The following is a 141,181-nucleotide window of genomic DNA, read 5'->3' on the forward strand; positions in this document are numbered from 1 at the left end:
AACCAAGGTTAAAACTCTATGTGAAACCAGATGGGTGGAACGTCACACGGCCATTACAGATCTAGCACACAGCCCAATGGTCTTACACGATTGTGCAGTGCCAAGTGGATTCTTGCTCTTCATGTGAATTTTCACTTTTCGGGATATCTAAAGACCCTCAGCCTGTTACTACAAGGACCAACACATGATATCACCACTGCCCATGGTAAAGTTACCATTGTTCTCTCATAATTAGAATGCATCCGGGAGTTGTGCAATAACGAGTTCAAAGTTGTATGGGATAAAGCAACTGAAATGTCTCATTTAGCTTGTACAGAACTCGGAGTTCCAAGAAAATGCGGAGTACAAACTCAAAGAAACAACGTACCAGGTGATACTCCATTTTAATACTGGAAAAGGACATTGGTTATCCCTTACATCGACCATCTTATCATAGAGTTCAAGAGCCGTTTTTCACATTCCAGTAAGATCGCATCACAAGCTCTTTGTATTCTGCCATCCAACTTACATCTCCTTCATGAAGACGAAAACAAAATACAGTACATTGAGTTTTTCCATGATTATCTACCCTCAAAGGGTTCATTCTTCAATGAGGTTCGTCTGTGGAAGAGGGAATGGATGGAGACAAGCAATCGCCCAGATACCATCGAAGATACCCTTGGAACGATGAATACCAGGTTTTATCGAAACATTTCTTGCTCCTCATACTACCAATATCAGCTGCAACTGTGAAAAGGGGACATTCATCTTTGAAAACCATCAAAACAAGAAAACGAGCAACGATTGGAAAGGACCGTCTCGATGCACTGGTGCTGCTTTATATCCATAAAGATATCAAGCTGAATTATGAATCCATCATAGACATGTATGGTAGAAGAAATGCGAGAAGGATGAAGCTGGTTAAACCTTTGGGTGATGGCGATACAGCTAGTAGTAAATAAGTATTGGGTTATGTGCAATAATCGCCCAAAATTTAGAAACTAGTTGTGCTGCCCTATGTAATCCAAAATTGATGGAACTTTCATAGGCAATTACAGTCATCAAATCAACATTTAGGTAGTGGATTGTTCTCGGATATACGTAACCCAATTTATTACATTTTATACATTTGATCTTCTAGAACCATAAATGCATTGTTAACACTGCTTTTAATTTATTGCTACCATATCAACTGGGTGTAATGACTAAATGTTGAGAAATACATTTATATGTAGAATTTAATATGTTTAGTGTACATGTACATACAATATTGTCTAATAATTGGTCTACTGTAATAATGTATAGTTATGCCTCAACCGAATTATATCAAATGGTTCTTTAATGGTTTATAATACAAAGAGTGGAGAGTCAAGTCAAAGAATTGTAATTGGCGTTTGCTTTACATTCATACAGTTTTCACAGATCTTTAGATCCAGTATCCGTTGTCTTTAATATTTTGAAAATCCATAAGAATCGGTAAGATTTTCAAACTCGGGCTATTTCTTATACTTTGTCAAATAATCAAGTATTTGAGTTGTGTTTGAAGATTTTGAAGAACGAAATTCGTGTTGTAGGTTGTATAAAATGTTATTGTTCTGCAAGTGTTTCATTATAGTGCTTGTTATGACATGTTCCATGAGTTTACATGTGATGCAGGTAAGTGATATGATACCTTGTTTGCTTTCTTTAATAGCCTGTATCCCGTATGTCCTAGAATGTCTGTATAATGGTGAAGATGTTGGGATGTGCGTGTCCTTGGTCCGTCGTGGTCGTAGTGGTTCCAAACGATCCTGTCTCCCTCTATCCACTGGTCAACAACTTAGTCTGTAAATTGCGTATAGTCAATGGGTATACACAATTACACATCCAATTGCATTATAAAAAATAAAAAAAATAGTACGGCTTTTTTCGTGTTGCGTAACTTCCGGTCTGGGAGCATGCAGTGAGGACCCCATTTGGTACAAAGTGGCGAAACATCGATTTTTTTCAGTTATTTCCAAAAAATATGATGAAGAATGTGAGTGATTTCAATGGTATATGTACATGTATTTTTACTTATTCACATTAGTGTTTTTTCAAAATATCAGTAATTTGTGTATAAATACCATAGCTGAAAATACAAATAACTCGGCCCGTATTTCCCGGAGTTTTCCCATTGAGCTCGAGCCCACGTGATTTCATTGAACGATGTTTTGTGACGAATATCCTAAATGTACATGTATGCACTTTTAAAATGATTAAAATTGCATAAAACATGAAATAAAATTATAATTGATAACTAGAATAGAATATTGAAGAGAGAGGCACATGTCGCCGTCAGGAGGTAGGTAGAATGGCCCTACTGGTGAATCTGTTCCGATATGATATGGTAGGGTAAAAGCCGGTAATTTCGGACAATTCTAAGACAATGCCAAATACCTTAGTGGCGTTCTAAACTCGAGTTCCAAAACAACAGTGAAACGAATGAAGCACCTGTAGAAAGGTTCACTGCTGACCATATACTCGGAGAAGAATCGAATGACAGGCAGTGAAACGGATAAACTAGCAAGAAAACTATATTGTGCGGTCGCTAATTCCGGACAGTCGACTGATAATTCCGGACTGCGAGTAAAGTCTATATTCGGGCAGTCCTGGCATGCTATACAGAAAGCAAAAAATCATGACTTTTATGTTAATTGTGTATTTAAAAGAATATACGTTGTATTACGGTTGACATATAATAACAGGTAAGTTCAAGTGCTGTCCTTGTTGGGTAACATGATCTATGGCACACCACATCGAAGATGATTATACTTAACACCTTCATGATGACAGTAGGTAAATTGTTTCTAAGAAGTGTATTAATGATCATTGCAGGAAAACGTGAACTCTAAGCAGTTTGGGGATAATTTAACACATTCTCATGAAAGGAACATAAACATATCATCTCGTATTCAAATATAGGCAAATATTCCAACCGGACACACACAAGTTCATAATTTAACTGCGCCATGGAGATAGGTAAACCACCTTTACAATTCGTTGACTAAGAAAAACGATATTGAAATTAACATAGATAATTAACATTTGATAAGCACATATGCACAAAAGTAAATAAAGCAAATTATATGATGAAAGCAAGCGGCGAACAATAGAATGCATGAATATATTTAGTTTTGAACCGTTATATATATCATTGGTCAGATCAAATATTGAGTATGCAGCAAGTACCAGGACGTTAGCAGAAATTGATATTACCAACATTATAGCATATAGAAGATCGTGTGGTGATATGACAAAAGTGTATAAAATAATTCCCGGAAAATATGACAAAGAAGCCACAGACTTATTTACAATTAAAAAAAAAAAGCATCAACCACACAATGCAAAAAATATATAAGGAGTTTGTGAGGCTAAATATAAGGAAATATTCATATTGTTTTAAAGAAAAAAATGTTCTATGAACTATAACATAACAATTATAATTATGTAAGTATCTTCATCGTACGAACTGACTGTCAGAATACATCTGTGTGTCTATGTAACGTAACATATCATTATTTTTTCTAATGTTTCTTTTCTTCGCGTTTTATTTCTTCAAGTTTTTTTTTCCTGCTGCCTCTTTTCTCTCATCATATATTCACTTGTCAGTAGTCTGTGTTTTGATCGAGTTACGTTCACGTTTGGTTGGATTTTCAAGTGTAAATATTTCGTTAAGGTTAAAATTCCAGAGTGATGTTGATTCTAGTAGTATAAGGGCAACGCCGTCATCATCTGATGTTGCAACAACATCGATTTGACCAGATGTTATCAAATCCAATAATTGTTGAGGGCCCTCGATCTCATTACGAAGAGTAGTGGTTGAGAACCCAACGAGAGGGAGAAATGACAATGAGAGCCCGATGACGTCGGTGGCAGGCGGAGTTCCAGTGGCGAAAGTTGTGGGCGGAGTTCCAGTGGCGAAAGTTACGGGCGGAGTTCCGGTGGCGAAGGTTGCAGTCAGACTTCCGGTGGTGAAAGTTGTGGGCGGAGTTCCGGCGGCGAAAATTGCAGGCAGACTGCCGATGGCGAAAGTTGCGGGCGAAGTTTCTGGTGGCAAAAGTTGCGGGTGGAGTTCCGGTGGCGAAAGTTGCGGGCGGAGTTCTGTTGGCAAAGGCAGGGGTGACTGGAGAAGTTGAAGTGGAAGATGATACGGGTCGATCCGTGACTGGAGACGTGATAGTTGAAGATGTTGCGGGTCGGTCAAATAATTGACTTGGTGCATACGCACTACAAGGTACTGCCTCTTTTTCGATGGGGAAAATACCACATCCTCTTAACCCACTTATGATGTTTGAAGGGGTAAGACCACCCTCCCATGCTTGACGGAAGAGCCTAGGGAAGGTCCATTTATTTACTATATTGCTTGGTGATGCTGACAAAATGTCCGAGCATACCCGATTGTAGGCTTTTTTAAAGGGGCATAAACACTGACCAGTCGAGGGGCTGTAAAACATGTGTCGTATGGGGTGGAAGAGCTAGAATGTGGATATGTTCTGACTCTGCAAGCTCCAACAACCCTAAGGTTTCGTGGGATCCATGTCCGTCGAGTATAAGGAGTTGCGGCCTTTCGGGTCCACAGTTCTTAAGAAAAACAAGTTCTTCTGTCATCCAAGCCTTCTCCATACTGAATTTGGAGGGGCATCGGCTGTGTTGTAGGCATACAGACTTTTTTGTTTTCCCCCTCACAATTGTCATCGGCGGCATGCTGTCGCCCTTGGGGCATTTACAGTTGCCATGCTAGTTATATTTGTTCTTTCGTTGCCAGTTCTTCCTACGACATTCTTGGAACCTTTCCCTGCATAACACGGGCAGGCGTGTGCATTAACTGGTTGCCTGTTTCATCTGCGTTCAATATACGTTCTGGAGATTTAGATTGGTTGCTATTTAAGAATATTCTAGGAAATACCTATCGACAACTGTACTGTTGAGCATTCTCGCGCGCACTGTTCCGAGTTGTTCACGCTTTCTTAGAGTTAGCTCTGGATGTCTCGACTTCAGACCATTCCACTAATGCTTAGTAGGTGCTCCATTTTTGAACACAGACGCGTTCATTTTACGGCACAATAGACCCGTTCTTGTTAACATCTGTTGTCTTGAAACCCCATATCCGCGTTCCGCATTCTTCGTGACATTCGCAACTATCTTTTCGACTTCTATGGGAAGGGCAGGCTTTCTCCCTATTTTAGCATCAATTGCCGTTTTGTTGGTAACCTTGTCGCTTAAGGTTGATTAAGCAATACCGTACTTTTCTTACAGGAAGCCCTGCCCTGAAAGCGTATGTACAGCTAAAGTCTCTTCTGTATGGCTCTATCGTTTTTACATGTCGTTTTCTTGGAGGGTTTGGGTGACATTCTGCAAATATATATACATGTATATATGTGTGTATGTGTTACGTGACACAGGTACCTATTGTTATAGTCATGATTCATTGAGAATTAAAAATTGAATTAACTCTACTGAGCATAAACATGGGCAAATTCAATAAATGCTGCGTCAATAAAATATTCTCTTTATACTCTTAAACTCTTTATTGTTTAAAAACGTACATAAACTAGAGTCCGTTCTTCTTTCATGAAACACTGTTTTTTTTAATAAAAGTTTAAATGCATTCATAACAAATCCTGCCCTGTAGGTAGGGCGTAAGCATTGTACCTGCTGCCCCCATTGCATGATCGTAAGAGGCGACTAAACTTGGGATCTTATCTTTTCTCTTCTTTATTACCAACTTTCTTCTTCCTAATGTCTCCCTTGACAATGCCTCACTTTTCGCCTTTAGTTGAGCGTTCGCCCCTGTGAGGAAGGCTTTGGGTTCTGTCCCCTGGCCGAGACATAACAGAGTCTTTAAAAATGGTAGTTGCTACTCCTGCTTAGCGCTCAGCAAATTTGGAGTGGAACGACTGGTTCGCCCGTTGTCAGTATAATGTGACCGGTAGGGGTGTCCTGCTGGGTGTCTTCGCCAGTATGCTTCAGTGAGGTAGCTCTATAAATCGGCAAAAGATCATGCCTATCACAAGGAGACTTAACACGATTCGAACATACCGCAGCCTTCCAAAACACACATACGCACTCACCACACGCATGCATGTCGCACGCACGGGAGGCCGTCCTTAAATGACCTTAGCTGTTAATAGGACGTTAAACAGAATAAGAGTTTTAATTTAAAGTCGAATATTTAAAACATGACGACATTAGCACTGTTGTGCTATTCGCGCAACATACCATGAATAGGATTTAACAAGGTATCATATTACCTTAGCTGTTAATAGGACGTTAAACAAAATAAACCAAACCAAACCACAGTTCATGTATAAATTTCAACACATTAATTTGAATGTAATTATATTGATCACTTACATCACGGGAAGTTAGGATGAAATAAATTATTTTAAATTGTTGAATAAATGGACTAGTATTCTCACAAGTGTGACTAAAGCACTAGGATGAATCTGATGCCTTCCTCGTTTCAAATGTGCGGTACACTCTGGTAGTCCCTGCAGGTAGGGCGTAAGAATTGTACCTGCTGCCCGGCCCATTGCATGATCGTAAGAGGCGATTAAATTTGGGATCTGATCTTTTCTCTTCTTTCTGAACACTTTTTAGGTCACCTGAGACGAAGTCTCAAGTGACCTATTCTAATCGCCTTTTTTTCGTCGTCCGTCCGTGGGTCGTGAATCCGTAAACAATTTACATTTTCGACTTCTTTTCCAAAACCGCTTAACCAAATTCAATGAAATTTGGGAGAAAGTTTCTATGGCTGAAGGTCAACCAAACTTGTGAATTATATGGTCCCCACCCTACAGGGGCATGAGAGGTGGGGCCAAAAAGTGTCAAATTGACTAAAACTTAAAGGGTCTTATGGTGCTTTACCAAAATTGTGAATTGCAAGACCCTGGGGTCTCACGTGTGCCCCTGGGGAGGGGGTAAACTTTACTATAGTTTATATAGGGAAATCACATTTTTGACAATAATTTGTTGGATTTGTATTGGAACTCATTCTAACCTGGTCAAAATTATCAGCATGGGATAACAGTTTGATGGAATGCACATGTTGGCCCTGACTGACCCCCAGGGGCTGATGGGCGGTGCTAAAAAGGGTCAAATTGACAGAAATTTCAAAAATCTTCTCTACTCTCATATTTAGTAGAATCATACACTCTCCATAGATGGAAGGGTCTTATGGTGCTTTACCAAAATTGTGAATTTCATGACCCTGGAGTCTCACGTTTGCCCCTGGGGAGGGGGTAAACTTTACTATAGTTTATATAGGGAAATCACATTTTTGACAATAATTTGTTGGATTTGTATTGGAACTCATTCTAACCTGGTCAACATTATCAGCATGGGATAACAGTTTGATGGAATGCACATGTTGGCACTGACTGACCCCCAGGGGCTGAGCGGCGGGGCTAAAAAGGGTCAAATTGACTTAAATTTCAAAAATCTTCTCAATACCTATATAAGATAGAATCAAATACTTTTCATAGATGGAAGGGTCTTATGGTGTTTTACTTAAATTGTGAATTTGATGACCCTGGGGTCTCACGTTCGCCCCATGGGAGAGGGTAAACTTTGCTATAGTTTATATAGGGAAATCACATTTTTGACAATGATTTGTTTGATTTCTATTGGAATTCATTCTAATTTTTCTTAAAACTATCAGCATGGGATGACAGCTTAATGATATGCACATGTTGGCCCTGACTGACCCCCAGGGACTGATGGGTGGAGCCAAAAAGGGTCAATTAGATTAAATGAAATATTTCAAATCTCAGGTGACCGTTAAGGCCCATGGGCCTCTTGTTTCTTCCTAATGTCTCCATTGACAATGCCTCACTTCTGGCCATAAGTTGAGCGTTCGCCCCTGTGAGGAAGGCTTTGGGTTCTGTCCCCTGGCCGAGACATACCACAGTCATTAAAAATGGTAGTTGCTACTCCTGCTTAGCGCTCAGCATTTTGGGAGTGAGAGGACTGCCTTCTTTGTTCCTGTGCCTGGTTATGTTCTTTTTCTGTTTTTCGGAGGATTCATTCTCGGCAGGTCATCATGTTTTGAGATGGTAACACGATTTACCTATTATCAATAAATGAAAGTTAACTTCACAGTTTGCTTTGTTTGCTAGTAGAGTAGTTATAATAGTATTTTTGTTTTGATTTGATATTGTTTTTTTTTACTTCTGTTATGATTAGTTTTTTTCAACTCACAAGAGTTTTAAAAATGATAGAAAATAAAAATGATATAAAAAGCCATGAATTTTTTACTTACTTGGTTGTGTTTTGTGGGTTTGTTCTTTTTGGCTTGTGGTTTGTTGGATCCTTTGGTCATTTCTTTTGAAGTTGATAAATTTCGTTCCCTGTTCACAAATAATTATGTAATTTGGTAACTAACTTTAACATTGTAGCAATATTGAAAAAAAAATCTTAAAATCTTACCTGTACAAAGAAAAAGATGTGTATATAATGTACTTATTTATAACAAGGAACTTGAATTTTAGCCACAAGAGCAGAACCAGTTTCGACATAATTACATCAAATTATGGTACTATTAGAACCATTATGTTTACCTGTCAAAACTCTTGACGGTCACAATTCTAGTATTTTTGATTTTGTTTACAGGCCAAATAATTGGCACGAATATATCTGCGCGCCCCTTTCGAATGAGTCCCTCTGTGACTAAGGTATGTCCATGTTCAAACTATCCACCACAGAGTGGGTGCAAATTTTGGTGAGGACTAAAAGTCCTGTCAATAGCTGCTCTGAGAATCTGAGCAAACCTGTAAATGAGACAAAATGAGGTACATATAGATACATTTTATTGTTAAAGGTTTAGATCACTTGACCATTTCGAGTGAGAAAGTGAGAACATGACTTTTTAATGGTCCTGTATCTTGTTGTAGCTTGCATTGTAACTTCCATGTTTAGTAATTTGGTTTGGTTTATTTTGTTAAACGTCCTATTAACAACTATGGTCATTTAAGGACGACCTCCCGTGCGTGCGACATGCATTCGTGTGGTGAGTGCGTATGTGTGTTTTGGGAGGCTGCAGTATGTTTGTGTGAAGTCTCCTTGTGGTAGGCCGTGACTTTTGCCGATTTATAGTGCTACCTCAATGAAGAATACTGCCGAAGACACCCAGCAGGACACCCCACCAGGTCACATTATACTGACAACGGGTGAACCAGTCGCTGAGCGCTAAGCAGCTACCATTTTAAAAGACTCTGGTATGTCTCGGCCAGGGGACAGGAAGAGTCATTTTTAATATTTCTATCTTAAAGGATTTTATTTTTTTTTTTGCTTTTTGCTTTTTGTAAAGTAAAGAATTTCGTTTTCAGGTTACCTGCCCTTTCCAATTATCAAATTTGGGTTGGCACAGCCCAAATTGACTGCCAAATCTCGCATTGTCTTCTTAAGTGGTCTAAAAAGTGCGACATCTAGAGGCTAGAGTAGGTGTGTGGTGTAGGGTGGCAAACCTATCAGCTCCGCTCTGTTTTCTCTGGCCATTTCTATGGTGTCCAGCGAAAGATGATTCGTGGTTGTCAAGGATCAGTAAGAGTGGCCTTTCCTTCGATGCTTCGATGTTGGAGAAAAATGCGCTCAAACCATTTGTTGAGTAATGCTGCATCCATGTAGCCGTTCGGAGAGTTTCCAAAAAGCCATTCCTCTGGTATGCCTAATGGAAACTGATTCAATTAAAATTTTTTATTTTAAATCATTATGAATTTTTAATCAAGACAGTAATTGAGTGAAATACTGTTCGATTATATATCTTAAAAAATCCATGCTTAGTTTTAGTTAAAATGGAACTTATTTTATTGTAAAATTGCCATTTTTTCATGTTTCTTACCATCTCTGTAGGTTCCACCAGGAAAGGACTTTTCAAAAATTACAAAAGAAGGCAACACCTTTCCAATTGCGCCTGTAATGTGGTTGGTAGTGGAAACCTGTCTTGTATAGGCCCCCTCCGTTGGTGACACGGACCTTGTCCTGGGCTACTACCCCTTTCCCGAAGCCAGATTTGTCCATGTTGTAAATGAGGTTGGGTTTATCCGCTAGTCCTGAATTAAATATATAAGTGAATTATATATTATGTTTTTTGTATAAGTAAATGACATGGCATTTATTATATACCTGTTCACAAAGCACAAGTGCAGATAAAGGCATAAACATTAAATATGTCACATATTGATTTTTATAGCCATCGTGCTTCGTCCGTCGTCGTCCGCCGTGCGCCGTCCGTAAACTTTTCACATTTCAATCATCTTCTCAAGTTCCACCAGTGGGATTAAGCTGAAACTTGCCAGAAATTATCCTGAGATGGTCCTGACCAAGTGTTGTTATTTTTCGGGTCGGTCCGAAATCCAAGATGGCCGCCATAGCCGCTATTTTGAAAACACATTTTAAACTTCTTCTCAAGTTCCACCAGTGCTATTGAGCTGAAACTTGCCTGAAATGATCCTGATATGATCCTGACCAAGTGATGATCCTGTTATGATCCCGACCAAGTGCTGCCTAATGTCTCCCTTGACAATGCCTCACTTTTGGTCTTCAGTTTAGCGTTCGCCCCTGTCAGGAAGGCTGTGGGTTCTGTCCCCTGGCCGAGACATACCAGAGTCTTTAAAAATGGTAGTTGCTGCTCCTGCTTAGCGCTCAGCATATTGGGAGTGGGACGACTGGTTCGCTCGTTGTCAGTATAATGTGACCGGGTGGGGTGTTCTGCTGGGTGTCTTCGGCAGTATGCTTCAGTGAGGTAGCACTATAAATCGGCAAAAGTTCCGGCCTATCACAAGGAGACTTAACACGAATACCGCAGCCTCCCAAAACACACATACGCACTCACCACACGCATGCATGTCGCACGCACGGGAGGCCGTCCTTAATAACCTTAGCTATCAATAGGACGTTAAACAAAATAAACCAAACCAAACCAAACTAATTCCTCTATGAACAACATAGATCTGCTGTTGCAATTAATATCTTTTTTTTCTCTTCTACTGGTTTGTTGTGTGATTTTAATACTATATAACTATTATATGATATCATTGAAAATATAATAATATAATAAATGTGTAACAAGAGAGGAAAATGAAACGACCAGACCGGGATTCAAACTTTTGACCTTCGAACTCCAGACGCAAGCTCTAACCAATTAAGCTACTTGGTCGCCGGTGATCGGATCGCCTTAAACCAGTTGCGCTGTACATGCTTACTAGTTAATGGCATTCTGTTTATTTAAATATCTGAAAATAGATCTTAGTCTGTAAGCTATGCGATAAAATGTCTGAATGGTCAAGACTAGATGACCCGGGAACAAATTACATGATCTGTGATTTAACCCTTTCTTATGTGGAGGGAGCATTAACAGACGGTTTAGAAGTTTAACACGAATACCCTCTCCCAAAGCACAAAGGGAAAATCTACGGCTACTTCATGATTTGATTCTCCTGATTAGCGTCACGTTTCGCTCCAGTGACAAACACACATCATCATACAATGTATCTGATTCCATCAAGTCGATTAAAAAGATCATTTTGATACGAGTTAAGATATTTATTTTTATCCTATTTTCCATTTCGCCCGATGACGGACGGTCAGCCGAAGCACGGAAGAGATCTAGTCGGAAAACAAATGAGGTATCGACTGAATAGAAAATATGCATTATGTTACCTCTCAACTAAATCAGTCTTTCTGTCATAGGTTGTAGCACCATTTGTTGTATCGACCAATGCTGAAAGTAGTTACCCACTCATCTCGAAAACTAGCGTCTGTAGTAACCCCCTAGTACACATGCGCCCCCTGTCGAAAAGTGTCGCGTCGACAACCATTTTATGCCCTACATGGACGGCAGTAGTGACAGAAACGATCAAATTCATTGCAGAAACGCTATCACGATAAAGATGTTGATCCTCATTCCTTAGACAAAAAGGAGTGTTAAGCATGGGTATGGCCTACCTCCTCTCGATGTGAGTTGTGTAAACTTTTCTGAAGCCAAGTGCAAATATGTCTTTTCCCTTTCATTAGTATCTGCAAAAATAACTAGATAAAGAGGTATTGAGTTTAAGCCTACCTGACCGAAGGGCAAGTGAGCTTGAACGTGACGCGGCATCCTTCCGGCCTCAACTTTAACAATTAAACAAAAGGGTAGTAATATTAGGCCTGTAGCATGCTAGAATGAAGGGCTACTAAGTTTGTTCAGATAACCGACCTTGACCTACATTCAAGTTTGCAGGTGTTAAAAGGCTAAAATCATTTAAACGAGTTCTCGATAACGAAGAGACATGATATTGGCATACATTCAAGGTTACAGAGGTAAATATGCATGCTGTAACTTTCTGCGGGGTCACTGCCTCCCAAAACACACATACGCACTAACCACAGTCATGCATGTCCCACGCACGAGAGGCTGTCCTTAAATATCAATTGATCAATTAAAACCAAACCTAATCTGGGGACCAATACATCTTGACGTTTAAATTAGTCAAGGCAGGACAAACGAAGACGCGGAATAGCGTGCTAAAAATTTCAGGTTTTGTTTTGTTTTTAGGGGTTTTAGGTCCTCGCAACCCCCGCCTTGGTCGGGGTGGTGTCTCCTTTGTCTTCTATTTGGGACATTGTAGAACCCTAGATTTATTTCCTCTCTTCCATCTACTTTGTTGACACTTATTATCTCTAATGCCGGCTTTAATGCAGTCTTTGGATGAATTTGAAATATTCTTAAATAGTCTCTGTATGAAAATATTAACTCTTTATGTCTTTTATAGTAATAGTAGGTGAAAAGCCCGTCCAATTGTCTATGACAATTTCTAGTTTAATTATATATTGACAAACATTTAGGAGTCGAGCTATGCTGTTCTACAACAGCTTTTGTTATCACTGTTATGTCTTTCAGTTATTCTGTATCACAAGAAGTATTGAGTAACCAATGCCACTTTTTGATTTTGAATTAATCGTGAATGTACCATAATATTAACAGGTTTTGTTTGTTTGATGTATAGTCTTTTCTCCGTTTTGCTCATAATTTTTACTCTCCGTTTTTTTATTTGTTGATGGGCCGTTAAAAACTCAACTAAAACCCAAAATGACCATAGCAGTTGTTTGAAAGGATTTAAAATTCTGCAAAATAACAAAATTTCAAATGTGGCTGCCTGCTGATCATTTTCTATTCTGATAAATTTCTAAAGTAAAGTGACCAGAGACCAAAAAGAACCTACCTGAGGAAGGGGAAAACCATCTAGGTAGTTATCAAAACTGCCATAACAAAGATTGTTGATAGGCGAACGGAGTGACAGCGGATTTGAAAACCCCACCTTTATAGGGAACAACCCACCAATTGAAAAAATTGATTTTTGAAACATCCCCCTGTGTATAGAAAGTTGAGGCCAAGGATAAAATGTCTGGCAGCCACTGATTGGGCAGTAGGTTATGAAGTAAGAAAATAGATATGTAGCCTGATTGGTAACTATCCATAAGAAATGTTGATATAAATTTCGTAAGTCCGATTGATTTTTTTTCCAAAAGTTCGGGTAATAATAATTAACAGGTAAACATTTCAGATTTTTGAGAATTTTTACTGCGAAATTCACCAATTTTCAAAATGGCTACCCTGGATATAATTTGAGCTGAAGGACCCAGTATTTTTTTTGATTATGTGTTATATGAGACCCTAAACTTTTGTTATAAGCCATAATTGTTATATTGAATTCAAGAATTTGAATGAAATACTCCAAAACGTTAACACTAACGTCTATGGAAAAATAATTGGTTGGTTGGTCCCTTATACAGTTGGTATTTTGTTGATGTAGCGTTTCTATGTTTCGGGTCGTCATATGTGTTATACGTCAAAAATATAAATATCTGTTGTGCGCCGTCTGTCAGTCACGCGTCGGTGCACACACACAGGAGAAACCTGTATCGGTTTGTTTAACGTTTTGAGTATACCATCCCACATATTGACGTAACAAGCTGTGATTTATCTGCGAGAAATTTATCATGCCAACAACATCCGTTTCAATAGTGATGCACACACTCTAAAGATACAGGTAAGAAAGCACATTTTGGATATCTTATATACAGGTATTGCTGATAAGAAGGCATGCCGTATATATTGGGCTAGATTACGACACATATATTTACAGTATGTATATAGATACATTGATATATACATACAATAAATCCTCTCTGTTGATATTATATTGGCAAACAAATATCATTATTCTTCTCTACGTTAAATAAGTATGGACCGTCTGTTTATACACAAGTGACGATATGGCCGGAGGGCATGTTTAAGAGACCGTATCTTGGCTGTATTGTGTATAAGGTAGCGTTATGCTACAGGCTATCTATTATGGGTTGTAAAGGGAAATATGTACGTTTGATAAAGTTCAACATACGTTTAGTTATTCCAAATTATACAGTAAAGAGATTAGCTCTTTACATATACAAATTGTAGCTGTATGCGTATCGCATAAAATTTAACGACGTTAAGAATAAATTTTGATTTTGTCTGGTGATCTCCTACATTTTTCTGATTTATCTCTTTGAACATTTTATATAGTATATCCATGATATAAAGTTGTGTTTCCATGAAATGATTTTTCATTCAGCTATTTTTGCGGAAGTTAATGCCCTCTGTTCATTTCAGTATTTGATATTTTGTCGTCCGGAGCTTTATTCAAAAGGAATTTCGATTAGACTACTTTTGAAGAAGTTATTGTCCTTTGTTTATATCTAATACTTAAAACAATAGATCTCCTACAGTTTTTCTGTCAATTTCTTGGAAAACTCGCTGTCACATATCAAGTTGTGATAAATTAGTTCGATTCTATGTATGACTGATTTTCCCCATACTGTCCAAAACATAAACATTGACTTTGCAGTTAATTGTGAAATTTATAACCTATAACAGCCAGCAAATCATATTTTCGTTGAAGATAGCAAGTATGGCATTCGACGTTTGTTTATTGTTTCGCCCCGCGGTACTCTTGTTTTGTTTTTTTGTTTGAATGATTTTGTATCTCTTTTTTTAAATTTTATAATTGATTGAATAATTACCATCCACCTTATGCACACGATGGAACAACTTAAAACTACTAAATTGGGCAGACGTAAACGGCTAAAAATTCTTCAAATCTAAAACGCTGTGCATGCATTTTTACCAAACACTAAAAGCGTACGGCACAAACATTACACTTGCTTGCACAAAAATACATTTTGTGTCGCCTGCGAAAAGCATAAAGGTATCAATATTTCGGGAGTCAATGGTGTCGTCGTCCGCTGAAAGGTTTCTGTGTGATAACCCAAGATCCCTTGGGCCGATTAATCTCGTACTTCATACAGATCTCTCTTATCACAAGTGCTTTCTAAGTCCAAAGGTCAAGGTTACTGTTACAAAAAATAGAGATTGTGTGTTCGTCAGATAACACAAATTCCGCTGGGCCGATTAAACTCGAACTTGTTTGCATGAAATTGTGAAAATCATACCTGGATATGATAGACCCAATCAATCACCAGGGGATAGGTCTAGCCATTGGAGGCCTTCGAAAAGCCTATGAAAAGAATATAAATTGATTGGTTTGATTTTGTTTAACATACTAAATCAAAGGAAATATCGCGAATGGTCTCCTTGCTACAGAGACAATCGAGAACGAGGTTGTTCTTGCCCGTCTTATGATGGGTCATACATATATAACTTATTGAGGCGTGAGGACCAGCCTCAGTGCATCGTGTGCAATGAACCATTTTCCTTTAAACACTTTTTATTGGATTCGTTTGATCTACAACTGGCAAGAGAGAGTTTTTACAACAGCATGGCAAGTCTTAAGTACTTTTCGAGTCTGTTAGTATTTACAAAATGTTGGACTCTCTAAAAGTTATTGGTCTGTTTCACAAGATTTGAGTAACAATAGCCACATTTTAGCCCGCCATCTGATGATGGTGCGCTATTCAAATCGCCTTGCGTCCGTAGTCCGTGGTCCATCCGTCCCTCCGTAAACAATTATTGTTATCGCTATTTCCCAGAAAGTACTGAATGCATCATTACAAAATTTTACATGTACATTCCTCTTGTTGTGAGAGTGATCGGAAAAAAACATGGCCGACAGGCGGCCATCTTGGATTTTGACATATGAAGTTTGTCGACACTCGATCTCGTCAAGTACTGAAGGTATCTTTCTCAAATTACCCTTGGTGCGTTGTTGTGCATATTGCATTTTGGGACCAGTCGGAAAACAACATGGCCGATAGGCAGCCATCTTGGATTTTGACAATTGTTATCGCTGTTTTTCAGAAAGTTTGGGACCAATCTGAAAACAACATGGGCGACAGACAGCCATTATCGCTAAATCTCAAATTTATATATAGGTTTCCCTTTTTTGAAAAATACTGGAGGGATGTTTCTCAATTTACACAGATTAGTTAAAGGAAGGGATAAATAGAGAAGATCAATCTGACCTGGAACCTATAAAGATCATTCAATGGTGGGCGCCAAGATCCCTCTCCTTAAATGACCTTAGCTGTTAAAAGGACGTTAAACAAAATAAACCAAACCAAACCAATCCCTCTAGGATCGCTTGTTTATTTTAAAGTTATGATTTTTTACATGGTTCGTTTTTTTTCACGTTTTTCGTCTCTTGCCCATTTTGCTTAATTCTTAATCAGTTTTTTTGCCTTAATGACCTTTATTGTGTTGATGGGCCGTTGAGCACTTTAACTAACTAGGTATAAAGTATAATGCGCCGATAGCATTAGTCAAACAGATAGTAATTTTTACGCCCTATGCACCTACCAGCAAGATATTGCGTGACCTTTGTACCCCTATTTAAGTAATTTATCCGCCTTTTATTGACGCTAATGAACTTTTCTGTCGTGAATATTATAATATAACTTTGATAAATAAAACACAAACCACTATCATAACGCACCTTGTGCTCCCTTGAACGAATAGATTGTAAGTTAACTCAATTTAGGTGACCTGGCGATATAGTTAAAACAGTCGTGGTATCGAAGTTTGATTCTCGTGGATAAGCATGAATTATGTACTTTAAGCTCGCCTAAGTAAAGCTGAGATAACCTGTATACGAATGTTTACACGAACGCCGATCTAAGTATGTGTTGCTTGTAAACATCAGTGATAAAATTGTCCATCTCACTGGTATATGTAATAACATAGGTATGATTTAAGTCCTGTTTGTTTATGTATGATAAGTAACGATTTCACTTCCTGGTTCGTTCGAGGTTGTCATCTCTAATTCCATACGGTCATATTTCTTATCATTTTGGATCAACGATCGACTTGGTTATATGACAGGTAATAATCCTTTTACTTTTGTTTGTCATTCCATATTTTGGTTTGGTTATATTTGTTTAACGTCCTATCAACAGCTAATGTCATTTAAGGACGGCCTCCCGTGCGTGCGATACTAGACCGTCAGATTTCAACTAAGTTCGACCAAACATATCACAGGTGTAGGGTGATGTTTTTATATGCATGAGATATCCCTATTTCAAATTATCAGTGAAAAATACTTTTTGGAAAACGAAGAATGCCGTCTTGGAAAAAATAAATCTTTAAATCTCTTTAAATCTTTCTTACCCTTTTTGGGCAGAAAACAAATAGCATTGCCACAACTTTACCTCCTCAGTATATGGTTCCGTATACGTTAAGGATTTTCTGATGTTAAAACACATAAAAAGGCAATTACAGCAATGTCTAAATTAACTCAAAATTTGGGCTGACGAAACTAAAGTTTTCTGAATCTAAAACGCGGTGTTTGCACTTGTGTCAGTGATGTAAAATACTCTTGATGGTACATCCATTCATTTAGTGTTTGATCATAATATCTTGTTGTGTACATACCTAAGCAGGTGTTGCATGCTTATTGTGAAAATACATGTATGCTTGCTAGTTAAATGGGCCAGCAAACAAAACGATACATATCTATACTTTGATTTTGACAATTAGTCTGGTATCGCTATTTCTTTAACAGGACCTGAATGATTCTTAAACTTCTCGAACTTCATATGAATGTTTTCCTTGATATCAAATAATTTAGTTAAGAATAGATCAGTCTTACCAATAAAGATTATTCGATGGTGGGCGATCTCTTGTTGGGAGAGGGACGACTGGTTCGCTCGTTGCCAGTAAAATGTGACCGGGTTGGGTGTCCTGCTGTGTATTCGGTAGTATGCTTCAGTAAGGTGCCATTATGAAGTCGGCATCAGTTCCGTGCTATCACAAAGGACAAATACGAACATACCACAGCCTCGCAAGACATGCTATGTTGTCGTTCTATAAACTGGCGTGACTTTATTCTAAAGCTATAATGACGTCATAAATGCATCTTGTTTTGCTGTTTTCTATAGTTGAGATATGTCGATGCGTTCACCGTCGTCATTATAGAAAGAACCATTTAATTGCCTCTCAACAGATTTCTTGAGTTCTGCAGTAGCTTTACTTTTTTATAAGCTCGCCAGCGACGGGTCGTATTATCATATACCCTACGCTGTCCATACGCCGTTTGGTTAACTTTTCCTTGTTGTCGCTCTCTAGCCTTTATTTATCAATGGATTTTGATGAAACTTGCTACAAATATTATATGGTTCAATAGCTCAAGCGAGTTCAGTGATTCGTGTTACCGATTTTCGCTTATTTCAGCCGAGTTATGTCCCTTTTATTGCCAAATGTGGGCATTGTGTACAAAATGCAGGAATTTTTCTATGTCTTAATCAATTCCTTTCAAAATTTGTTCACTACGACAAGAAGCAAGTATGTTCCACATATAATAGGGTTTTTTATACGCCCGTCAACTACACAACATTTTCCTGTGGTAGCTTTTCCATTGACCGGCGTATCAAGCTCCCGCTTGCGGAGCTCTTTTTCCGAAAATGTTATTACACAAAAGTTTGAACTATCCTTAAGCTAAAGGACTGCACTACAAGATATTAATAATCATAACCACATTTGATCGTGTTAGCTATATACGCTATTTACATATTTGACATATTTCATTCGTTTGATGATTCGTTTGATGCCCATTCAAGGTAAGTTTTTCTGGTCACCTGAGCGAAGACAGAAAATGTGTTGAGGTCAAGGTCTTGCTATGGGGGTCATTATTGTGTTATTTTTCGGGTCGGTCTGATGTCCAAGATGGCTACAATTGCCGACATCTTGAAAGATATTTAATTTCTCTTCCAGTTCCAATGATGGCTTTTGACCTGATAAAGCCAATGAGATTCTTGTTATACAACCTATTTTGTTACTCCTTTTGTGAATGAATATTACGCGTGAATTAAAATTTCGAGAATGATGAATTCGTTGTGTGAGCACCCTTTTCTGTTTCACCCGAACAACGTAAATTTTAATGCGTAGATTACATAATGTAAAATAAAACAATCAATATACAGCAACCAAAAGATTCTGTTGTTATTTTATATCTGATTGACTTCTAATAATGCATCACACTTATAATAGGTTATGTAAGGCGGTATGTATAATACACCCAAATACCATCCTAGCGACTAGTGACGTGGCCTAGTACACCCAACATATCTATGTTGTCACACTTGCACTGTTATAACTCCGCATACACTTCATGTACGTCACTATCAACCAAGTCACTCGTAGATCCGAATCTACAAAACAGCATCATTATTTACATCGAGTAAAGAATTTAAGTGATGTCGTCTATAACATTCATAGGTAGTTATATACACTAGATGTTTCACCTCCTGACTGAGAAGATTAAACGCTTTTTAGACTGATAGCGTTGTGAGATATGTGTCGAAATGGATCGGTCGCGATTGGTCATTCTTGTGCCAGTAAAAATAGTATTTTACATCCTCATTCTAATGTCGCCACGAAGATATGTCCAATTAAGTTTGGACAAGTTCCAGAAACCTGATCTGAAACAACAGGTTCATTTGGCCTGTACCTCTTTTTCGCCTCTTCAATTGCCATCATATTATTGATTGGCCGTAAACCAATACAAAACCATATTTGTCAAAAACGAAAAGTAATGTTTTCTTTACACATTGTGATTGTGTTTTCAATGGCTACACCAGTGGTGCAAATGTGCTTAAGGTTTGGTTTGTTTGGTTTGTTTTGTTTAACGTCCTATGCTGTGCTTAAGGACAATATAATATGAATCAGGCCATTATGCATTTATTTTGATTATAAACGGCTATTTTTAACGTAATGGTTAGGTTTCAACAAGATTTACTAAAGCAAACGCACTGCGCGCAAAGAACCAAGACAAACTATAGGATCGGGCAGCATCAGGCTTTTAAAATGTAAGTTATGGTTTGTTTTACAACAAGCAAATTTCAAGATAATAACCCCAGTTTAACAAAATATTGGCATTGACATTGATATTGACAAAAGCAGGAGACTATAGGGATCACAATGTCGGCGTCGTCCGCACAGGATATTACCGTGCGATAACTCAACCTTGTTTGGCTGATCAAACCCAAACTTTATACAGACATTCCTTACCTGAAGTGCAGGTATGGGATTGCTTTCAGACCTGAAGGTCGAAGGCCAAGCTCACTTTAACTAAAACAATTGTTTCTGTGCCATAACTCAATTTTCCTTCGGCTGATCAAGCTAAAACTTCATACATATCTTCCTTTCTATACCGGCTTGCTTTTTTGAATTGCATTTCAGGTCCGGAGGTTAACGGTCAAAGTCACTGTTACTATAAATAGAATGTGTTTCCGTGCGATAACTCAAGTTTATTGGGCTGATCAAGCTCAAACGCCGAACAGATCTTACCAATGGGACTTGCATAGGACTGCTTTTAGGGCCTGAAGGTCAAACGTGAAGGTCACTTACTATAAAAAGAAAATTAGTTTCCGTATCATAACTCGAAGTTTCCTTGGGTTGATCAAGCTTAACTTCAACTTCATACAGACCTTCATTCTAAAAATAATTGCATGGAATTGCCCAAAGGTCAAGATCACTGTTACCAAATAAAATAAGAAAAATAAGTTTCTCTGCCATAACTCAAATTCCCTTTGAAATGTCTTTTTTTAAATTATCTGGTACATAAAATAATGATTTGTGGTAACTGTTAGTTCTCAGAAAAGAGGTAGAAACCATTGAATACACTGTTTACATACCGCAGTTTTTACACATACGCATTCACCACACGCATGCATGTCGCACACACGGGAGGCCGTCCTTAAATGACCTTAGCTGTTAATAGGACGTTAAACAAAATAAACCAAACTAAACCTGTATGTTGCCATACGCCTGTTCTTTTTCACGGTCAGAAATCTAAGACGGCCGGCAGAACCGATTCCGTTTTTTGATTTCGGTCCTCAATTTCGGTAAAAATTGGTACATAGGGGTTTTTGAGCTTGTTTTTATTTGTTTAACGTCCTATCAACAGTTAAGGCCATTTAAGGACGGCCTGTCTTGTGTTAAGTCTCCTTATGATTGGCCGGAACTTTTGCCGATCTATAGTGCTACCTCACTGAAGCATACTGCCGAGCGGTATTTTAGGGATGACCAATAACGTGGTAACATTTTCGGAAAGTTTGTGATACCGAACACATTGGTATGACAGGGGGTGTTCGGGGCACATCTGTAATGGCCCCTTTACAATCAGTACTTGTTTAGAATATTTCAATAATGATGTTGTCATCAATGCACAACACATTATATGATAAACATAAGTTACGCAATCTTAATCTTTGCTGTCGATATATAATGCCTGGGTATCCAGACACTACCAAGATTGTTAGAAGTCGTGATTTATAACAAACTCACTGTACATATGTACTATCATGTTGCTTCAGAATTAGCCAGGAACTTGAAGTTTCTGTTCTGAAAACCTAGTCTTAACGATAATTTGATGTACTCTACAATGGAGTCACTCACAACACCAATTCATCTGGCATATAGGGTACGTCGTCCTTAAATAGCTATAGCTGTAGATAGGACGTTAAACAATAAAAACAAAAACATTATATTTCAGATATCTCATAAGACATTTTTAGGCTAAACGCAAGGTTTCCCACAACAGGCGTTAGAAAAGAAACGCGGATCGATCCCAAACTAACAGCATATGATATATATAGTCAACCATAGTGATGGCTGACTTTGTCTGGGACCATGATTTATCGTGTCAATCTTTATCAAATGTTTGTGTTGACGGAACTTGAAGTACGTATATTGCCCTCGCTATCAGCCATTGAAAGGTATCCGCGATAATGTATTCAATATAGAATGGCATATTTTTAGTGAAGACTGGTTTGCCGAGTTGCTTGGGGGTATTTGAACGCAAATGCTTCATATCTGCATCAATATTTATTATATGTAAAGCTCTCTGTTAAACAAACTAAAGACCAAATGCGACCGAGAAAAGTTTTCGTAGCGTTCTCATATGTTGACAGTTTATAATACCTGCCACCTTGTCAAACTATAACGAAAGTTTGTTTTGACGGATATTCACACGTACATATTGGCTCTCGTTATCAGTCAAAATCAGGTTAAAGCGATAGTATATTCAATGCAGAAATGTATGCCCTGTCGCGAAGACAGATATCGGGTTTCTCAATGGAACTTGATCTCAAATAATTTGGCTGACTTCTATGCTTTAACAAAACCGTCTCGTACGCTGAATGTTCTCAGGCTGATACACATCGTAGTCATACGACAGATAACCAGACAGTCCGTTATTCTAGCGAATATATTTTGTTAAACATGTGTCAATATTGTTTGGGTATAAAACCCAACATAAAAGACAATTTATCGTAAATTTAAATGATACTTGTGATAAGTTTAATGCCCAGTGCCCATACGAGAAATGACATTTTCATCTCTCTTGCTCTAATGATTGAAACAGTCTCACATAAATGTTATGTGTAGCATTTCATAAAGAGAAATTAACGAATATTAGTTATATCATCAACCGAGGATCCCACAGTTGTGACTGTTCCATATGGAATGTATTTGATTCGTTCTATCATTTTATATACTGTTAGTTGAAGTCACTCATTTAAGATATTCTAAATATATAGTGAGATGATTTGAAATCAATATTTTATTATAGTTTCGTTGACCTGGCAGGATTTATTAGTTTTTTTAAACTTCAAATAATTAAAAAAGGGGGAATTCATCATAAAATTCAGTGACAGAAATCACACATCCTTTAGATACGAAAAAACTATCATCAACCAGGGTATTTTGTTTAATTTTGGCAGTCCGAGTTTTTTGAAGCGCAACTCTTGTTAATGGCTAGACAATTTAACAGGGATCGTATTACGTCAATTCACACTAGAATTCTGTTGATTGCTGTCCGGGAAAATAGAATCAAGTGTGTTGTGATACAGGTAAAGCTTCCATGAACCTGTCATCTGTGAACAATTCTAATAAATGTTTGCATTTGTTTAAGAAAGATTCTTTTTCTCGTTAAAACGACTCGTAAATAAATAGCAGATGATGTAAACACTGAAATTGCAAATTTGACACTTAATTTTGTGTTTTGAAAATGTAAGAGAAAAAATGATAATGTAAGACAGACTCTTTTTCCCGTTAAAACCTACTTCAACAGCAAACGCAACTGACACTTTAATTTAATCACAAGATTTCATTATGTAAAATAGAAAAGATACTCGTTTTCCTTTTAAGACCTACTTGTACTTAGAGAAATTATTCAGACATCTAAACATTTATATAGAAGGAATAAAAACAGGAATGCATTTAAGGGATTTAATTCGACTTGCAATCGTATGTTTGAAATATTATTAAATAAAGGGCACACCCAAAGCGTGGGTTGTTTATTTCAGAGGCACGCCCTCTACTAGATCACTGATATCGTCAATCCAATGCCAAGTAGAAGCTGTTGATACGACGAAACATAGATAGATATACCTCAGTTAAGTGAAGGAAGGTCGCTCTACTTGGCTTATGTAAAATACCGTTTATTTAAACAAAATAGAAATATGCAGGTTTTAATTATGTAAGTTACAAAAAAAGGAAGCGAGTATTTGGAGTTGTTGCGAGGAAATGCGCATTTTAAACGGGGGCGAAAAATAGTCGGGATCAATCCTTTATTGTAGAAAACACCATATGACGAATATTACTATTCAGACAGAAATCGTTCCTTGACGGCTTTGAGTTCTGTCCCAAGGCCGAAACATAACAGAGTCCGTAAAAATGGTAGTTTCTCCTCCAGCTTTGCGCTCAGCATTTTGGGAATGGACCGACTCGTTATCCAGTTTTCAGTAAATTTGACCGGATTGGGTGTCCTGCTCGATTTCCTCGGCAGTATACTTTTGTGGTACGTTTCCGCGCTTGTAGGAGACAAAACCTAACTACCACAGCCTCCAAAAACACATTCACCACACACGGAAGGGAGTCCTTAAATGACTATAACTGTTGATATTAGAAACAATAAAAAACCAAACCCAAAATCTCTTAGATTTTGTATTTCTGTCTTTTCCTTTCGATATTTCCTCCTCAGAAAGTGAAAACCTATTTTTGGGCATGAAGTGTTGTTACGTGCTGTATTAACGATGGAGGGTCACTGATTTTAAATGGCAGTAGCGGTGCTGACTACTAGCTGTTAATAGAAGTAACAATAAATACCCAAACCAAAATCTTTCAGATTTTGTATTTGTCTTTTCCTCTCGATATTTTCTTGGTCACAAAGTGAAAACCTCTATTTTTGGGCATGAAGTGTTATTACGTGCCGTATTCACGATGGAGGATCACTGATTTTAAATGGTGGCAACGATGCTGACTACTAAACACATAACTATTGAAGTTTGGTCCAAATACAAGCAGGCATTGTTGAGCTTATGGACTCACAATCTAGGTATTATTCATTAAAACGAATAAATATAAATTAAATACATTTACGGGCAGGGCTAACGTTAATTAGTTCGGATGAAAATGTCAAATTTTTATATCGTAACTGTTGTAAACAATACGATATGACTTGTGTTAACTATAAAAAAGCAAATATGCAGTTTAAAATTGGTGTAGGGGTATTCCAGGATTCCTTCTCTGTCCTCTGCTCTGCTGCAGCGAATAAAATGGAAAAACAAGCAGGTATTATTGATTTCTACAAATATTAAATACAAATAAATTGAAAAATATCATTTAATTAAGATCGGTGTTAGTATCACTATTGATATACACAATTTATTCAGCGCGTGTATAAATTCGTGTCGATGAATATCTGGTTTGAGAGTGATTCCATGGAGTACACCTGTCGAAATTTGTCACGCTTTGAACAATTGGATAGGGTGTCCTAGGCAGGGAAATAATTCAGGGAAACTTTATAATCGACATCACCTCCCCCAGCCCCCAAACACGCATGCAGCTAGAACATTTGGGAGGACAATGCTGTTGACAAGTCGTGTAATATTTGAAAAACCAAAACCACACAATCTAAACAATAAATGATCAAGCAGCCAAACTGCGAATAGTGGGCACACCGAAAACTAATCTATAGTGTTGTCACACTGAAATGTAGTAGCTGACACTGAAATTCGTTTTGAAATTATATTTTCTTTTTTGCACGACCTTTGGTCAAATCGTTATTCGTTAAATATAATACACGTGGAATAACAGAGAGCGCGGCGCATGCAGTTACATCATTTGGTGCATGTTACTCAAGACAGCCACGTTGATTAAATATACACAGGAAATGTGAGTTCTTATTTATATACAAAGAGTGTGCTATTTCAATGCTGAGTCAAAGTAAACATTGTAAGTTTACCAGAGATACTTAACAATATATACACCAATTTGTCAATATACGGTAGGTACACATACCGTGACAAAGGTAAATGTAGGCAAAGTGGGTTATTTATTGATTTATAACTGTACAATATCGAAGTATAGCTATTAATCATCCGATTTATGCTTCAACCAATGCACATTGATGACCTGCCATTACTAAAGTCGCATTAGATCCACGCCAACTTACCACCAGCAAGATATGTAATTTTGTCTCAATCAACATGTCTTTGGATAACATCGGAACAATTTACGTAGATATGTATACAGTTGGTTCTAAGACATGAATAGGTTTGCACCGAATTCTCGCTTGTAAGAGATATTTTTCTTTCGCTACAATCAGATCATTTATGGTAAAGTTTGGTGTGGTTAATATTGTATAACGTACTATTAACGGGTCAATTAAGGACGATTCGGTTATGGACAGTGGTTACTTGAAACTTGGCTGAACTACATGCAGCTTTATATATAGAGGATATATATTTCACGAGTGTGAAGTACGAGTAAAACTACCGGTGCAGCCTGTTGTACGAGTGAAATAGATGTTATATTCGACGGGAGAACATTCAATTTTCATTTTTTCGCCAAGACCAAAAACGCACGAGAATCGGTGGAATTTTGTGTACCCTTATTACGCAAGACTTGACAGGGCGCTGCCATTTTGAAGGGGCTGCTCTGTGCAGTTTTATCGTTTTCTGTATTTACATAAATGTTGTCAAATAGGTACTAATGTATATTGCAAAAGTGCAGCAAAATACTCAATCTACCTTCGCTTTAATTGTAGGTGGACCAGAGAAGGGAAAGTACCGTTCTTACTGGTCCATCAAGTCGCTTATTCAATATATGTATATAAAGAGGTCCTATCGATCAGATGTTAGAATGACACATTTCCTATTAGACGAATATTGAAATGTGCCTAATAGTAACAGCAAAATAACACAAAATGTTCATAACAGTATATCAAAATTCAAGTTACAGTGTCTGAACTAAATATTTTTACCATAGGCGTTGTTTGGTTTGGTTTGGTTTATTTTGTTTAACGTCCTATTAACAGCTAAGGTCATTTAAGGACGGCCTTCCGTGCGTGCGACATGTATGCGTGTGATGAGTGCGTATGTGTGTTTTGGGAGGCTGCGCTATGTTTGTGTTAAGTCTCCTTGTGATAGGCCGGATCCTTTGCCGATTTAGAGTGCTACCTCACTGAAGCATACTGCCATAGGCGTTGTAAGCTACAATATATCAATGTTTGGAAACGTGTTTCTTCGTTTCCAGACATGTTGCCATATATCGTGGATAAATATCACAATTTGGATTATTTTTGTTCAAGTTTGATCGCCTTTGCAATATTAAGGGCCATAAAGAGACAGGTAGCATGTATACACCGTCAAAAAGCTGATGTAGTTACTGTCTACACATAAGTCATCTATGAAAAAGAAAATAATTGACACAATAAATGGAGTTGGTAATGTTTCACTTGTCATAAGTCACTTTGAATCTCGTACGTGCAGAGGTATACATCCACCATTATACATTCACTAGGTATCGTATTCCACCTATTGTAAATTCATCAAATATAAGACGTACGCCCTGGTACACTAGTTAAGTGTCACTTGAGTCAGCCGGGAACATATCGCTGACGTTACTCGATCGTCTTCTATTTGTCCATTCTAAAACGAAAACACAACGATCACTTAAATGAAATATTATACAGTGACACAAACAGACCCATGAAGTTTTAATGTCACCTAACCATAACCACTGAGATCTCTTTGTGAGCGATGCAGGCCCTCTTGGCCTCTTGTACTATTTCTGTATCTCTTATATTCGGTTATTAAGGAGCAATATACCTTTACTATAAAACATGTTGTTGGTTCGTTAGGTGTGATTGTTAGAATGAATCTGACTTTTAAGTTTGTTTTTTATTGCCTTTTACTTTTGTTATTTGGCACTGTATGCCAAAGGGCGGAAAAAAGAGGAAAAGTAAAAACATGCATTCAAAGAAATCCACATGGTGTGTCCTACACTATCATTCAATTTCAAATTGATGACAAAATTCCTTTAGTTTCTGAATTCAAACAATAACAAATTCTATGTATAGTGCCTATCTACTCAATATAATATTACTAATATGTGTCTACATTCCCACTCGGTATCCGATTCTTTATAAAATGTCTTTATTCCCAATACATATCCTCTTGGAATAAAGTATATAGTTCAATATTTGATAAAAAATAAAACAAGATTCACATAAGAAACATAATTATATAGATGTAATAATTTGTTGTTGGACCTTTTTTTTCATTGCGTGTAATTATTCAATTGATATTATTTTGTAACTTAGTTTAGAAAATAAAGTACTAATTATAATATTCTTTTATGTAAAATAATAATTTTATTGGAATACTTTATCTAGTTTAATTTCCAGGAAATCAGAATTATTCTGAATTTTACCCGTAAACCACTCCTAAATGTAGCCTCCGTCATAATAGTGGGGCGTATCGTATGAACTGGGATATGTAGGAAGTCACGTGCTTACCCCGTCAAAGTTTACATTAGTAGGTATACGTATATAAGCAAGTTGTTTAATTCACCTGGTTTTTCTTCGCAGGTAACTCTCAGAACGTGGATCTTTTAACAGTTGAACTGATTTTCATTATCAAGGTAAGCTCAAATCTATAAGCAACTTAGGAATTTTCTTAGATAATAATTCATATTGCCGTCATTTAAATATTAATTACTAATTGATACGTGTGTTTCTTTAGTATATTTACAGAAAACTTTCAAATGTTTTGTTTATGTTATATGTTTATATTTATGCTGCGTATAAAAGCCAAATATTGAGTAATCATGTAGAGAACATGAGAACATTGCATTATATTTTATATATATGTCAGTACCCTTAAACGTTTGGTTTTTCTAGAAAACATATATTAAAACATCAGGATCTTAATAGACGCATTCGTGGTTCCTTAAATCGGTAATGTACTTGTATATAAATATTTCAACTACGATATAACGAGTTCTCCTTTCATATTAAGATAAGATAAAGAAGTATTATTTGCAGTTCTGTTGGGAACTATAATACAGCTTAATTTGTTGCAAATGGTTAGCATGCATTATTTCGAATACTGAAAATGACCTATTTTAGCAAATTCAGGCTGAAAGTGCTAAACAGACGGGTTTATTTAGCCTCTGGTGCCAGCATTTTAAACCCGTTATTATACTGCCTAGCGAAGATTATTATCACCGTGAAGTTCAAAGTCAACACTGTCTTCAAATTATGTATATTCATCATATGTATCATTCCTATCGTTATGTATCAACTGTACTCTGAAAGTAGTTTGGAGGTCGCTGGCAATATTTATTTATTATCGGTAATTGTTTATATAAATCGATGTCATATAATTTCATTCTTAAAATACGACAATAATAAATTCATACAAACTAAATGGGATTACTCCGTATTGTATGTAGAATGGGACAACAAGAATGGAATATAATAATTCGTTGTATAATTCGAAATATGACCGTTGGTCAAACGTTACTGATGTTAGTATATGATAATATATGATGAACACAGGCGCAATTACTGTGAAATGTGTCTATCGGATTGAATTCGCGTCAATTCTGATTTTTTTTTTCTGTTGAACAATTTTTGAATTACATGTTCTATACATACCTGAGACGATGTGATTGGTTATGGTATAAGTCACAGCCGGGATCTTATCTCAAACCACACAAGACATGTGATAAAGGGCTGTCCGCGACAGTCTAATGGTATGTAAGTAAGACTTATACCCTCATCGTCTGTAGGTTTGGAAATATAATAAGAGTGTTGTACGTTATCGGGAATAGCACTTTCAGTGCAGGTGGTATCTTATTTGTCTGCGTAATGGACTTTGCCGATACATAAAATGACCTGCCTGGTACAACATCCCCCTTCCATGATTCAATGGTTGTGGCAATGGCCACATTAATAATTTTAAAGTATAGAAGTGAGTGATTGTATTTGTTTCATTTTACACCCATTTTTGACTCGTCCTTTATTGGCCCTTGAAGCATTATCTTGGCTGGGCCCCGTTAAGAATGTAATAACAGTTATCCCTCCATACTCCTTTTGTTCTTTTCCATGATGCATTTGTTTAATCATTGTGTCATCGCAACAGCAACTATGTACCCATACTCTATATCGACAAAGATATTATATACTTAACTGTAATATAGATGTTTTGTTAGGTGCAATGAAGCATTGAACTGTCATTAAATGACAGTATAAAGTCGACATTTATGCAGATAAATAGAATGGCAATCATTATGCTGATACAGAAAGTGACCGGCGGCTATCCTAATTCCTTTACTGACCAGATAACCATGCGGTCCTTCATATGACTGTTTGGTCAAATGTCAATATATAGAAAATGCAATACGAAAGTCTAAAACACAACATTACAGACCAGTTTGTAAATCAGTTTGTCATAATAATCTGCTTACTTCACATAAAATTTGTTTTTGATGACAACTTCTCGTAACAAAATCATGTTTCCAGTGTCGATGACATCATCAAATGCGACGACCGACAAAGATATGGGTGTGTCTTTATCTGGCCAATCAGATTCTAGTAGACGTGTAACGTTAGACACACCGCTTCAGAGCAAGTCAATCTATATATTTTTTTTATCAGGGCTCAATAAATAAATCTTCAGCATTGATGATCCAGAAGGTTTCAATTCTTTATTATGTTTTAACTATGGGAAACACAGAAATCTTTCTGTAGATCCATTTTATGACCACAGTAATAATTACAGCACCAGTAATTCAGACACTTTTGACACTGGTTTATGTGGCGCAACACACATTCCAGAGTTTCCAGGCTGATCGTCGATCAGCCGGGTGTGCTTTATCTCAAGAGTCGTGACATTAAAAAGATAAAACGAGTATTGATAATAAACAGACTGACAAAGATAACGTATTATGTAATCTCGAGAGTCTAGAACTACCTACCCAACGTTGATCAACGTATCATTTTTAACAACTTAGAAGAACATATGCGCATTGTAAGGCAAGGGGGGGGGGGGGGGGTCTTATTTCCTTCCTGTACTGGGTTTAACATATTAAATACGGCCATTAAAGGACGGCATTCACAAATGATGGGCCTACCTTCCTTTACAGTGACATTGCAATGCACTCACCATCGGGTACATTATACTGAAAACGGGTGAATCTGTCGGAATTGTACCTGTTGCCCCCATTGCATTTGATTATAAAAACGACAAAATTCGGGGAAATGTAATGTCCCGCGGTCTTCGGCATTGACATTTCCGGACAACAAAGGATACAAAACTTCTATTAATAGTTAGCAGTGATCTATACCTTTGAACTTTCGTATCAAAAAGCAATTTACACTCGTAAAGTATATCAAACATTCATTGGGATGGAAGTGAGTTTCAGCAATTTCGTGGTAAAGGTCAACTGCATGTAGATAATCAAACATTAATGACGGAGAGTCTTATTGAGTTTTCATTGAGTTAACAATAAAAAAAATCTGCATAATCTATCATGATATGTGAAACAGTAAACGGATGATCACGACCATAACTTTAAGGTTAGTAAACATATATTAATGAATAGGGATGAATACCTCAGGTATGGAATATGCACAGACTTCCTGTCGTCGATCTTCTCTTCCGAGACTGCATGTTTCAAGGTTGCATTTTAAATACCTCATTGTCTCGTACTTGAGACCAATGGTTTAGCCAAGTCATATTAATGTAATTACAGGCTACTTTGTATACTGTAAAATCAGGGGAAAAGGCAGCTATAAGAATTTTGATTGGTGATTATGTTTTCATTTTAGCTCCTGTTCACCCGTCCTCACATGACTGGCTAACACATTAAACGGTGTTTAGAACGTTGTATTGGTAATAACAGTCAATCAAGTCATTCCAATATACTTAACAAATCAAACATTATGGCTGTGTGTGTGTACATTTCATGAAACGTCTGGTCGTGTTTGTGATCTTACCTTTCAATTAAATATATCATTATAAAATGAGCATACTTTACGAAACTTAACCGATTCGCTAGCATTTAAGATATTTTGTATGGTTTTGAAAAGTGCTACAGTGGTCCCCCTATTGGACAAGCATTAGGTGGTCTTAAAATGGGGTGGTCTTTCTTGAGAGTTTTGTCATCTGAGTGATGTCACCGAGGCCAATGATCACATAAGTGCATGCTACATTATATACATAGAAACGTTATTAAAATTCCATGTTATATATGTTAAAATGTGAAATGCTGGAATAAAAATCCTAAAAATAGTTGTATTTATTTAAAAATACACAAAACTTAAAATACTACTTGAAATTAAAATGTCTTTGATGTTTTTTCACTTATGATCCTGAATTAGTATTTGTGATTTGCACAGGTGATCCAACAGGGAAGCATTGCTTGTTTTTAGTGCAAATTCTTTCTCTTGTTGCAAACAATTCATACATTTTTGCATTTAATTTTGAAAGTTGATCTGTACTTATACAATTTTGATGGGTTTCGCAGAATTTCTGGAAATACTAAAATTTGATATTGTGGGAATCATTGTTTTTTATCAATACTGTTGTAAAGGACCCAGGAAAATAAAAACAAATAAATATATTGATCACTGGCACTTTGTGCCAATTTCGTGTTCGGAGCATAACTTTACTTTGAATTGATGCAGCTGACATCTACATTTAAGTACCAGACTGAGTGTCATACGCCCATACTTTCATAGCCCCGGCATAAATATATGTCGGGCACAAATACTTGTGGCATGTTAAACTTTCCTCTTTTAATTTTCAACATATTTTAGAGATATGAGGCATTGATATGACCAAATATAAAATTCACAGACAAAAAACAGTTATTCAGGGGAGTATTTATCAGTTCCACTGATACTTCTTTAATTTATTTCAGAAATAACAATGGAGATGACGGATATAGGAAACGGATATCAAAATGGCGCCAGTCCTAACCCGTCGAATAAGACGGAGGAAGCGAAAATGAGCAAGAATGTTATCCTAAAAAATATTGTGGTGGTCAGCTTCGGGTTTCTGTTTCTATTTACATCTTTTCAGTCGTTATCGAACTTGCAGAGTTCCCTGAACAAGGAAGATGGTCTCGGTACAGGAGGACTGTCAGTCGTATATGGCGCTCTTGTAGTATCGTGCATGTTCTTTCCGGCTTTTATTGTTGGTCAATTCGGCTGTAAGTGGACTATTGGCCTGTCTATGATATGTTACATTGTGTACATGGCTGCCAATTTCTACGCGGTTTGGGGAACAATGGCGGTAGCGTCAATAATCGTCGGGTTAGGTGCTGCCCCCCTGTGGTCTGCAAAATGTACCTACCTCACACAGACTGCTGTTTGGTACGCCAAACAAACAGGTGCCACCGAAGATGACGTCATCAATAGGTTCTTTGGATTTTTCTTCATGGTTTTCCAAACGAGTAAGTTGTGCATTTATGCATTTGTATACCCTCACTATGAACCTGATCAGTTTAATAACCATTTAAGGATAAATAGTTTAGATTGGTTTGGTAACGCCTGACGTCATATCAGCACAAATTCATTAAAGGATGGTGTCCGAGAATGATGAGGCTACTGAGGAGCGAATTTATAGTGAAATGCCACACCTTAACACTAGCCCTACACCTTACCCGATCTTATTTTACTGACGATTGGCGAGCAAGTTCTTATCACCAGCCCAATCGCTGTATGATGAAGCTAAAGCAGACAGCGAAAACTGACAATTTCGTAGAAATGGGAGTAATGTGCTTCACGTTTGAAGTGGCTTTTGTACATATTAATTTTGAAAAGAAATAATCACTATGTAGTTTGTAAAGAAATAATTACATTGTATTATTGAAAGAATCAAAATTTTACATATGGGTATTTTGAACATAATATTCTTCTTAGAGCCAGCTGAGCTCGTGGTAAACCGCAGCAATCGTCTGTCAACGTTTTACATCACACATTTCTTCAAAACTTCTCCTATTTTGACCAAACGTGACATAGCATAAAAATAACTTCTATTGTATTGAAGGTCAGAAACTAATTTTGTAGAAACATTGATTCTGGCTCCCTATGGGTTTGAGGGGAAGCTAAAGGTCCCAGATGGGATAATGGAGATAAACCCAAGGGCCAAAGAAAGGAAACCAAAATTAGTTATTAATGCAATGTAGGGTGCTGAATGGCAGATCGCAAACTGGGGGAAAAGTATTCGTATTTGTTCTTTTCATAAATACTGAAATATCCATGCGAGCCCAGGCACAATAATAACACTATCAGACGTCATCAGATCAACGCTATGTCAGAAAAACGGAGGTTATAAATTACATGAATTTGTTAATTGTTGAATGTTTCATACTTGGTCCAGTCCTCGCTGCATTAGTCAACTTGCTTAAATGAGACAAGTTTGAGTGCATCCGGGTTATAAGTGTGTTCAGCAGGCATATTGGCACATGCTGTATATCCTGGTCCTTTATACTCCGGAATGGACCAGTTGCTTATTTGTTGTTCCTATGAATGTTAGTATTTTAGTAGGAAGGATCAGACTTTGTACAACACTAGTCTTTGTCTCGGGGTTTCAACGCTTTAAAGGAGACGTGACCCATGACGGTCACATTATATGATAACCACTGCCTTATCTTAACAGGTGAAATACGAGTAGAGAACATTCTGTACCAATTTGTTGGTTTTGACCTTTATTTCAAACGCTAAAAAGATAACGCGTCAAGTTGGACATTATGACAGAACAATTTGTTTTGGATATTTTTAGTCCCCTACCGGTGAAACCGGGGGGACTATAGGTTTTGCCTGCGTCCGTCCGTCCGTCCGGTTAAAGTTTTGGTTAAAGTTTTATAATGGCACACCATTCACTTAATAATGGTATCAGGATGTTGATTCTTGCATAGAGGTTCTTTGGGTGTGTGACATTACTTTTGTACAGTTAAAACAGGAAAAAATATTTTCATTTTTTGAAAATTTTGGCATATTATGAATTTATGAAAAAAATATTTTCTTTTTTTTTGAAAATTTTTGCCATATTATGGACTTAACTGTTTTTGCTGTATTCTTCAGGTTAAAGTTTTGGTTAAAGTTATATAATGGCACACCATTCACTTAATAATGTATAAGGATGTTGATTCTTTGCATAGAGGTTCTTTGGGTGTGTGGCCTTACCTTTGTACGGTTAAAAAAAAAAAAAAAAAATTCATTTTTAGCTCACCTGGACCAAAAGTCCGGTGAGCTTATGTCATGGCGCGGCGTCCGTCGTCCGTCAACATTTGCTTCAAATCGCTACTTTTCAAAAAGTTTTTATTGAATTTTTACCAAATTCGGTCAGAAACATCCTTGGGGAAAGGGAAACAAATTTTGCATAAATGGTGACTCTGACCCCCGAGGGGCCAAAGAGACGGGGCCCAATAGGGGAAATAGAGGTAATTCCTTTAAATCGCTACTAGTCATAAAGTTATGAATGGATTTGAACCCAATTTGGTCAGAAAGATTCTTGGGGGAAGGGGAACAGATTTTGCATAAATGGTGACTCTGACCCCCGAGGGGCCAAATGGGCGGGCCCAATAGGGGAAATAGAGGTAATTCCTTTAAATCGCTACTAGTCATAAAGTTATGAATGGATTTGAACCCAATTTGGTCAGAAACATCCTTGGGGGAAGGGGAACAGATTTTGCATAAATGGTGAATCTGACCCCCGAGGGGTCAAAGGGGCGGGGCCCAATAGTGGAAATAGAGTAATTCCTTTAAATCGCTACTAGTCATAAAGTTATGAATGGATTTGAACCCAATTTAGTCAGAACCATCCTTGGGGGAAGGGGAACAGATTTTGCATAAATGGTGAATCTGACCCCGAGGGGTCAAAGGGGCGGGGCCCAATATGGGAAATAGAGGTAATTCCTTTAAATCTAATAATCTAATAAAATCAGTGTACTACTATGCTGTGCTATGCAGAATCATCTTTATATTTCAATCCAAAGCTGTTATTACACATTTAACTTTAAATTCATTTTATATTCTTTTACTCTGTACAGTATTCCCTGCAGGTAGGGCGTAAGAATTGTACCTGCTGTCCCCATTGCATGATCGCAGGAGGCGACTTAATTTGGGATCTTATCTTTTCTTTTTCTTCTTCCTAATGTCTCCCTTGGCAATGCCTCACTTTTGGTCTTCAGTTGAGCGTTCGCCCCTGTGAGGAAGGCTTTGGATTCTGTCCCCTGGCCGAGACATACCAGAGTCATTAAAAGTGGTAGTTTCTACTCCTGCTTAGCGCTCAGCATATTAGGAGTGGGACGACTGGTTCGCTCGTTGTCAGTATGATGTGACCGGGTGGGGTTTCCTGCTGGATGTCTTCGGCAGTATGCTTCAGTGAGGTAGCACTATAAATCGGCAAAAGTTCCGGCCTATCACAAGGAGACTTAACACAAACAAATCGCAGCCTCCCAAAACACACATACGCACTCATCACACGCATGCATGTCGCACGCACGGGAGGCCGTCCTTAAATGACCTTAGCTGTTAATAGGACGTTAAACAAAATAAACCAAACCAAACCAAACCAAACTCTGTACAGTAGACATACCAAAAGAATACCTGAATATCTTTTAGGGGCAGGAAACCTTGTTTATTCAACCCAATAGAGTTGAATTTACACATTGTTTGGAATGAACTTATTTTCATAAAATGATCATGTTTCAGTTTTGGCTAAACTTTTTTACTCGCATTTGGCTAAAGTTTTAACTTGAGGGAGCCGGTAGGGGACATGTATTAGTTAAGCAATACTCACAGAATGCTTGTTTATTTTGATCTCTTGCACAATGCAGCTATTAATATATAATATGTCACCTGCAAAATGTCCAATACAAAATGTTACAGAAGGGAAATACGCTAACAATGTATATATTAAGATATATTTGCACGTATATACGGGCATGTGATTCTATTTTACAGGTCAGGTATGGGGAAATTTGATTTCTTCCACTGTCTTCAGTCAACGCCCTGAAAATATTACTGAACCGTCGGCTGAGGATCTAGAGAAATGTGGGGCTGTCTTTGACCCAACCGTGTCCACAGTTAACAATACAAACCTGGCCAGACCGCCACTTGAAAAGGTAACTTGACTACAGAATGTATTGCTCGATGGATATATTATTATTTATCATTATCACTTATATAGGTTTCAGAAAGAACGACTACTTTGTCTGCAAACTTGTTTAGCATTTGGTTTGTTTCCGTGGTGATTTATGTCCATGAAAAAAATTATGATGTGAGAGAAGAAACAACAGAAGATAAAAGATTAGTAGTGCAAGGGAGGGGGATGGGAGTGGTAGCAAATCAATATCGGGCTATTCAACTCCACCTCAAAATAAAACACCCTATTCATTATAGGACCTGAAGTTTTCTACCATATATTGACCATAAGGGTGATAAAAATTTAGAATCCTCTTACACAATCGATACACCACCTCTGATCATCGAGGGCTTTCAAATACCAAACCTCTTATCATTGGGGTCTTTCAGATACACCACCTCTTATCATTCATGACCTTCATATAACGACCTCTAAACACCCGGGCCCTCAGATAAACCGTCTCTTATCATTCAGTGCTCTCAGATAAATCACTTCTGATCAACAATTAATCGTCTATCTTAGAATTGTACCAAAGACACCTAATGATTTCCTGATTGTGGCATTTTAGTGACAAGTGACATCACCATATGTACCTTAATATGATACAGCTCTGTTTCGATCGTTAAGAATACAACAAAAAATATTACTCAAGGTATACATCGTCTGCGGAATATACATCGCCTGTGGCTGTGTAGCTTTCCTCATCATCGCTGGTCTCCTCGATCGAATTCAATTGGACAAGGACAAAGATATCCCCGAGGAGGACCGGAGGCTCTCCCCCAAACTTCTTATCGCAACCTTCCGCCATTGGTGGGATTCCCCGTACCAGAAGCTTCTGATGCCTCTAACCATTTACAGTGGTATAGAACAGGCTTTCATCACCGGTGACTACACAAAGGTATTTTCGATGTAAACAAGATACGGCGATTTCATGATCGGATTATACAAAACTGTGGGCCCATTTCTGTTAAATGGTATTTGCGTACCAGTTGGAGGCTGTACGGTTTCATTTGTAGAATATCACTTTTTACTGACGCTGTTCAAATTCTTCTGTTTGCGATTCCTTTCCTATTGTATAGAAATACTCTATCTGCAGCGTTTGATTATAAATCTTAACATATCTCCTTTACTTACAGACCTATATTAGCTGCACACTTGGTATCTGGAATGTTGGTTACGTTATGATTTGTTACGGAGTTGTCGACGCTATCTGCTCGTTTACATTCGGACGTCTGGTGCAGTATGTTGGACATATTCCGTTCTTTATCCTTGGTACGTACCCTTAATTATTTACTTGGGACCAGGCAGGGGTGTTATGTCGATAGAGTATAGGTTTATATATTGAGTATTATGGCTAAGATGAAATTTCACAACCGTTATATAACGTTAAAATGCTACTTTATTCAAATATCCGTAAGCAAGGCGTATGGCGGTTACCTGCCGACTATATGAGGTTTCTCCTTAACATCAATGTCTTTCGCGGAACCCATCTAACGCGTGCACCTAGGCCAACAAGAGATATAATTTGCTTTGCAAATGTTTTAGAATAACCCGAAGTACAAAATTTCCTTCTGCAATAGTTTTCTTGTTAAGTAATTCAGAGCAATTTCCTATGCTAAAACCGTGATTGAAATGTAGTCTTACAGTATATATGAGAATATGCGTCAGTATGTTATTGTTTGAGAAGCCTTATTACATCGAATCCTTACAATAGCATAACGGGAATATTTATAATCCGAACTTATTTTATGTCAATTATTCCCCTCACATGCTAGTAAAAAGCTATTTTAAAGAATAAATCATTTAATATTTTATCAAGATTATTGATGCTTTTATTCGTTTAGATGTTGGCGTTGATTTGTCTCATTTAAAAAAAATGTATGCTGTTGTATTTTTCAATCCAGCATTCCTCGTGCACGGGGGTTCTTTAATCGGTCTACTGCTGTGGAAGCCAAATCCGGATCAATTGTATCTATTCTACATATTTGCCGCCCTATGGGGCATGGGCGACGCTGTTATACAAACACAGATCAACGGTAAGTGGTTTAAAATCTTTGGGTGGTATTTTCATAGAATTTATTAGCTGTCTTGTGTTTGGGACACAGCTCAAGTGTGTTACTACTAAGATTTGAACTTTGGTGGAGATTTAACGAATTATCATATATCAATTAACTAAATCGTGGGGTTAATACAAATCGTTATTAATTTGGAATCCTTAGGATTTATTATGACGTTTAGTTACAGCAGCCATCTCTATACTAGTACCAAAATGTACCAGGCCCTCGGGCTGGCTTCTCTGGGATGGTGTAATATGCCACAGTGGAAGTCATTCACTTGAGAAAAGTATCGAGAGAATATTCGTTGAAATCAGCAGAGTAGTATATTTTATAGCGTTTCTGTATAATCAGATATAAACATTAACAATTCCCCATGTAAAAGAAAATTTATCAATATAAGTTTATATGTTTAACCACTGAACAGTCACTCAACGATACTTAAACGTGTGCATATTACCGGGTGGGGTGTCCTGCTGGGTGTCTTCGGCAGTACGCTTCAGAGACTTAACACGTTTATACCGCAGCCTCCCAAAACACGCATACGCACTCGCCACACGTATGCATATCGCACGCACGGGAGGCCGTCATTAAATGACCTTAGCTGTTAATAGGACGTTAAACAAATAAAACTAAACCATTTGGCATATTATAACAATACAAATAATATTGCTTTCAAATGCATATGATCTACAATAACGATATTCGTTTGTAAAAATGGTGTTTACTTTTAAATGAAAAGACTCCCAGGTTGAATAAATAAATAAATAAATAATAGCTTGCAATAATTCATTTTCACTATCATCATCGTAATTGACGATAAATAGGCAATAATTTGCAGCCGAAAAAAACCCGAAGCTTATTAATTATGTAATACTATCCCAGAAGCCAAACTACTGAACTAAAATGTGTTTTATACTAATAGTACCAGTGCTTGTCATGAAATGATGGATAAACATTTTCACTTTACTTAGGATTGTTCAGAAACATGCATATATAATTATCTGCTAATATCAATAATTGATAAATTCATACGATACAGTGTTTGTTGGATATTCAAAAGGAACATATGGATGAAAGATACAGAGGTGCTCCGAGTATTGTGATTTCTTCTTTACATACACAAGAATATGCCACAAAACGTGGTCAGTTTTAAGGTGTTTTTTTTCCTGTGTCGTTATAGTCTATCAAAAATGACCTGTCGCGTTGACTTTTTCTTGTAATATATTTAAAGTAGGCGATCCTTTTTGTGCATAGATATGTCAAACTGTTAAATGATGTTTTCGTACATCGAATACATAACCCACGTGTACAAGTAGTGGAGTAACTAGGCTGCAAAATAATCATAAAAAACAAACAAAAAACAAAAAGATCAAAGTGATTTCGGGCGACCAACAGCGAACAATGGGAAGCCTTGCAAAAATATGCAATATAACGAAGTTTATTGAGCCTCGTCTCTGTGTCACGCTCAATAAGCCTATACACACTATTTTTCTGGGTCGACACATTAATTGAATGTAGAAATGAAAACAAAATCAAATGTAAACATACAAACAAAATATGAACTGATACATGTTGAACAACACGCAAACAAATATATCTTTTAATTGGAAAACTTCCCTACGGGATTTCGAACCCTAACAATGTCACCAGTTCTTTGGTAACTACCACTTATGTACGTATGCAATACACTCATTTCCCTATATGATTATTGACCTGTCTGCAATCAATATACTAATCAAAGTTCAACACGACATGTCATTCTTATCAGACTATAGTTTCAAATATATTTAGACGAAAAACCGGATTGACCTTTGACAGAAAGGGGGCTTCATCAACATAGAAATTATCAAGTACAGTTTTGTTATCTATCTCATGCTACGACCTAGGTCTCTTTGTTTTGTTGACATGTTGATTTAGGCTTACAAGATGCACATGTGCAGCTATTGGGTCAGATCGAGTTTACATAATGTGGGCAGAGCTGTATTCGTCGTTTTGCCGTACCAACAGTTATTACCTACCGATTTTTCAGACGAAATTGCATTTTGGATTGAATTAAGTTGGAACATGTCCATTAACTTATGGGGCGAATAGACATCAAGTCAATACTGAAAGTTTTGTTCAACCAAAGTTGTATCATCCCTTTTCCCCTGCATGTTCCGATACTTTTACCCGTAGCATCACTTACGCCAAACGAAGATAAAACAGCTGTATGGTGCAGGTCTATATTAATCAATCGACACATACTGTATCTGATTTTGAACTACTTTCGTTACATTGAATCTTCATTATGGGTTTAATCTTATTTGGTGACCAGAACGGGAACACATGTTTTGTATGAAAGCTGACAGTGCAAGTTAAAAAGCTTACAATTGAGATTTAAAAATGTAAGAAGTTTCAGTATTCAGACGTTTCTGGGATATTCTACTATGATCAAAGCATGTTCCATTCATCGTATCTGTCGATATTTTAGTTTATTTTCTGCTTAATCGGCATCAGTCCAGGAATATCATATGGAGACTTAACACGAACATACCGCAGCCTCCCAAAACAAACATAACCACTCGCCACACACATGCATTTCACACTCGCGGGAGGCCGTCCTTAAATGGCCTTAGCTGTTGATAGGACGTTAAACAAATAAAACCAAACTAAGTGCTCTGCTTGGAGATGCATACCTGGATCCAACCCATATAAAAAGCACATTGAAATTGTCATACTTTTAGGTAACGTTTTTGCATTTAAACATAAGAAGTATAACTAATAATTGAACATCATTCTGTGAGATGGATCTTTCGCTAGCCCCAGTCAATTACTTATGGTAAGGTTCTTTTGTTAATAATTAAGATGTTTCAGGTGTTGGATCAAACTTTGCCGAATCGTTGTACACTGTATTACACAACATGATATGCTGGTGAATCGATAATAAAATGCCTGTTGTTAGTATAATGTGACCGGGTGCGGTGTCCTGCTGGGTGTCCTCGGCAGTATGCTTCAGTGAGGTAGCACTATAAATCGGCAAAAGTTCCGGACTATCACAAGTCGTCATTACACGAACATACCGCAGCCTCCCAAAACACACATACGCACTCACCACAAGCATGCATATCACACACAGAGGAGGCCGTCCTTAAATGACCTTAGTTGTTGATAGGGCGTTGAACAAATAAAACCAAACCATTCGTCCGTTTATCTGTCTGATGTTAACATTTTCCTTCAGAACCAAATCTTCTCAAAAACCAAAAAGTCAAGAATCATGATACAGTCAACTTCGTTTATAAAGAAAAACCACCTGTTGAATCCGGATTTCGGTATTCCTGTTCACAAGGTTTTAAAACCGACAACAAGACTAGACTTATTATAAGTATAGCGTTCATTTAATTAAGGGCAGTATCTGTATTTAATTACATGTTTCACGATTTTACTTAACAAAATGTCCGAATGTATTGAGACAGGCATAAAGCTTATCGTCACTGCTAATACGTTTAAAAACAATATTTTGCGGGGTTCCTGGACATACCGGAATACCTGGCAATGAAAAAGCAGACCGCGCCGCAAAAGCGGCATTATCACTTCCACCAACTGATTTTAAACTTCATTTTACCGATTTTAAGCCGTTAGTTACTACATTTTTATTAGCACAGTGGCAAAATGAATGGAACCAATATGTAGACAATAAACTTTACTCAAAGGAAATATCGGCAAATGGTATCCTTGCTACAGAGACAATCGACGAGACGAGGTTGTTCTTGTCCGTCTTAGGATGGGCCATACATATTTAACGCATTCCTACTTATTGAAGCCTGAGGACCAGCCCCCAGTGCATCGTGTGCAATGAACCATTTACCGTCAATTGGATTGCATTGATCTACAACTTGCAAGAGAGAGTTTTTACAACAGCATGGCAAGTCTGAAGACTCTGTTCGAGTCTGTTAGTATATACAAAATTTTGAACTATCTGAAAGTTATTGGTCTTTATCACAAGATTTGACTAACCATAGCCACTTTTTGATTTTAAACTTATCGTTAGTGTACCAATATATATATCTACATTTTTACATGTTTCGTTGTTTTATGTCATTTTGTCTCTTGCCGTTTTTGCTCGTATTTTTAATCACTTGTTTTGGCCCTTATGACATTTATAGTGTTGATGGGCCGTTAAGCATTTTAACTAACTAACTAACTTAAAAACCCAAGCTAAATTACAAGTCCTGTAGTGAACGTCTTAGGTACGAGGCTGAATCTTGTCATTTGGCTCAATCGCAAGGAAACACGCTTTCCTAAAAACAATTTTTGATCTTATTTGGTATGACATCCCTCCAAAGCTTTCAAAACGATTTCAATTAAAACAGCTAAATAATCGCCTCAAATTTTGTCTTAATTTCTGCTAATTTTTTTACTGTGTGATATTAAGCTGCATATGCAGGATCAACATTTGCAGTATATTATACTCTTTAAGAAAATAAGATCACTTGACCAAATAAAATATTGTTTTGATAGTGTTTTGGATAAAAAGGTGAACCCAGTCATACACCTGATGGACAAGTTTATTTTGGCCATAGCACAGGCCCCTGTGACCTTTTGAATTTTTGAAACCTATTTCACTCTAAGGGTGCTACAAATAATATCTGGTTATGGTCAAATTGTTTCGTGGGCAAAATTCGATTGTTCGTGAAAGGGGTCTTTTCATATTGTTTTCAAGGTTGAAACCTCTTCCACTTTTGTTTGGAAGTCTTATTATAATGATGAACAGAGATAAATACAGAACAGGTAGGTCAAAGCAAGAATATATTTCGCAGGTGACCCAATGAAATGCACCGTTGATTGCTTTACCAAGAGAAACGTGTCGACTGAGAAAAATTATTTCGTAATTACAGGTAAAAATGTGAATAGACTCAAAAATTACTTCGATGCTTCAGTAAGATAAGAGCTACATTACAATATAGTGATGAAAACAGAGACTCAAAATCTACTTCGTTATGTCTGAGGTTTTGATGATTCCTCTTCGGTATGTTCGATATTGGCTATTAAACTGGTGGTTTCCTGAGAGTGATCGCCCTGCAGGTAGGGCGTAAGAACTGTACCTGCTGCTGACCCTGCAGGTAGGGCGTAAGAATTGTACCTGCTGCCCCCATTGCATGATCGTAAGAGGCGACTAAATTTGGGACCTTTTTTTTCTCTTCTTTCTTAACAACTTTCTTCTTCCTAACGTCTCCCTTGACACTGCCTCACCTTTTGTCTTCAGTGGAGCGTTCGCCCCTGTGAGGAAGGCTTTGGGTTCTGTCCCCTGGCCGAGACATACCAGAGTCTTTAAAAATGGTAGTTGCTGCTCCTGCTTAGCGCTCAGCATACTAGGAGTGGGACGATTGGTTCGCCCGTTGTCAGTATAATGTGACCGGGTGGGGTATCCTGCTGGGTGTCTTCGGCAGTATGCTTCAGTGAGGTAGCACTATAAATCGGCAAAAGTTCCGGCCTATCACAAGGCGACTTAACACGAACATACTGCAGCCTCCCAAAACACACATACGCACTCACCACACGCATGCATGTCGCACGCACGGGAGGCCGTCCTTAAATGACCTTAGCTGTTAATAGGACGTTAAACAAAATAAACCAAACCAAACCAAATCCTGAGAGTGAGCATGATAAATTTTAGAAAATGTTTGCCTTCGTTTAATCGATTTTGAGTTTAATTTATCACAGGCGTCTGTTTCTGGTTACTATTGAGAGAACAAAATATATTTGCCCCTACTCGCACTATATCAGCAAGGTGTAACACTTCAAGAGCGGACGATGCATCGACTGTTGAACATACGTAGGCTATTTATCTTAGAGCTTGTTTTGCAATGGACAGTCTGATTGGTCGACGATTATAGTTAGTACTGTTTACAGAGCTGTCGACCAAACAGATTACCCGTTGCAAACGGTTCTTAATTATATAACTTACTTCCGTTTCACAGTCGATGCATCGTTGGCTATCACGACCGCTTTTGGTCTATTCTCTTATTCCTAAAGCATTCACACGGAAAAGGAATAACATGCATTGGTAATTTAGGATTTTAAACCACCAATGTACGTTACTGAAGTTTTTGTGCACTTTATATTTTTGTCAGATTTAAATTTAAATTCAATGTGAATCGAAAGCGCACCCCCCATTTCCGACTTTTCAAGTGTTTCACCTTTCTATAGTAGAAAATGTGTTAATATTTGTTTTCTTTAAATAATAACCAGAATCAGACGCCTTGGAATAACAATTTTGTTGTGAAGGTATTTTTTCTTGATCTTATTTAACGTAACAAGGGTCAAATGTGTTCAAACTCTCAAGTGACCTCTACTGAATGACAAAATCCATGGAATCAATATAAAAAAAAGACTTGTAGGTTTCCGAGATGCTATTAAACTTGTGTGCGAAAAAGATGGCCTTTAGCGATACTCAATGCAACCAGGGTCACTGAAATTACATCTGATCAACTGAAATGCAGAGAATAATTAATACTGAAGTAGTGAATACAAGAGGAGCGATGCAGGTCGATTCATCATCGGTTTAATTTGTTACTGTCCGCAATTTTCTTACAGCTCTCTACGGGTTCCTGTTTTCAAAAACTCCGGCAGCAGCATTCGCAAACTACCGTCTCTGTGTATCCTTAGGATGTATTATGGCGTTTAGTTACAGCAGCTACCTCTATACTAAAACAAAACTGTACCTTGCCCTGGGCTGGCTTGTCTTAGGAATGGCGTTATACGCCATAGTGGAAGTCATGCACAGGAGAAAAAAATCGAGAGAACATAAATAGCATCAACAGAGTAAGATATTTCAAAAACATGTCTGCATGTTTAAATTGGTATATTAGTTAATAGTAACAACTTACAATATAAAAGATATCCTGGGTATCTTTACATAGGTATAGTTAATTACCTGTATTTCTGGATATACACTAATCCCTCCTTTTAAATAAAATCACGTAAAATGTATGAAGCGACACTAACACTCATATGTAGTATAGCCTTCTGTAAGTCTAACTAGTCTTACTAATAAAGTTTATACATTGTTACAAGTAACTACTATCCTTTACCCTATAACTCTGCTCACTAGAACAGTAATACATAACACCTTACGTATTCTTCGATTTGGTTTGCATACTGATATGAAGTGGCACGAGATAAAACAAAAACAATTATACAACATACTTTTATACTTTTCGGGACTGTGGACACCAGTATCGTATTCTCCACACCATTTGAGTTAGAGATGCTCAGAAACGGGAGGAAATGTCAAATAGATACATGTACTGATAATAAAACAGGATAACGCCAATTAATTTATGTTTGAAAAAGCGTAGTTCTAATCAAACAAAATGATTATATTATGATCAGCTAGCATTTCCTTATGAAACGATTTACAATCAGTATTTCACATATTATTCACGAATTGTAATTATGTTATTTTTGAAAGTTAATATTCTGTTAAAACTCTATTCATTTCAGTGTGCACAAAAGAATAACGTAAGAGGGCTATTACTTACACCATGTGTAATTTATAAAATAAATCGCAAAGAAATATAATTTTAGTATTTTTACCTTCTGAAAAAAAAACGAATTAATACTTATATCGATTCTAATATTGAAGGGTGCCTATATGCTGTTTTACTCATATATTTTAAAACATATATTCAATTGTTATAACATGTAATACATTTATCGAAATCCAATTAGAAGCGTATATTAATTAGAAAACGATGTACAAGTATGAATTGTTAAGTGATACATGTGAATTATTAAGTGATGATATATGTAATACACTTATGATATTAGTCTGAATGATTCAATAATTTGCATAGTTTAGAATTCTTGTACCTGTTTTATGCTATCATTTTTAATGACCGATTCGTACTTTTATGACCGCTGATTCATGCCCAACACACAATGCATATGTGAATACGTAAACGTCTATGACTCAGCGTGAAGTAAACTTTATTTTTGTAAGACATACTACTAGAAATCGGTAGGTGGACCAATGTACGCAGTTTTTAACTGGACTACTTTTATTTTTATTTAGAGGATTTAGGGTTTGTAACTACTTTACAGTTTCCTGGATATTTATTATGTTATGTACTCATCAACATTTTATACTTACGTCACATGTCGTATATTATTACTTTGTTTACGACAATTTGGTTCACTATCTTGATTTATTTAATTCTTGTAGTCAATTGAAGATCAATATTGTGTATTGGCCTAAAAAAACTTACTGTCGATGGGTCGTAAAACAATAATAAAAAATAATGAATACATGTTTATACAGCGCGAGTGTCATTGATGGCGTATATCATGTTTACAACGGGCAAATACTCATGTCATAATAATATCTTGTGTAACAAGTTTGTTTTGCGCTTTGGAATGGAAAAAAAAAACATTTCTAGAGTTTATCGATGTATATTTACATTCTGTGACAGTCTCCCATTACTCCTGTATTAAACCAGATGGTATTGATCACCGTATAAATGCAGCCCAGATCACATGACGTCATTTCCGTCAGCGTCAAAAAAGTGTTTGGCAATGAGTTGCAGGTGAATCAAACCTAGCAAGTATTTCGACTTAGAAATATCGCGTAAATATGACGTCATTTTGGTGCTTTGTTTATCATATTCACGCCGAGGCTTTGTATTAGACATCAATTTGAATGCAAACCAAGCACTACAATGGAATCGATTCCACATATGCCGTTCTTTCAATTGAACAAACAGGGGAATAGCTGAACTTAAATCCAGATTTAGCAAAGAGATATCTTAATTCCTTATGCTCGCGTATTAATGTCCATGTTGTTGTGTTTTGATTGTTATGAATGTATTTGATTCGAGGCGTGTGGTACGACGCTCCCTAACCGTGTTGGTTTGTTTCCCGGGAAGCTTGTTGATAGGACGTTAAACAAATCAAACCAAACCCTGTAAGCTGGGAAACGGACAGGTCTCCCGTATATTGTTCAGTGAGATAACCAACAACTACTTCAGGAGATCCCTCCTAAAGATTGACCCTTGTTGTTAAGAGGCGATAAACCCAGCAAAAAAAAAACAATTCTGATGATTACATATACATATGAGAAAGATTCATCACTCCGAATTACTCCGAATCACACGCTGATTGGTCATTCACATACATTCAATCGACTACAGTAGTCCCTGTGTATTACATCCTTTTTAGCTCACGTGGAACTGGGTAGCTTATTAGCAGCGTTCCATCTCGTCGGATGCTTTAATTTATAAATCTTGGGGTTACCAATTTGGTCAGAACCATCCTTGGGGGAAGGAAACATATTTTACATATATGACGATTCTAACCCCCAAGGGGCGAGAGGGGCGAGGCCCCATAGGGGAAATAGAAGTAATGCCTCTAAATCGCTACTAGTCATAAAGTTACAAATACATATGAACGCAATATAATTAGAAACATCCTTGGAGCAAGGGGATAAGATTTTGCACAAATGGTGACGCTGACCCCAAATGGGCAAAAGGGGCGGGGCCCCATAGAGGACATACAGGTAATCCCTTTAAATCGATTCTAGTACTAAAGTTATGAATGGATTTGAACCCAGTTTGGTAAGAAACATCCTTGGGGAAAGCGGAACATATTTTGCATAAATGGTGGTTTGTGATCACTCCCTGTAGGCAGAGGGGCAAGGCCCAATAGGAAATAGAGGTAGTGCAATCCCTTTAAATCGCTACTTATAAAAGTTCTGAATAGATATTAACATGATTTGGTCAGAAACATCTTTTAAAAGAGGGGAACAGATTTTGAACGCTGACTTTGATCCCACTGGCCCTTCGGGGATTGGGCCCTATAGGGGAAAGAGAGCTATGTCCTTTAAATCGCTACTTACAAATGTAGTCATAAAGTACTGAATAGATTTTAACAAAATGTTGTCGGAAACGTCCTTGGGGAAGGGAAACCTAATAGGCCTTGTGGCCTTTTCCCACCCCTGCGTACTTAGTTTTTTTGATACATCTCTTAGAAACCTTTAAGAGCCCCACCCCATAACCATATATATAGAGATATAAACACAATCCTGATGTTAAAATGGGCCCCAAGTGTCTTTCCACACCCAAAAGGACTTAATTTCTTTAAACACGATCATGCTGTAAAACAATCCCTGGGGTCTTTTCACACCCTTAGAGAGTCTGGACTTCTGGTTTATTTCTTTAGTGTAGTTGAGATCCCCACACTATAACCCTATAAAGCATTGTTCGAGATTGACAAATAAAGCTATTAACAAATGAACATGAACATCATTTTGACGTTTGGTCAAATCCAACCAGGTGAGCGGTATAGGCCCCGTGGGCCTCTGGTTTCCTTCTAAATATAGGTACAGATGTGTATATAATGCAGATGTTGCTTTAACGCTTACAGTTAATTTATGTAGTTTCAGTGTGATTTTAAATCCGTCTTGACTGTCGTTTTATTTATTATGTTTCAGCCTTGTACGGGTACCTATTCACGAAAAATACAGAAGCTGCCTTCGCCAATTACCGTCTGTGGGAATCGGTCGGATTTATAATGGCTTTCGGATACAGCGCTTATCTCGAGACTAGAATCAAAATGTACATAGCGATGGGATGGCTTGTCGTGGGAATGAGTCTGTACAGCGTAGTGGAGTTTCGTGACAGGAGGTCAAAGAAATTCAGCAATGATATCGTCAAGACTAAATTGTGACATTGTTTTACATAATGCAGTATTTTAAGAGACCTGAATCGTCTGAAGGAGGTTTATACAACTTAGTTAACCAACTGTGTATTGCTATACAATATTGCGGTAATACTGCCGTTATACATTGTACTTGAAAAAAAAAATTCGAGCTCTTATCTTTTTATAACCGCCCCAATTTGGGAAACACGTTAGTGAAGTATTTTTGTGTACAAATACGCATTGGACAAGTTTGTTCTTTTCGTACAAATGTGGTCTTCCGAAAGGTGATATATTAATTTGCCGGATTTTTATCAGATGTACTTCTTGTCTTATACTTAATAAGTTCCTTTACTTGCCGCCCCCAAATTACGCATACATGTGGTATGTATTAAATACCGTGTTACAAGTGTGCCGCACGCACAACAAAATCAAGCACAGACTAATTTCCTCTATCATTACAGCTTCTAATTCAATGAAATGGCTCTTATTATGTCTGGTATGTACTCTATATAGTTGGTAAATTTCACAGGCCTCGTGATTCGCGATTGTCTCAATCTAGTTAGCAAATATTAAATTTCGTACAAAACCGTTTTTGTAATAAACTCTTCTACACATTTATGAGTATGTATAATCAAACCCCGGAAGTATAACAACCATACTGTATATCTGAGGAACGCAATGATATAGTTTCTTCTAACATTTCTCTAGTAACTACATGAACAACATTACACCTCTCCTTCAAGTATAATTCATCTACAAATGACATCAATACTTTTATACATTAAAAAACTGTTGAAAGTCGCATTTAATGACGCCTTTTGCAGGTCAACTCATCTAATCAAATTTATTTCTGATCCGATTCCCTTCACGTGAATTTCTACTAATACCTTCTTAATAAGAATTGTAACCAGTATGAAATTATATCTGTATAAGGCCGATTTTATTACAGAATAGGCACTTGGTATCATCTGACAGAAAAAAAACTCTTCCATTAGTCATCTTCTGTTTCAAGACTAATTGTAAGCGGAAACTGTATTTAATTGATCTACGGAACTGAAGCTTTCGAGAAACATTCTTATAGTAGTATAGTGTTTTGATGAGGATAATTTGATGATTATGTTTAAGTCATACCAGCGTCATAGCAAGAGATCAAGGCCCAGTTGTTGAAAAGGTTATTTAGCTAAACAACAATTCTAAAATCGTGATTATTTCTAATAAAACAAGCTGTAAAATTTCATGAAACTAAAACACTCACCAGTCTCTTCCTAACAGCCTTTTTCAAGGAAAACACCCAATCGGTTTTGAAGTAAAGGAGCTTTTTAATAATGTCATTAAGCTAATCATCGTATGAACAAATAGGCCCTGCAATCAATACACATCACTCTTTATCTTAACATTGATTTTTGTTCATTATTTCACCTAGCTTCTATATTAAGCTTTGTTTTATCTTAGTGACTACGCTTTTCGGATTTTTGACCCTTTATTCACTAACATCACTGACAAGGGTCCTAGAGGACAACAGAGCTGTAGGTTAAGTTTTGTGTTCATTATTAGACCTACAATGTACATGTAACGAAATTCTCATTTGAAAGGTGCTATTCATGCGTGTCCCTTTATTGTACAATTCTTTACTGCAGCAAAAGTCACAAAGCATATCAGAATTGACTTCGAACTAAATAATTCATGAGTGAATTAAATGATTCCTTTATCATATTTTATATGTTTTGATACAATTTAGTAGCGTGACATCTGTATTTTTGTGTGATATTATCTGTGTTTTTTCTTTGTGTATAAAGTTATTTGTGCATATTTTAGTAAAACATATTCTGTACATGTATTTGATTAAAACCTTTGAAAACATCCATATTCAACTTTATTTAAGATCAGTGCTTTTAATATCGCCGCCATTTGGCGACTTTACTATGTACGTGTTTTCAGCTGACACTTTTTATTTACGTGGTGACTGCTGTGTTGAACGGATTTCGTACCGATGTGCCAGCCCTGCGACCTGATATTTTCAGAATATAAATGATACGTAAATCGGTAAAATTTAAGTATGCACCTATCTCATGTGACCTCAGTATGGCTGTGTCGGACGGATTTCATTTCAACAGTCAAACCAACAATCCGAACAATATATATAGCATAAATAATCGACAGGATTCATTGTAAAATTAAATTCTTTCGGTGTTGTTTTACTCTCTTTCTGTGATGATGATGCATACGTTTCACATCATTTACATCAATATGGAATTATATAAATGTTACCCATGTAAATATACATTATGTTGATAACATGCCAGCGGATTTATATCGATTTCGAATTACAATTCCATGTCGGTATATAGTTTTTTAAAGTCCAATTTTGATGTGTCCATGTCTGAACAAGATCAGACACCCCAAGGAAACATTCCTATTGTCTCAATTATTTTGTAGTGCAATTAATTTATTTTATAATTAAAACTGATCAAGCACTCTCCTATGTACACCCATCTGTTGTTCGTTGTAGACCTGATCGCACGTCAAATAGTATTGTACAAAATCTATACTAAAATATCAATTTTATTTCATTACGTACACTTCCATATTAAATTGCATGCATTATATATTGAAGTGTTAGTTGTAAACATTTTAACAACAATATCTCAAGATGGTAATTTGACAACCAGGAAGTCGAGTAAGTGAAGGTGTATTGATTTTATTGACTGTTTGTATTACACGTCAGTCATTGGTAACATTGATAAACACAATACTATAAATAGTTATTATACCCCCGCAACGAAGTTAGGGGGGGGGGGGGGGGGGGGGGGGGGGGGGGGGGGGGGGATATACTGGAATCACCTTATCCGTCCGTCCGTCATAAAAATTTGTCCGGCTATGCATTCGCTCATTTCTTTTTGGATTTCACTGAAATTTGGTATATAGTTAGAAGACTATATGAACTTGTGTCCCCCGCAGTGATTTTGCGATTTAGCCCTTTTTAACAGAGTTATGCCCCTTTTTCATACAAAATGTGTCATAATTTTGTCCGGCTATGCATTCACTCAGTTTTTGATGGATTTTCTTGAAACTTCATAAAGAGTTGGAGGATGGCATGAAGTTGTGTCTCCAGTAACGGCTTCTTCCGAAAAAAACACTTTTTACAGAGTTATGCCCCTTTATGTAAAAAATGGTTTCTAGCTTGTCCAGCTATGCATTTGCTTCGTTTTCAAAGGATTTTCTTGAAACTTTTTACACAGTTGAAGGACTGCATGCACTTGTGCCTCCAGTAAATGATTTTTTCCGAAAAAATGCTTTTTACATAGTTATGCCCGTTTATTTGAAAAATGGTTATAATTTTGTCCAGCTATGCATTTCCTCAGTTTTCACTAAATTGGTGTATAGTTAAAAAACCATACGGTGTTGTGATTTTCCCCCAAGTAGTCCTTTTAAACAAATTACGTCACTTTAGCCCTTTTTAACAGAGTTATGCCCCTTTTTCATACAAAATGTGTCATAATTTTGTCCGGCTATGCATTCACTTAGTTTTTGATGGATTTTCTTGAAACTTTATACAGAGTTGAAGGATGGCATGAAGTTGTGTCTCCAGTAATGACTTCTTCCGAAAAAAAAACTTTTTACAGAGTTATGCCCCTTGATGTAAAAATGGTTACTAGCTTGTCCAGCTATGCATTTGCTTTGTTTTCAATGGATTTTACTAAAATTTGGTATGTAGTTAGAGGACCCTATGAGGCTTAGCTCTATGCAAAGATTTTGCCGAATTACCAGTTCTAATAGAGTTATGCCCCTTTTTCTTTAAAAACGAGCAAAATTTTGTTCAGCTATGCATTCACTTAGTTCTTACCTAAACATAGAACATGTTTGATTTGGTTATAGTACCATAAATAGGCAGCTTCACAAAGTATCCAAACCAATCATGGAAAAGCGGGGGGTATACTTGTCAACCCCTCGGTGACAGCTCTAGTTATCTGTAGCCACATAGATAAGCGAACAGTTATTTATTGACACAAAGTACAAATTCAAGAACGGTATCTACTTGCATGGAGGTCAATTCAGGGCCACTCTGTAGTGTCATTTCACAAATGTCAGGTCGCAGGGATATCGGTACACCTTCCGGAAGTTTCGTAACTTAAAAAAACACACACACCTACTGCTATCTACTGCATGTGGGTCAGAGGCAACACATGAAGGAACCCCTTCAGAATATTGGTTGGCTGTCTATTGTGTCGCATGGAGGCATTTACACCTGTCATATTGCAATCAACTACGGGACGTAACGTCACAACCGTCCACTTTCACTTCCATTCTATTACTCTTCATTGTTCATTTGGCATTTTCATTTGACTCGCTCATCATATAGATGAACTATATATGCATGCATGCAAAATATCAGCGTTGAAGTTATATGGATATTACACAAAACATATCTGCCAGGCGAACATCTCCATCATTAAGTTAAGCCAACTTTTTTTAGCACTTCAGTCAAAATTAGATATCTAGTAAGAAATAACAACTTATTCAAATAGCCTGATAATTTTGTGAAGGTTAAACAAATATTTTCAAGACAACAATATGGATTATCTCCGAAGAAAGGGCTTAGATTGACTTTGAATGATCGTTGTAGCCATTGCCATAAACAAATTATTGATGTAAGGGTAATGACTACAAGATAGGGAGGCCCACGGCTTATAAAAACAACAAACATATTACTACATTAAAACTGAAATAGGTTTTTAATCAAAATGTTATATCATACATCCTTTTAATAATGGCATAAACATGTTACGATAAACAATCACAGCAAAAATCAGAGAGATATCTCTACAAATGAAAAAAAAAAACCCACTATTTCGAAATTTCCGAAAATGCCAATTCATGCCTCTTAAAACATGCAAGATAATTGATTAAATGAGAATGTTCAAGAAGCCGTAGCATCATCATCAGATTAATAACTGCATCAATGAGGATAAAATGCATTCATCTACATGTATACTTTTCAAATGTGTTATCATTAATACTGAGAAATAGAAAAAAACTGAACATAAATTGCAAACAAAAAATCACTATTTTAACAAAAGTCGCAATGAAAAAAAAATCATATATCCTTATCAATTCACGTAGATGTGCCAATCATCAAGTCTGTAGGTATCAGAATATTAGAATAAAAACAGTTCAAGTGTAGATTTAGGATAATATTTAATTTTGGCGAGAAAATGTTTTCCAAAGTGCTTTTTCTGAGTTATATTTGATGCTTTGACCTTCAAACGCTAAAAACACCTTCAAAATAACGTTTTCTTTCATATACGATGAAAATAAACCGTTTTAAAGAGAATTTGAAATTTTTGATATTGTAGCATTTGACCTCCGTATATCGTGTATCTCATACTTTGTATCGTGTTAACTGTACTCTGTATCTCGTACCTTGTATCATGTTAACTGTACCCTGTATCTCGTACATTGTATCGTGTTTACTGTACCGTGAATTGTGTATCTCGTAACTTGTATCGTGTTTACTGTACCGTGAATCGTGTATCTCGTATAATGTATCGTGTTAACTGTACCCTGTATATATCTCGTACATTGCATAGTGTTTACTGAACAGTGAATCGTGTATCTCGTACCTTGTATCGTGTTTACTGTAATGTGAATCGTGTATCTCGTACCTTGTATCGTGTTTGCTGTACCGTGAATCGTGTATCTCGTACCTTGTATCGTGTTAACTGTACCGTGAATCGTATATCTCGTAATCTTTATCGGGTTTATTGTACCCTGTATCTCGTACCTTGTATCGTGTTTACTGTACCGGGAATCGTATATCTCGTAATCTGTATCGTGTTTACTGTACCCTGTATCTCGTACCTTGTATCGTGTTTACTGTACCGTGAATCGTGTATCTCGTAATCTGTATCGTGTTTACTGTACCCTGTATCTCGTACCTTGTATCGTGTCTCCTGTACCGGGAATCGTATATCTCGTAATCTGTATCCTGTTTACTGTACCCTGTATCTCGTACCTTGTATCGTGTTTACTGTACCGTGACTCGTGTATCTCGTAATCTGTATCGTGTTTACTGTACCCTGTATCTCGTACGTTGTATGGTGTTTACTGTAACGTGAATCTCGTACCTTGTATCGTGTTTACTGTACCGTGAATCGTATATCTCGTAATCTGTGTCGTGTTTACTGTATCCTGTATCTCGTACCTTGTATCGTGTTAACCGTTTCCTGTATCTCGCACCTTGTATCGTGTTCACTGAACCGTGAATCGTGTATCCCGTTCCATGTATCGTGTATCCCGTATTGTATCATGTATCCAGTAACATGTATCATCTATCCCGTACCGTGTATCGTGTATCCCCTAGTGTGTATACCGTACCTTGTATCGTGTTTACTGAACCGTGAATCGTGTATCTCGTACCTTGTATCGTGTTTACCATACCGTGTTTCTCGTACCGTGTTTACTGTACCGTATATCGTGTATCCCGTACAACGTATCGTGTATCTCAAACCATGTATCATATAAACCGTACCGTGTAGCTCGTACCAAGTACCGCGTATTTCATACAAAGTATCGTGTATACCGTACCAAGTACCGTGTATTTCGTACAAAGTATCGTGTATACCGTACCGTGTATTGTGTATACTGTACCGTGTATCTCGTATCAAGTACTGTGTATCTTACTGGTATCATGTAAACCATACCGTTATCTTCGGGTTTTTTTATGATTTGACCTTGAAACGTTGCATATATCTTCGTAAGAGCATTTTCTTCTATAGAGGAACAAAATAAACATTTTTTAAAAGAATTTGAAATTTTCGATTTTTGATCATTTGACCTTTAGTTTGTCGCGCTCCGTACCAGCTATCACTGTGCCAAATATCAAATCTGTATGTGTAAAGATATAGGAGTAAAAGGAAATTAAGTGCATTTTTGGGACAAATTTGAATTTTGGCGGGAAAACCAATATTTTTCAAAGTGCCATTTCTACGTCATTTTTTTATCGCACGACCATAAAACTTGCATAGTTCGTCTGCCCTGCAGGTAGGGCGTAAGAATTGTACCTGCTGCTCCCATTGCATGATCGTAAGAGGCGACTAAACTTGGGATCTTATCTTTTCTCTTCTTTCTTTACAACTTTCTTCTTCCTAATGTCTCCCTTGACAATGCCTCACTTTTGGCCTTAAGTTGAGCGTTCGCCCCTGTGAGGAAGGCTTTGGGTTCTGTCCCCTGGCCGAGACATACCAGAGTCTTTAAAAATGGTAGTTGCTGCTCCTGCTTAGCGCTCAGCAAATTAGGAGTGGGACGACTGGTTCGCCCGTTGTCAGTATAATGTGACCGGGTGGGGTGTGCTGCTGGGTGTCTTCGGCAGAATGCTTCAGTGAGGTAGCACTCTAAATCGGCAAAAGATCCGGCCTATCACAAGGAGACTGAACACAAACATACCGCAGCCTCCCAAAACACACACGCACTCATCACACGCATACATGTCGCACGCACGGGAGGCCGTCCTTAAATGACCTTAGCTGTTAATAGGACGTTAAACAAAATAAACCAAACTAAACCAATGCATAGTTCGTCTTGGTAAATCATGCACTTTACAATGCAATTAAAAAATTTAAATTAAAATTTTTGACCTTGATTTGACCTCGTGATTAGACCTTGACCTTGACATATTTTCTGATAACATGTTACAGAGAAAAGTTTGCCCCGACCATCAACTACAAAATAGATTGATTGTGCAAGAAAAAAAAACGAACAAAGAGCCTGATTCAAAAGATTATTTTTTTTCAATTTTATTTTTTTGAATTATTTGACATTGAATGAAGGTCAAGGTCAATGAAAAGTAATAACTTTTGTAGTCATTCTTACATGCTATTGTTGTGCCAAATATCAAGTCTGTATGTATATAAATGAAGGAGCTGAAACATTTTAAGTGCATTTTTGCTCGATTTTTGAATTTTGGCGGGAAAAACTTTGAAATTTTCAAAGCGCCACATCCGATGAGAAAAAAAATTGCACCTATCGACTCCGTGGAACATGATCTTTCTTACGATGTGAAAGAATATTTCAAGAAGAGACTTTCAATTTTGACCTAATTTTGACCTCATAGCGAGGTCTTGACCTCGACACATTTTCTGAAAACATGTAATGGACAAAAGTTAGCCCCGACCATGATCTACATGACACATTGAACAAAATTAAATAGAACGATCGTTGATGAAGTTATGGTCGTTCAAATAAAATTCTATATTTAGATGTGTGACATTGACCTTTGAAATTATGATCATCAAAATGTTAAGGTGAACTTCAGCTCCCATGTATATATCATGTACTAAAATATGAATGTTCTATCTGTTTTCGTTTTTGAATGAAAGTGTTTACACGAGGTGTTAAGAATAACAATAATAAGAAGAAGAAAAAACAACGAAAACAATAGGGATTTCCATCCGAAATGGAAATCGCTAATAATAATAATGAAAAATAATTTGAGACTTAAATTCAGTCTGAAATGTTTTTTAAGCCACACATATATCTACATCTCCAAGCAATAACATAATGCATATATTTTCAGATTTCCATTACCAAAATACCAATTTTGTAAGGATCATCACAATTTTACAAGTTTCTGTTTGTCATGTCATCCAGATGATCAAAATGTATCGAATCACCAAGGAACAAATTGAGGAAGCCTAAAGCTTTGCATTTTTTTTAGAAACGAGAGGAACTAAGTCACACAAAGGTTCATCATCCTTCTTTAAAGGTCACCAGGGGCCGTTGTATTGATAGTGTGTCGTCGTCCGAGAATGACCAGTCATCCATATTTTGCAATTGGCAGGTGGTGTGCATTTCTACAGGAAAAGATTGAGGAACAGCATTTATAATAGAACAGTATTTCACAATTAAAGTTCCTAGCAACCTCTTTTGAAATTTCAATGATTTTTGTTTTCAAAAACTCTTTCAATACATGAACACTTTGAACTGGATTTGCGACGCACAGCGTTGTCCACAATGTGTATTGTTTTAGCAATTGAGTTTTTGTAAGAGTTTTCAAAGCCTTACAGGATCTACAAAGTTCAGTTTTTGCTCTCATTAAGTTCTCTTTTACTCTCTTTTACTTCCTAGCTCTGTTCCCTCTTCGTTTTGCTATCAAAATCAATCTCTCTAGTTGTATAGAAAGATATCTCAGTTTTGTTTGATGATCACGTGTTCCAAAAAGTCGACGTTTTCTCTTCGCACTCATCATAGAAACATCGCAAACTTTATCCATGTCCAGTTTTGTCTCCAAAACCCAGTTAACAGGTTTGTCTCTTTTTGCAGCTATCAGACTTGACACATTTACTGGGTTGGATGATGGAGCAAAACTCATTTTCCTGGAGAAAAGCATTATACTGATTGGTCGCAGACGACATACCAGAGTCATTAAAAATGGTAGTTGCTACTCGTGCTTAGCGCTCAGCATTTAGGGAGTGGGACGAGTGGTTGGCCCGTTGTCGGTATAATGTGACCGGGTGGGTGTCCTGCTGGGTGCCTTCGGCAGTATGCTTTAGTGAGGTAGCATTAAAAATCGGCAAAAGTTCCGTCCTATCACAAGGAGACTTAACACGTACATACCGCAGCCTCCCAAAACACACATACGTACTCACCACACGCATGAATATGGCATACACGGGAGGCCGTCCTTAAATGACCTTAGCTGTTTAATAGGACGTTAAACAAATTAAACCAAACCAAACCAAGCACGAGAGGTAGGTAATTAAAATAATCCAAAATCATGTGGGGCGCATCACAGGAGATTTTCTTAAACTATCCGTGGTTAGGTTTATTAAAAAATGGTGTACAATAGAACAGTAACCTGTTTTCAGGTGAATACGAAAATGTATTAACCGCGGAGAATTGAAAGTGATAATGTCGATATCGGAAATACAGTAAATACGTAGAAGTATAATAGTATTTGCAATTATGACCTGTCAAACATTCCAAATGTGTTTTCAATGACGTCATTAGTTGCATTCCCAAGAGTGTTGGCTGCAGATATGGCTTGCATCGATAGTGTTGCATAGATACCGCCTGGCAGGTTCTCCTCAGAATGACTGATTAACTTTGTTCGCCCAGCCTGTACTATTTCTGTAAATAAGAAAAAATAAATATTACCGACCTAGACATTATCCCGGGCGATGACGAGGACTTTTACGGATTTTCCCACCTGGACTGGAGACTTCAGATAATTTAGTGACATTCAGTGTTTCAGTAAATCAGTGTTTAACTTAAACGGTTATATTCGGAGGATATTTCTGGGATCCCGGATTTTCATTACAAAACGTAAGTGAATGATTGTACATGTAATATGTTACAGTTATATGTGTATCAATTTGGTCATGGTATGACGATGATTGCCGTACATTATATTTTATTGTGTGCAGTAGGCCTACTGCAGTACTTCAAAGAACGATATTTAGATTTTGTATTGTTGATTAAAATGCATTTTGTGAGATGTTGTAAACTGCTTTCTGAACACCATGTTGTTGTTTTTTTCATCGTATTTATTTAAAATAAATTGTTGAATCCGCTTGAGCCTTGTTTTTTTTTAACAAGAGATGTAATCTCGACTATCCAATATGGCGATGACCTTCAGAAACGTCTATCTTCCCTGAAAAAAAAAACAAAATCTCAATATCAGTTATTTGCGCACCCCCACTTTGGGATTTTTATTTTCTTCAAAAAGGTGCGGAGATTACAGGAGTTTTTACGGTAATTGTTTGGTTTGGTTTATTTTGTTTAACGTCCTATTAACAGCTAAGGTCATTTAAGGACGGCCTCCCGTGCGTGCGACATGCATGCGTGTAGTGAGTGCGTATGTTTGTTTTGGGTTTGGTTTGGTTTGGTTTATTTTGTTTAACGTCCTTTTAACAGCTAAGGTCATTTAAGAACGGCCTCCCGTGCGTGCGACATGCATGCGTGCGGTGAGTGCGCATGTGTGTTTTGGGAGGCTGCGGTATGTTCGTGTTAAGTCTCCTTGTGATATGCCGGAACTTTTGCCGATTTATAGTGCTTCCTGTCTGAAGCATACTGCCGAATGCTCTAACCGGTTGAGGCCAGGATTTTCTTTTGAATCTTTGATATCCTCGAGGAACAACAAAACAGATTTTCGTGCAGCTAATGTTGGGATGGCATTCTGCATGAAAATCAAGTATCGACTTCCAATAATCGGCTTGAAAACTTTAGACCCTGTGTCTTCCTCTCTACATAGTGAATATGTGAATATTCCTGTTGTCACAATTAACGTCGCATTGCGTGGTGTTTCACTAGACGGTGTAACAAAATTTGACCCCTCGTCGGTTTCTGTGTAAGTTAACGTTGTACAATGCGGTGTTGAAGCTGCACTGTATGTCTTGTTTGGTTTTAGTGGAGTCTCCAGAAAATTGTAAATTATACCTTTAAGTTTCTCATCGCCTCTAACGTTGTATCGTTTTTTGTAGTTCTTTAAAACGTTTCAGACGTCTAGTATCCAAGGCGCGCAATGGTTTCACTGTGCGAGTTTCTCTAGTAAAATGACACATCCAGCTACGCAACTCATGATATCAGGTTCCTTTCAATAACCCATAACCTTCAAAGTTAATAGCTGTTTGTGTTAGATACAGAAACTGACCAACATTCAAATTTTTGGAAACAATTCCTACAGATGGGTCGAAATTCTCCAAGAATGTTGAAATGTCGGCTGTAGAAAATGGCCAGGATGGCATTGGATGTTAAATATTTTGAATACGAACATCTCGAGGATTAAATATGATGTTTGCGTATTCTGAAAAATAATAAACACTTTCAACATTTTTGAACGAATGATAGATACTAAAGGACAGCTTACAGACATGCATTATTTAAACAGTTTACATATGCGTGCGAGTTCATGAATGTGTAAAAAATGTATTTTATGAATAATTAGTTAACCAAATAATCAGTTAATTAAAATAAATACAAATAAATATATATAAATCAAACATTAAATGCTTTAAATAAACAGACCATAAACATTTATATCTTTCATAGAACATTATCATTAAATTTGATGGAACATGACCGGTTTACATTTCACTGATGAGGCTGAATGGACCAATTCGTCCTCAAAATCAAAAATACTAATTTAACGACACTTCAAATCGACTTTGGTATGATAAATTAGACATTCCATTTATAATGTTAACGGTATTCTATGAAATATCATGAAATTATCGTCTAAAAGTACACGTGGGGCCAAATGTAAACAACCCAAATTCGACGGACCCGGTGATGTAAACAAAGCCAAAGCCGTGACAAAATCACAAAAGAATTTATGCTAGATATTGTTTATTTTGCAGAAGCGTATATAAATAAAATATTTAACAACCATATACTAATCAAATATATTACGAAATGTGTGTAATTTTACGGCATTTAAACGTTTTATACCGATATGAGTTGGCAAACAAAATGCTATTTTAATGTGCCGCCATTTTGTTTTGCTTCGTAGATCGTCAACAGGTTGCTGACAAGTTTGCCGGCATTGTGTGCGAACGTTTCAAAACATTTTCAATTATTTTTTTGCACAGGTATAATGGTATAGTTAATATCTTTCATGTGTTTTGCGAGCTAATAAATCAGTACAATAATAAAATAATTACACGATAAAAACTTACCCATTTCTTTTTTTAGTTGAATCTCGCGTTGCTCGCTTCGCTGTGCGATGTCAAGGTCGGCAGGTTTACACCAAACCTAATTTCAGTGGTCGATTATTTAAAATAACCTCACACACATAGCCAATGAAATTTAGCGTATCAACAAAGTCTGAGAAAGGACGCAAGCGATCAGCTGACGGGATTAGTAAGGTTAATTAGTCCAACTGATAAGACGTAACTGACCGGGCTGGACCACGGGCAACCGCTGAATCAAAACAGTATTCAAAGCTGTATAACTTGATATTTTGAGGTCAGATTTTAATAATATTCTAACTGTAAACTCGTTATGTATTTATGTACAAAAAAGTTTCATTTTCAAGTGTTAAATAATAAAATTAGTCTTTTTATCATCCCGTGAAAATGACTAATCAGTGAAAATTGGCCTATGTAAACTAGCGTGCCTCCCTATACAAGACATAAGGAAACGAATGTAGAATGATTTTGATATATGCCCCGACTTTCGGTAAGCATGGTGCTGACACTCGTGCCGCTGACATTTGAAGATGAAAGTATATATATGGTATGCACTGTTGAAAGCAACACAACAATCATATCTTGTTTTCTTATCGTCACAAACAGGAATATATACAGGTCTCAACCTCTACAAGTGTGCATTATCTTTTGCACATTGTTTTAAAATACGAGTTCGCTCAACAAAATATTGAACAAGGAGCAACAAGGGGTGACAATATCCCCCATCGTCCAACCGTATGAAAACCTAAATATGATATATATATATATATATCAACCTAAAAGTATATATCTTCATGTAGATCCTACGTTTGTTTTACCTGAAAAGGCACAACAAGTGTTGCACCAACCTAAGTATACAGCAAGTTTTGTGGAGTTGAGTGAAATGGTTTTTCAAGTTTTAGCCCGGAATGAAAATAAAACGGTAATTTTGTGTTTTTTTTTTTACCTATGTTCAACTATATATACAGAACGTTTTGTGAATTCGTTGAACGGTTTTGATATTGCAGCCCGGGGGAAAACCCTCGGACAGACGTACGGAGCCAACTTTAATATCCCCCGTAAACGCGTTTCTTGTGGGATAATAAATGCCAAAACCATACAATTTTAGGCAGCATATTTCTTTGGACTTTTAATTATGATGAAAAATTTAGTCGGAACATGAAATATATAGCGGTAACGCGAATAAGAGAATGAATGATTCAGCAACGATAATTGAATGTTAATCGAGAATTCTTACTGCGACTCAGTTGGTCCTACATCTAGATTTACATCACTGTCAAATGATTAAAATATTTGGAAATGGATAGCTTTTAACTCGGAGATTATAATTTAGTCAGTTGCCACACTGGTAAAGATCGAGAGTTTTGTGATCTGTACAAATACATTGATACATGCACAGAGGTCTTGCTCAATAAAATGCTTTTTATTCTGGATATTTCCTTTCTAGCAGCTTGAACAGATTGATATTCTCGACCACCATGTGATTTTTAAAGAAAGATATTACATTAAAAAACCCTGAAACATTTAGAAAAAAACCCACTAAAATTACGAACTTAAATGCATAGAATAATCAAAACATTGTATATCACAAGTGGAGAATTGATGCATTTTTCAAAGCTGGTATCAAAAGATGGAGTAGAACGTTTTGCAATGTAAAAGCGTTTTAAAAGTATCTTTAAGTAACATACGAGGGTCACGATATTTGGCTGTAGGTATGTTTAACTCGTTTTTAAAACTACTTCAAACTTAAGCTGGGAGCCAAAAAGGGTATATAATATTTTGTTGTTGTTAAGCTATTATGTATCAATAGCCTATCATAAAGAAAAAGAAACCAACTGGCAACTAGCATTCTAGTGTTAACAAATAAGGATATCCATGTAAATGTTAATTTCAAAACATTAATTTATTCATTGCTTGTTAAGAAACATCATTATAATTCGTACCAATAAACTATTTTTTGTAAATTTGAATGATTTTTTTATTCTACTAATATCCGCTCATCTAGTACTTTGATTGTATACATTATAGGAAGAAGTTGGAGCAGATCGGGAATCGGAAAGATTATGGTGGTCATAAGAACATTAAATGTGTTTTCTATTTTAACGAAAGGCAAAATCCATCTTATTTCAATACAAGTTCATACCGGTTCAAGGTTCTTATCTTTAGATGGTCTGTTATTCAAGCCTTATCTCGCATTTTATCTGTTAGTAATGATAAATTAGAGTACCGGTCTACAAGAAGTGGTATATTATCCAGATGATTCGAATATTACCTGTCTTGGCGTTTTGTGCCGTGTTTTGGTCCAAAGGTAAGTAATAATATATGAAAAGAAAGAAAAATTCGGGCTGAAAACAAATGAGACCAGGAGTACATTATTTAATATGAGCAGGGAATGACAAATATTCAATTATTATACGGCATTTTAACTTTGATTATTGACCCTGATGACATATTTTGTTTTAACGATCCTTTAAGGATGTAGTAATAATAATAAATTGAAATCATTATTAAAAATTATTACATTTATTGAATTATGAGAGTGTTGCACATTTCTATAAGATTTGACATTTATTTAGTTCGATTTTGAGTGACGAGACCTAGAAGAACGAAACAGCTGGATGGAGACGTCCATCTCGTTTTGATTCTAGTGCAATTTTTCGTCTTTATCGTCCAGTTCTTCGCAAAATCACCCGTAACATCTAATCAAAAACACCTCCCATGGCCTTTAAATTGTGATTTAAAAGGATATTGATTATGATTTAATATCTTGGATAGTGGATTTTGTTTTATGTAAAATTATGGGGAAATTTTTATCTACAATTTCAGCTTACGCAGTTCCAACTACCAGGGAGTACACTGGCCAAGGTGAGTTACATCAAATATATCCTTTTTGGTACCTTATCAATGTAATGATTTCCTTGAAACTACCTCGCGTTTGGTTTTTGGGATGAGCGTTTGCCTCCATGAGAGAAGATATGGGTTTTGATAAAAGTTCTACAAGTTGAACTATTTATTCTCAATGTTATGATGATATTGAAGGCTTTCCCCTCAAACCGACATTCCACAAATCTATCTTCAAAATAATATAATTCTGGCTAACCTACCAATCATTTCAGCTCAACCATCTGAAGACACATTTAGTATCTTAATATCATTCTTGGATACACTATTCTTTTTTTACGGACAAAAATCTTCAAATAAGAAAACCTATGAATGTTACATTCATTTGCTATGATTATAAAGAATTGTTTTCCAGCTATATATTCAGGTTTTTTGTGTGTCATTCTAGGTCATTGTGAATACAGGGGTCAAATCTACGGGCAAGGCGAGAAATGGTCAGAAGGATGTGAATTAACTTGTACATGCGAGAATGTCTTCACGGGGTTTTTCGCTTGTCATAAAAGGTTTGTACAGTAAACGATTTCACTGTGGTTGTTCGTCCGATTTCCATTTCGTTCTTGCAAGAGTTTCTTATTCGGACTAAGTAAAATGACACTTGTTTTGATGACTATTTTAAGATACCGTGATCTTTTTCATGCCATGTTTATCTCCGAAGCATAGGTGAGTTTATGCAATTGTTTGCCGTCCGTCAAGATCTGATTTCAATCGCTACTAGTCATGAACAATTTAACAAATTCTCAAAAATTGATCTTGAACACGATTGGCTGACTGGGATCATCATTTTCTAAATTTAGAATACGGCTCCCATGGCATCAGAAGGAAAAATACAGATAATTGCCACTTGCCCTGAATAAAACAAATTCGGTCTGTGGCATAATGTTAAGAGATATGACGTTGTATCTATGGGAGGTGTAAGTTTTCCCGGGTAGAAGGTCGGAGACATGATAGGGGAAATAAGAGGTGAATAGTTTGAACTGCTATTGAACAAATGTATGGATTTTAATAAAATTTTGTCAAGAAAGTTTTTGGTTGAAGAGATTGAATGCTACTATATGGATTGTGTTGTTGGCCTAGGTCGGAGGGACGGGACCCGAATTTGGGGAATAGTGAAATATCATTTAAATTGCAGAGCGAATGAATATGTTATGATCAAATGATATGGAACATTCTTGGATGAATAGGATTATACTGATATGAATGCAGACAAAGATTTATTCAATTAAGTCTACAGGAGCGTAGTGATAATAGAAAAGACCGATACGTTTACATGAGTGATAATAATGGAGTGCTTGCGGAATAGTGATCAGAATTTGATTAAGGAACGAGACGATTATTGCTAATACTTCTTCAATATTTGTGCCATGACGAATCTTGTTGATGGTGAACTGTTTACATGTTAGGACACAGCCACGTTGAATTTAGCTAGTTTATAACATTTTGCGATTATTTCAAATTCTTGGAGTCCTTGTAATTAAGAAAGTATATGAAAAAACTAGATATCGGAAAAACGTATATTCAGTAAAATGTTTACCAAAAATTGCAAGTTTAGACCATCTTAATTACAATGTGTAAATAATAATTGAATTGAAATCTGTAGTTTATTGTTGACTATTACAGACCAGCGGAATCATTATAGTATATACAATGTACTCCTTAAGCCACATTATACGTAACATGAATATACTGAATGAAATCAAAGAAATATGAAATGACACATTAAAGGTTTTTTTCTCGTTTTTTCTTAACACCAACATACATTTCCTACATTAGTATCGAAACTAAACGATCAACTTTTAAGGAAATGGTGAGATGGGACACTGGTGTATCTTCTTTTTTCAAATATAATTAAACAAAGAAGCATGCAGAATTTCGGTGTTGAGGTCAATGTCATCAAAGATATAAATGACCACATATGTTAATGATTAAACACCGATATCATCCAGGATAAATATGGACCTTATGTAAATAATTATTAAATACCTTAGATGTTGATAGGACGTTAAACAAATAAAAACCAAACCAAAACCAAAGAATTATTAAAGGTCAGTGTCATCCAGGACAAATATGGACCATATATGTGAATGATTAAAGGTAAACCTTTTTTGTCTAAACTGGTGAATATTTTCTCGAGATAATGAATGAAATTAATTTCAATGAAATGACTCGCACAACCATGGATAAAGATTATGGTCAAATAGCAAGTTTAACTCGCTGAATATTTCGTAACGAACAGCCAATATGACTGTCTGATCGAGAAAAACATTTGTAAGAAAATATGTTTTGTTCACAGAAACATTTTTCTAGTTTCTAATCATTACAAGTTGATACATCACTTCATACAGCACCGGTACGTGCCTTCCGCGTCTTGAATTTAGCAGGACAATTGCTATCCCCCTGTGATAAGATATATGAAATGCACAAACGCTTAACTTGAAGTCTGATCGCCATGTATCTATACATTTAACCTTTTTACAATGGAACTATACGTACTTGTATATCAACAACTATGTGTCACAAAAGAGGTCACCTTTACAATGAATGTATCTCGGCATCATTTTTTCACCAATACAAGCACTTGTTCACAACCATCACTATTGTCTTAAGGCTGTCCCCTGGCCGAGACATATTGTACTCTACTGAATGTCTACTGCTAGTGCTTTCGTGTAGTAGCACCTAAATGTCGGCATCAGTTCCGCGCTATTACAAGGAGACAAAACATGAATACCACAGCCTCCCAAAACACAAATGCATCTCGACACATGGGAGGTTTTCCTTAAAAGACGTTGATATGACGTTAGATAATTAATACCGAACGTTGCTCCGATTTGCTTGTAATATCAACTATAGATTAATTAATATAGCAGAGAAAACCAATCGGGTTGCAGGAGTGTCAACGTAATGTTGACACATAATAGACGTGAACAACTGACCCTTACCAAATTCCTAATAATATTTTATATGTTATTGGATAGTAGTTTCAAATATATAATGGACGTCAACATGTGAAAACAGGGAAATACTACTCGGGAACGTCATGAAAATACAGAAAACAAAACTATTTAAAAACAAACTACGATTGATTTGAAACACCAACCGTTGATACTGGTACTAATAACATACAGATTGTACAGTCGAACTTGTTTCATAGAAGGAATACCAATTACATTAGTTTCCCGTTAATAGCTACATACGTGTTCTGTTCTGTCAGTTCATATTTTATGGTCTTAAAGTGTACAATGTCCTTATCGCGTGTTAGAAGTACTGCATCAACTATCTCTTCAAGAACAGGAGAAAGATGCTCGAATCCTACAAGATCAGCAATTTCTTCATTATACCGCCACTGAAGGGAGCCCATGGTGTGAGCGTATCGTTCAGGCATTCCTCTTTCTAACCTTCTGCGGAAGTCTTTATCTGTATCCGCATCCATCTCCTCACGACCCGGTAGCTCCACAGTGCCATCTAATGTCGCAATCACGAAGAGTACTTGATGGTGAAAGCTTGGAAATGCGCAAGTTAATTTTAGTATACCAATTATGGACAAAGATGGATACTCAGTGTGAATGACGTGCTTGTATAGGGGAGTAACACGTTCATTTTCAACTTTTGCGTGACACTCCGGAGAAAGGAAAGGGAAAGTAAACATATAGCCAGTGCAGAATATTATCGCGTCCACCATCACTTCCTCGTCATTTTCAAACACAACTGAATGTTCTGTAACGTACTTGATTCCTGGTTTTTGTTCCAGATTATCAGGTAGATACGTCTGTAGACATGGTTTTCTATGACACATGTAAACCTGAAAACAGATATTACGAATATGATATCTCAATTATAACAATATAGTGCAAGTTAATATATCTTGATTTGCACGATTGGAAAAGTGATTTTGCCAAAAGTGTATTTCGAGTGATTGTAATAGACAACGACACTATAAATCATACATTTGACTTATGACACAAAATTGCATGGGTGTACTTATACTACTGGTGGATATATCCGGCATTTGATAGCCTTTGCGTTATGTGATATGGGGATTCAGTACACACATATAACTATTATATTGAGATAGCTGCAGCATGACAGTGTCAAAGTAATGTAGACTGGGATATATATACCTCTTTAGCAGTAGCTGTTTGTGATATGGAGTATGTTATATAAAGGAAGTTGTACCGTTTTGGCAGCAGCTCACAGGAGGAGTTTTACAGTTTGGCAGAGAGGGATTTGTACCTTTTGAGCAACAGATGACAAGTCCAGACTGATGTCCTGACCTGACGAGGAAGCACCCAGGCACACAACACGCTGCCCCTCGAATTCGGACGGATAACGATAGTCATGGCTGTGCATAACTTTACCATGGAATAGATCCAGTCCGGGAATCACTGGTATAAGCGGTACAGAGTTATGACTGCAAACACGAAAATTTGTATAACAAAATGTCCACCCTTTATCTTGGAATTATCGAGTAACTCTCTTGGTTCATTTCTTTAGACTCTTATGATAAATTGAATAGTGCAAAGTAAATCTTATACAAAGTCTTATTAATACAAAAGAATATTCCTCTGAACAGGATAATGTTATTCAACAGATTTATCGATTTTTCTCTATATCGTTTGCTTCTGTGATATACCGAAGACATATTCAAGAGGTCACAACTTTGATTTATTAACCAATAAGGTGATAAATCATATACATGTATCCAATTTGTGATTTTTTATTTCGGTTTATATACAGAATGCCATACTATGCACTACTTTAACAGCATAGTCCGTCAAACGCGAACGAATATTTGGGTTGCTGACAGCCAATAGTGCGAAATAAAATACCTGAAAATAACTCGAAACTTTACCAGTATATACATGACAAAGAACACACTTACCCATTACAAACCATGACGGCATCAAACGTTTCTGTGATAGTTAAATCAGAGTCTCCCAGAGTAGTATATGTCACTTGCCAGATAACCCTGTCGGAGGACTTTTGTGGATTGACCAAATTCACTATGGTGGAGAACTGAAATTTACGGTAGTTTTTTATGTTAAGTTATTTTTTTATTTCCATAGGGAGAACCAAATTCTGCAAGATACATGTTCAGTTATCTTAACGCTTAAGATTTTTTTTTTCATGAACTCTGGTCTTGGCAATTCGACCTATAACCGTTTATTCGAATTATGATCGTAATATATGTATATATTACGCTCCTTATATGGTAGATAATACTGCTTTAGAAAAAAATGACGACAGTATCACATTTTTCAAATTATTATTAAAGTTTAACCAACTCATATATAAGGTATATAGATACTGTTTGTACAAGTCACTGTGTCAAATAATGTCCTATGTACCAGTGTTTATAGTTGTTATTGTGGCATATGAGAGGTGAGCGCAGGAATTTGTTGAGTGTGTCACTTTGACCCCGCATGACCCTATACCCGTGCACGTGAAAAGCCATACCTGGGCCCTACCCAGGTGTTTGATTTGGTTTATTTTGTTTAACGTCCTATTAACAGCTAAGGTAATTTAAGGACGGCCTCTCGTGCGTGCGACATGCATGCGTGTGGTTGAGTGCGTATGTGTGTTTTGGGAGGCTGCGGTATGTTCGTGTTAAGTCTCCTTGTGATAGGCCGGAACTATTGCCGAGCAACTCACACCGGCTATAGACAGGTAGGGGAGAAGTCCTGATTTCGCTATTATAGTGTTATTATAACTATAACAGCTATACATAACTATGTAAACAGCAGGAAATCGTCTTACTTCCGCTGGAAAACATATCCGTTGCTGAAAGCGACAGTTATGGTAGGTAACGGCATGACCAACGTCTTCAGTTGTTACGATAGCGGCTTTAAAATCAAAATTTCACCCGTGCATTTTTTTCGGTAAAACCACCCTTTTTCTACTGAAAAAATGCAATTTCTGTTTCAATTCTTTATTGGTTAATATTTTACTCACCTTAGCGTTCCTACATTAAACACAAGCTTTCTCATGCATTGAAACATTCCAAGAGGGCCGCTGCAACCAGAATTGAATAACAGAACATCTGAAACCAACGCTTTTTTCTATCTCCGGAGATGCTAACTATAGAAACACGCATCTAACAACCGTGATTTGTTATGGCGGGAAGGTTTAAATATATTTAAAGTACTATTCGTAAGCTTACTATACTTCATATACTATCACTATGAACACATTCCGTTGACACGTTTTTATTGAAGCATAATTTTCTAAAAATATTATACATCCATCAAACTGATAGCGTTTTTTAGAAATAAAAAAAACGCTATGTATTATTTCCACATTTGTTATCTGTCTTTTCTTACAATCAGTATCTATTTAATAATGTTTGAAACTGGTTTTGCAGGCGTCCAAATGTTTCCCGTTAGTGTTTGTGACGATCATTCAAAACATTCGTAAGTTAAAAGATACACGACACAGGACAATTGACAAGGACACCGTACAACGGTTAGTTGGTAACAAACGTACCAATTTCTTATGTACTGCATGCATAGAGTCTGTGCCTAGAAAAAACAAAAACATTCACCCAATAAATAATTAATAGTGTCAAAAATGCTTTGTTTTGATAAAGATGAACGTGCCAAAATTGCTTCTGCCATCTGCAGATATCCCTCCAAACGTGAAGAATAGTTAGTTGTTGAATTTGTTACCGCTGGAATGATGTTGATTTGTGTGACCGCCGGAGTGTCTTGGATGCTGGTCTTTTTTAATGTCTTCCTGCCATGGTCAGTTACACTAAGAATGACTTGACCTTCGATTCCCATTCCCCCTGGTGGGAATAGAAAAAAGACCAGGAATCGACGAATTCAACGAAAGGAATTTGGATAGATTTCTTACAGGCAAGTTTACTTGACCTCTACTGTGGTGTAGCTCGCCGCGATTCACGACATCGTGTCACCAAAATGTTACATGCTTTAGATGTGAATTGATTATACGGAAGGTTGGCGACAAGATGCATGTGACATAAGATTTTTTGTATACTAGTGAGATTATTTATTTAACTTTAATCTTTAGGATTGCTTAAGAGCAGAAATGAAAGTATCAGTAACATTTTAAAGTCCGCAGCAGGATTACATTTATCATCACACATGAAAACACTGTTAACTTTGGAATCAAGTGTAGACTGCCTGTATAAAGCAAGGCTAGATGACTTTGTTACTCCGCTAGCGTTTGCCAAGAATATTATTAACTAGTCTGGTTTCTGGAAGCCGTATAATATGCGACCTTTTCAAAGAAATGGCTGGACTCTCGTAGTACATCTCCGATTTGTTGTCCTCAGAGGTCAGACATCATTGCATCTTTCGATAACAAGAAGGTGTTTTGTAGAAATTGGAGGGCGATATACGACTCTCGACTGTTTGTCAGTGTGGTTACAACCAAAATTCATATTTTCCCAACAACCGATTATTACATTCTTTACATTACATTCTATCTTAAGCGCAATTCATGGGTAGATTTATATCATACGATCCCCAATGGTCACCCAAGTTGTACCCCTACTTTGATTATTTGGTGAACGGTCGTTTGTTAATCCCCGTTCCTACAGCGCCGTTAAAACAGTCCTACATGATATACAGCAAACATGTTTAGGTGACGTCAGGAAGTGGTCCGTCGGACTCGTGCTATTGAGACTGAGGCGGCTCTACAAAGCACTTTAATGGTTCCTAGCTTAGGACATTTTGAAATAAACATGACTCGAGGTCTTTTTAAATTATTATTTGATGTTGTCCTTGTCGACGTCGCAAAACTTTTAAACCTCAACTCTGTGAGATCACTGTCTTCCTTCAAAAATACATTTGACCATCACAAATCATTTCAGGTACTTATGTTTTTCTTTGGACCAGTGCATGAACTTATTCTCACTTACATTAGACAGTGTGGAATTGCAAAATCACGTCCATCTCTTCATAGCTTTTTATCAATTTCTTGCGACTGCATCCAATCAAAAGTACACATTCCTGAAAAGCGATTCAGTATTGCTTTTTTTTTTATATATATATTATTACGTTGTGGGATTCGCCGAAATTCCGCTGATGTCATTCTTGCTGGCTGCACAATGTTTGTACCTCTGTTTTATGGCCTCGACCAACTTAACTATTAGGAAATTGAGTTCAGAAACTTACGAACCAGGGTACTCGCGCCAGACAGTGTAAGGGCTTTCCTTGAGGCAAACAGACATTTTCTATGTCTAATAATAACATGCGTGGCGAAGGAGGAGACTTCAGTCTGAAAGTGTATAATAGAAAAAACACAAACTGGATGCCTTCTAGAATTCCTGATGAAAGTTTGGTTTGGTTTGGTTTGGTTTGGTTTATTTTGTTTAACGTCCTATTAACAGCTAAGGTCATTTAGGACAGCCTCCCGTGCGTGCGACATGCATGCGTGTGTTGAGTGCGAATGTGTGTTTTGGAAGGCTGCGGTATGTTCGTGTTGAGTCTCCTTCTGATAGGCCGGATCTTTTGCCGATTTATAGTGCCACCCCACTGAAGCATATTGCCGAAGACACCCAGCAGCACACCCCACCCGGTCACATTATACTGATAACGGGCAAACCAGTCGTCCCACTCCTAATATGCTGAGCGCTAAGCAGGAGTAGCAACTACCATTTTTAAAGACTCTGGTATGTCTCGGCAAGGGGACATAACCCAAAGCCTTCCTCTCAGGGGCAAACGCTCAACTAAAGACAAAAAGTGAGGCATTGTCAAGGGAGACATTAGGAAGACGGAAATTGTTCAGAAAGAAAATATAAGATCCCAAATTTAGTCGCCTCCTACGATCATGCAATGGGGCAGCAGGTCCAATTCTTACGCCCTACCTGCAGGGCAGTTTTACAAGGAGGCCTCTGTTGTAAACGGTAAATGTCTATATTCAATAACATGTTCAGTGTATAACTTTCAATGGAGATATAATTTGCGATTTATTACCCCCCCCCCCCCCCCCCCCCCCCCCTAAAAAAACCCCAACAAAAGCAAAAAAAAACCAAACAAAAGTAAATAACATTTATGACAACATCTACCTGCTTTGAAATTCCTGTTCCGCAGGGATTAGGAGCGCTTTTGTGGGTTCTGTATATATTCCATGTTGATCTTGCCTGTTCTCCTGCCTCTGCATCTTTGCCCCTTGTGATTTACCCCGAATTAGTGTTCTTACCTGTGCATTACTTTAGCCTGTGACCAAATATTATCAATTTATTTTGATGTTTGACTTTTCCATAATGACACGTATTAAGTAAGCAGATAAACAAATAAATCAGCTGATTTTTTTAGCATTCAAAGTGGTAATGTGCAAAATATCAATTAAGTAAAAACAATTTCTTACATTTGCTTTGTGTACATTTTTGCCAGATGCCGAGGAGGCTGATGATGAGTAAAGTGGGTACTGACGGTAATTTTCTCTGTGAATCCACTATTATTACTACATATCACATTTGATTTACGGTAATACCCTGTGAAAACTTATAATGCTAAAACTGAAAAACCTCATAACCTGTGTAATCATTAAATGTTGTGTACTATATCATTTAGAAATTCAAACCTTTCCGCCAAAACAAATCACGGTTGTTAGATGTGTGCTGCCATAGTTATCATCTGCGGAGACAGAAAAAAGCGTTGGTTTCAGATGTTGTGCTATTTTATTCCGGTTGCTGCAGCTCTGTTGGCATGTGACAGTGCATGGGGGAGCTTGTGCAGAATGTAGGAATGCTAAGGTGAGTAAAATATAAACAAATTCGAAATTCATTAAAAAAAGGGTGGATTTAAAGAAAAATGCACAGGTGATTTTATCGCCGTTTTCGTAACAACCGAGGACGTGGGTCATGCCGGTACCCACCATAACTGTCGCTTTCAGCCACGTATATGTTTTCCGGCAGACGGCCTCCCGTGTTTGCGATATGCATGCGTGTGGTGAGTGCGTATGTGTTTTGGGAGGCGGATAGGCCGGAACTTTTGCCGATTTATAGTGCTACCTCACTGAAGCATACTGCCGAAGCCACCCAGCAGAACACCCCAGTCGTTGAGTGGCCTCTTACGATCATGCAATAGGGGCAGCAGATACAAGTCTTACGCCCTACTGCACTTTGTACAAACGAATTTTGAACTATGGAATAAAATAGAATCAAATATAAATATATAGATATAACTAATTAAATCTTGAATGCGTTTGGTATTAGATAATTTAATAATTGGCATCGTTTACGTGTTGGTATATATTTCAGGTATTGTTCTTTATATTTCCGGTAACTGTCCGGGTTTGTGTTTTCCTAAGCCAAATAAACTGTTAATCTTTCTGAACATTGTTTGTGACATAACTGAAAGATACAGAAGGAAAAATCCCCCAGTTAAAATATTCCTGCGACAACAGTACACTAAGTGTTACGATTCAACTTTATTTTAAATGTCATTGTGTGTACTTGTACTGGATGATAGCTGAATCAATTCTCATGTGCCTCGTTACATGTATACAGTATCATGCATACAATATACCTAGGAAATAATTAGGAAATAGATAATTCTGTACAAGATTAACAATGCAAGGAAATAAACTTCCTTAAATGAATTTATCCACGTTAATGAAGATTGGTTGCTTACCTTTATATACTTTAACAAATCAAAGCGATCTGCATAACTTTCCAGATATTCTAACATATTTTCATGCCGTATGAAAGATGGAAGATCCTTCCGGAAAGGAAAATCAGGGAAAGCCATCACTTCTTTTGGGAGGTTTGACCTGATGAATAATATAAGAACCGTTCATACATTTTTTCAACATACTGATATAATAAAAAAGACTAACAGGCGCACTTTAGATCGAATAATAAAATACAAGTATATCGCCCAGCTGCTTCGTCATAGGCGTGAGTGTGGATAGGGCCAAATGTGCATAAATCTAGAAGGTTAGATCCTTCTGGAAGGGGAAATCAGGGAAAACCATTATTTCTTTTGGAAGGTTAGTCTTGATTGATAAAAAACGGGTTGGTTTGGTTCATTATTGTTTAACGTCCTATGAACAGCTAAGGTTATTTTAGGACGGCCCCTAGTGCGTGAACATACATGCGTGTGGTGAGTGCGTATTCATCACTTTCAACAGCAATATAATCAAATTGGCAAACAACACCACGAAGAATGCGACACTATACAAATGTCGTTTTTGTGCTTTGTGTTCCAGATATGTTAATATTTACATTTCTGTGTGAAAAAAAAAAGATGTATGCATGTGTGTATTTGTGTATAATGTTGGTCATGGAGTGTGGGCATACTCATTCAAAAACTTCACTGTGCATGTCTATTTCTGCTTGATGAAATTTAATAATTAAAGACAGACATACAAGACCATTTCTTCACAACATTATTTGATACCGATTTGTGTCATTACTATCCGGAGATATAAAACACTTTTAAGTCTGTTTTCATGACACTTTAGTATTATGTACATACTAAATGTATACATGTTGTTTACTTTTAATTTACTCCCATACATTCTGTTACATTTGTTTTTGTACGATCATTTGCATTTATGTGACCAGTACGCATGTATGTCAAGCTGTGAGAATGTGTATATTTCTGTGCATTTTTCTCGATTGTCTTGTTTGTGTGTATAAAAATAACTGATAAATTATTTAGTATATAAAATGAATCGCATATTGGGTTCAGTATTTGATTTGTTTACCTTATTTTAAGAAATTTGCAGGTGATTGGTTTGGTTTGGTTTATTTTGTTTAACGTCCTATCAACAGCTAAGGTCATTTGAGGACGGCCTCCCATGCGTGCGACATGCATGCCTGTTATGAGTGCGTATGTGTGTTTTGGGAGGCTGCGGTATGTTCGTGTTAAGTCTCCTTGTGATAGTCCGGAACTTTTGCCGGTGATACCAGAATGTTTGAGAATTACCCTGGTGTGGGGACATGATTTATAATAAAGCCTGACCCAAAGGCCCCAACCTTGGCAGCGTTACAATGTTTGTAAAAATGAAAAAGAAAAACATACAGATATAGCCAATGAAACGTCTATAACAGACACAGTTTAGATCCAATTACGAATATTAAAATGTATTGCACAGCTGCTTCGCCCTACTTGTCCGAGAATGGGACAAAATGTATGGAAATTTAGAAGGGAAGTGGGGGAAATAACAAATGACATCAAACATGTTAAAATATAGCAGGGGAAGTGCATCAATCAGTATGGTCTGGTTTATCATTGTTTTACGTCCAATCCTGTTAAGTCATTCTGATAGTCCGGAATTTTTGTGCCGATTTAAAGTGCTTCCTAACTGAACCATACTGCCGACGTTGTAAGCTAGACAACTTAATTGACTTACCTAAGATTCTTGTACATACTGGAATGAATGGGGAGACCGTGGTCATCCACGCCAGTCTGGTCAGTGTAAATCCATGTACCACCAGGACGACTGTTCTGTTCGAAACACACGGCTTCGAACTGTGGTTGTCTAGTGGTGAGATGGCGCAGAGCGCACAGACCTGCTGCACCCGCTCCTATCACGGCCACGCGGATCGTCATGACTACTGCTAACTTGCGCATGACATTTCTCTTTTTATACCATTATGGTGAAAATCATGTGACGAAAAGATAATACGGGCTTTACAGTTATTTTCAATAGAGCAGTTATAGCCACAACACCACGAATATTAAAGTATCCATATGAAATAAAATTGTTTCACTGACATCAGAATAAACACAATGAGACGGTCTCCATAAAAAATGAATTAACGCAAGTTTTATTGACACAAACTTAACGCATTGGATTCCATTACACCTGAATTAACGTCGATGGTTTCCATGACATCAGAATTAACACAATAAGATGGTTTCTATGAAACCTGAATCTACATACATTTTACCGACACTAAATTTACGAGGTATATTCCATGACATCTGAATTAACACAATGGTTTCACTGAAACAATAATCAACGACGATGGTTTACTGATACCTGTAGATATTGCGTTTTCCTCGGTACATGCTTAATTCTGGTGATCCCAAAATTGCTGCTAGAATATTTAGTAATTACATTCTTAACGGCCCATCCAAAAGATAATGGCGAGTAAAAACTGGCAAGACACAAAACATGTAAGAATATATTTGTATGCTAACGTATGATTTAGAATTATATGGACATAGCTACTGTATCATGTAGTATAAACCGACAGCTTTTAAAAGACAGATCAGTCTTTCTTTTTTATCTTTACTTTCTCCTTTAGATTGTAGATCAATGCAATCCCATCAAATGGTAAATGGCCTTCATACTTCAATATGTAAGAATACCAATGTGTACACGATTTTGGTTTGGTTTGATTTGTTAAACGTCCTATTAACAGCTAAGGTCATTTAAGGACGGCCTCCCGTTAAGCATGCGTATGTTGAGTGCGTATGTGTTTTGGGAGGCTGCTGTATGTTTGTGTGAAGTCTCCTTACGATTGGCCGGAACGTTTGCCGATTTATAGTGCTACCTCACTGAGGCATCCTGCCGAAGACACCAAGCAATACACCCCACCCGGTCACATTATACTGACAACGGGCGAACCAGTTGTCCAACTCCTTATATGCTCAGCGCTTAGTAATAGAAACTCCCATTTAAAAAAACACTCTCGTATGTCTTGGACAGGGACAGAATGCCTTCCTCACACCGGCGAACGCTCAGCTGAAGGCCAAAAGTGAGGCATTGTCAAGGGAGACATTAGGAAGAAGAAAGTTGTTCAGAAAAAAGAGGAAAGATAAGATCCCAACTTTAGTCGCCTCTTACTATCATGCAATTGGAGCAGTGGGTACAATTCTGACACGAAATTCTAATCGTTAATTGGTGAAAAGGGGCTCAACATATTTAAGTAGTACAAATAGTTAACTAATTGTATACGTTGTATATTGTGTGACGCTTGTTCTTTTACAGGCTTCCGTGTACAGAGACGCTGACTACCGTACCTCCTGGGTGTCACTTAGAAGTCGATCCAAATGACAGCTGTTGTCAAATTGCAGTATGCGCGGATTTCATAGGACGCTGACAGATTAAAGGATATGAAAATTTGAAATATATGTAAACGTGAACAGAAAAAAACATGTTGTAGTCTTTATGTATCATTTCATATGTTTTATGGAAATATACTGGGATTTATTGTCGTGCGTTTATGTTGTTTCAAAACATCAACCAAGGTAAACCGTATTTTAAACCTGTAGGCACATAACGGTATAGTCTCAAGTATTGCTATATCCTACAGAAATTTTACTCTTCAAAAATAAGTAATCACCATTGATGGCATTGATAGTTACGGTCGCTTTAAAATTTATTTCAAATATAGTTTGTTGCATGTGTCACCGGTACAAGTATGGGGCTAATTAAATATTTGTATATATGATTTACAAATATGTATGTGTCGTCGAGTTACTTGTATTGTGGAAAGTACCTTGTCTATTTATATATTTATAGTAACGTCTGTATCTTGTCTGTAGTTCAGGTGGTCGTCTCGTAATTGTCCTTATTTAGTCTTGTTTGTGTCTTATATGTAAATTAGGGTGTGAAAGTTGGGAAAAGCGTGCAAGAGTGAGAGAACGTTAGATAAAACTCCATAACTCGTGCGAATCATCGCAGTTGCCATTTAACCGTTGGCTGAGACATATCCTCCGGGGTCCAGCAACTACTACCTTACGATGTATTATACGACGTGACACTATTTCACCAGACTGCTGAAGTCTTGGAAGGTATATATACTATACAGAATTCGTATTTACCGTGTAATAGATATTTATTGAATATCAACATTAAGCGCGTATTCGTATACACGTAGTATTAGCCGGTATATATTGATATATACCGTATATACATTGTACTTAGTCCGGCTGTTTTTATGTTTCAGGGGTTTTTATGTTTGTACGTCTGGAAATGTCTCCGGTTACTAAATAAATAAAGAACCAGCAGGAATTTGGGAGTCTGTTATTATGTTCCGCATTTTCTTCCTGTGACACATGATTCAAGAAAGTTACTTGTAACCTTGAATAACGCCCAAGGTATTGTCTTGCAAACTTTGTTTGGCTGAAGCTCTTTTATATTAAATAGTTTGTTTTAAAGAGGAGACTGTCGTGATAATGAATAAAGTGTCAATGTCGTTTCTTCAAGCTTTAATCTGTCGGTCCTCATTCTACAGACCTACCAGAAATACGATTCTATGCTCTGTGACCCTGAATATAGGTCAAAGTCACCCTTTCCCCATCAAGAGGCCCACGGGCCTTAACGGGTTTTGGTTTTGGTTTATTTTGTTTAAGGTCATTTAAGGACGGCCTCCCGTGCGTGAAACATGCATGCGTGTGGCGAGTCCTTTTCTCAGATAAACCGCCCATATGTTTGGTTTGGTTTGATTTATTTTGTTTAACGTCCTATTAACAGCCAAAGTCATTTAAGGACGGCCTCCCGTGCGTGCGACATGCATGCGTGAGGTGAGTGCGTATGTGTGCTTTGGGAGGCTGCGGTATGTTCGTGTTAGGTCTCCTTGTGATAGGCCGGAACTTTTGCCGATTTTTAGTGCTACCTCACTGAAGCATACTGCCGAAGACACCCCACCCGGTCACATTATACTGACAACGGGCGAACCAGTCGTCCCACTCATTGTATGCTGAGTGCTAAGCAGGAGCAGCAACTACCATTTTTTTAAGACTCTGGTATATCTCGGCCAGGGGACAGAACCCAAAGCCTTCCTCACAGGGGCGAACGCTCAACTAAAGGCCAAAAGTGAGGCAGTGTCAAGGAAGACGTTAGGAAGAAGAAAGTTAAGAAGAGAAAAGATAAGATCCCAAATTTAGTCGCCTCTTACGATCATGCAATGGGGGCAGCAGGTATAATTCTTACGCCCTTCCTGCAGGAGTTGACTAAATTATCTATAGTTAAAAGTTCATTGTTTGATTAAATCTTACTTTAGACAAAGATAGTTTCCCTTTTTATTCTAGGCGGGTTTGGGGTAGACACCTCATACTGGCTGATCCATTCAAATGTATAATCCCCAGACCTCTGGCTGTGTGGTGATGGCTGGGTCCCATCCGAGTCTGAAGCAGACTGTAGGAAATAAAAACAAAAACATTGTTTGTTTTTCTTCTCTCTCTTTTTAAAAATTATAATACATCAACAAGAGGCCCATGGGGCCTGTATCGCTCACCTGGTTGGATTTGACCAAATGTCAAAATAATGTTCATGTTCAATTCCTTTTGTTTGTCAACCTCAAGCAATGCTATATATGGTTATAGTGTGGGAATCCCAACTGCTTTAAAGAACTAATGAACTCCAGACTCTCTAGGTTTGCTAACATGCATTAATAACTTTATGACTAGTAGCGATTTAAAGGAATTACCATTATTTCCCCTAGGGGCCCCACCCCTTTGCCCTATTGGGGGTCAAAGTCATCATTAATGCAAAATCTGTTTTGCTTTCCCCAAGGATGTTTCGGACCAAAGTGGATCCCAATCTGTTCATAGCTTGATGACTAGTAGTGATTTAAAGGAATTATCTCTATTTCCGCTATTGGGCCCCGCCTCTTTGGCCCCTTGGGGATCAGAGTCATCATTACTGCAAAATCAGTTTGGCTTTCTCCAAGGATGTTTCTGACCTTATTGGGTTCAAATCCATTCATAATATAATGACAAGTAGCGATTTAAAGGCATTACCTCTATTTCCCCTATTGGGCCCCGCCCCTTTGGCCCCTTGGGGATCAGAGTCATCATTAATGCAATATCTGTTCCCCTTCCACTAAGGATGTTTCTGACTAAATTTGGTTTAAATCCATTAATAACTTTGACAAGTAGCGATTTAAAGGAATTGCCTCAATTTCCCCTATTTGGCCCCGCCCCTCCGGCCCCTTCGGGGTCAGAGTCACCATTATGCAAAATCTGTTCCCCTCCCCCCAAGGATGTTTCTGACCAAATTGGGATCAAATCCATTAATAGCTTTATGACTAGTAGCAATATAAGGGATTGCCTCTATTTTCCCTATTTGGCCCCGCCCGTTTGGCCCCTTAGGGGTCAGTCACCATTGATGCAAAATCTGTTTCCCTTCCCCCAATGATGGTTCTGACCAAATTGGGATCAAATCTATTCTTATGACTAGTAGCGATTTAAAGTTATTATCTCTATTTCCCCTATTGGGCCCCACCCCTTTGCCCTATTGGAGGTCAAAGTCATCATTAATGCAAAATCTGTTTTGCTTTCCCCAAGGATGTTTCTGACCAAATTGGGTCCAAATCTGTTCATAGCTTTATGACTAGTAGTGATTTAAAGGAATTATCTCTATTTCCCTTATTGGGCCCCGTCCCTTTGGCCCCTTATGCAAAATCTGTTTCTCTTCCCCTAAGGATGGTTCTGACCAAATTGGGATCAAATCTATTCATAACTACTTTATGACTAGTAGCGATTTAAAGGAATTATCTCTATTTCCCCTATAGGGCCCCACCCCTTTGCCCTATTGGAGGCCCTTGTAGGTAGGGCGTAAGAATTGTACCTGCTGCCCCCATTGCATGATCGTAAGAGGCGACTAAATTTGGGATCTTATCTTTTCTCTTCTTTCTGAACAACTTTCTTCTTCTTAGTGTCTCTTGATAATGCCTCACTTTTGGTCTTTAGTTGAGCGTCCGCCCCTGTGAGGAAGGCTTTGGGTTCTGTCCCCTGGCCGAGACATACCAGAGTCATTAAAAATGGTAGTTGCTACTCCTGCTTAGCGCTCAGCATATTAGGAGTGGGACGAGCAGTATGCTTCAGTGAGGTAGCACTATAAATCGGCAAAAGTTCCGGCCTATCACAAGGAGACTTAACACGAATATACCGCAGCCTCCCAAAACACACATACGCACTCACCACACTCATGCATGTCGCACGCACGGGAGGCCGTCCTTAAATGACCTTAGCTGTTAATAGGACGTTAAACAAAATAAACCAAATCAAACCTATTGGGGCTGCCCTGCAGGTAGGGCGTAATAATTGTACCTGCTGCCCCATTGCATGATCGTAAGAGGCGACTAAATTTGGGACTTATATTTTCTCTTCTTTTTGAACAATTTTCTTCTTCCTAATGTCCCCTTGACAATGCCTCACTTTGGATCCTTTAGTTGAGCGTTCGCCGCTGTGAGGAAGGCTTTGGGTTCTGTCCCTTACCAACATACCAGAGTCTTTAAAAATGGTAGTTGCTGCTCCTGCTTAGCGCTCAGCATATTTGGAGTGGGACGACTGGTTCGCCCGTTGTCAGTATAATGTGGCCGGGTGGGGTGTGTGGCTGGGTGTCTTCGGCAGTATGCTTCAGTGAGGTAGCACTATAAGTCAGAAAAAGGTCCGGCCTATCACAAGGAGACTTAACACGAACATACCGCAGCCTCCCAAAACACACATACGCACTCGCCACACGCATGCATGTCGCACGCACGGGAGGCCGTACTTAAATGACCTTAGCTGTTAATAGGACGTTAAACAAAATAAACCCCAAACCCTATTGGGGGTCAAAGTCATCATTAATGCCAAATCTGTTTTGCTTTCCCCAAGGATATTTCTGACCAAATTGTGTCCAAATATGTTCATAGCTTTATGACTAGTATTGATTTAAAGGAATTATCTCTATTTCCCGTATTGGGCCCCGCCCCTTTGGCCCCTTGGGGATCAGAGTCATTAATGCAAAATCAGTTTCGCTTTCTCCAAGGATGATTCTGACCAAGTTGGGTTCGATTCCATTCATAATTTAATGACAAGTAGCGATTTAAAGACATTACCTCTATTTCCCCTATGTGGCCCCGCCCCTTTGCCCTATTGGGGGTCAAAGTCATCATAAATGAAAAATCTGTTTTGCTTTCCCCAAGGATGTTTCTGACCAAATTGGGTCCAAATCTGTTCACAGCGTTATGACTAGTAGTGATTTAAAGGAATTATCTCTGTTTCCCGTATTGGGCCCCGTTCCTTTGGCCCCTTGGGGTCAGAGTCACCATTTATGCAAAATCTGTTCCCCTTCCCCCATGGATGTTTCTGACCAAATTGGGATCAAATCCATTCATAACTTTATGACTAGTAGCGATTTAAATGCATTACATCTATTTCCCCTATTTGGCCCCGCCCCTTTGGCCTGTTGGAGGCCAGAGTCACCATTAATGCAAAATCTGTTCCCCTTCCCCCAAGGATGGTTCTGACCAAATTAAGATCAAATTCATTCTTAACTTCATGACGAGTAGCAATTTAAAGGCATTACCTCTATTTCCTCTATTGGGCCCCGCCCCTTTGGCCCCTTGGGGGTCAGAGTCACCATTTATGCAAAATCTGTTCCCCTTCTGCCAGGGATGTTTCTGACTAAATTTTGTTTAAATCAATTCATAACTTAATGACAAGTAGCGATTTGAAGCAAATGTTGACGGACGACGGACGCCGCGCCATGGCATACAACTTCGGTCCAGGTGAGCTAAAAAAAACTGTTGTGAATTATGCGTATTATTTTAACATTTCCATATATTTTCTTAACAATCTTTGTATTCATATTGTAGTGGAAAAATAATTTTACTTAGTGGATGAAGGTAATTTGTCAGTTTTTGAATGGTAGCTACACATCACAATTTAATAAAAAAAAATTGTGGCATTACCTGCTGCTGATCAATCTAACTTTCAACAAGCTTTGACTGTTTGGTTCATCCATACTGAGGTTAGTAAAGAGGACTCTTTTTGTAATTTGTAATAAAATGTGTTGCCCTTTTTAAGAGAGAAAAACTTAAAATATATGTACAATTCGTATCCATGTATGTAAATACATTGCGATCCAGGTATTCATATAATCTAAATAGACTTCCACAATGGTCATATCAGGGTATCGGGCCGACAATCAGTGAAACGTTCTTTTTTAAGAACGGCGATGTGGCGCAGCGGTATTAGCTGCGGGTTTGGTTTGGTTTATTTTGTTTAATGTCCTAATAACAGCTAAGGTCATCTCTGGCTAGGCGATTGGGTGTCGTAGATTGCGAGTTCGAGGCCTAGTGAGGGCACGAGTCAAAAAGTTGCCTTCCTTCGTCATTTGTGTTCATATGTTATATAGCTACCCTTATATGTATATACTGTAGTTACACTTCTAGTAATAAAACTCGGAACACCTCCATAAATGGGCAAAAAGTCAAATTGATTTAAATTATTATTATAAATTATAATATTAATATAATCCTCACCCAAATGCAGTGCATAATGCTCATTTCAGTTCATTGTCATTAATTCATATTGATAATAAAATATTAAGACGGCCTTGATAATTTTGTATTCAAAATAAAAATATCTATTAATAAATAATTCAATACTGACGAACCAAACACTAATAGGTTTACAAGCTTAAGTTTACATTCTGATAAAAATACATTGGCAACTATATATATGTGTATAAGGAAGATTACGTTATTCCTTTATGTTTTGTAATTGTTTTTCCTTAGTTAAACCCCTCAATACTGCGTCAATCAGTCGCAACTTGTCAAAATAAATCGCGACAAGTTGTAAACAAATACGGCGCGAACAAGAGTTGTCGTTCTTGTCGTCTACCCCCACTACACTTTAAAGGGGTTTGTCACATATATCACGGTGGTTTTTGGCAAATATATATTTATAACATAATATGATACATATTATTGTTACAATTTCAAACTATTATTGCTGCGTAAAAAAAGGTAGATTAGGAGGAATCCCCTGTCTATTTTAAGTTTCACTTCTCGGGCTTCTTCATTGCAATCAAAAGCCGTATAAATAGGGTACCCGTGCGAGCTTGGAAATCTCGTCTGCGCACCACCTGGCGAGCTATATCATTGCTACTTTGTGTTTGTATACTGCATTGTCAATAGTTGTCGTATTATACTGACCGAGAGATAGTAACTGATATTACATTAGCACAACATCCATGTGTGTGATTATATTGAAGCGAATCTCGCCTTCGCCTCTACTTGAGGGTTCCTCACCCAAGCCTTTTCAGGTCTCGAGAATGATCACAGATCATCAGATTAGCCAATTAATTGAAGGAAGAACTCAACGCCTCAGTACAAGTTCAATACATATAATTTCAGATACAGAGTCACAATGGTCTCTCACTCTCTCTCTTCTAATTATTGAATAATTAGAAGCTGTGCCAGTATAATAATGTAATGATTACTGTAAATGGTAGCGTATAGGTACAAATGTACAGAATATCACAGTCAAGCTGTTTATAGCATTCTATGTTTGTAAATGACTTGTATTTTTTATGAACTAGTTATTGTAACATTTCAATAACAAAATAAACTTTACAATTCAAGATCTATATTTCCTAAGTTAGTTTAATACTGGAGTAAAACAACCTCGAGTAGAAGTAAATAATTGAGTATTCTCTTAAACTTAAACTAACGTACAAATATTAAATACAACAACTCTTTTAAGAGAGTAACAATTAGCTTTTAGTCACTAATATTTATAGAAATTGATCAAGGCATCAATTTCACTATTACAAGATTAAACTCTAACTATCTTGTAATAAATATACAAGAGGATACTAGTCTCTTGTAGTAACAATAAGAACTACATTAAGTTATTTATGGAAACTGATCAATGCATCAATTTTACTATTACAAGATTAAATTCTAATTATCTTGTAATAAATATACAAGAGGATACTAGACTCTTGTAGTAAGATTTACATTTAATTATTTAAATGTATCTTTGTAATATTTATATTATTAAAACTCTATGGAAATTGGTTACCAATTTCTGTATTGTAAGATTATTGCCAAATATCTTACAATCTATGGAAGGGAGATAACAGCTGAGAAAAAAAATGTACCTTATCAGAAAAACTAGACTGGCGGATGAATATAATCTGATGCCGGTATGAGAGTGTTAAATTTCACGGTGATCGCTCCGCCTTATATACTCTTCCCAGCCTCCACAATTCCATATTTGGAAGAAGTGGCGGAATGTTAGACTGTTTCCTCACTATTATAGTGTTACGCTGCGGCACTGCAATATAGTGAGGAAACAGTCTAACATTCCGCTACAACAATTGTTTTACAGTGTGAATTTGTTCTTTATACACTTAAGAACTAATCAATTACCTCTAGTACCGATTTCGAGCCGTATTTACAGAGTTTACAAAAACCGGTCGAATCGTCATCGTCAACAGTTTTTCATTTGGAGCAGTACGACTGACCGAGACGAAAATGTCTTTAAAATAACGGTTATACGCTATAAGTACGTATAAAATGTGAATATCTCATACATTAGAAAGTTTATGGATCTTATTAACTATGAATTATGTTGCAATTATCGATATGATACTTACACTACGAAAATACAGATTTCGGCCACTGAACGCTGAGCATAATGACGATCCAAGATGGCGGCGGCTGCTGCCTGTGATACGCTACTTGTTGACAATAAAAATCATATAAAATCAGACATACCGTTAAATGAACAAATGAGTACATGGACATATAGTAAAACATGTACTCTATCAGTCTGTGCTACCCACCATTTACAAATTACACATAAATGACTTATATAGCCTTTTGAACACACCGGGGGTACAAACGTAAACAAAGATCAGCCGATCACTCGTTCAGAAACTTTCATGCTGCAGACTATAATAACCACTTGCAGGTCATGCACATTCGTTACACTACCCCTCAACTTTGAAAACGTTGACGACCGCGTCAACTAAATATTTATATTTTCATAATTCATATAACGAATGTGAACTTAGTTTCATTCAATGTCTTAGTATTACAACTAACAGTACAGTAAGTATTGCATAGTATGGTTCTAAAATTAAAATAACATTTTCAAGCATGTATCTTACACATCTTAACACACTTAACTCTCACTTGTCAATCTGCAATAATACATTGCTGGTGTGTATTATTATTATTATTATTTTTACACACCATATAGTGTTTAAAACTGGATAGGTCTATAGCTACTGTGTAGACTGTTAGACTGTATTTAATCTTCTTCTTTTAACATATTTACATATATTTAAATTATATCACAGATGCTATTCATGATAACACAAAGTATAACTTTTGGCACTTCCATGACAGTTTCACTAAATAACTAATCAATTAATATATACTCCTTCATATTACTACAGTAATAGATAGCTGGACTTTTAAGTATTCCAATTACTGAATACAATTTATATCACACATGCTCACTCTCTGAACACAACTCTAAAATCCAAGGATACGTACATATACACAAGTATCCTTGTAATAGTAATAAGGCGAAGAACTTCAACTTTACCACATAAATCAGGTAAGTTCTTATAATCTAAATCCTTGCCAATGTTCTTATAGATTTATAAGGTTATGGAATGAATAAATAAATTTGGAATGTACATATAATAAATAATTTACAAGTTTGAGTTATTTTACCACGGCTTGTCTATTATAACAGTTTCTATAAAATTCCCAAGATGACTATTCAGCTTTATTTTAATATAGTTTGCCAGATTGAACCAGTTCTTGGTATAAGTTATGATGAACTTATCCTACCAGGCTATGATGAATATCAACACTACCCAAGGAAAATTAAAAGGCGGGTAAGTTGCTGCTAGGCTATGCCTATAAATTATCTATATTACGTTACAAAAGTTACTTCAGAATATTACGAAGGAAAATTATCAACGTTACCCAAGGGAAAAATCACAATATCAGTAAGTTGCCACTAGGCTATGCCTATAGATTACTTTTACTTTAAAACCACCCTACCAAAAAAAGAAAACCACTTTCTTCCGTATGTACTTTAAATTAGCAATTCTACATGTTTTATGATATCTAATAATTCATTGTCCCGCGGACGATCCACCGACTCCAGAGTTGTCACAATCCCTTCCGGATCTGCTCCACTCTTGACCACGTCCCGGAGCTGCTGGTACAGGTGAAACCTGGCCAGAGCGGAATGGTTCCCGAGGAAGCGGGGAAATTCAGTTCCCGAGGAAGCGGGGAAATTCAGGGCCAGAAACTGAAATTCTGACACCAGAACTCCCCTACTTCTCCGGGAACCCTTCCGCCCCAGTTGGAAGGCGACAGTCTCCCACCACAACAGTTTGGTCCCCTTGTCAAATGATCTCCAACCAGATGGAGGCCATCGCATGGGGCCCAAGTTAACTGACTACCCCTCCACCAGGTCCCACCTTCTCAGCGCCGGGGGAAACAGGCATACCTCCCCTCCTTAGGAGTGTCACTGCCCTCTCTTGGACTCCTGTCTGGCTCGTCTCCTCTACCTCTGTGGACTCCTGTACAGGTAAGGAGTCACACAGGGTAGGGATGGAGGGCGTTGTCTGGCTCGTCTCCTCTACCTCTATGGACTCCTGTACAGGTAAGGAGTCACACAGGGTAGGGATGGAGGGCGTTGTCTGGCTCGTCTCCTCTACCTCTGTGGACTCCTGTACAGGTAAGGAGTCACATAGGATAGGGATGGAGGGCGTTGTCTGGCTCGTCTCCTCTACCTCTGTGGACTACTGTACAGTTAAGGAGTCACACAGGTTAGGGCTGATGCCAACCTTCTTTGGAGAAAGAAATAATGGTTCCCCAAGCTCCACCCTTTCAGGTGAAGTAAGGGGGGTCACCATATCCAAGACATCCTGGAACCCATAGAGGACTCCTGTCTCGCACCACCTTCCTTACAGTAGATTTGACTTTGTATGGTATTGGACTTCCCACGGGAGTCTGAAGGATACGGTGGACCCTTCCAACATGTACCTGGATGTGAGCCTGGCGGCCCGCAGTATAGCCGCATCCCGGATATGGGCATATTTTCCCCTCCCCATGCTTATCCCTCACGTGCTGTTTTAGGCTTTTCATTGTTTAGTAGAATCTACCGCATGTCGCACATGGGTATCCCATTCTGTAAAAGCAAGAGTTATTATTTTATTAAGAATGAATCTCCTAAGATAACATTAGTAGATAATCCTAGCTTATCTGGCACAACTCTCTCATTTAGCATTATCATCTAAATTTATTCTATATGAAACAAAAAAAAGTGTTCTTTCAGGCAATCTGTACGTGTTCCTGCACATCTATGGATCAACAGCAGGGATCCTCTTCCGATATATCCAAGGTGGTCGCCAGGGACTCGGGATGGTAGTCTAAGTTTATCTGCCTGGGCAGGACAGCTTCACCAGATCAAGGATCCGTGATGTACAGTACTAAGGATACAAGTAGCCAGGAATTTCGACCAGCCCCTACCCAGCATGCAAAGGGCAACCGTTCCAGACAGCAAGGGTGCTGGAATTATGTAAATTCCCACCGGACTTATCTTCATCTAAACTAAACAAAATTATGTATTTTATAAATCTTTGTGGCATGACTAGAGCAGAAAATCTTTCATCCACGAAGGATTCCGCCTTGTCCTCTTCTTGTGTCCCGGTTCTGACACATTGTCTTTATTTTATATACACGTACTGATGTGTGCTTCCAAACAGCACCCCCCACTCCAAAGTGCTTAGTGTTAGCCCTATGATCATAGGTTTGGTTTGGTTTGGTTTATTTTGTTTAAAGTCCTATTAACAGCTAAGGTCATTTAAGGACGGCCTCCCGTGCGTATGACATGCATGCGTGTGGTGTTTGCGTATGTGTGTTTTAGGAGGCTGCGGTATGTTCGTGTTAAGTCTCTTTAAGTCTCTATGCCCTGCAGGTAGGGCGTTAGAATTGTACCTGCTGCCCCCATTGCATGATCGTAAGAGGCGACTAAATTTGGGATCTTATCTTTTCTCTTTCTGAACAACTTTCTCCTTCCTAATGTCTCCCTTGCCAATGCCTCACTTTTGGCCTTTAGTTGAGCGTTCGCCCCTGTGAGGAAGGCTTTGGACCCTGTCCCCTAGCCGAGACATACCAGAGTCTTTAAAAATGGTAGTTGCTGCTCCTTGCTTAGCGCTCAGCATATTAGGAGTGGGACGACTGGTTCGCCCGTTGTCAGTATAATGTGACCGGGTGGGGTGTGCTGCTGGGTGTCTTCGGCAGTATGCTTCAGTGAGGTAGCACTATAAATCGGCAAAAGTTCCGGCCTATCACAAGGAGACTTGACACGAACATACCGCAGCCTCCAAAAAAAAAGTCCTTAAATGACCTTAGCTGTTAATAGGACGTTAAACAAAATAAACCAAACCAAAGTGTTAAGTCTCCTTGTGATAGGCCGGAACTTTTGCCGATTTATAGTGCTATCTGATCATGATCATAGGTCTTCTTCTGACGATTGCTGTCATCAATCATTTCTTTTCTTGCCTTTTCATGTAAATTCAAGAGTTTTTGTTGTAGTGACTCTACATAATCTGTATAATTCGAATTTTCTCCCTCGGCAGGTGGTTTCCCGTACAGTAAATCAATTGGTAACTCTATTTCCCTGCCAAACATCAGCATGCTTGGAGTATATCCAGTACTGCTGTGTACAGATGACACATAGGCAAATGTTGCTAGCGGAAGGTGGACATCCCAATCCCTCTGATTCTGAGTCACATATTTGCTCAGAATATCTTCTACGGTACGATTAAATCGCTCCACCATTCCATCACTCTGAGGATGGTAGGCTGTAGTTCTAGTTTTGTCTATTTCCAACATGCTATAGAGATGTTGAAACAATATGGATTCAAACTGACGACCTTGGTCCGTATGTAACTGACGAGGTACTCCGTAACGACTCACAAAGTTGTTTACAAATATTGTACTACTGTTACAGCCTCCTGATCAGGCATGGCGTAACACTCGGTCCACCGTGTAAAGTAGTCGGTTACGACTAAACTATACTTATTTCCTAAAGTTTATTCTGGTAAGGGCCCAGAATATCCATAGCGACCCTCTCTAATGGAGCTCCTACGATGTATTGTTTCATTAGTCCTCGATGAGTAGGGTTAGTTTCCTTTCTCTGTTGACAAATCTTACAATTTGTACACCATTTTGTAACGGTTTCTTGACATCCTGTTCAAAAGAACCGATCTTTGACTCTAGCTAGTGTTCGATGTATCCTGAAATGTCCAGAACCTGGATCGTCATGTAACATCTAAAATACTTCATCTTATTTTTGACTGTGGTACGACAAGCAACATCTTCTGTCCAGAAATTTCATCTTCCTTATTGATATACAGGACTCCGTCTATTAGTTGTAAGGTGTTCCATAATGACCAATAGGCCTTACTTTCTATGTTATTACTTGAAATGTCCTCCCACTTGGGATTTTCAGTAAAAGTTTCTTTCCATCTAATGACTGGAGACAATACAGGATCTTTCAGCTGCTCTTCCCGAAAGTCTAGGAAGATTTTGTTCTATCCATTGTTGACTTTGGTCGACTAATTTTGTGGTCCTCAGCTTCAGAATTGACTTATCCCACAGGTTCTTTATCATCTTTCTTGCTGCAATGATCACATGGATGACACGGTCTTCTAGACATTCCATCAGCATTGCCATGGAGTCTGCCAGGTCGGTGTTGTATTGTTGCTCTATAAGTTCCAAGAACTTCTAGCCACCTGGCTCTCGGGATTCTTGAGCTTGAGTAACCAGTTCAAAGCTCCATGATCTGTTCTTATTAGGAATTCCACTCCATAGAGGTAATAGTGAAAATGTTTAACTGCTAAAATGACGGCTAATAATTCTTGTGGAGTGACGTAATAGTTACGTTCACTCTTACTTAAAGCTTTACTGTAATAAGCGACTACTCTTTCCTGTCCATCTTCTACTTGTGATCGGACTGCTCCAACTCCAAAGTTGCTTGCATCTGTATCCAAATTTGGTTTGGTTTGGTTTATTTTGTTTAACGTCCTATTAACAGCTAAGGTCATTTAAGGACGGCCTCCCGTGCGTGCGACATGCATGCGTGTGGTGAGTGCGTATATGTGTTCTGAAGCATACTGCCGGAGACACCCAGCAGCACACCCCACCCGGTCACATTATACTGACAACGGGCGATTTTGGTTTGGTTTGGTTTATTTTGCTTAACGTCCTATTAACAGCTAAGGTCATTTAAGGACGGCCTCCCGTGCGTGCAACATGCGTGTGTGTGGTGAGTGCGTATGTGTGTTTTGGGAGGCTGCAGTATGTTCGTGTTAAGTCTCCTTGTGATAGGCCGGAACTTTTGCCGATTTATAGTGCTACCTCACTGGAGCATACTGCCGAAGACACCCAGCAGCACACCCCCACCCGGTCACATTATACTGACAACGGGCGAACCAGTCGTCCCACTCCTTTTATGCTGAGCGCTAAGCAGGAGTAGCAACTACCATTTTTAAAGACTCTGGTATGTCTCGGCCAGGGGACAGAACCCAAAGCCTTCCTCAGAGGGGCGAACGCTCAACTAAAGGCCAAAAGTGAGGCATTGTCAAGGGAGACATTAGGAAGAAGAAAGTTTGTAAGAAAGAAAAGAAAAGATAAGATCCCAAATTCAGTCGCCTCTTACGATCATGCAATGGGGGCAGCAGGTACAATTCTTGCGCCCTACCTGCAGGGCAGGACAACGGGCGAACCAGTCGTCCCACTCCTAATACGCTGAGCGCTAAGCAAGGAGAAGCAACTACCATTTTTAAAGACTCTGGTATGTCTCGGCTAGGGGACAGAACCCAAAGCCTTCCTCACAGGGGCGAACGCTCAACTAAAGGCCAAAAGTGAGGCATTGTCAAGGGAGACATTAGGAAGAAGAAAGTTACCGAGAAAGAAGAGAAAAGATAAGATCCCAAATTTAGTCGCCTCTTACGATCATGCAATGGGGGCAGCAGGTACAATCTGTATCCAAAATAAAGGGAAGTTCCATGTTTGGATATCGTTGCACTGGGGCTGTAATTAACAGGTTCTTGAGTCTTCTGAAAGACTCCTCGCAGTCTGATGTCAAGGTAAAATCTTCCTGTTTCTCTGTTAACTTGCTTAAAGGTTAAGCAACATCCGAAAAGTTCTTGATGAACTTACGGTAGTAGGAGCAGGTACCCAGAAAGCTGCGTACGTAATGTACATTCTGCGGTTGTGGCCAATCTCTTACCATGTCCACTTTAGCAGGATCAGTAGATATACACTGTCCTGAGACTATATGACCCAGAAAAGTGACCTTCTTTTGAAATAGGTCACATTTCTTTGGAGAAATGTAAAGTCCAGCACCATGAATTCTGTTAAGGACCTCCTCTAATCGAGCAATGTGTGTTTCAAAATCGGTAGAGAACACGATTATGTCGTCAATATATATGACAGGTTTTCCAGTGTAACCCTGACAGTACATATTCCATCAATCGCTCAAAAGTAGCCGGGGCGTTACATAGCCCAAACGGTATAACATTAAACTGGAAAAGGCCGTGAGTAGTTACGAACGCAGTTTTTTCTTTGTCGTTTCTATCCATCTCCACCTGCCAGTAACCGATAGCAAGATCCAATGTAGAGAACCATTTTGACCCTCGTAACGCATCAAGTGAGTCATCAATACGTGGGAGTGGATACGAGTCCTTAAGTGTCACATTATTTAGACGTCTATAATCTTTACAAAATCGCAAAGATCCTTCCTTCTTTGTGACTAGTACGACAGGAGCAGCCCATGGACTCTTTGACGGCTCGATGATTTTATTTTCCAACAACTTTTGTACTCGAGGTATCCTCCTAGGGGGTAACTTACTTGGCATAGCTGTTCCAGTGTTGATTTCATGTTTGATTACATTAGTTTTCCCGAGGTCACTCTTCGATTTGGCGAATACATCCTGGTATGAACGAAGGAGCTGTTTTACGGACTCCTGTTTTCCTTCTGGAATTTGTTTAAGGGATTTTTCCAGAAGTGGTTCCAGATGCTCTGGTAGCCCATCTTCCACATCAAGTGCTCCAATCCGCTCTGATGAGGTGGTCACATGATCCGGGTTTTGTATTGGTATAACTTCTCCCATGGCGGTACATGTGCCACAATATAACATCTTGGCCTCATCTGTGGTATTCATTAGTCGCAGTGGTACGGTACCATTCCTGGGATCAACTAATTGTCTCGCCACAATAATGTCCTTCCCCAAGAGTTTCTGGCTATTACTGTTAGGCTCCACCAACAAACTCTCAACTGTTTCCATATCCCCCTCCACCTGAGCGGACACTATCATATCGCTCTCGGGTGGTAATACCAGGTTTTCTGTCAATATGACTCTAAATACCGACTCCATCTGACTCTGTCGTTTACAACGGGGCCGCGGTGGCCGAGTGGTTAAGGTGTACCGACACTTTATCACTAGCCCTCCACCACTGGGTTGCGAGTTCGAAACCTACGTGGGGCAGTTGCCAGGTACTGACCGTAGGCCGGTGGTTTTTCTCCGGATACTCCGGCTTTCCTCCACCTCCAAAACCTGGCACGTCCTTAAATGACCCTGGCTGTTAATAGGACGTTAAACAAAAACAAACCAAAACAAACCAACTCTGTCGTTTACATTTTAATGGATCCCCGTCAAAAATTGGGTTCCCTTGCCAAGGTCAATCTGACAATGATGTGCATGTAAAAAAAACCATAACCTATTATAGCAGGCTCCTTGATATCTGCAATGACCATTGTATGTTGAACCCATTTTCCATCTATGGTCAGAAATGCCTCAAAATGACCTTGAGTAGTAACGGTTCTTCCGTCAGCAACCTTGAGGTTTTTCTTTTGATTAATTATGGTAGGTTTTCTGTTGTCCTGAAATCTATCATATATGTTGGTATGTAGGACAGAAATAGTGGCTCCTGTATCTACAAGACAGTTGACATCTGTACCACATATGTCTAATGTGATATATAATCCATCTGGGGTTGCCCTTTCTTTTGCTTTACAATACTTATTGGACCTTTCTTTACTTCTAGAGGCTTGGATATGGTCCCTTATCCCAGCCTGTTGTAGTTTTCCGATCTCTTTCCTTGGAATGAGTTATGGTTGGTTACTTCATCTGTCTGTCGTTTCCAACAGTCTTTCTTCAGATGTCCTGTTCGTTTACAGTAATAGCATGCCTTTGACATTCGTGTTTTACTCCTATCTGTCCTAACATCTTTTTGTTCATCTTTGTTTTCTAATGCTGCTAACCTCTCCACTATCTCTTGCATGTAGCTGTTGTCTTCCTCCTAAATTTGTCTGACATTTCCAGTCACCCGTTTCCGTCTCGCCATCTTGAATGTCTCATGGGTAAGTGCAATTTCTACAGCCTCGTCAATGGTGCGGGCATGATTTGCATGCACAGCCCATTCCATCTCCGAGTCATTCAGGGCATCTACAAAGCTGTCGATACATATCTGCTGTCTAATATCATCATCTCCAGTGGGATATCCTAATCTCACTAGTCGTTTTATTTCCTGTGCGAGTTCAGGAAGTGATTCATCTCTTCTTAATTTCCCCCTTAATTGAGTTTTGTATATTGCTGACTGATTTTGAGGCTGAAATCTAGCAGTCAAAGCTGCAAACAAGCTAGCGTAGTTCTGACGTTGTGTACTCTTTAAATCACCCAAGACTCCTTGAGCAGTTCCTCTTAAAGCAGTAGCTAACTCCGTGGCTTTGCTTCTATCATCCCATCCACTCATCTCTGCGAGAAGTTCAAATTGAATTACATAACCTCTCCCCCCCCCCCCCCCCCCCCCCCCCCCCCCCCCTTTATCTATACCGTCATAAGAGGCTGGCTTCCTATTCTTCCTCTGAGTCATTGCACCCAACTCCCCGTGCATATGGTTATTACTGGACAAAATTGTATTCATCATCCTCGATGAATCCCGAAGCACAGTACTGTCTTTATCTAAAGTTCCAGCCCTATAACCCATAGAAATACCTCTGTGTGACACCCTGTCATCACTATTGATCTCACTAGGAAATCGCCCTATATCTTGATCCGAGGAAAATAACCGGACAAAAGGATCAGCTACCCGAGGTGCAGGCAGCCGACTTGCCCCCTGTAATCCCTCTGGTATTCCCATCATTGTCGAATCACCACTCGTTAGGTTACTTGATGATCGACTATTCACAGGAGTTGGCACAGCATCCAGCATTCTCTCTAATGCCATTATGCGTCCACGATGATTTTCATTCTCCCTCTCTAGTGCAGTGCAGAATCCTGCACATATGTTGATCTGTGTATGGTATCCAACCCCGAATCCGAGGAAGGTAACCTTAATTGTACTTTACCACTTGGTGAATTCAAGGTATAATTAGACCGTGGGAACCGAGTCGTCCTGGGATCGGATCTGGCCACGGTCTCATCTCCCTCAGGGCTAAGGTCCCTGGGTTCATCTCCATTCGGTTGAATGTCTCGGCTTTCCATTGTGACAGGTTTAATTTAACGTCTGTAATTGGCTAATATTTGGGATCCCACCGCTGCCACCAATGAAGCGAATCTCGCCTTCGCCTCTACTTGAGGGTTCCTCACTCAAGCCTTTTCAGGTCTCGAGAATGATCACAGATCATCAGATTAGCCAATTAATTGAAAGAAGAACTCAACGCCTCAGTACAAGTTCAATACATATAATTTCAGTATTTCAGATACAGTCACAATGGTCTCTCACTCTCTCTCTCTTCTAATTATTGAATAATTAGAAGCTGTGCCAGTATAATAATGTAACAATTACTGTAAATGGTAGCGTATAGGTACAAATGTACAGAATATCACAGCCAAGCTGTTTATAGCTTTCTATGTTTGTAAATGACTTGTATTTTTTATGAACTAGTTATTGTAACATGATTTCAATAACAAAATAAACTTTACAATTCAACAACTTGTAGATCTATATTTCCTAAGTTAGTTTAATACTGGAGTAAAACAACCTCAAGTACAAGTAAATAATTTAACAACAATGAGTATTCTCTTAAACTTAAACTAACAAATATTAAATACAACTCTTTTAAGAGAGAAACAATTAGCTTTTAGTCACTAATATTTATAGAAATTGATCAAGGCATCAATTTCACTATTACAAGATTAAACTCTAACTATCTTGTAATAATAAACAAGAGGATACTAGACTCTTGTATTAACAATAGGAATTACATTTAGTTATTTATGGAAATTGATCAAGGCATCAATTTTACTATTACAAGATAAACTCTAATTATATTGTAATAAATATACAAGAGGATACTAGACTCTTGTAGTAACAATAAGAACTACAGTTAGTTATTGATGGAAACTGATCAAGGCATCAATTTCACTATTACAAGATTAAACTCTAATTATCTTGTATTAAACATAGAAGAGGATACTAGTCTCTTGTAGTATCAATAAAAACTACATAAAGTTATTTATGGAAATTGATCAAGCCATCAATTTCAATATTACAAGATTAAACTCTAATTATCTTGTAATAAATATACAAGAGGATACTAGACTCTTGTAGTAATAATAAGAACTACAGTTAGTTGTTTATGGAAACTGATCAAGGCATCAATTTCACTATTACAAGATTAAACTCTAATTATCTTGTATTAAACATAGAAGAGGATACTAGTCTCTTGTAGTATCAATAAAAACTACATAAAGTTATTTATGGAAATTGATCAAGCCATCAATTTCAATATTACAAGATTAACTCTAATTATCTTGTAATAAATATACAAGAGGATACTAGACTCTTGTAGTAATAATAAGAACTACAGTTAGTTGTTTATGGAAACTGATCAAGGCATCAATTTCACTATTACAAGATTAAACTCTAATTATCTTGTATTAAACATAGAAGAGGATACTAGTCTCTTGTAGTAACAATAAGAACTACATAAAGTTATTTATGGAAATTGATCAAGCCATCAATTTCAATATTACAAGATTAAACTCTAATTATCTTGTAATAAATATACAAGAGGATACTAGACTCTTGTAGTAAGATTTACATTTAGTTATTTAATTGTATCTTTGTAATATTTATATTATTAAAATTCTATGGAAATTGGTTATTTTACCAATTTCCCTATTGTAAGATTATTGCCAAATATCTTACAATCTATGGAAGGGAGATAACTCCTGAGAAAAAAATGTACCTTATCAGAAAAACTAGACTGGCGGATGAATATAATCCGATGCCGAGATGAGAGTGTTATATTTCACGGTGATCGCTCCGCCTTATATACTCTTCCCAGCCTCCACAATTCCATATTGGAAGAAGTGGAGGCAAGATGGCGGAATGTTAGACTGTTTACTCACTATTATAGTGTTACGCTGCGGCACTGCAATATAGTGCCGAAAATGAAAGCATAGACAAAATAATTTCCTTAACGTACAACAATTGTTTTACAGTGTGAATTTGTTCTTTATACACTTAACTAATCAATTACCTCTAGTACCGATTTCGAGCCGTATTTACAGAGTTTACAAAAACCGGTCGAATCGTCATCGTCAACAGTTTTTCAGTGGGAGCAGTACGACTGACCGAGACGAAAATATCTTTAAAATAACGGTTTTACGCTACAAGTACGTATAAAATGTGAATATCTCATACATTAGAAAGTTTATGGATCTTATTAACTATGAATTATGTTACAATTATCGATATGAGACTTACACTATGGAAATATAGATTTCGGCCACTGAACGCTGAGCTTAGTGACGATCCAAGATGGCGGCTGCTGCTGCCTGTGATACGCTACTTGTTGACAATAAAAAACATATAAAATCAGAAATACCGTTAAATGAACAACCGAGTACATGGACATATAGTAAAACATGTACTCTATCAGTATGTGCTGCCCACTATTCACAAATTACACATAAATGACTTGTATAGCCTTTTGAACACACGGGGGGTACAAACGTAAACAAAGATCAGCTGATCACTCGTTCACAAACTTTTATGCTGCAGACTATAATAACCACTTGCATGTCATGCATATTCGTTACAATATGTTAAGTGCAGACTATTGTTTGTGTTCTCGAGTATAACTTATGCGCTTGCGACACGCGATATATAAATTATCTCCCTTTACTTGGTACCAGTTGTATATATACAGGTACAGGTGAGCTAATACGGGACTTTATTGATAATTCCTTTTGCTTTTGGACTTATTTTTGGTATTTGTGCGTTGACTTTGCTTATATTTTGGTCTTTTATATTCATTGATTTGTACTTGCTGTATAATTTTTTATTTCAGATTCAATACAAATTTTTTTTGTGATTTTCAGAATCTATTTGGACTTATGTCTGTATTGTGTTTTCATTTCCTTTTCAAGTTTTCTTTTTGATTTTCAGACTAACCTGGACTTTCATTTATTATTCATTCTATATTTGTTAGTTAAAGTGCTTAACGGCCCATCAACACTATCAAGGTCATTAGGGCCAAAATTAGTGATTAAAATACGAGCAAAAAGGGCAAGAGACAAAATGACATAAATCAACGAATTATGTAAAAATGTGGATATATATTGGTACATTCACGATAGGTTTAAAATCAAAAAGTGGCTATGGTTAGTCAAATCTTGTGATAAAGACCAATAACTATCAGATAGTTCAAAATTTTGTATATATTAACCGACTCGAACAGAGTCTTCAGTCTTGCCATGCTGTTGTAAAAACTCTCTCTTGCAAGTTGTAGATCAATGCAATCCAATAAAAAAGTGTTTGACGGTAAATGGTTTATTGCACACACGATGCACTGGGGCTGGTCCTCACGCTTCAATAAGTAGGAATGCGTTATACATTGTATATGTATGGCCCATCTTAAGACGGGCAAGAACAACCTCGTCTCGTCGATTGTCTCTGTAGCAAGGAGACCATTCGCCGTTATTTCCTTAGATTGAGTATAGTTTATTGTCTGCATATTGGTTTCATTCATTTTGCTACTGTGATAATAAAAATTTAGTAACTAACGGCTTAAAATCGGTAAAATGAAGTTTAAAATCAGTTGGTGGAAGTGATAATGCCGATTTTGCGGCGCGATCTGCTTTTTCATTTCCAGGTATTCCGGTGTGTCCAGGAACCCAGCAAAATATGATATGACAATTTAAGGTGAGACTATGGAGTAGAATCAGTATTTTTCGAATGGACATGTCATCTAGATTTCTGTTAGTTAAGACTCTGTAAGACAGATAGAGAGTTAGAATAGATAATTGCTCTCGTTACATTGTAAGTTTTAATGTGTTCGAGAGTAAGGCAGATAACATGGGCCTCTGCAGAGAATATCGAAGCGTCATTAGGAAGTCGACATCCCAAGGCTGCATTTGTAGTAACCATGGCTGCCGCTACCTTATGATCGTTCTTAGAACCATCAGTGTAGAATGATTGGAAGGCACTGTATTTTGTCTGTAGGTATAATAATGACGAACATAGACATGAGTGTCAGTATCAGATTTAATTGTGTCATGAAGGGAGAGGTCAATTTTCGGTAATTTTAAAGTCCATGGAGGGATTTCGATTGTTCGGCAGGATGCGATCGAGTCGACATTAATTCGGGCAGTTTCTAAAAGAGAGGACATCCGTATTCCAAACGATGGAATACATTTTGGTTTATTATGGCACAAATCCTTATAATTTGGATCGAATACAAGGGAATAGGCAGGGTTTGATGGTTTGGTTTGGTTTGGTTTGGTTTATTTTGTTAAACGTCCTATTAACAGCTAACTTGGTTAAAGTTTTATAGTGGCACACCATTCACTTAATAATGGTATTAGGATGCTGATTCTTTGCATAGAGGTTCTTTGGGTGTGTGGCATTACTTTTGTACAGTTGAAAAATGTTTTTTTGATTTTTTTTTTCCATAATATGGACTTAACTGTTTTCTCTGTATTGAATGCTTCACTGATGTGAGATTCTTTTGAAATAAAATCAGTGTACTACTATGCTGTGCTATGCAGAATTATGTTTATATTTCAATCCAAGGCTGTTATTACACATTTCAATTTAAATTCACTTTAGATTGTTTTACTCTGTACAGTAGACATTCCAAAAGAATTCCTGAATATCTTTTATGGGCAGGAAACATTGTTTATTCACTCCAATTATTCACTCCAATAGAGTTGAATTCACACATTGTTTGGAATGAACTTATTTTCATAAAATGATCATGTTTCAGTTGTGGCTAAACTTTTTTACTCAAATTTGGCTTAAGTTTTAACTTGGGGGCACCGGTAGGGGACATGTATTGGTTTAGCAATACTCACAGAATGCTTGTTTTGTTTAACGTCCTATTAACAGCTAAGGTCATTTAGGGACGGCCTCACGTGCGTGCGATATGCATGCGTGTGGTGAGTGCGTATGTGTGTTTAGGGAAGCTGCGGTATGTTGGTGTTAAGTCTCCTTGTGATGGGCCGGAACTTTTGCCGATTTATAGTGCTACCTTACTGAAGCATACTGCCGAAGACACCCAGCAGGACACTCCGATCGGTCACATACTGACAACGGGCGAACCAGTTCGTCCCACTCGAGTCGGTTAATATATACAAAATTTTGAACTATCTGATAGTTATTGGTCTTTATCACAAGATTTGACTAACCATAGCCACTTTTTGATTTTAAACCTATCGTGAATGTACCAATATATATCCACATTTTTACATAATTCGTTGATTTATGTCATTTTGTCTCTTGCCCTTTTTGCTCGTATTTTTAATCACTCATGCAATGGGGGCAGCAGGTACAATTCTTACGCCCTACCTGCTGGGCAGTTAGACACATTGGGCATATTCCCACTCCTGCACCGGTTGGCAGACGATTGCCTTAAACCAGGAAGAGGATGAAAGATGTTTTAGACAATTTATAATAAATAGACATCTCACATAGCCTGGTTTATGGTATATCATCCAGAATTTAGATATGCGTGGAATTTGGACTCTTAAGTTTCGTATTTAACTCGGATTTTCGTAAAGCATCAATGTGATTTCAACCAAACGTAATTACATTGTAGTACAGACAACCATCACACCCTACAGTTTAAATCTTTATTGCTTATTCTTGTTAAAAGACAACATAGCTGTTGCCGATAGTATCTGAACCAAAGACCTCGCATGTTAGTTTGACACGAGAGTATCTGAACCAAAGACATTGGATGTTAGTTTTGACACGAGTACCACAGGCAGGCCAGTCTCGTCCTGATAATTGCGAAACGCTTGTCTGTCACTTACAATGGTCTGTCTGAGATTAACGTATTTAACAAGTTTTAACTGCATGTTTACTTCCTAACTTTCTCATGAAATTTGCAGTACATAATACATGTTGATATTTTCATATCATTTTATCATTATTTTTCAAAAGCAACAGAACAATTAAGTTGCAGTTGTACACGAACAGAATACTGCATGCTTCTGGTCATCTGTCCAGCTGTCTGCCAGTTGGAGACCGGATTTCTCGACAATGTTCCGAAGTTGTTCAAGGGTATATTTATTACTGAATCCATCTCCCTCGTGGAAATAAAGTCTTCCTCCTTTCTCAATTACCAGGTCAATACCAAGTCCAGCTGTAATGCGACATAATTTCATATCATGTAACGTTTTATGTTTTTTTTTTCTTTTCATTTTGCAACAATCCTTGTAGGTAGGGCATAATAGTTATTTATATATGCTTGCCCCAACTGAAAGAAGCAACTAAACTTAGAATTTTATCTTTCACTTTTTTTTTTTTAACAAGTTTTCCAATGTCTCTCTTGACACTGCCTCATGCGTGGCCTTTAGGTGCGTAATGGCCCCCGTTCGGGATGACTTTAGGCTCTGTGTCATGGCTTAAGGTTCATGTAAATAGTAAATCAATTAATATTTATCCAGATTAAAATATCACTATTCTGTTGCAGTTAAACATTAGTAACTTTATCATTGTTAAAATGTATCAAGGCTTTCCATTGGTCTTGATTTTGACATTTAATTTGTTAAGATACCTGTTCATTTCGGCAAAAACAGACATAAAACGCATGTTTCAGGAGGATAAATAAAGCTCATGTGGATCAGTCATATTGCATAAAATAACCATGCTGTTATGGTCACAAGTGTCTATAGCAGGTAGTGCGAGCGCTTGTTTGACCAGATTTTACTTTATCAAAGCATAAACGTAGATTCTCTTTTGACCTTGAAATGCAAATAGTGCGTGCGTTTATAGGCTGCGGTATGTTTTGCGTTTGTTTCCTTGTGAAAGCGTGAAACTGATGGCTTTATATTGCTATCTCACCGAAGCATACTACCAAAGTACTGACAATGGCATAACAAGACGTCCCACTCCATAAATGCCGCGCAACAGCAAGCAACAGCAGCAAGTATCATTTTTAATAGACTGTAGTATATCTCGATCATAGGACAGAATTAAACACCTTTCTCACAGGAAAGAACGTTCGAAAAAAGGCCAGAAGTGAGACAATGTCAAAGGTAAAATTAGGAATAACAAGCAAGCACATTCGTAGAATATATATCCCCATTGTCCTCGCATATTTTAGGTAAACGTGTCATTATAGCACAACAGAATGATAATTTTTTTTGAGTCATGATGTATTGCTTGAAACTCGAAGAAATAGAGGATATTGAATGGTTTACCGTTTAATATACATAGTAACATATATCTCATGAGTACAACAGAATATCGGTATTTTCACGAGTGCAAATCACAAGTAAAAACATATTGAAATAGTCTGTCATACGAGTGAAAATTCGGTTATCTGAAACAGGAAACCATTCAATTATCATTTTATTGCATTTTATTTACTTAAAAACAGAATCTAAAACATTGAAAAATTAAGCGTCAAAAAGTGCGGGTATCCGTAACATAACTCATTACGTCATCCAATTGTGTTTGGTTTGGTTTATTTTGTTTAACGTCCTATTAACAGCTAAGGTCATTTAAGGACGGCCTCCCGTGCGTGCGAAGTGCATGCGTGTGGCGAGTGCGTATGTGTGTTTTGGGAGGCTGCGTGCGATATGTTCGTGTTAATTCTCCTTGTGATAGGCCGGAACTTCTGCCGATTTATAATGCTACCTCACTGAAGCATACTGCCGAAGACACCCAGCAGCACACCCCACCCGGCCACATTATACTGACAACGGGCGAACCAGTTGTCCAACTCCTGCGGGCAGCTCATCGATGCAGTGAAAATATTGGTTATATTTGTTTGATAAATTTCTATATATCACTGGCAAAAATGCAATTAAAAGTTTTTGCACGGGTACAAAGCGTGACGGACTGATGGATAAAACTTAATAACCCCATTTCTGTGAAAGAGGGGGGCACTAAAGTAACTAGAAACAAAGGAAACATAACCAAAATATAGACTTCTCTTGCGATCATGCAGTGGGGGCAGCAGGAAAAATTCTTACGTCCTTCCTGCAACTCAAAATCAACATAACAAGGACAAAGACATACAAATCATGAACATTATCTATATACCAACATCTATATTTGCATATTGTATACTTTCTTACGTTTCTGTATTAATATAATTTTTGTTCTGTATTAATATAATTTTAAAGTAAATTAAAAACAGAAAGTAAGTGAAAACGATTGAACAAAACACGTACGTATCGGATCCTGGATGCTTTCTTTAGCCTTGATGTAAGCCCTTACATAGCTCAAAGATTGCGGAGTTTTGTCGCAAATAAAGTCCACCTCATATGTGAATCTAGCCAAGTCGATCTGACTTCCGGTTTCTTTGTTCAGCCGGACAGCAGCATTTTGAATGAATTCCCGTGTCAGTCCTAATGTGTTAAAAGGAAATAATATGGATATTTTAAGATGATTAACGACTTATTACAACGACAAACTTTAAAGAAGACGAGGGTTATTTTCAATAATTGCAGGTTTGTTTGAATCAATTTAGATGTGTTGTAAAAATTGATAACACGTGATAGCACAACATCGAAAATATGTCGACTTGTACCAAGTGATCCTTTATTCCAAATATGAACTAATCTATCTGGAACTATTCTTGCCCTGCAGGTAGGGCGTAAGAATTGTACCTGCTGCCCCCATTGCATGATCGTAAGAGCCGACTTAATTTGGGATCTTTTTTGGTTTGGTTTATTTTGTTTAACGTCCTATTAACAGCTAAGGTCATTTAAGGACGGCCTCCCGTGCGTGCGACATGTATGCGTGTGGGAGGCTGCGGTATGTTCGTGTTAAGTCTTCTTGTGATAGGCCGGAACTTTTGCCGATTTATAGTGCTATCTTACTGAAGCATACTGCCGAAGACGCCCAGCAGCACATCCCACCCGGTCACATTATACTGACAACGGGCGAACCAGTCATCCCACTCCAAATATGCTGAGCGCTAAGCAGGAATAGCAACTATCATTTTTAAAGACTTTGGTATGTCTCGGCTAGGGGACAGAACCCAAAGTCTTCCTCACAGCGGCGAACGCTCAACTAAAGGCCAAAAGTGAGGCATTTTCAAGGGAGACATTAGGAAGAAGAAAGTTGTTAAGAAAGAAGAGAAAAGGTAAAATTCCAAATTTAGTCGCCGCTTACGATCATGCAATGGGGGCAGCAGGTACAATTCTTATGCCCTACCTGCAGGGCAGGGGGATCTTATCTTTTCTCTTCTTCGAACTACTCGATCGCCTGCCCTGCAGGTAGGGCGTAAGAATTGTTGATTTTGATTTTGTTGAATGAATACAATCTTACCTGTATCGTCATTATAAGCCTTGATAATAGCCTCTTTATCTTGTGTGATATCAGCGCTGAACAGCAGTCGACATTTGTCTGGAAAAGGATGTTTCATTTGAAAAATTTACTTATTATACATACACATGTATATACTTATCAATGTTGTCTCAGCAACTTCTGATTTTAAATTTCCATTTCTCGTAATAAGTTACCTGGCCTCGTAAACAGTTCGCTTTTGAAGTTTTGTGATTAAATCCGTTGCTAAAAAGTACAACATAACAAAGACATGGTTTATGAAAATGAAGTGAGATTCCATAATCGATATTCCGGATTTTCTTCATTTACGAAAAATGCAGCGACTCGGTTTTTAGGTCACCTGAGACGAAGTCTCAAGTGACCTATTCTAATCGCCTTTTGTCCGTCGTCGTCCGTCGTCCGTCGTGCGTCGTCCGTCGTGCGTCCGTAAACTTTTTACATTTTCGACTTCTCCAAAACCACTTAACAAAATTCAATGAAATTTGGCAGAAAGTTTCTATGGCTGAAGGTCAACCAAAATTGTGAATTATATGGTCCCCAGCCCCCAGGGGCCTGAGGGGTGGGGCCAAAAAGGGTCAAATTGACTAAAACTTCAAAAATCTTCTTCTCTACTCTCAGATATGGTAGAATCAAATACTCTTCATAGATGGAAGGGTCTTAAGGTGCTTTACCAAAATTGTGAATTTCATGACCCTGGGGTCTCACGTTTGCCCCTGGGGAGGGGGTAAACTTTACTATAGTTTATATAGGGAAATCACATTTTTGACTATTATTTGTTGGATTTGTATTGGAATTCATTCTAACTTGGTTCAAATTATCAGCATGGGATTACAGTTTGATGTTATGTATATGTTGGACCTGGTTGACCCCCAGGGGCTGGTGGGCGGGGCCAAAAAGGGTCAAATTGACTGAAATTTCAAAAATCTTCTTCTCTACTCTCAGATATGTTAGAATCAAATACTCTTCATAGATGGAAGGCTCTTCAGGTGCTTTACCAAAATTGTGAATTTCATGACCCTGGGGTCTCACGTTTGCCCCTGGGTAGGGGGTAAACTTTACTATAGTTTATGTAGGGAAATCACATTTTTGACTATTATTTCTTGGATTTGTATTGGAATTCATTCTAACTTGGTTCAAATTATCAGCTTTGGATTACAGTTTGATGTTATGTACATGTTGGCCCTGGTTGACCCCCAGGGGCTGGTGGGCGGGGCCAAAAAGGGTCAAATTGACTGAAATTTCAAAAATCTTTCTCTATACTCTCAGATATGTTAGAATCAAATACTCTGCATAGAGGAAGGGGTCTTATGGAGCTTTACCAAAATTGTGAATTTCATGACCCTGGGGTCTTGCGTTTGCCCCTGGGGAGGGGGTAAACTTTACTATAGTTTATATAGGGAAATCACATTTTTGACTATTATTTGTTGGATTTGTATTGGAATTCATTCTAACTTGGTTCAAATTATCATCATGGGATTACAGTTTGATGTTATGTACATGTTGGCCCTAGTTGACCCCAGGGGCTGGTGGGCGGGGCCTAAAAGGGTCAAATTGACTGAAATTTCAAAAATCTTCTTATCTACTATATGTTAGAATCAAATACTCTTCATAGACTGACCCCATTAGGACTGATGGGTGGGGCCAAAAAGGGTCAATTTAGTTGGCCGAAATATTTCAAATCTCAGGTGACCGTTAAGGCCCTTTGGGCCTCTTGTTAGGTCATCTGACCCGAAGGGTCAGGATGACCTATAGTCATCATGCTTCGTCCGTCGTCATGCGCCGTCCGCCGTGCGCTGTGCGTAAACTTTTCACATTTCAATCTTCTTCTCAAGTTCCACAAGTGGGATTAAGCTGAAACTTGCCTGAGATGATCCTGAGATGGTCCTGACCAAGTGTTGTTATTTTTCGGGTCAGTCCGAAATCCAAGATGGCCGCCATAGCCGCCATTTTGAAAACAAATTTTAACTTCTTCTCAAGTTCCACCAGTGCTGTTGGGCTGAAACTTGCCATAAATGATCCTGAGATGATCCCGACCAAGTGTTGTTATTTTTCGGGTCGGTCTGAAATCCAAGATGGCCGCCATAGCCGCCATCTTGAAAAACACATTTTAAACTTCTTCTCAAGTTCCACCAGTGCTGTTGGGCTGAAACTTGCCAGAAATGATCCTGAGATGATCCCGACCAAGTGTTGTTATTTTTCGTGTCAGTCCGAAATCCAAGATGGCCGCCATAGCAGCCATCTTGAAAAAAAACACATTTTAAACTTCTTCTCAAGTTCCACCAGTGCTATTGAGCTGAAACTTGCCAGAAATGACCCTGATATGATTGTGACCAAGTGTTGTTATTATTTCGGGTCGGTCCGAAATCCAAGATGGCCGCCATAGCCGCCATCTTGAAAAACACGTTTTAAACTTCTTCTCAACTTCCACCAGTGCTGTTGGGCTGAAACTTGCCAGAAATGATCCTGAGATGATCCCGACCAAGTGTTGTTATTTTTTGGGTCGGTCCGAAATCCAAGATGGCCGCCATAGCCGCCATCTTGAAAAACACATTTTAAACTTCTTCTCAAGTTCCACCAGCGCTATTTAGCTGAAACTTGCCAGAAATGACCCTGATATGATTGTGACCAAGTGTTGTTATTATTTCGGGTCGGTCCGAAATCCAAGATGGCCGCCATAGCCGCCATCTTGAAAAACACGTTTTAAACTTCTTCTCAAGTTCCACCAATGCTATTGAGCTGAAACTTGCCTGTAATGATTCTTATATGATCCCGACCAAGTGTTGTTATTTTTCGGGTCGGTCCGAAATCCAAGATGGCCGCCATAGCCGCCATCTTGAAAAACACATTTTAAACTTCTCAAGTTCCACCAGTGCTGTTGAGCTGAAACTTGCCTGAAATTATCCTGATATGTTTGTGACCAAGTGTTGTTATTTTTCGGGTCGGTCCGAAATCCAAGATGGCCGCCATAGCCGCCATCTTGAAAAACACATTTCAAACTTCTTCTCAACTTCCACCAGTGCTGTTGGGCTGAAACTTGCCAGAAATGATCCTGAGATGATCCCGACCAAGTGTTGTTATTTTTCGGGCCGATCCGAAATCCAAGATGGCCGCCATAGCCGCCATCCTGAAAAACACATTTTAAACTTCTTCTCAAGTTCCACCAGTGCTATTGAGCTGAAACTTGCCTGAAATGATCCTGATTTGATCCCAACCAAGTGTTGTTATTTTTCAGGTCGGTCCCAAATCCAAGATGGCCACCATAACCACCATCTTCAAAAACACATTTTAAACTTCTTCTCAAGTTCCACCATTGCTATTGGGCTGAAACTTGCCTGAAATGTTCCTGAGATGATCCCGACCAAGTGTTGTTATTTTTCAGATTGGTCTGAAATCCAAGATGGCCGCCATATCCGCTATCTTAAAAAACACATTTTAAACTTCTTCTCCAGTTCCACTGGTGCCATTGAGCTGGAAATTGGCCTCGTAAAAACTTTGACATGGCAGCAATGGTGGCCATTTTGTAACATGATTGCGCAATCATGGTTTTCCTGAACAACACCTATTTTAAACTTCTTCTCAAATTCCACCAGTGGGATTCAGCTCTTACTTACCAGAAATTATCCTTAGATGGTCCAGACCAAGTGTTATTATTTATTGGGTCAGTCAGAAATGCAAGATGGCCACCATGGCCAACAGTGCCACTATATACTTGCTACAGAGAATGCATACTACAATTATATAAGGGTTTTAATTTAGAGTCAGATGACCGTTAAGGCCCCTGGGCCTCTTGTTAGGTCATCTGACCCGAAGGGTCAGGATGACCTATAGTCATCATGTTTCGTCCGTCGTCGTGCGCCGTCCGCCGTGTGCCGTGCGTAAACTTTTCACATTTCAAACTTCTTCTCAAGTTCCACCAGTGGGATTGAGCTGAAACTTGCCTGAAATGATCCTGAGATGGCCCTGACCAAGTGTTGTTATTTTTCGGGTCGGTCCGAAACTAAGATGGCCGCCATAGCCGCCATTTTGAAAACACATTTTAAACTTCTTCTCATGTTCCACCAGTGCTATTGAGCTGAAACTTGCCAGAAATGATCCTGAGATGGTCCTGACCAAGTGTTGTTATTTTTCGGGTCGGTCCAAAATCCAAGATGGCCGCCATAGCCGCCATTTTGAAAACACATTTTAAACTTCTTCTCCAGTTCCACCAGTGCTATCAAGCTGAAACTTGCCTGAAATGATCCTGATATGATGCCGACCAAGTGTTGTTATTTTTCGGGTCGGTCCGAAATCCAAGATGGCCGCCATTTTGAAAACACATTTTAAACTTCTTCTCATGTTCCACCAGTGCTATTGAGCTGAAACTTGCCAGCAATGATCCTGAGATGGTCCTGACCAAGTGTTGTTATTTTTCGGGTCGGTCGAAAATCCAACATGGCCGCCATAGCCGCCATCTTGAAAATACATTTTAAACTTCTTCTCAAGTTCCACCAGTGCTATTGGGCTGAAATTTTCCTGCCATGATCCTGATATGATGTCGACCAATTGTTGTTATTTTTCGGGTCGGTCCGAAATCCAAGATGGCCGCCATCTTGAAAAACACATTTTAAACTTCTCCAGTTCCACCAGTGCTATTAAACAAAAACTTGCCTGAAATGATCCTGATATGATCCTGACAAAGTGTTGTTATTTTTCGGGTCAGTCCGAAATCAAAGATGGCCGCCATGGCCGCCATCTTGAAAAAACATTTTAAACTTCTTCTTAAGTTGCACCAGTGCTATTGAGCTGAAACTTGTCTGAAATGATCCTGATATGATGCCGACCAAGTGTTGTTATTTTTCGGGTTGGTCCGAAATCCAAGATGGCCGCCATAGCCGCCATCTTGAAAAACACATTTTAAACTTCTCAAGTTCCACCAGTGCTATTGAGCTGAAACTTGCCTGAAATGATCCTGATATGATCACGACCAAGTGTTGTTTTTTTTCGGGTCGGTCCGAAATCCAAGATGGCCGTCGTGGCCGCCATCTTGAAAAACATATTTTAAAATTCTTCTCAAGTTCCACCAGTGCTATTGAGCTGAAACTTGCCTGAAATGATCCTGATATGATCACGACCAAGTGTTGTTATTTTTCGGGTCGGTCCGAAATCCAAGATGGCCGCCAGATCCGCAATCTTGAAAAACACATTTTATACTTCTTCTCCAGTTCTATTGGTGCCATTGAGCTGGAAATGGGTGAGGATGTCAAGGAAGGCGAGCCAACATAATGTTGTTATTTTTTCGGCCTCGTAAAAACTTTGAAATGGCAGCAATGGTGGCCATTTTGTAACATGATTGCGCAATCATGGTTTTCCTGAACAACACCTATTTCAAACTTCTTCTCAAATTCCATCAGTGGGATTCAGCCCTAACTTACCAGAAATTATGCTGAGATGGCCCTTACTAAGTGTTGTTATTTATCGGGTCGGCCAGAAATCCAAGATGGCCACCATGGCAACCATCTTGTAAAAACATTTTAAACTTCTTCTCCAGTTCCACTGGTGCCATTGAGTTGGAAATTGGTGAGGATTTTAAGGAAGGAGGGCCAACAAAGTGTTAATATTTTTCTGCCTCGTAAAATCATTGACTTGACAGCCATGACGGCCATTAGTAACATGATTGTGCAATCATGGTTTTCCTGAACAATGCCTATTTTAAACTTCTTAAATTCCCCCAATGTGATTCAGCTGTAACTTACCAGAAATGATCCTGAGATGGTCCTTACCAAGTGTTGTTATTTATTGGGTCGGTCAGAAATCCAAGATGGCCACCATGGCAAATGGTGCCACTATATACTTGCTACAGAGAATACATACTACAATTATATAAGGTTTTTAATTTAGAGTCAGATGACCGTTAAGGCCCCTGGGCCTCTTGTTTAAAAAAGTATCGATGTCATTCTATCCAAACCGTGAATATATATTCATTGTTTGGTTTGGTTTGGTTTATTTTGTTTAACGTCCTATTAACAGCTGAGGTCATTTAAGGACGGCCTCCCGTGCGTGCGACATGCATGCGTGTGGTGAGAACGTATGTGTTTTGGGAGGCTGTGATATGTTCGTGTTAAGTCTCCTTGTGATAGGCCGGAACTTTTGCCGATTTATAGTGCTACCTCACTGAACATACTGCCGAAGACTGGTTTGGTTTGGTTTGGTTATTTTGTTTAACGTCCTATTAACATCTAAGGTCATTTAAGGACGGCCTCCCGTGCGTGTGGTATGTATGCGTGTGGTGAGTGCGTATGTGTGTTATGGGAGGCTGTGGTATGTTTGAACATACTGCCGAAGACAACCAGCAGCACAACCCACCTGGTCACATTATACTGACAACGGGCGAACCAGTCGTCCCACTCCTAATATGCTAAGCGCTAAGCAGGAGCAGCAACTACCATTTTTAAAGACTCTGGTATGTCTCGGCTAGTAGAAAGAACCCAAAGCCTTCCTCACGGCGGCGAACGCTCAGCTAAAGGCCAAAAGTGAGGCATTGTCAAGGGAGACATTAGGAAGAAGAAAGTTAAGGAAGAAGAAAGATAAGATCCCTATTTTAGTCGCCTCTTACGATCATGCAATGGGGGGCAGCAGGTACAATTCTTACGCCCTACTTTATTTCTACCTATGTTTATTGTAGTATGGATCTATACTTTTTGTGAGTTTTAAGGTCATCTGACCCAATGGGTCAGGATGACCTATAGCCATAGTGTTCCGTCCGTCGTCCGCCGTGCGTAAGACTTTTTTTATTTCAAAACGCTACTCCTCCTTAACCCTTGAGTGGATTACTTTCAAATTTTGCTTGAAGCATCATTGGGGAGGGCAATCATATTTTATATAAATGAGGCTGGTCTGACCCCTGGGGCGTGAGGGGCTGGGCCCCAAAATGGGGGGAATATGGTGAATTCATGCTTAAAACCCTACTCCATCTTAACCCTTACTTGGATTGAAACAAATTTTTTTTTTTAGTTCCAGACAAACATATACATCAATACTCTCTTAATTACGTAAATGTAATCAATTTTTATGAATACTCATACATTTTTGGTGTATTTTAAATCTACTATTACATTCTTAATTATTGGGCAGTATAGTGTATGTAGAATTGAAACAATCAACCAATGAATATATTGACTGGAGCTAATTGAAAAATGGGATTGGTGGATAGTTTGGATAAAAAGTAGAAGCTGATTTAGAAAAGGAAATACAAAGATAAGAAAGAAAGGAACATAAAAGGAAGAAGAGAAGAAGGAACGAGATTTCCGACGAAAGCAAAGGCAATTTCTGAAAGGGTGACAAAAAGGTTGATACGAATCCAACAAAAAACACAAGCAAATTGAAAAAGTATAAAAATTAATTACATTGGTAAATTTAAATCTATTTCATAATGAAAGACACTACCTTATTGTAATTGTTATATTTATTTTCTAAAAGCTGAATGGTAAGCACTGAAATCCTCAATAAAAGTAGCTTCCTTGTCATATTTTTTTGCTAAGTATCTCTCGATGTTATATGAAGTTTTAAGGTTACTAATTAGAGTGGGTAAGTAAAGAGCTTTACCTAAACACTCTGTTATTTTGGTGTGGGTTTTGTGCTATTTTACCAAAAATGAAATCTTTTTTACATACATTAAAATGTCTCATTACAAGTATCTTGCACCCAAATTTGGAAAGCCATAATTAAATTTTGGAATTTATTACATTCCCAAAGTACATGCTGTATTGTTTCTTTTTCTATGAAGCAGAAATTACATAAATCAGACTGAACAAAATGAATCTTTTTCAAATAAGTGTTTGTAGCTAAGGCATGATGATTAATTCTAAATTGCAACCACTGTAGTTTTGAATTTTTATTGGTGTCAAAAGGCAATCTGTATATTTTTTCCATTCCTCAATAGGTATATTTCCCAATATGGTGTCCCACTTTGCTTGGCATGTAGGCAATACATTATTTTTATTCAATACATTATACATATCTCTTGTACCTTTTTTACTTTTAATAACAATATCAATATACAGTGGTATCAATGGTAATGTAAGTTTTTTTTTCAAAATTCCATCCTAATCGTTTAACTGCCAAAATAATACCATTATAATCAAGGAAGTTAGTATTTAAATTAAAAGCTTCATTAAATTCATTCAAACCATTGCTTATAATATACAGTATTATTACCTATTTTTATTAAATCATTATACCAAATTGGTAGAGATAATATTTGTTCTGGCATAAATATTTCAATTTTCCCTCTTAATGTATTCCACGCATTAAAAACATCAATCCAAAATTTGTTAAGAAGTACATTTTTGATATTATATTCAATATATCTATTTCCTAACGTTAAAAGCTTGTTTCTATTAATTTTTGTAAAAAGAAATGTCTGCCAATTTGAATTTTTAAGACAAATATTTCTAATTCATGTTGATTTTAAGGCCATTTCAAAATGTTGGATATTAACCATTTTCAAGCCACCTTAATAACATTTCACAATAATATCTCCTTTGACCTTTGCTATTGGACTTCCCCAAAAGTATTCATTGAACATATTTTGAATCTCTTTCTTAGTAGATTGGTTAGGCGATGGTAATCCTATAAATAAGTGTGTAAGTATTGGTAGTAGCAGTGTTTTTATTACGGTTACTCTACCTATCGGAGTTATATATCGTCTATTCCACTGTTTAATTAGTGCCTTTAATTTTGTAATATTTTCTTTGAAGTTAGACTGAACTATTTTACTGAGGTCAACATCGAAGTTAATTCCTAAAAGATTAAAATGTGTTGAACCCCATGCTAGAGTAAGATTATTGACTAATTTCTCTGAACTGTATTTTTTACTCCCTATCCATATAACTTGTGTTTTTGTGTAGTTTAATTTGAGTCCTGATATTTCCCAGAAGTAGTTAAGTTCTTTTAAAGCATACCTAAGTGATGTTTCAGTACCATCTAGAATAAGAGAAGTGTCATCAGCGAATTGTGATATAAGATGTTCTGTTGTGTCAATTTTTATGTGTGTATTTGTTCTTAATTTAATTGCTAATATTTCTGCACAGAGAGGAAAAATATAGGGTGATAATGGATCTCCTTGTCTACAGCCTCTTTCTAGTTTAATGGGTTTAGATAAATGTCCACCTTGGTTTACAAAAGAAGAAATATTATTTGTAAATTTTTTATCCAATGTTTAATTGAGTCCCCAAAGTTGAAAAATTCTAAAACTTGATTTATAAATGTCCATGAAACAGAATCAAAAGCTTTTTCGAAGTCTATTAAAAGAAGCATGCCTGGTATATGTTGTTCTTCTGTATAATCCATTACATCATAATTAATCTAGTATTATCAGCTATATATCTGCCCGGAATGAAACCTGTTTGATCACTATGTATAAGTTTATCTAGAACTGATTTAAGTCTTTTTGCGATGCATCCTGAAGCTATTTTATATATAACATTTAAAAGAGAAATGGGTCTCCAATTATTTAAAAACTGACGGGGTTTATCTCCCTTTTGTATACAAATAATGATTCCCTGTTTTTGAGTTACAGATAATTCACCTGTTTCATATCCCCGATTTACTGATCGAATAATAAATGAATTAAGATTTTTCCGAAAAAATTTAAAAAATTCAACAGTGAAACCATCTGACCCAGGACTTTTATCATTTTTCATACTCTTTAATACATCTGTTGCTTCCTTATAATTAGTATTACCTTCTAAATTATTTTTTTCATCGACTGTTAATTTAGGGATATCAGTGAGAGATCATAAATCCATGAGTAATTAGAGGGTTTATCATTATTTCTATAGAGTCTATCATAGTACTTTCTGGTGTCTTCTAAAATTTCCTCCTGCTTTGTAATAATTCCCATCTCTGTTTCTATCCTTGGTATTATTTTTTCTGTGAAATTTCTTTTTTCCAAACTACAAAAATATTTTGATGGTTTTTCTCCTTCTTCTATCCATTTTACCTTTGATCTAAACATGTTTCCCTTCAATTTTTTTTATCTCTAATCTCTTCTAACTCATTTTTTTATATTGATAAATATCATCATTATTTGTAATTCCCTCCCTTTCTTCTAAGTTCTGAATTTTGGTAATCAACTCTGTTTCAATTTTTTTAAAAGAGGCATAAGAAATTGTTTTTTTCCCTCGATTTCCATCAATAAAGTTTCCAAAAATAACTGGTCATCAATAATAAATTGTATTTCATTTTCATTTATGTTATCCAAGTTATTTATATGATATATTGGCACTGCATACTGTTTCTTTACATCTTTTATTACTTTCTGGACTGTCTGTACATACTCAATATCGTTTAATAAAGTATTGTTGAAATTCCATAGACTTTAACCCCTTTTGAATTCTTGAAATTTTATTTTTAATGTAATCATGGAGTGGTCAGACTTATAACTTGATTCAACAGTACAATTTAATATATTTGATAGGACATTCCTTGAGGTTAGAAAAAAATCTAGTCTAGCTTGTTTTGTAGGATTTTTTCGTCCCCATGTAAATCTTTTTGTATCTGGGTGAAATTCTCTACGAATCAACTAAATCACATTCATTTATAATATCAAGTAATTTATCTCTTGCATTTCGATTATTGAAACCAAATTTGATGTGAAACATCTTTAGGGGAGGGCAATCATATTATATATAAATGAGGCTGGTTTGACCCCTGGGGCAGGGCCCCAAAAGGGGAACTTTGGTGAATTTTTGCTTTAAAACACTACTCCATCTTAACCCATGGCTAGATTACAACCAAATTTGATGTGAAACATCATTGAGGGAGGGCGATCATAGTTATATAAATGAGGATGGTCCGACCCCTAGGGCCAGAGGGGTGGAGCCCAAAAAGGGGAACTTTGCTGAAATTTCGGTTTAAAACCCTACTCCTCCTTAACACTTGGGTGGATTACATCCAAATTTGGTGTGAAACATCATCAGGGAAGGATAATAAATTTTTATATAAATGAAGTTGATATGACCCCTAGAGGACCGAGTGGCGGGCCCCAAAGGGGTAAATTTGGTGAATTATTGCTTCAAAACCCTACTCCTTTTTAACCTTTGGCTATATTGCATCCAAATTTGGTTTGAAACATCATTAGGGGAGGGTAATCATATTTTATATGAAGGAGGCTAGTGTGACCCCTGGGGACACAGGGGCGAGGCCCCAAAAGGGGAACTTAGCCAAAAGTTTGCTTTAAAGCATTATCCTAAATAGTCCGGTTGCCAAACTCCGATTTTTCTCTTAACCTTGCATTTACGTCCACATAATGTTTTTCAGTGATTTTTGCATGTTGGATGGGTGCTGATCCCAGAACTGCTTGGTGCCACTCTGGCACCCTTGAGCATTTTGAAATATTCAAGATGGCTGAAAAATCTAAAAATGGCAATAAGTTTATTACTCTAGAGTTACATTTTTTGTGTGTATACTGGTTTTTTTAGGGTCATAGACACCACTAAAATCATGTAAAATACAATGCAGTAATCAATTCTTTAATTCAATCTAAAATAGTCTCCAAAATGGCCGCCGAAACCTCAAAATTGCAATAAGTCATGTATTGTTTCCTTAAAATGGTTATTGGTGTTTATGTTTTGATATGGAGATTGCTTCATAGTAACACAATCACAATCAAAATATTGTTCAGTATGAATGGAAATTAGGTTATGATTAAATGTTATGCCAGGTATTGATTATATTATATGCAACCCATAGAAGCCCTTCCATATGCAGTGCTATAAAGCATTCTTGGAGGTCAGCATGTGAAGCGTCATCAACCTGGATTGTGGAATAAAATGTGGTTAAACATGTTTATCATAACATCCATGCGGTATGACCATCGTCCTGGATGACTTGTCGGAATAATTGTTAACCAATCTGCTCTTAAACGATGGGCACTGAGCCTTCATGTCTGCAGTCGCCCTATCAAAGACATTGCAGACATGCGCGAGGAAGACACAAAACCACAAGTTATTTCACACAGGGAGTATATGCCAGCTCGTATACGTACCTTGGGTTCGACATACATTACGAGGAAGCATCAAGAGTGGCACTTGAAATTTGTGTGCAGGGGAAAGGGCAAGAAGATGTCACTTATTTGCGCTCATTACTCCCTTACCTTTTCAACAAGTTATCTGAACAGTAACAAACCAGAGTGCAGGTCACAAACCTTATTTGGCTGCAGTTGTTAGAACGGGTGCGTATTCTTCAGCCTACAGACATTGCGTTCAATCAGACTCGTGGTAACTGGACTTGACCCTGCGCCACATGAAGTCCATATGATTGTCTTGCTAGAAAGAACTGACATGAGAACATCTCGCGAGGAGGCAGACATGACTATTCCACAGCAATTTGGTTTGGTTTGGTTTATTTTGTTTGACGATCTATTAACAGCTAAGGTCATTTAAGGACGGCCTCCCGTGCATGCGACATGTATGCGTGTGGTGAGTGCGTATGTTTGTTTTGGGAGGCTGCGGTATGCGGCCCATCAACACTATCAAGGTCATTAGGGCCAAAATTAGTGATTAAAAATACGAGCAAAAAGGGCAAGAGACAAAATGACATAAATCAACGAATTATGTAAAAATGTGGATATATATTGGTACATTCACGATAGGTTTAAAATCAAAAAGTGGCTATGGTTAGTCAAATCTTGTGATAAAGACCAATAACTATCAGATAGTTCAAAATTTTGTATATATTAACCGACTCGAACAGAGTCTTCAGTCTTGCCTTGCTGTTGTAAAAACTCTCTCTTGCAAGTTGTAGATCAATGCAATCCAATAAAAAAGTGTTTGACGGTAAATGGTTCATTGCACACACGATGCACTGGGGCTGGTCCTCACGCTTCAATAAGTAGGAATGCGTTATACATTGTATATGTATGGCCCATCCTAAGACGGGCAAGAACAACCTCGTCTCGTCGATTGTCTCTGTAGCAAGGAGACCATTCGCCGTTATTTCCTTAGATTGAGTATAGTTTATTGTCTGCATATTGGTTTCATTCATTTTGCCACTGTGATAATAAAAATTTAGTAACTAACGGCTTAAAATCGGTAAAATGAAGTTTAAAATCAGTTGGTGGAAGTGATAATGCCGATTTTGCGGCGCGATCTGCTTTTTCATTGCCAGGTATTCCGGTGTGTCCAGGAACCCAGCAAAATATGATATGACAATTTAAGGTGAGACTATGGAGTAGAATCAGTATTTTTCGAATGGACATGTCATCTAGATTTCTGTTACTTAGACTCTGTAAGACAGATAGAGAGTTAGAATAGATAATTGCTCTCGTTACATTGTAAGTTTTAATGTGTTCGAGAGTAAGGCAGATAACATGGGCCTCTGCAGAGAATATCGAAGCGTCATTAGGAAGTCGACATCCCAAGGCTGCATTTGTAGTAACCATGGCTGCCGCTACCTTATGATCGTTCTTAGAACCATCAGTGTAGAATGATTGGAAGGCACTGTATTTTGTCTGTAGGTATAAGAATGACGAACATAGACATGAGTGTCAGTATCAGATTTAATTGTGTCATGAAGGGAGAGGTCAATTTTCGGTAATTTTAAAGTCCATGGAGGGATTTCGATTGTTCGGCAGGATGCGATCGAGTCGACATTAATTCGGGCAGTTTCTAAAAGAGAGGACATCCGTATTCCAAACGATGGAATACATTTTGGTTTATTATGGCACAAATCCTTATAATTCGGATCGAATACAAGGGAAGAGGCAGGGTTTGATGGTTTGGTTTGGTTTGGTTTATTTTGTTTACGTCCTATTAACAGCTGAAGTCATTTAAGGACGGCCTCCCGTGCGTTCGACATGCATGCGTATGGTGAGTGGGTATGCGTGTTTTGGGAGGCTGCGGTATGTTCGTGTTAAGTCTCCTTGTGATAGGCCGGAACTTTTGCCGATTTATAGTGCTATTTCACTGAAGCATACTGCCGAAGACACCCAGCAGCACACCCCACCCGGTCACATTATACTGACAACGGGGGAGGAGTCAAACTTCACTATCGTTTATATAGGAAAATCACATTTTTGACTATCACTTGTAACAATTAGCTCACCTGGGCCGAAGTTGCGGTGAGCTTATGCCATGGCTCAGCTTTCGTCATCCGTCAACATTTGCTTTATTCGCGACTAGTCATCAAATACTTAGTGGATTTTAACAAATTTGGTCCTTTTGGCTGCATATAGACAATTGTTTTGCCGCTTGTTTCTACTTTATTTGGTGTATTTTGAAGCCTTGTACTATAAAAATGACACGAGATTCATATTTCTAAAGGATACCAAAATATTTCATTTAATGAAAAGATCCCGACATCATATAGTGGCTACATAAATAGCCCGTGAAAACCAAACGATATTATTCAATTTAGATTCTGCGAGTATTTTTAACTTCAATTGAACAAGCGTTTAATTGTAATGATGAAAAGTACGGAAAATAAATATAAGGACTTGTGTTTTTTTTTTCAAACCTGGGGTTATGTAAATAGTGCAGCAATTAATTTTTACTCTGGAAAGTACCTGACATCATGGTAGAAATCATCCTCAGAATGGTCACCTGGTCTGTATATGTCAGGTTGGAGATGCTACCAATCCACAAGATAATCTTGGGCCCTTCTACCTTTCTATAACACATAAAACAACTAAAATTTGTGACAAATTGTGCTTCCGATGAAATTTAAAGAAACCAAAGCTGTTCTGCTACAGCTATATTAGCAATTGAAATGTCACCTTTATTTATTTTGTCTCCAAAACTCTGTGACCTTAATTCTTACATAATCTATTAAAACTTGAAAGATCTGGAGATTTTTTAGCATACGACACAGACATTGTGTAAATATGTAGTATTTCGTTATTTCTTAGTGAATTACCTGCGATTATTACCGTCATCATAGATATTTGACAGCTAAGAAGTATCATCGATAAAAACACCAATGCTGTCATAGTTACGACTTACTTCAGTTCTTCTATTGCTCTTATGTAGTCCTTAGCTATAGGTGAAAGAAGAAGAGAATCGCCATATTCCTCTTTCAGTTCCCTTGCTGACGTCATCAGAAAATCTGAAAATCAAATGGAGCCGTTTGGTTTGGTTTATTTTGTTTAACGTCCTATTAACAGCTAAGGTCATTTAAGGACGGCCTCTCGTGCGTGCGACATGCATGCGTGTATTGATTGCGTATGTGTGTTTTGGGAGGCTGCGTTATGTTCGTGTTAAGTCTCCTTGTGATAGGCCGGAACTTTTGCCGATTTATAGTGCTACCTCACTGAAGCATACTGCCGAAGACGCCCAGCAGCACACCTCACCCGGTCACATTATACTAACAACGGGCAAACCAGTCGTCCCACTCCCAATATGCTGAGCGCGGAGCCGACTTTTCTGATAAGGGTTTATTTGACTTGAGTGGTTTGTGGTGTCAAGGAGGATGGATTGGTCATTAAATATTGTGTGAAAAATAAATAAACGTATAGAAACGTTTACTGCATAATTCCTATACAACATGGATCGCGGAATTCCAGACTACCCGGTCAAAGATCACCATGTCTCGCAAAGATGCAAAACATCAAGGTTGTGAGAACAGAATGACAACAGTAGTAAAAAGGAGCATGATGACGTAAACATTTGAGGTAATAAGGGAGTATGAGGAGTTTCTGAAAATCGGCCAAAAAGATAATAATTGTGTGAAATGAAAGCCAGTCTACCGGAAAAAAGGAATAATTTTTAACAAGGAAAAGTCGCCGTGTAATGATGTCACGAAAAGGAAGAAGACAGCAACGATGAAACCCTATATCAAAAGAGCTTAACGGCCCATCAACACTATAAAGGAACAAAAAAAAAAAGAAAATGATTAGAAATACGAGCGAAACATGTAAAAAATGAAATATATATTTGTACACTCAAGATCAGTTGAAAATAAAAAAAAAGTGGCTATGGTTACTCAAATCTTGTGATAAAGACCAATAACTTTCATATAATTCAAAATTTTGTATATACTAACAGACTCACAGTGTCACTGTTTATGCAAAACCTGTTCCCCTTTCCCCAACGATGTTAATGACCAAATTGGGTTCAAATCCATTCATAATTTCATGACCAGTAGCGATTTAAAGGTATCACTTTTTTTCCAAATTTGGGCCCTGCCCCTTTGATGTCAGTCACAATTTATTCAACATCTGTTTCCCTTGCCCCAAGGATGTTTCTGACTTAATAGGGTTCAAATCCGTTAATAACTTTATGACTAGTAACGATTTAAACGAACTACGTCTATTTTCCCTATAGCGTCCCGTCCTTTGGTCCTTTCGGGCCGAGTCACCATTTATGCAAAATCTGTTCCCCTTCCCCGAAGGATGTTTCTGACCTAATTGAGTTCAATTCCATATGATTTTGACTAGTAGCGATTTAAAGGAATTTTGACTAATTTCATTTAATGGAATTACCTCTATTTCCCCTATTGAGCTCCACCCTCTGGCCCATGCGGGGTCAGAATCGTCATTTATGCAAGATCTGTTCCCCTTCCCCAAGGATGTTTCTGGCCAAATTTGGTTAAAATCCACTAAGCATTTTATTTAGATTTTTGTAGCGATTTAAATTGTATGTTGACGCACGACGGACGGCGTGACATGGCATAAGTTCACCCGACCTTCAGCTCAAAAAATCACACAAACCTTCAGACACATCTACAGGGTAAAACGACAGTTGGTGTTGTCGTTTCAGTATATCGTCTATAATATGCCTTGTTTTAGAGCAGTTTCCGCATCCTAGGTCAACCAATTTTATTTCGTAAGGAAGACGGGGAATTATTTCCTGCAAACAAGAACAGTGTTGATGAAACTTAATATTGATTATAATTTTGCGACTGATGTGAAAGTCATATATGTACACTCGGTCAATTAAACAGGAGTCGAAATAACGAGACATGTTTTTTTTTACCATTTATAGTATACAAATATATATAATTAACATCAGAAATCGACAAAGTGCCGGAAACCCTATTGTGATTGCACTGTCATAGCGTGCGTCCGAAACACTATTGTGTCCGCTCCATTATTTTGTGACTATTGTAGAGGAATGAACTCATGCATGATCGCTAACCGCTAATTGTATGTGTCTCATACAAAATTCCCGTTTTTCCTTTAAAGGATAAGTTCACAAATTCAGGGCTTTTCATGAGACATTATATTTGTCCATGTGAGCATATGTCCAAAATACATTCGTATCTGCTTCATAATTTTGAAACCAGTCATAACAGGGACGAAACCACGCATGCGTGTTAACCAGTATGAGAATTTAAGTTGCATACTTACATTTGTATTGTCCTTCAAAGGTCAATGTCTATTGAACCCCACCCTTTTGCCCCTAGTGGTCAGACTCATCATTTATGCAAAATTTGTTCCCCTTCCCCCAGTGACCAAATTGGGTTTAAATCCATTCATAACTTTATGACAAGTAGCGATTTAAAGGAATTACCTCTTTTCCACCCGGTCACATACGGACAACGGGCCAACCTGTCGTCCCACTCCCAAAATGCTGAGCGCTAAGCAGGAGTAGAAACTATAATTTTTAAAGACTTGGTTTGGTTTAGTTTATTTTGTTTAACGTCCTATTAACAGCCAAGGTCATTTAAGGACGGCCTCCCGTTCGTGCGACATGCATGCGTGTGGCGAGTGCATATGCGTGTTTTGGGAGGCTGCGGTATGTTCGTGTTGAGTCTTCTTGTGATAGGCCGGAACTTTTGCCGATTTATAGTGCTATCTCACTGAAGCATACTGCCGAAGACACCCAGCAGCACACCCCACCCGGTCACATTATACTGACAACGGGCGAACCAGTCGTCCCAATCCAAATATGGTGAGCGCTAAGCAGGAGTAGCAACTACCATTTTTTGAGACTCTGGTATGTCTCGACTAGGGGACAGAACCCAAAGCCTTCCTCACAGCGGCGAACGCTCAACTAAAGGCCAAAAGTGAGACATTGTCAAGGGAGACATTAGGAAGAAGAAAGTTGTTAAGAGAAAAGATAAGATCCCAAGTTTAGTCGCCTCTTACGATCATGCAATGGGGGCAGCAAGTACAATTCTTACGCCCTACCTGCAGGGCAGTTTTTAAAGACTCTGGTATGTCTCGGCCAGGGGACAGGGCCCAAAGCCTTCCTCACAAGGGCGAACGCTCAACTGAAGACCAAAAGTGAGGTATTGTCATGGAAGACATTAGAAAGAGAAGAAAGTTGTTCAGAAAAAGATGAAAGATAAGATCCCAAATTTAGTCGCAGCAGTTACAATTCTTACGCTCTACCTGCAGGGCAGAAACTTTACACAAACAAAACGCAGTCTCCAAAACACACATACGCACTCACCACACGCATACCTTAGCTGTTAAAAGGACGTTAAACAAATAAAACTAAACTAAACTTTTCAAATGCATAACGATCTGGAGTAAAGTTTTTCTCATGTAACTGGTCCCTGTACTTATGTCAGACATACCTGTATATTGTTTTGAAGTACAGACACCTGGCTTTCTGTTAAATAATAGTTAGGATTTTCTGTCGCAAAGATGTGGTGAAGTTTTGATCCAGTCTCATCGTAGATGTACCAAGAAGGTATGTACTTAGGATTTGCCGTCAACCCTCTGATTAATATCCGTTTTTTATCTACTTCCATGTTCTTAAACGATACAATATCATGTTATTTTAAATGATGATTTTAAGTCAATTCTTTCTATCATGAATATAACAACAAAATTAGTTTCTGCTCAATTTATTTACATACTCATATAGCGCTTACAGTGGAGGGTTAGAAAGACATTTTAAAATACAGCATATGCATGGGGATACTAAAATTGAACACTTCATTAAATTGGATGTTCTGTCTTGTATACAAAACAGTGAACTATTCCACCGGCGTAGGAAGCGTATCTTTGCCCCAAAACATTTGGACACCTAACATCTAAAACAAAAAAACAAAAACAAAAACGAATTTTAATATTTGTTTCAATAAATATCTGAAAATTTTCGAACCGAAAATGTTTCTTGAATGCAACGATAAAAACTTAATCTTGTACATCCGGAACATTCCGACTTATATGCTTGTATAGCAATCCTCAGACCTGTGTGTTGGTCGTCTGCACTAGTCTGGTAAGTCAATATGTATATCTTCATACGATTTTTTGTTTAACTTCATCACATATTTTCGGTAAGTTGATGATCATTTGTGAAGTTGATTAATTTCAAAATGAGAACAAGACAGAAACACAACACGGATAAGAATGCACGGTTTTAACGTGAATAAAGTAATACTAATTACCGACAGGTACGAATTTGGAAACACCGTATAACATGAAACGGCACTGGCATCTGTTGTCGACAAATTAGCAGCATATAAGCTTCGCTTTAGATACACATTCTATCAGATTTAAAACGTTAAAAACCCATTTTAAAGTGAACATCTGCTCCTGGTAAATTAAATATATTTCACTTTCAATAATTAAAAAAATCAAAAAAACACATATACAAGTTAAATTTACCAGTTTGAAGAATCTACATAATCATGTAATTAATATCAATTTATACTTTTTATATGATTTCTTTGGAGCAGTTATCATTTGAAATTAAAAAGTAAAGATACCAACTACCAATTATCAAGGAAAGTACTCCATATGTTGAAAACTATATATGTCAATCAAGCTCCGAGTCCGATCACTACTTAAAACCGCTTGAGCATATGCAAGCAAAGAGAGAGCAAACAAAGAAGAAATCTCTACTCACCTATGTGTCTATCGTACATGTAAAGTTGTGTAGCGGTATACGAACACAACTCTCAAATGAATTTATGCTGTAATCAGTGCAATATCAAGACAGCTGTTAACATTTAAGTTTCGAAAGTGTAATTCAACTTGAATATATAAAAGCTTATTACGTAAGATTTAAATATATTTAAATTTCGTGTTTTAATTATATTTAAGTGGTATATTTTATTACTGTTATATGATATTGTTATTGCATTTTAAAACGTCTCAATAAACTACACTGGCCACGGTGTGTAACCACTCTCAGAGCCTCCGATAGGTTATTTCTGAATTCCAATGGCTCGGATTGGCTAACCTCTAGTCAGGCATTTAAAACATGGACATTGACACGTTTTTTTTATTTACCGGGGGTCAACTTCGGCAAGTATCCCCGTAAGGCGATCATGAATAAGGAGCTACTGCAACAGTATGAGAGTTTCAATAAGTACTGCAAAAACACGGGACAGGGAAAATAACACATTTAAGTAATAATTTAAGTTATTTATAAGATTATTCCGAACCATCCACAAAGCTGCAAATACGTGATTTCTCATTCTATGTTTTTACAACGACCTATCATAATCTACCTGCAGGTAAGGCGTGAAGTTAGTTATAAATCTTCATGGCCCAACAACACAAAAAGTCGGAATGAGTTCCGCACCATCACAAGGAGACAAACTATGCAGCCTGTCTCTCACAATACACACGCATGCATGTTTGACCAAAAAAATACTCAAATGACCAAACCAAAATTATTGCTTTACAAGAATTGTTCTGTACTATCATTAATATGACCTCCGAATCCGGCATAGGGGAGGTGGCAAATAACTACGTTTTAATGTACTAATTAAAATCTAGATGGTCTTTCTCACTACATTACATGAACATGTAACGTAGTGATAATGACCATCTAGATTTAAATTAGATTGATTGATTTAATTATGAAAATGAAACCCGTTTTAAATCAATAAAATGGAAATTAAACAATTGTTGTTATCGCTATTTCTGAGAAAATACTGAAGGAATCTTTCTCAAATTTCATATGCAGGTTTCCCTTGGTCTGTAGTTATGCATTTCTTTTCTACTACGGCCGGAAAAGCTTGTCAAGTTTTTCATTTCACTTTCAATAATTAAAAAAATAAAACACATTTACAAATTAAATTTACCAGTTTGAAGAATCTACATAATCATGTAATTAATATAAATTTATACTTTTTATATGATTTCTATGGATCAGTTATCATTTTAAATTAAAAAGTAAAGTATACCAACTACCAATTATCAAGGAAAGTACTCCATATGTTGAAAACTATATATGTTAATCTAGCCTCCGAGTCCGATCACTACTTAAAACCGCTTGAGCATATGCAGGCAAAGAGAGAGAAAACAAAGAAGAAATCTCTACTCACCTATGTGTCTATCGTACATCAAAGTTGTGTAGCGGTATACGAACACAACTCTCAAATGAATTTATGCTGTAAACAGTGCAATATCAAGACAGCTGTTAACGTTTAAGTTTCGAAAGTGTCATTCAACTTGAATATATAAAAGCTTATTACGTAAGATTTAAATATATTTAAATTTCGTGTTTTAATTATATTTAAGTGGTATATTTTATTACTGTTATATGATATTGTTATTGCATTTTAAAACGTCTCAATAAACTACACTGACCACGGTGTGTAACCACTCTCAGAGCCTCCGATAGGTTATTTCTGAATTCCAATGGCTCGGATTGGCAAACCTCTAGTCTGGCATTTTAAACATGGACATTGACACGTTTTGTTGATTGACCGGGGGTTAACTTTGGCAAGTATCCCCGTAAGGCGATCATGAATAAGGAGCTACTGCAACAGTATGAGAGTTTCAATAAGTACTGCAAAAACACGGGACAGGGAAAATAACACATTTAAGTAATAATTTAAGTTAATTATAAGATTATTCCGAACCATCCACAAAGCTGCAAATACGTGATTTCTCATTCTATGTTTTTACAACGACCTATCATAATCTACCTGCAGGTAAGGCGTGAAGTTAGCTATAAATCTGCATGGCCCAACAACACAAAAAGTTGGCATGAGTTCCGCACCATCACAAGGAGACAAACTATGCATCCTGTCTCTCACAATACACACGCATGCATGTTTGACCAAAAAAAACTCAATGACCAAACCAAAATGTATTGCTTTACAAGAATTGTTCTGTACTATCATTAATATGACCTCCGAATCCTGCATAGGGGAGGTGGCAAATAACTACGTTTTAATGTTATAAGCCATGTATATTTATTTACAATATAATTAAAATCTAGATGGTCTTTCTCACTACATTACATGAACATGTAACGTAGTGATAATGACCATCTAGATTTTAATTAGATTGATTGATTTAATTATGAAAATGAAACCCGTTTTAAATCAATAAAATGGAAATTAAACAATTGTTGTTATCGCTATTTCTGGGAAAATACTGAAGGAATCTTTCTCCAATTTCATATGCAGGTTTCCTTTGGTCTGTAGTTATGCATTTCTTTTCTCATCTTTCTAACAACTTATTTCTTCCTAATGTCTCCCTTGACAATGCCTCACTTTTGGCCTTTAGTTGAGCGTTGGCCCCTGTGAGGAAGGCTTTGGGTTCTGTCCCCTGGCCGAGACATACCGGAGTCTTTAAAAATGGTAGTTGCTACTCCTGCTTAGCGCTCAGCATATTAGGAGTGGGACGAATGGTTCGCCCGTTGTCAGTATAATGTGACCGGGTGGGGTGTGCTGCTGTGTGTCTTCGAAAGTATGCTTCAGTGAGGTAGCACTCTAAATCGGCAAAACTTCCGGCCTATCACAAGGAGACTTAACACGAACATACCGCAGCTTCCCAAAACACGCATACGCACTCACCACCCGCATGCATGTCGCACGCACGGGAGGCAGTCCTTAAATGACCTTAGCTGTTAATAGGACTTTGGTATGTCTCGGCTAGGGGACAGAACCCAAAGCCTTCCTCACAGCGGCGAACGCTCAACTAAAGGCCAAAAGTGAGGCATTGTCAAGGTAGACATTAGGAAGAAGAAAGTTGTTCAGAAAGAATAGAAAAGATAAGATCCCAAATTTAGTCGCTTCTTACAATCATGCAATGGGGGCACCAGGTACAATTCTTACGCCCTACCTGCAGGGCAGTCTATGAAATGAACCATTTACCGTCAGACACATTGGTTTGGTTTGGTTTATTTTGTTTAACGTCCTATTAACATCTAAGGTCATTTAAGGACGGCCTCCCGTGCGTGCGGTATGTATGCGTGTGTCGAGTGCGTATGTGTGTTATGGGAGGCTGTGGTATGTTCGTGTTAAGTCTCCTTGTGATAGGCCGGAACTTTTGCCGATTTAAAGTGCTATCTCACTGGAGCATACTGCCGAAGACACCCAGCAGCACACCCCACCCGGTCACATTATACTATTGGATTGTATTCATCTACGGCCTATAAAAGAGAGCTTCTATAACCAGTACGTAAAGAAGATGGTAAAAACTTCAGCGATGTTTTAATAGGATCATCGACGTTTTCTTGTTTGTTTTGCTAATAATTTACAAGAGCTTGGCATTTTACATCAGGCAGGAATATTGAATTACCCAATATTCGCATCAGTATTGATCCTTATGTGGAACATATATATGTATATATAGTGTGTGAATTCAACAAGGTTGTAAAATATTCAAACGATAAATTTAGATATAATTATGAATAATATGCAACCTGATATCGCATTAATTTGAGTGTTGGTCTGTACCCTTGTAAAATGTAACAGCTATATCAACGACGATTAGCTTACTATATATCTACATCGAAAACGAAAATATTTTCATTGATTTTCTTTCCCTAATTATACAGTGACTTGTACCATTTCCATTAGGAACATGCGGCCATATTGTTTTTAATTTCAGGAGAAATTTATGTTTTTAAGCGCAAAAATCAGAGTCTTTAAAAATGTTAGTGGCTACTCCTACCTAGTGCTCAGCATATTAGGAGTGTGACAACTGGTTCGCCCCTTGTCTTTTTTTTTTTTTTTTTTGTATTTGTTTTATTTTTCAAAATTAAGCATGATAAATATAAATGACATAAACATCTTTCACACACTCACACATTCTCAATTAAATAGAAGGTACATTTTAATAGTACATATCATCGACTTTCAATACCATTATACAGCTTTTCACTGCAGGAAAGAGATAAAATGAAAAAAACAAGGGGAGAATAAGCATGTGTAGGTAAAATAAGTGAATACTAAGTACATACAAGGTATAGTAAGTTCATACATAAATAAATAAGTAGATAAATACACAAATAAATAAAGCAGCAAGAAAGCAGATAAATGGTAATGTGCTTGTACCTATTAGCCAAACAAACTACAAACAAGCATTTTCACACCCTCACACACCTTCACACCCACACTCACACACACGCACACAAAAGTGAGAGAGACAGAAGAGAGAGAGAGATGTGGGAGGGGGAGGAAAGAAGAGAGGAGGGAAGAGGTATATTTTCCTTTAAACATTTGATGATATAATAGATTTCGTATAGAATATATAAATATATATGTATATCTATAAATGATATACAGAGTGCTAAAACTAATAATAAAAGTATGTAAATTAATCAACACGTAAATATAATAAGTGAATTTACACTTACTTTATCGATTAAAAGCCTGAATATATATTACAATATATAACAAGAGTTCCAAAATATGACCGTTGTCGAAGGGCGTGTAATCATATATATAATACTTCATGGCTGTTCAAGTTCATTCAAAAACACTGAAAGTTTGATAATCTAAAGGTCTAATAGAGGTTTCCATTTATTCCATTGTTTTTTAATACTTTCTTTTTGGCCCTTTATGTATTTTTGAACCTTGAAATTATCTTTGATGGTATTAATCAAAGCGTTGATATTCAAAGATCTGTTAAGATATCTAGTTTTGTATAAATAGTGTTTTATAATAATCAATATTTCATTATCAACATAGCTACATTGGTGTGAAACTATTCCAAAAAGAAATGATTCTTTATTATAAGCAAAAGGTACTAAAAGTATATCTAACAAGTTATCTAATCTCTGTAGGAACACTTGTACTTCTCTACATTCCCATAAGCAATACAAAATTGACTCATTTTCTAAATTACAAAAAGTACATAAAGGACTTGGTTTTAAGTTTATTTTATGGAGAAAGGTGTTTGTTACTAAAATATGGTGGATGATTCTAGTTTGAAACCATATCAATTTTGAATTTTTAGTTACTGTAAAAGGAAGTTTATATATTTTTGACCATTTTTCCTTATCAAAATTGAACTCTTAGTTCCATTTACTGGTGCCAGTAGGTATTGATGCTGGAGCTATCATTGAATTATAAAAGTCTTTAACTCCATTTTCATTTTTGAAAAATATTTCAAGTATAAGTGGTATAATAGGCCTGAGGAAATTCTTTCTATCTGAAAATTGTGATTTCTAAAATACCTTTTGATAGCCAAAATTAATCCATGCTATTGCAGAAAATTGGTATTTATTCTGAAATTTTGCAAAAACTCCTCATAAGAAAGAAAGGTCAAGTTGTCTGGATTTTTTATCAAATCATTCACTATAAGAACACCTGCCTTGAACCAATTTTGAAAAAGTTATTATTAACCTGGATATTTTTGTTAAACCAAAGAGGAGACTTTAGAATATACTTTTTCCTGTTCTGTTTCATATACTCTGAGTTGTTTAAAATGTCCCAAGCTTTAAATACATCTTTCCAAAATAAATTTCTGCTGTTAGATCTACACATTTCTATATATTCCGTTCCACAATTGTACAGCTTGTTAAAATCAACAGATGACTTGAGAATCAAAGTCCATTTTCCTGATGACTGAAATAGCCTTCTTATCCAGCTAAGCTTTAGAGAATGGATAATCACATATAAGTCGACCATTTTAAGCCCACCATCTATATAATCTTGTACAATAACATCTTTTTTAATCTTGTGACATTTTCCATTCCATAAAAATTCCAATAATAAAGAATTTAACTGTGTGATAAATTTCTCAGGTGGGTTAGGCAAAGTAATAAATAAATAGTTAAGTTGTGAAATCAATAAGGACTTAATGACATTAATTTTGCCAATTGGAGTCAAACTCCGCCTTTTCCACGCACAAATAAGTGCTTTAAGCTTTACAATTTTATTATCAAAGTTTAATTTTGGAATTTGATGTTTGGTTTGGTTTGGTTTATTTTGTTTAACGTCCTATTAACAGCTAAGGTCATTTAAGGACGGCCTCCCGTGCGTGCGACATGCATGCGTGTGGTGCGTGCGTATGTGTGTTTTGGGAAGCTGCGGTATGTTTGTGTTAAGTCTCCTTGTGATAGGCCGGATCTTTTGCCGATTTAGAGTGCTACCTCACTGAAGCATACTGCCGAAGACACCCAGCAGCACATCCCACCCGGTCACAATATACTGACAACGGGCGAACCAGTCGTCCCACTCCTAATTTGCTGAGCGCTAAGCAGGAGCAGCAACTACCATTTTTAAAGACTCTGGTATGTCTCGGCCAGGGGACAGAACCCAAAACCTTCCTCACAGGGGCGAACTCTCAACGAAAGGCCAAAAGTGAGGCATTGTCAAGGGAGACATTAGGAAGAAGAAAGTTGTTCAGAAAGAATAGAAAAGATAAGATCCCAAATTTAGTCGCTTCTTACGATCATGCAATGGGGGCACCAGGTACAATTCTTACGCCCTACCTGCAGGGCAGTCTATGAAATGAACCATTTACCGTCAGACACATTATTGGATTGTATTCATCTACGGCCTATAAAAGAGAGCTTCTATAACCAGTACGTAAAGACGATGGTAAAAACTTCAGCGATGTTTTAATAGGATCATCGACGTTTTCTTGTTTGTTTTGCTAATAATTTACAAGAGCTTGGCATTTTACATCAGGCAGGAATATTGAATTACCCAATATTCGCATCAGTATTGATCCTTATGTGGAACATATATATGTATATATAGTGTGTGAATTCAACAAGGTTGTAAAATATTCAAACGATAAATTTAGATATAATTATGAATAATATGCAACCTGATATCGCATTAATTTGAGTGTTGGTCTGTACCCTTGTAAAATGTAACAGCTGAATCAACGACGATTAGCTTACTATATATCTACATCGAAAATGAAAATATTTTCATTGATTTTCTTTCCCTAATTATACAGTGACTTGTACCATTTTCATCAGGAACATGCGGCCATATTGTTTTTAATTTCAGGAGAAATTTATGTTTTTAAGCGCAAAAATCAGAGTCTTTAAAAATGTTAGTGGCTACTCCTACCTAGTGCTCAGCATATTAGGAGTGTGACAACTGGTTCGCCCCTTGTCTTTTTTTTTTTTTTTTTGTATTTGTTTTATTTTTCAAAATTAAGCATGATAAACATAAATGACATAAACATCTTTCACACACTCACACATTCTCAATTAAATAGAAGGTACATTTTAATAGTACATATCATCGACTTTCAATACCATTATACAGCTTTTCACTGCAGGAAAGAGATAAAATGAAAAAAACATGGGGAGAATAAGCATGTGTAGGTAAAATAAGTGAATACTAAGTACATACAAGGTATAGTAAGTTCATACATAAATAAATAAGTAGGTAAATACACAAATAAATAAAGCAGCAAGAAAGCAGATAAATGGTAATGTGCTTGTACCTATTAGCCAAACAAACTACAAACAAGCATTTTCACACCCTCACACACAGACACACCCTCGCACACCTTCACACCCACACTCACACACACGCACACAAAAGTGAGAGAGACAGAAGAGAGAGAGAGAGATGTGGGAGGGGGAGGAAAGAAGAGAGGAGGGAAGAGGTATATTTTCCTTTAAACATTTGATGATATAATAGATTTCGTATAGAATATATAAATATATATGTATATCTATAAATGATATACAGAGTGCTAAAACTAATAATAAAAGTATGTAAATTAATCAACTACGTAAATATAATAAGTGAATTTACACTTACTTTATCGATTAAAAGCCTGAATATATATTACAATATATAACAAGAGTTCCAAAATATGACCGTTGTCGAAGGGCGTGTAATCATATATATAATACTTCATGGCTGTTCAAGTTCATTCAAAAACACTGAAAGTTTGATAATCTAAAGGTCTAATAGAGGTTTCCATTTATTCCATTGTTTTTTAATACTTTCTTTTTGGCCCTTTATGTATTTTTGAACCTTGAAATTATCTTTGATGGTATTAATCAAAGCGTTGATATTCAAAGATCTGTTAAGACATCTAGTTTTGTATAAATAGTGTTTTATAATAATCAATATTTCATTATCAACATAGCTACATTGGTGTGAAACTATTCCAAAAAGAAATGATTCTTTATTATAAGCAAAATGTACTAAAAGTATGTCTAACAAGTTTTCTAATCTCTGTAGGAACACTTGTACTTCTCTACATTCCCATATGCAATGCAAAATTGACTCATTTTCTAAATTACAAAAAGTACATAAAGGACTTGGTTTTAAGTTTATTTTATGGAGAAAGGTGTTTGTTATTAAAATATGGTGGATGATTCTAGTTTGAAACCATATCAATTTTGAATTTTTAGTTACTGTAAAAGGAAGTTTATATATTTTTGACCATTTTTCCTTATCAAAATTGAACTCTTAGTTCCATTTACTGGTGCCAGTAGGTATTGATGCTGGAGCTATCATTGAATTATAAAAGTCTTTAACTCCATTTTCATTTTTGAAAAATATTTCAAGTATAAGTGGTATAATAGGCTGAGGAATTCTTTCTATCTGAAAATTGTGATTTCTAAAATACCTTTTGATAGCCAAAATTAATCTATGCTATTGCAGAAAATTGGTATTTATTCTGAAATTTTGCAAAAACTCCTCATAAGAAAGAAAGGTCAAGTTGTCTGGATTTTTTATCAAATCATTCACTATAAGAACACCTGCCTTGAACCAATTTTGAAAAAGTTATTATTAACCTGGATATTTTTGTTAAACCAAAGAGGAGACTTTAGAATATACTTTTTCCTGTTCTGTTTCATATACTCTGAGTTGTTTAAAATGTCCCAAGCTTTAAATACATCTTTCCAAAATAAATTTCTGCTGTTAGATCTACACATTTCTATATATTCCGTTCCACAATTGTACAGCTTGTTAAAATCAACAGATGACTTGAGAATCAAAGTCCATTTTCCTGATGACTGAAATAGCCTTCTTATCCAGCTAAGCTTTAGAGAATGGATAATCACATATAAGTCGACCATTTTAAGCCCACCATCTATATAATCTTGTACAATAACATCTTTTTTAATCTTGTGACATTTTCCATTCCATAAAAATTCCAATAATAAAGAATTTAACTGTGTGATAAATTTCTCAGGTGGGTTAGGCAAAGTAATAAATAAATAGTTAAGTTGTGAAATCAATAAGGACTTAATGACATTAATTTTGCCAATTGGAGTCAAACTCCGCCTTTTCCACGCACAAATAAGTGCTTTAAGCTTTACAATTTTATTATCAAAGTTTAATTTTGGAATTTGATGTTTGGTTTGGTTTGGTTTATTTTGTTTAACGTCCTATTAACAGCTAAGGTCATTTAAGGACGGCCTCCCGTGCGTGCGACATGCATGCGTGTGGTGCGTGCGTATGTGTGTTTTGGGAAGCTGCGGTATGTTTGTGTTAAGTCTCCTTGTGATAGGCCGGATCTTTTGCCGATTTAGAGTGCTACCTCACTGAAGCATACTGCCGAAGACACCCAGCAGCACATCCCACCCGGTCACAATATACTGACAACGGGCGAACCAGTCGTCCCACTCCAAATATGCTGAGCGCTAAGCAGGAGCAGCAACTACCATTTTTAAAGACTCTGGTATGTCTCGGCCAGGGGACAAAACCCAAACCTTCCTCACAGGGGTGAACTCTCAACTAAAGGCCAAAAGTGAGGTATTGTCAAGGGAGACATTAGGAAGAAGAAAGTTGTTCAGAAAGAATAGAAAAGATAAGATCCCAAATTTAGTCGCTTCTTACGATCATGCAATGGGGGCACCAGGTACAATTCTTACGCCCTACCTGCAGGGCAGTCTATGAAATGAACCATTTACCGTCAGACACATTATTGGATTGTATTCATCTACGGCCTATAAAAGAGAGCTTCTATAACCAGTACGTAAAGACGATGGTAAAAACTTCAGCGATGTTTTAATAGGATCATCGACGTTTTCTTGTTTGTTTTGCTAATAATTTACAAGAGCTTGGCATTTTACATCAGGCAGGAATATTGAATTACCCAATATTCGCATCAGTATTGATCCTTATGTGGAACATATATATGTATATATAGTGTGTGAATTCAACAAGGTTGTAAAATATTCAAACGATAAATTTAGATATAATTATGAATAATATGCAACCTGATATCGCATTAATTTGAGTGTTGGTCTGTACCCTTGTAAAATGTAACAGCTGAATCAACGACGATTAGCTTACTATATATCTACATCGAAAATGAAAATATTTTCATTGATTTTCTTTCCCTAATTATACAGTGACTTGTACCATTTCCATCAGGAACATGCGGCCATATTGTTTTTAATTTCAGGAGAAATTTATGTTTTTAAGCGCAAAAATCAGAGTCTTTAAAAATGTTAGTGGCTACTCCTACCTAGTGCTCAGCATATTAGGAGTGTGACAACTGGTTCGCCCCTTGTCTTTTTTTTTTTTTTTTTTTGTATTTGTTTTATTTTTCAAAATTAAGCATGATAAACATAAATGACATAAACATCTTTCACACACTCACACATTCTCAATTAAATAGAAGGTACATTTTAATAGTACATATCATCGACTTTCAATACCATTATACAGCTTTTCACTGCAGGAAAGAGATAAAATGAAAAAAACAAGGGGAGAATAAGCATGTGTAGGTAAAATAAGTGAATACTAAGTACATACAAGGTATAGTAAGTTCATACATAAATAAATAAGTAGATAAATACACAAATAAAGCAGCAAGAAAGCAGATAGATGGTAATGTGCTTGTACCTATTAGCCAAACAAACTACAAACAAGCATTTTCACACCCTCACACACAGACACACCCTCGCACACCTCACACACACACACACGCACACAAAAGTGAGAGAGACAGAAGAGAGAGAGAGAGAGAGATGTGGGAGGGGGAGGAAAGAAGAGAGGAGGGAAGAGGTATATTTTCCTTTAAACATTTGATGATATAATAGACTTCGTATAGAATATATAAATATATATGTATATCTATAAATGATATACAGAGTGCTAAAACTAATAATAAAAGTATGTAAATTAATCAACTACGTAAATATAATAAGTGAATTTACACTTACTTTATCGATTAAAAGCCTGAATATATATTACAATATATAACAAGAGTTCCAAAATATGACCGTTGTCGAAGGGCGTGTAATCATATATATAATACTTCATGGCTGTTCAAGTTCATTCAAAAACACTGAAAGTTTGATAATCTAAAGGTCTAATAGAGGTTTCCATTTATTCCATTGTTTTTTAATACTTTCTTTTTGGCCCTTTATGTATTTTTGAACCTTGAAATTATCTTTGATGGTATTAATCAAAGCGTTGATATTCAAAGATCTGTTAAGACATCTAGTTTTGTATAAATAGTGTTTTATAATAATCAATATTTCATTATCAACATAGCTACATTGGTGTGAAACTATTCCAAAAAGAAATGATTCTTTATTATAAGCAAAAGGTACTAAAAGTATATCTAACAAGTTATCTAATCTCTGTAGGAACACTTGTACTTCTCTACATTCCCATATGCAATGCAAAATTGACTAATTTTCTAAATTACAAAAAGTACATAAAGGACTTGGTTTTAAGTTTATTTTATGGAGAAAGGTGTTTGTTATTAAAATATGGTGGATGATTCTAGTTTGAAACCATATCAATTTTGAATTTTTAGTTACTGTAAAAGGAAGTTTATATATTTTTGACCATTTTTCCTTATCAAAATTGAACTCTTAGTTCCATTTACTGGTGCCAGTAGGTATTGATGCTGGAGCTATCATTGAATTATAAAAGTCTTTTAACTCCATTTTCATTTTTGAAAAATATTTCAAGCATAAGTGATATAATAGCCTGAGAAATTCTTTCTATCTAAAAATTGTGATTTCTAAAATACCTTTTGATAGCCAAAATTAATCCATGATATTGCAGAAAATTGGTATTTATTCTGAAATTTTGCAAAAACTCCTCATAAGAAAGAAAGGTCAAGTTGTCTGGATTTTTTATCAAATCATTCACTATAAGAACACCTGCCTTGAACCAATTTTGAAGAAAAAAACAAAGTTATTATTAACCTGGATATTTTTGTTAAACCAAAGAGGAGACTTTAGAATATACTTTTTCCTGTTCTGTTTCATATACTCTGAGTTGTTTAAAATGTCCCAAGCTTTAAATACATCTTTCCAAAATAAATTTCTGCTGTTAGATCTACACATTTGTATATATTCCGTTCCACAATTGTACAGCTTGTTAAAATCAACAGATGACTTGAGAATCAAAGTCCATTTTCCTGATGACTGAAATAGCCTTCTTATCCAGCTAAGCTTTAGAGAATGGATAACCACATATAAGTCGACCATTTTAAGCCCACCATCTATATAATCTTGTACAATAACATCTTTTTTAATCTTGTGACATTTTCCATTCCATAAAAAATCCTATAATAAAGAATTTAACTGTGCGATAAATTTCTCAGGTGGGTTAGGCAAAGTAATAAATAAATAGTTAAGTTGTGAAATCAATAAGGACTTAATGACATTAATTTTGCCAATTGGAGTCAAACTCCGCCTTTTCCACGCACAAATAAGTGCTTTAAGCTTTACAATTTTATTATCAAAGTTTAATTTTGGAATTTGATGTTTGGTTTGGTTTGGTTTATTTTGTTTAACGTCCTATTAACAGATAATGTTAAAGTGTTTTCGCTGCTTCTTCAATCGTTATCCTACCTTCTAAGTTGTCAGATTCAGACTTACTTAACTTCGGAATATTACAATTTTCGAGGTGTGCTTCTAAATCAATATCATCAACTTTCCTGAACTTATATAAATTTTCATAGAATGACCTTACTTCTGATAAAATATCCCCTAGTTTAGTTATAATATCACCATTGTCTTTCTGAATTTTTGGTATAATTTTGGAAGTAAAATTTCTGTTTTCTAAATTAAGAAAGTATGCTGTATGTTTTTCTCCCTCATCAATCCATTTTGCCCTTGATCTAATTAAATTTCCAGTTACTTTTTTCAAACGAATTGACTCTAAATCTTTCTTTAACCCTTCTAATTTCCCCAGGTCTGGATCTGTTTCTGCTTCTAATATAGCTATAGAATCAAAAAGATCATTTTCATGAATATTGGCCTGTTTTTTCCTGAATGATGCATAAGATATAGTTCTACCCCTTATTTCCATTAATAATGTCTCCAAAAATAATTGATCATTTATTAGGAATTGTAACTCATAGTCAGGGACATGTTCAATGTTGTCAAGGTTATACACAGGCAAAAAATACTGCAGCTTGGTATCATTAATACATTTTTTTACCATATCTATATATTCAGATTAAAATAGTAATGAGTTGTTAAATTTCCAAAAACCCTTCCCTTTTTTAAATTCACTCAATGTTAAAGTTAAAATAGGAATAGAATGGTCTGATCTATAACCTGGCTCTATCTTGGACTTGTTTACACTAGATAAAAGAGATTCTGAGATAAGTCCAGTCTAGCTTGTTTTCTGGGATTAACTCTTCGCCAAGTATAACGTCTAGTATCCGGATGATGTTCTCTATAAATATCAATAAGATTATAACTTTGAATAACTTCTAAAAATGTATCTCTAGCTGCAGCATTATTTACATGTCTATAATTATCATCATAGTCTAAAGAAGGTTCTAAAACTAGGTTGAAATCACCACATGTAATTAAATTATCATTCCCAAAGCTATCAACAACATCTGCTACAAATTTATAAAAGGTCGGGGTATCCTGGTTTGGACCATATAGAGAAATGAGTGTTGTTCTAGGTCCATCCATGCTTATGTCAAGAGCGAGAAAATTGCCATTCAAATCTCTTTTTTCCTTAAACACTTTTGCTTCAAAATTATTATTTAAAAGAATTGCGACACCGCGCGAATTAGATTTAAAAGAGCTAAACTAAATATGGTAGCCCCATTCGTTTCTAATAATATTTTCCCTGGTCAGGAGAAAAGTGCGTATCTTGTAGACAGAAGATACTATATTTTTTAGCCTTTTTCGCCCCTTGTCTGTATAATGTGACCGGAAGGAGTGTCCTGCTTGGTGTCTTCGGCAGTTTAGTTTGGTTTATTTTGTTTAACGTCCTATTAACAGCTAAGGTCATTTAAGGACGGCCTCCCGTGCGTGCGACATGCATGAGTGTGGTGAGTGCGTATGTGTGTTTTGGGAGGCTGCGGTATACATGTATTCGTGTCAAGTCTCCTTGTGTTAGGCCGGAACTTTTGCCGATTTATAGTGCTACCTCATGCAATGGGGCAGCAGGTACAATTC

General features: G+C 37.3%; 3 protein-coding genes across 6 annotated transcripts; 1 reads left to right on the forward strand and 2 right to left on the reverse strand.

Moving 5' to 3' along the window:
* Positions 1-13,939: 13,939 nt before the first annotated feature.
* Positions 13,940-51,515, forward strand: LOC117337328 (protein unc-93 homolog A-like). Of its 4 annotated transcripts, XM_033898249.1 has the most exons (8): positions 13,940-14,030; positions 28,347-28,399; positions 32,687-33,220; positions 36,738-36,898; positions 37,571-37,816; positions 38,055-38,190; positions 38,823-38,954; positions 49,441-51,515. In XM_033898249.1, the coding sequence occupies exons 3-8, from the start codon at positions 32,695-32,697 to the stop codon at positions 49,674-49,676; spliced, it is 1,437 nt and encodes a 478-aa protein (XP_033754140.1). In that variant the 5' UTR covers positions 13,940-14,030; positions 28,347-28,399; positions 32,687-32,694; the 3' UTR covers positions 49,677-51,515. The 4 variants fall into 4 exon arrangements, with proteins under 4 accessions (XP_033754140.1, XP_033754139.1, XP_033754141.1 ...); XM_033898248.1 differs by lacking the exon at positions 13,940-14,030 and having other exon boundaries at positions 28,291-28,399; XM_033898250.1 differs by lacking the exons at positions 13,940-14,030; positions 28,347-28,399 and adding an exon at positions 29,410-29,515.
* Positions 51,516-68,020: 16,505 nt separating this feature from the next.
* Positions 68,021-78,596, reverse strand: LOC117338445 (dimethylaniline monooxygenase [N-oxide-forming] 1-like). The gene is made up of 5 exons (XM_033899798.1): positions 77,555-78,596; positions 75,829-75,967; positions 70,110-70,243; positions 69,423-69,638; positions 68,021-69,012 (listed from the first exon to the last, which is right to left on the reverse strand). The coding sequence occupies exons 1-5, from the start codon at positions 77,773-77,775 to the stop codon at positions 68,394-68,396; spliced, it is 1,329 nt and encodes a 442-aa protein (XP_033755689.1). The 5' UTR covers positions 77,776-78,596; the 3' UTR covers positions 68,021-68,393.
* Positions 78,597-103,384: 24,788 nt separating this feature from the next.
* Positions 103,385-125,408, reverse strand: LOC117338447 (histidine N-alpha-methyltransferase-like). Its single transcript, XM_033899799.1, has 7 exons — positions 125,232-125,408; positions 123,418-123,556; positions 121,712-121,814; positions 121,276-121,379; positions 106,716-106,793; positions 105,614-105,790; positions 103,385-103,575 (listed from the first exon to the last, which is right to left on the reverse strand). Exons 1-7 carry the CDS (start codon positions 125,406-125,408, stop codon positions 103,385-103,387), a joined length of 969 nt encoding a protein of 322 aa, XP_033755690.1.
* Between the last annotated feature and the right edge of the window lie 15,773 nt (positions 125,409-141,181).

Source organism: Pecten maximus, chromosome 11, assembly GCF_902652985.1.
Source record: "Pecten maximus chromosome 11, xPecMax1.1, whole genome shotgun sequence".
NCBI lineage: Eukaryota > Metazoa > Mollusca > Bivalvia > Pectinida > Pectinidae > Pecten > Pecten maximus.

Coding starts and splice junctions, on each gene's coding strand:
- LOC117337328 (XM_033898249.1), top strand. CDS start 32,695: ATGGAGATGACGGATATAGGAAACGGATATCAAAATGGCGCCAGTCCT. Junction 36,899..37,570: donor CCAGACCGCCACTTGAAAAG/GTAACTTGACTA, acceptor ATATTACTCAAG/GTATACATCGTCTGCGGAAT. Junction 38,955..49,440: donor TATACAAACACAGATCAACG/GTAAGTGGTTTA, acceptor ATTATGTTTCAG/CCTTGTACGGGTACCTATTC.
- LOC117338445 (XM_033899798.1), bottom strand. CDS start 77,775: ATGCGCAAGTTAGCAGTAGTCATGACGATCCGCGTGGCCGTGATAGGA. Junction 75,968..77,554: donor AGTATGTACAAGAATCTTAG/GTAAGTCAATTA, acceptor ATTATTCATCAG/GTCAAACCTCCCAAAAGAAG. Junction 69,013..69,422: donor CAAACTGTAAAACTCCTCCT/GTGAGCTGCTGC, acceptor CATGTGTCATAG/AAAACCATGTCTACAGACGT.
- LOC117338447 (XM_033899799.1), bottom strand. CDS start 125,408: ATGGAAGTAGATAAAAAACGGATATTAATCAGAGGGTTGACGGCAAAT. Junction 121,815..123,417: donor CCCTGTAGATGTGTCTGAAG/GTTTGTGTGATT, acceptor TTTGATTTTCAG/ATTTTCTGATGACGTCAGCA. Junction 105,791..106,715: donor GGCTTATAATGACGATACAG/GTAAGATTGTAT, acceptor TTAACACATTAG/GACTGACACGGGAATTCATT.